Below are 118,399 nucleotides of genomic sequence, written 5' to 3'. Positions count from 1 at the left end.
TTACATTTCAAATAAATAAAACATTTTTGGCTTTGGATCAAAACCAAGTTGTGTTCAGTGTTACCAGTTTCAGTGAGTCATTTCTTTTTATACCCAGTCAGTTTCTCTTATAAAATGTGCATGAGGACTCACTGTAAGCAGGGCTGGAAGCAGACTGTGGGGTTTTTTTACTATTGCACAAGGTTTTCCCAGGACAGAGCCACCAAAACTTTTCTCTTGCCTTGAAGCTGGTGCTTGTTTATGTCTGTTTACAAGCAAATTCCATTAAGAACCAAGAGTGATGCTGTGGATGGCTCTTTTGTATGTTAGCACTGTATTTCCAGCTGGATGTTGCAAGTAACTCTGTATGCACTACAAATGGAAAACCTTTACAAACTTGAATTGGAGCTTCTGATCGTGGAGCCAAGGAACTTTCTTGCAAGCAGGATAAAAATACAGGGTTTGCTCCAGTAAACTGCAAAGGGAAGGACTGGCCATGAGCACAGACAAAATAGTCCCTGTCCACTTGGAAGCACTAAGAGGTTGCGGTGATAACCAGGGGGAGAATAAGACGTTAAATTCCCCCCAAAATCAATATCCAGCCCAGCTGGAGACTTGCCATGGCTCAACCATGAGCTTTGGCTCTCACCCACACTCAAGAGGTGCTTAATAGCATCAAAGACATCAGGGGTTCACAGTCTTTGTGGTGAGGTGATGGAGGTCAGTGCTGCAGCCCAGGTCCTCCTCAGGAGCATTCTGTGAACCATGTGAGAGGGATGTGATCTTTCTGCATGAGCTTTGCCAGTGGGAAGAGCTGGTAATATATGTTTAAGTCCTTCAGATTGTTAGAAAGCAGGTAACTCATCTTTGAAGAGGAATATGAGGTATTAAAGTGAATTCTCCGAGGGCTGTTTGATCTTTTATCCTAGAAAGCATCCAAAAGAGTCTACAAGGCTGCTGAAGGATCTGGAGGGACCACAAGAGGAGTGGCTGAGGTCACGAGTGGCTGGAGCTGGGCCAGGGCAGCTCAGGCTGGAGATCAGGGCAAGGTTCTTCCCCCAGAGGCTGCTGGCACTGCCCAGGCTGCCCAGGGAATGGGCACGGCCCCGAGGCTGCCAGAGCTCCAGGGATGCCCAGGCTGGGATTGTTGGGGGGTCTGGGCAGGGCCAGGGCTGGACTCAATGATCCCTGTGGGTCCCTTCCAGCTCAGGACATTCTGGGATTCCATGACCTTCCAGGGTGCTCAGCCAGAGCAGCAGTATCTGCATCACTTTAAGAAGACGTGTCTGGTCAAGATCATCCACAACATCTCCTGAAACAAGATTTAAAAGAGGAGACTTCCCCTTCAAAGAGGCATCTTTGTTTAGCAGTAAAATTGATTAATTGGAAGGGATAAAGAAAACAAAGTCTCCTGTTGATCCCATGGGGTCAGGCTCACCCTGCCAGAGATGCCCTGTGAGCACCGGATGCTTTCACCTTCCCTTGCCCTGCTGTGCTGCTCTTTGCACTGAGAGACCAGCCCATGGCTGCTTTGAGAGAGAGGAGCGTCACCCAGACGGGTGCAGGGACTGCAGCAGCTACCACCAGGAGTGTCAGCTGCGCAGCACGAGGGCAAACAAGGACAGGAGCTCCAGCCTAAGCCTGCTCCCGTTGCGCGCCAGCGCTGCCGGCTCTCATCCCTTCTCCCTGGCACACTAGGAGAGCTGGGAATGAGACAGGACAGCTCTGATGGGATCTGGTGTGGTCCAGAGACATGTTGGGCACTCTCAAAAGTCTGATTTGGTTCAAATGGCATCAGCCCTCACAAAGCTGAACATCTTGTCTGAGGTACCTCAGCTCTGGTGCTGGACACAGGAGGAATCATCATCTGATGAAATGAAGGAATCCCCTTCTCCTTACACAGCTCTTTTGGGATTAGATGTGTGGAAATGCTGACTTTCTCCCCTAACCCTCAGAAGAGCCGAGGGGATGGCTGATTTTCAGCTGGCTGAGGTCAGGGGTGGTGAATTTCCTCAGACAGCATGGATAGAATGCTTTCCTTAGTATTTATTGTGTGTTTTATTATAATAACACGGCAAGATTTTTCTCCTCTCTCTTTCCTCATGCCTGCCTGCCCAGGCTCTGAGCATGATTAACCTAGAAAAGCTCCTTGCAATGTTCAGCAAATGCTGGATAACTTTAGGAAAGCATCAACTGAAAGGATCTCCAGCTGAAGGGGTGCAGAGGTGGGGCTCTGTCCTCGCAGGACAAGAGGGTCTCTTAATTCACTGCTGATCAGGCAGCTCAGTTAAATCCATAGATGGAAAAATTCAGTAGTTGTATGTGAGATCCTGGAATAGTCTCAAAAGAGTGAAAAAACCCCACCCTGATATTCCTATGGGAGCTCAAATTCATCAGGACTCATAAAATCACTCGTTGAGCTGTGGCAGTGTGTTAACTCTTTTCTTGCCTATTACAGCCATGCATGCAATTGCTCCAGTCCCCGTCAGTAGGGTTAGCAAAGTGTTCTCCCAAAAGTCACCTCCTTTTTTCCCCTGGATTTCATCCAGACACAGTCACTTGGTGACTGGATCCTAGTTTTCTACTTAACATAATGTCAAAAATCATTGCTCATCAGATGATTCCTTTCCCCTGGGCCACTGATGCCAAAAGAGTTTGTGCTGTTATCTTGGGAGAACTCCAGGATTTCTGAGCTGATTTGTTTCCCTTTTCTCTAGAAAATCACCCCAAATTTCATATAATCTCTAAGGAGATTAAGCAGCATTTTGACAGCTGAGCTCCCTCTTGATTCAGGATTCCCAGGAACTGCTTCCCTCTGGGTGAGATCCAAGGCTAGGGCTGTTCTTCAGTTGCTGTTTAATTAGTTTCTAAGTTCTTCTAGTGCCAGAGTAGATCTACATAAATTAAGTACAATAATCTCTATAAGCACTTCTGTAAGGAATAGAGCTTTGGAAGGCCCCATGGCACAGATTCTGGCCCTACTCCCCCTCCCTGCCCCAGCCCATTTAGAAGGTGTCTCCTCCCCTCCCTGTTTCTTCCCCTTTTTTACCCCAGTTTTAGCTCCAACTCCTTTTTTCTTGCTCTGTCTGGGTTGGGATCTCCAGCCAAACACCCCATGGCACATGCCTGGGAATAGATGGGGTGGGTGGCTTGGGCCCTTGTGGGCGGCTCAGACCTCTCAGGGTCGCTCTGCCACCACCCATCTGTGCTGAGTTCAACCACGAGCCTCTGTGGAAAGGAAAAAATGCTGGTTTTGTTTCCTCTGCAGTCCCCAGAGAGTCTCTAACACCTGAGCTTGACTCCTGACAGTCTTCAGCTGCTAATCACACCCAAAAGTGCCTGCAAACATAACCAGTGGTAAATGCACAGATCTAATCACGCCAGGGAACGGGAGAGGTGCCATTTAGCAGCTCTAGAAAAGAATCAGTTTTCTTCAGACTAACAGTCCTTGGGGAATGATAGCACATGCAATATTCAGTGGGACATGCAAAGCAACACAGAAGGAGCCAGAAATACCTCCATGAAAAATCTCACTGATGGAGACGATGAAGCTGAAAAGGATCAGAGGGCTGGACAGCCTTGGCCAAGCCACCATGTCTTGAGACCTTCACAAACTCACTCCAGCTTGTGCTTAGAGTGGGAGAAACCCACAGCCTTTCCTCACCTGATGATGGTGTTTTGCGCATCAGGAGGTTTCCCAAATCCTGGAATCTCTGCTGGGAGCAGGAGAGGATGGAGGGGAGTGGGCACATGGAGGAGGTTGTGCATGTTGCCGCTCTGCTCTCTGGAGGAGCCTAGCACAGCCCCAATCTCATTACAGCATTTTTCATAATACTACAACATGGACATAATTATTACAGGATTTTCCTAGTCTGTAGTTGAAAACTTACTGGGAGAAACAGTGTCAGGTTCCCTAAATGAAAGTTATCCCTTTTGCTCCCAAAAAACCCCAGTTTCTTGTTACTTCCACTCATTCCCTCATGGGTCCCTTTGCTGGTGTCTGCTCTCTTGCTCAGCCCTTAGGTGGCCATAAAATGTCTTCATTTCTGCATTCAGCATGGCTAATCCTCTCCAGAGGGATTATGAAGAGTATTTTCCATGGTTGTTCCTGCCTCTGCAGCAGGGCCCGCTCGGCTGTGACTGTCCTGGGACTGGCGCTGGGGCCTGGCTGCAGCAACTCACTGCCCTTATGGATGCAGAGCATGGAATGGGATGGGCTGTAGGAGCCTCGGTGTTTCTGAGGTAGAACTTCTGAGTGGTAACCAGTGTAACTTCCCCTCCTGAATTCCCTCCAGCATCCAGCCCCCTCAGCTCTGCTGCGTACCGTCAGCAAGTCCTGTCCAGAGACCTATTGGACAGGAGGGGTGAAAACCCACCCTGTGCCAAGGAACTCTGGCCAAGGGCTTTGAAGGTTGCTGTGGTTCAGGGGCAAGAAGCAGTCTTGCTCTGGGAAGGGCTGGGCTGTTTAATTGCAAACAGCATTACTGGCTTTGCTCATAAATGCCTGTGTGCTCAGCCACCCCCCAAACCCGTCCCGAGCCAGCAGGAGCTCACAGCGCTCACTTCCAGGGTCTAGAGTGGGAGCTTCTGGGTGTTTCTCCCCAAGAGCCAAAGCCCAGGATGGGGCAGGGAAAGGCTGAGCCCCCCTGTGTCCGTGCTGGACTCCTTGAGCAAGCAGGGCCCAAAGCCCACCCAGGCAGCTCGGCGGGGAAGGCGCCTTGGCTGCGCTCCCTCCTTAGAATGTGGGGCTGATTAAAGCACCGGGGGGAGCCGGGGCTGCGGGGGGGCTGCCTGTGTGTCTGTGTGTCTGTCTGTGTGTGTGTGTGTCTGTGTGTCTGTGTGTGTGTCTGTGTGTGTGTCTGTGTGTGTGTCTGTGTGTCTGTCTGTGTGTGTGTCTGTGTGTGTGTCTGTGTGTCTGTGTGTGTGTGTGTCTGTGTGTCTGTGTGTCTGTGTGTCTGTGTGTGTGTCTGTGTGTGTGTCTGTGTGTGTCTGTGTGTCTGTGTGTCTGTGTCTGTGTGTGTCTGTGTGTGTGTCTGTGTGTGTGTCTGTGTGTGTCTGTGTGTCTGTGTGTCTGTGTCTGTGTGTGTCTGTGTGTGTGTCTGTGTGTGTGTCTGTGTGTGTGTGTGTGTGTCTGTGTGTCTGTGTGTCTGTGTGTCTGTGTCTGTGTGTGTCTGTGTGTGTGTCTGTGTGTCTGTGTGTGTGTCTGTGTGTGTGTCTGTGTGTCTGTGTGTCTGTGTGTCTGTGTCTGTGTGTGTCTGTGTGTGTGTCTGTGTGTCTGTGTGTGTCTGTGTGTGTCTGTGTGTCTGTGTGTCTGTGTGTCTGTGTGTGTGTCTGTGTGTCTGTGTGTGTGTGTGTGTCTGTGTGTCTGTGTGTCTGTGTGTCTGTGTGTCTGTGTGTCTGTGTCTGTGGGTCTCTCTCTCTGTGTCTCTGTGTGTCTCCCTCTCTGTGTCCGTGTCTCTCTCTGTGTGTCTCTGTCTGTCTCTGTGTCTCTGTGTCTGTGTCTGTGTGTCTGTGTGTCTGTGTCTGTGTGTCTCTCTCTCTGTGTCTCTGTGTGTCTCTGTGTCTCTGTGTGTCTCCCTCTCAGTGTCTGTGTGTCTGTGTGTCTGTGTCTGTGTGTCTGTGTCTGTGTGTCTCTGTGTGTCTCTGTGTCTGTGTCTGTGTCTGTGTGTCTGTGTGTCTGTGTCTGTGTGTCTCTCTCTCTGTGTCTCTGTGTGTCTCTGTCTGTCTCTGTCTGTCTCTGTCTGTCTCTGTGTCTCTGTGTCTGTGTGTCTGTGTGTCTGTGTCTGTGTGTCTCTCTCTGTGTGTCTCTGTGTGTCTGTGTCTGTGTGTCTGTGTGTCTGTGTCTGTGTGTCTCTGGGTGTCTCTGTGTCTCTGTGTGTCTCTGTGTCTGTCTGTCTCTGTGTCTGTGTCTGTGTCTGTGTGTCTCTCTCTGTGTGTCTCTGTGTGTCTCCCTCTCAGTGTCTGTGTGTCTGTGTGTCTGTGTGTCTCTCTCTGTGTGTCTCTCTGTGTGTCTCTGTGTGTCTCTGTGTGTCTCTGTCTGTCTCTGTGTGTCTGTGTGTCTCTGTGTCTCTCTGTGTGTCTCTGTGTGTCTCTGTGTCTGTGTCTGTGTCTGTGTGTCTGTGTCTCTGTGTCTGTGTCTGTGTGTCTGTGTGTCTGTGTCTGTGTCTCTCTCTGTGTGTCTCTGTGTGTCTCTGTGTCTCTGTGTGTCTCCCTCTCAGTGTCTGTGTGTCTGTGTGTGTGTTCACAGTGCAAACCTCTCTCCTTGCCAGCAGTAATAGCTGCCATATGGAGCACGGCGCGGAGGATGCTCGGCCGGCAGCGGGCACAGCCTGGTTTTCAGGATCAGTTTAAGCTGCAGAATGTTCTCTGTGAGCCCATTTCCCTGCAGAGTGGCTGTCTGGGAGATGTTCACACACTGGGGGTGTTGCCAGTGCTGGGAAATGAAACCTCCTGACGCTGCTGGTTTTGTGCCCCATCCCCAGTGCCACTTCAGGATTTCTCTTGTTCATCTTGTGGGGTATTTGCAGCACAGGTCTGATGAAGAATGGCTGAGGACCTGGGAAAGGGGCTCAGCCTGGAGACTCAGGGGGGATATTCTGGCTTTGCACAACTCCCTGACAGCAGGGGGGGGTCGGGCTGTGCTCCCAGGGAACAGGGACAGGAGGAGAGGGAACGGCCTCAGGCTGGGCCAGGGCAGGCTCAGGGTGGATATTACAAAATATTTCTTCACTGAAAGGGTGATCTAGCCCTGGCACAGGCTGCCCAGGGCAGGGAAGGATTTAAGAGATGTGCAGATGTATCACGTGGGAACATGGTCAATGGTAGCCTTGGCAGTGCTGGGGAATGGTTGGAATTGATGATCTCAGAGGGTTTCTCCAACATGAACAATTCTGTGATTCCCCTGATTTAAGCCATCTCCCCAGATCACAGAATCCCAGAATGATTTGTCTTGGAAGAGACCATAAAGCCCATCTCATTCCCCCCCCTGTGCTATGGACAAGGAGTTCCACTAGACCAAGCCTCATTCAACCTGGCTTGGAACCTTTCCAGGGATGAGGCAGTCACAACTTTTCTGGGCAACCTGTGCCAGAGTCTCACTACCCTCAGAGGGAATGTTCCACCTATCCCTCCCCCCTGGAAGTCATTCTCCCTTGTCTTGTGCCTCCAGGCCCTTGTCCAAAGTCTCTCTTCAGCTCTCCTGGAACCCCTTTAGTCCCTGGAAGGGACTCTCAAGTCTTCCTAGACCCTTCCTGTCCACCCTCAGCTATCCCAGCCTGGCTGGGGATCTTGCCCAGCACCACAGGGAGATCCCAACTCCCCATCTTGCCCTGTTTCCAAAGCCTCTGCACACCCACACAAGGAAAGACCTCACAGTGTCAGCTCCAGAACTGTCCTGCCTTATCCCCAAGCTCATCCCTGTCCCCAGAGCCTCTGCCTCAGGCAGTTTCTCCTGGCTGAGCTCCAGCTGGCAGTTCCATTTATCTGGCTGCATTAAGTGCCTGGCAGGTTGCATTATTCTTTAAGTACGTGAGGCTTTTCCAAACCTCATCTTCTCCCAGTAGCTCCTGCAGGCTGGCACTGGGGAAATCTTGCAGCATCCCAGCCCATGGTTCCCAGTTCCTTCCCCATCCAGTAGTCACTGGTGTGGGGTGCTGGAACTCCTATATCCTGCTTCTTTCTGATAAATAAGGAAAAATGGGGCTACAGCTTAACCATTTGGGCTTTTTTAAAATTTCCTGTCAGCTGTGGATCTATTTTCATCTAGAAAATAATGTATTGATATTATATATATATATATTTAAAATGTATCCATATATGTAAAACACATACCTGTAATTATTTCAACTGAGATCAAAGTACAGTCCCTCCTTTCATCTGGGGGATGGGGGGGTGCAATTAAAAATTATCTATTCTGCCAATAATAATTAAATAAGTGCTTTTATTAACCAGGTTATTGCAACACCCTTTTTGATTAGCATCAGCAAGACCCAGGGATGACAAGCAAGATGTTGCAGTATCCTGCATGAATGGTTCAGTATCCTGCTCTGGGACTTCTGGGATAAAAAACTGAGATGTCCCAAGGATGTATTACAGGCTGGGGGGAGGGAATGGAAACTGGAATTTTTATATGCCAGAACCCATAGGGCATTAGCAAAAGGAGGTGTGACCTGCACCTTGTTCCTCCTGGGGGCCACAGCCAAATCCAGGCTGCTGTGCTTGGAAATGGGGATCCCTGGCCCCCAGCTCATTGCTCTCAATCCCTCTGGCTCTGTCCCCAGTTTATTCCACTGGTTCCAGTGCTCAGCATCCAGCCCCACTCACAGCCCGAGTGGGACCGTCCCCAGGACCAGCCTGAGGCAGGGGAGATGCCTCCAACTTTCTGCATGGCAAGGGAGGACATCAGAGGCACCAAACCGCTGCCTCATCTGGTGCGGTGTGATGTCATAGTTTGCCTCAGGGACCCTAATCCTCTCCCAGGTGCCAATCACCTCTCCTTTCTACCCACCCTGACCCCTGCTGGGTGCTGTCTGTCAAACCCTGGCATTCCAGAGGGGCATCGAGTGATTGGCAGAGTTCAAAAGATGCTCTGCATCCCTGGGGGCCATTGGCCCACCCAGGTGCCCCTTTCACCTGAGACCTGCCCGCCCTGCACCTGCCTGGTGGGATCCCTACCCCTGCCCTCCTCTTCTCCCTGAGGTTAAAAGAGCCAGCAGCCACGCGGTTTGGGAGGTTCTGTTAGAGCTGTTACGGGATTCAGCAGCCTGCCATCAGAATAAAACTCTGGATCGAAACCCTCTAACAGAATCCCACTCCTTTCCTTCACCTTGCCTTAAAGCATCTGCACAGAGGTAAAACCGGACCTTTGCGCGTCTGGGCATGTCTCTAGCACCAGCTGCAGCATCACCAGCCAGAGATGTCTCTGAGGTGAACACACCGCAGTTGCCACCTTTCGGTCAAGCAGCAGAGGCCAGTCATGCCGGAAAAGTCCCATCTGGATATATTGGTAATTATTCCAATACTCATCCACGCCCTGCCTCTCTCCCCCTGTCTCAGTTTGCATCATGGAAAATGATTTCCACGGGGTGCAGCCAAGGCTGCTGGCTCAGCTCCACATGCCCGGGGCCAGCTGAGACACAAACACGAGCTCCTATTCTGTCCTCCCCGGGGAGGGGGCATTTGTCCTCTCCCTCCCCAATCCTGCATCTCTTTCCCTCTTCTGGAATAGTTACAGCTGCTTGGGAAACACCAGGGAAAGCCAGCAGAAGAAACTGCTGTGTTTCCCTCCTTCCTTCTTATACACCAGCCAGAACCAATTAAACTCACAGGAGCTCAGCTCTTCCCTCCTTCCCTTTTAATTTCAGACCCTCTGGTAAGAGAAGACATGATAAAAAGTAAGATTAAATGTCTAATGCCTGGGATTTGGGATTACTGGGGCCAGGCTGGATGGCTGGAGGTAGAAGGATGTGTCTGGTTACAGGGTGGTATTGGGCTGGTGGTGCTTCTCCTCATCTTGTCTCTCATCTGTGGCATTGAAAGGGCAGGGAAGTGTGAAACCCCTGCACAGATCCAGCCCAGAGCTGTTCCAAAGGGAAAGGCTTCATTCTATGATGCTCAGTTGTGGCTTTGGGAGGGGATTTCTGTTCAGGGCTGGGGTGTGAAGTTCAAAATCCCCCCATGGCAGCTGGGTGGGGATCTGTGGGGCCGAGTCTCTTGGATTGGTAGGTAACAGCATCTGATAACCCCTGTCATAAACCAAACATGCATCACCCTTCTTCCCATCTGCTCTTTACTCCATATGGGAGAGTTTCAGGCTTTGATGGCTGGAAAGATGCTGCTGATTTATTCATGGCCACTTCCCACCCATTAGCGTTAATAGCTCTTCTTCCTCTGTCTATGGAGCCTTTCAGTGACCTGGGAAGGTCAAGCACAGTGAGATGCTGTAGCCCAAATAATTTCCTGAAAATCACAGGTGTGGTATGTTTCCATCCTCAACATCTGAGCTTTCCAGCAGGGAAGAAGAAGGATGCCTGCAAATGTCCCCTCACTGTTTCTTCTTCCTCTTGATCTGCTCACTTTAAAGAAGAAATTGCAAAGATGAAATTATGGAAGCTCTCCTCAGCCTTCCTCCCAGCTACCCCTGGGTGCACCATATGGCAAACAGGCTCTGCTCCAGCTTGCTTTGGGTAGGAAAGTGCCCTTTGGGTGGAAATGTGTCCTTTGGATCAATCCCAGCCCTATATAAGCTCCATGGCTTTTGATGAAGTCACCACATCTCAACCACTGAGCAGCCAAGGGGTTTCCAGGACTTTCCCAGGGGAGAGAAAATAATTTGTCCAAGACAAACCCCGTGTCTGTGCCGATCAGAGAGAAATGAGTTCCTCAAAAGTTGCTGTTTAATGCCTGGGTGTTCCTGCCTTTTGGGTTCCACAGCTCCAAACCCATCAGGTTAATTTTGCCCCCTGGTTGTGTTTTACCTTAAACACAACCAGGGCACAGCTCCAGCCCTGCTTCTAGGCCAGTGTCCCTGGGGAGCAGGGGAGGAAGGATTTGTGAGGGTCATGCTGGGGTTCTGGTGTTCTAGGGCTGAGATCCCCTAAAGCATTGGGGGCTGCCTTGCTGTGAGGTGTGGGGGAGCATTCTGTATCCTCCCATGCTCCAGAAAGTGGGAGAAGCTCTTGTGCGCAGTGGCTCCATGTTTGTGAGGTGATGTGGGTGGGGGGATCCAAATCTGTCAAGGAAAGGGCTGGAGAGGATGAGTTTGTATCCTGAGATGAAACAGGATATTCCAAACAGGAAAGCTTTGTGGCTGAGATTGGGCTCATCTACCCTTTCCAGGGGATCTCCCCCAAGTCCTCTCCCCTCCTGAGGTCTCAGCTCCCTGGATGTTATTTGAAACAGGGACATGGATAAATGCAATAAAGTTCCAGAGATGCTGAGATGCAGCTGATGGGCCGAGGAGCAGATAAATGTGTTAGTGCTGAGGCACTGCACAGATTCCTCCTGCTCCTGCCTGACCTCAGAAGCCAACTTTAAAGCACAAGAAAAGGCTGTGGATATTGCACTGGAAGATTTTTTTTAATTCTAGTTTTGGCTTTTTTGGCTTTTTTTTTTTCCTTTACTTTACTAATCCTTTAGCAGCTTGGTAGCAGAAACAGAGCCTTCTCTAGGGCTGCTGGAAGACCTGGTGCTCAGGCACAGCAAGAGACACCATTTCAGTGAGGATATTTGCTTTATTTTGGGAACACTGGGCTCAGGTATCTGAATTGCCAATAACGGCCATTTAATGTTCTGGGCCAGGATGTGTCTTAAATCTGTGAATCGAGGCAGACAAAGGGGCATTTCTGTCTTATGGGTATCCAAGCACCCGAGTCGTGCAGTTTTTCTTGTGTGATGGACTGGGGATGCTCAGCTTCTGCATCACCCAAGCAGACATTGAAGCGTACAGTGCCAGACCCTGTGGTTTCACATCTCCTTCAGGGCACAGCACCTTCCCCCTGCAAGCTGCTAATGAAGGCCTGGTGCTAATGAGGGTGTGATTTAACGGAGGAGGGAAAAAGGAACGGGGTGGGGTTTTCAGATCTGGATCTTGGCATGGGTCAGGGATGGATGGAGGAAAATGCTTCCCTGGTGTGCTCTATCCTTCAGAGCAACAACACCTTGAGGGTTTCTGCAGTGCTGACGTCATCCCATCATCCCACTGACCACATGTGGAAGCTGACGATGAAGTGCTTTCCCCTCAGTTGTAGTGTGCCCCTTCTGAACTTGTTCTTGAGCTCCTGCAGTGACAAGTTCAGCAATTTGATTAAACAGGGTCTAAAATGCATTTCCCTCGGTGACTGTTCAAATTTGGCCCTGATGGGTTCAGTGGATTCCCATGGCATTTCTCCTGTAGGATCAGACATCAGGAAGATCCCTCAACCTCTGCCCCAAGCCACCAAGGTTTCACACAGTTGCTGCCAGTGAGAGCCCAGCCTGTCTCAAATCTTTTCCTGCCTGCTCTGGCAAAGCAAGAAAGGGTTGAAAATCCAAATTTCCTCCCTACCAACAGGCATGTGGAGCTGGAAATATTATTGCTCATTTTGAAATGAAAAGGCAATCTCAGAATATTGCATTTCTGTAAAATACCTCATCCCAGCTTTAGCTGAAATACTTGAGCTTTTATTTCTGTTACTTCAACATTAGCAAGCACTAATGCTTAGTAATTTAGGATATAACTAAAATGACAAACCAAAACACTTTGATGCAAGAAACTCTCTGAATGCTGGTGAAGAGATAGAAGGATGAGCCTTTTGGTGCATTTTGGAATAATCCTTAGAGACAGTCCACCCTTCCCATCAGGATGTGGATCTTGATCCTTTGTGTGACCAAGAAAAGCAAGTGATGACCAGATGCAGCTACTCCAGAGCAAAAGCTCCTCTCCTGAATGCTTCTGGCTGCTTAAAATTAATTCTGGCTGCACTAACCCCAGCCTGAGCCACCCACGAGTGCTGGGTATGTGTACACAAGATCAAGCACCTTCCCTGCAGCTCTCTGCTCATAGTGTGTGTTAGAGACATAAGGTGACATTAAACCCACTTTAGTGCAGATGTCCCACCCAGCTTGTGCTAACACTGCACTGTCCAAGCTGGAAATGCAATGGCCCGGTAGTTTCTGGCAAGGGCTGCCCCCAGGTCTGCAGCCTCTCGCTTCCTGCTCCTCCTCCTCCTTTTCTTCCTCCTCCTCTTTCTCTTCCTCTCGCCAAGTGGCTGCTGGAGCATCAGGAGTGTAAATACAGCAGGCAATGTCATCTTCCCAAATATTTTCAGTCAAGCATGGGTGTGTTTCTGTGGACTTTCAGTTGCATAAAACTTCACAGAGCTGTGCTTTGGCTTGAAGTAGTCGACTTGATGTTCCCTTCAACTGGAAAACATTTGGGTTTGGTTGTTTGGAAAGAGGAATTCGTTACACAGAGCTCTGCATCTGTGAGCCCGGTCAGGCAAGGAAGGATTGCTTTACATGGCAGGGGAGGACAGATCTGTAAATCAGATCCCATCTTATGTCCACTGGCTAGAAAATGAAACACAGCACCACAGAATGCGTCCAGTACTGGAAAAGTTTGCGAAACACTTTCATAAATCCCTGGGAAGAGAAGAGGCATTTAACTTATGTCTTTGGAGATGTATTAAATCTCACTTAGTTTGTACATTCGATTAACTTGCATTAATATGTGAAAACATGCAGCTTTTCTTCTACATGGAGATGGATGACATTTCCAGAACTCAACTCTTTAGGCTTTTCCAAGTTCTTGTTGAAAAACTGGAGATAATTACTTTTCCAGGAACATACAGATAATGACTTCACATTTACAGAGCATGATTAATTACAAGTTTGTTTGTATTTACAGTTGTTTCACTTACCCCAGTAATGGGGCCACCTCTGAAGCAGCCTATGGAGCTATCAGCCCATGGCACCAGGAATCTGCTGCTGTGGTTATTTCTAGGCATCACACAAAAACCATCTCGCTGAAAGTGACTTTGGGAAGGTGCTGGGTCACCCTTTGCTCCCAGTGCCTTGCCCAAATATCCTTCTCTGCCTGCCCTGGCTCCAGTGGATGTGGGGGACTGTTTTTCCCCCTTAGCTCTGTGGCAGCCTTGTGAATTCTGGGAAAGCTGCTGCAGCATCTTCTGCTGGATGGAAGTTGGATGGCAGCTCTGGGGCCCTACAACCATCAGCTGCCAGCAACGCAGGAGGGATGGTGGTCTGACTCCTCAGACAGAAATCACCTCCAGGCCCCACATCCACCTTTCCATGCCTTGGTTCCCCTGTCACTAGGCAAGGTGGGCATGTCTGCTGCTGTCCAGCCCCATCCCAGCCCCACTGCTCTGACTCTCCTTCCCCAAGGCAGCATCATGGAGAGCAGAGGAGCCCCGGCACTGATGATACACATCCCTCAGCCTGAGGGGATCTCACTACTGAGAACTCTCTGCTGCCCAAAATACCTCTTCAGGCCATGACCCCGCTTTGGCAGGCAGCATTCTCTGCCCATCACCTCCAGCACAGGTCGACAGCTCCCTCTGCCAGGTCAGAGCCATTGTGGAGCCTCCTCTTTCCCCTCTCTGGTAATGGGGGAGGCTCCTCAGCCCCGTGAGCTGGTGCCAAATCCCGCTCCAACAGCTGTATGTTCTCCAGCATGACTCATCCCCACCCCGAGCTTTCAGCCTCTCCATAACAACATTCCTTCTCTCTGCTCTCAGATCCTGGCTGTGATCACTCCCTGCCTGGTCCTCCTTCCTCCATGCACATGGTCCCTCCTGCCCAAATTCAGTCCCCAGCTGAAGCAGCAGAGAGCAGAGAAGGCTTTGCCAGGATTACCAGAGCTTCAAATAAGGATTCAGGTTTCCTCCCTCCCCTGAAATCAAGAGGAGGTGCCCAGTTATAATGAAATCTAATTTTTCTCTCTTTAAAGAGAGACAATGATGTTAGTTCTTTTTCATATTGTTTTTTGTTGTTCTTCCCCATCCCAGATGGGTCTGTAAGAGCCACCATAGCCACCCTCTCCCAGGGCATAGGGAAAAAACTCTGAGCTTTTGGTCCTGCACATCTTCTGCCCTGCCATGGACTCTTCTCTAAAACCTCCTCCCTGAGCCCCCTCTTCTCTCCCTGCTGTCACTTTTGTCCCCAGTGTGTTTTTTTCTTCTCTTCACCCCTCTGCTCCTCTGGAGAGAGGTGGTCCCACAGGCAGAACCCACATCCCCATCCCAGCAGCTTCCATCTTGGGAAGGGTGAAAAATCCAGGCTGAGCTCCTCCTGCCCTGCACAGTCCAACTTTAACCCCAGGGAATCACAGGCAGCTTCCCTCTCCCCCAGTCCTGCCTCCAGCATCTCTCCCCACATTAACAGTTAACCCCTGGGGGAGTCAGTGCATCACTGGTGACCTGTGACTGGAAAACTGCTGTGGAGACAGCACCTGTGCAGGGAGGGACACTACTCGAGCATGGTGGCTTCTTGCAGCCCCATGCTGCCAGCCCCCTGCCTGCCCATGCTGCCAAGCCCTGCTCCAAAAGCTGCCAGCACAGAGCTCCCACCACTTCCCTCTCTGACTCTTTGGCCAGCACTGCCTGGCACAGGTACAGCCTCTGAATAGAAATCAAATTTTGCTCAAAGCACTAATTTCTTCTGGATCATGGGGCACCCAGATGGGTTCCAGTGGTGGACCTTGAATGTGTTGCTTGAACAGCATGAAAAGCTAAAGTCAAATCCCATTCTTCCCTGGGCACTGGTGTTCCTCGTCTGGAAGGCTTGGATGAGTGAGGCATTGCTCCACTCCAGCAATGCAGGTGGCACCTTGGACCCACAGCCATAATCCCTTCCCTCAAGAAACTCCAAAGATTCACAGAAGTGGCTTTAATTGAGCCTAGCAAGGAGGCAAAGAACCTACCCTATGCAGCATTCCTCCAGAATTGGGGATTAAATTCCCTTTTCATCAGCCGTCTGGATGATGCTCCCTAACAGAGACAGGTGAGGAACCTGGTGTCCTGCACCTAATTTTCAAACTTTATCCCTACAAACCTTCCCCAGGAAGTGCTCCCTGCCATACATTCAGCTGGATCCTGGATCTGCTTCTGGACTGTGGGGTGTCACTGGCTAAGTTACACAGGGAATTGCTGAGTTGTTTTGTGGCTTCTTAGGGAGTGCAGGGATCTGAGGAATGTGACCATGGCACACTTTTAATTAAAGGCTGAGAAAGAGCCTCTGCCTTGCAGAACATCTGAGGCTCTGGGTGAGATGCGGTCTCCACAGCATTTACTGGAGTGTTGGGGTGTGGTGCTCTGGGGGAAATGTGCTGGTGAAGGCTTGGATTGGCAGTTTTGGTGTGCCAGGATGTGCCCATGGTTACAGCTGTGGGATTCTGCTCATTGCCCTGTACGGGTGGAGATGTGGGCACGGCGAGGAGGAAATTGGGATGAAGGGATGAGCATGTGGGGATGGAGATGAGGGATGAGGATGCAGGAATGGGGGTGCTGTGCCATAATCCCTGGGGCTGACAGAGAGATCTGTTGAGTCCTTGGCAAGTTCAGAGGAGGGGAAACAATGCCCTGCACTCTGAGCAGCTCCTCGCAGAGGGTCCTTGTACTGTGCCTGCCTGGAGGAGAAAGTGCGTCTGGAACCTGCGTTAGTACCGTCTGGGGGGGGCTGCAGCGAACTCCTCCAACTGCCAGGATGGACGTGGGATAACGCTTCATCCCAGCTGCTGAACTCCGTGCGCTGAAAGGGGGGAACCACTGCAGCCCCAGTCCCAGCGCAGGCTGGCCTGGCTTGAAGAACTGGGATCTTCTGGTGCACTGCAGGCTGGGGGGCTGGGGCCTTTGCTGGTGGAGTGGAGAAGGGTCTCTGGGCTCTGAGTATTTAATAGGATCAGAGAATCACGGAATAGTCTGGATGGGAAGGGTCCTTAAAGACCATCCAGTTTCAGCCCTCCCCCCGGCGTGGGCAGGGACACTTTCCACTGGAGCATCCCCCGGCGAGGCAGGGCCCATCCTGCGGGAGAGCCTGGGGTCGCCGCTGGGCGAGGGGACCCGGGAGCGGGGCGGAGGAAGGATCCCAGCCCGGCCCCTTCCATCCCCCGCCGCCGCCGGCCCCGCTCGGAGCCAGGAAAATCCCAAATCCCATCGATCCCGCACCGCGATCGCAACTTTCCCACGCCGGGAAGCGGCCGCCGGCGCCGCGGAGCCCAGCCCGGGAAGGGCACGGGGGGTCCCGTCCCGTCCGCGTCCCCCCCGCCCGACCCCGCCGCGCTCCGCCCCCCGCGGGCCGGGGCGGGACCCGGGGCCGGGCGGAACCCGCCGCCCCCCCTGCCCGCGCCCAGACGTCCCGGCGGCGGCGAGCGGGGAGCCGGGAGCCGGGATCCCGACGCCGCGCTGCCTCCGGCCGCTCCATGGCCCCGGCCGCGGCGGCGGACCCCAGCGCCCGCCGCCCCCGGGGCACCGGCCCCGGCCCCGGCTGCAGGCTCACGGCTCGGCGGCCGCCGGTGAGTGCGGGGACGGGGGGACGGCGGGGGGGACACGGACACGCGGCACCGGCCGCGCACATCCACATCCACCTCGGGCACACACACCCTGGGCGGGATGCGCGCCGGGCACTGAGCACCCCCGGACACCCGTGGACAGACACCGGGCACCCAGAGGCAGGCACTGAGCACCCAGAGGCGGGCACTGAGCACCCCCGGACACCCGTGGACAGACACCGGGCACCCCGAGGCAGGCACTGAGCACCCAGAGGCGGGCACTGAGCACCCCCGGACACCCGTGGACAGACACCGGGCACCCCGAGGCAGGCACTGAGCACCCAGAGGCGGGCACTGAGCACCCCCGGACACCCGTGGACAGACACCGGGCACCCCGAGGCAGGCACTGAGCACCCCGAGGCAGGCACTGAGCACCCAGAGGCGGGCACTGAGCACCCCCGGACACCCGTGGACAGACACCAGGCACCCAGAGGCACTGCGCACTGAAGGGCACCAGGCACCCATGGACACGGTGTTCCTACAGATACAAGTGTGCTCCCGCAGACACCGAGCACAGCAGGGACACCCAGACGGACACACAGCACACATACACACTCGCGTGCACAACCAGCTGTGCACAGGTGTGCGCACACACTCCTGTGCAAGCCCACACAGAGGCACACGCATCTTCACACAGCCAAAACACAGGAGCTGAGCAGAACTGCCCAGTCTCAGCAGTTTTTGCAATTCCCGAGGCTCCTGGCAGAAGATTGGGGTGAGGAGTAGCCTCGCAGCTCATCCCCACGCAGGGCTTGATGTAGACACTCGAGAGAGGAGTGGGTGGAAATTATCCCAGTAGATCCTGGAGTTTGGGATCAGGAGGGCCTGTGTGTGCAAGGGCTGAGCTTTATGGCATGGAGGGGTCAGCGACCGCAGCCAGACCCACTGCTCTGTCTCACCTCTTGGTGGGTTTGGATCTTTGTTCATGAAATCAGCAAGATATGTCTTTTGCAGGCTAAAGAGTAGGAGAGATGGTTGTTACAAACTGGGAGTTAAGAGTGATACCAGCTGGGAATGCAATTGGGAACTTCATTGCTTGCGGGCCTGTGGAGTGGGAGATGGGATCTGTGTGTCAGTCCCCCCCTGGATAACTTGAGCCGTGCCTGGGAGCAGGGAGGCAGCCTCTGGACTCCATCCTTCCATCCCATCCCCTCCCTCCATGCTGGCAGGGATTTTTCAAAGGAGCAGCAGGGAAGGTGCCAGATTCAGAGTTTGGTCCTAATTCCCTGGAAATCTCAGCCTATGGATTTTTCTTTTACTCTCCTTCCTTTACTCTTGGCTGCAAGGATTTGCAAAGTGCTTGGCCACAGCCTGCATCCTTGGGTACCCTGCCACCCCACACCACTTCCCAGAGGCAGGAATTCTCCCAGGAAATCCTCCTGAGCCCCTCACTCCTTCCCCTCCTCTAAATGAGCAAAGAGCTCTCACCGTTTAAATTTAGATGTCTGCATTATCTTGAATTTGGATTTAATAATTATTTGCATCTGATTCCTATCAAAAAAGTTGGGCAATGCAGATGTCCTGATTTCAGCACTAGCTTGAGGGAGAAACACCAAATTTGCGGATTTTCATTGTCTCCTTAAACAATGGCCTGTCAGAAGCAGCCAGGAATTACAATCCCCTTCCCATCGTAAGAGTCTGACATGTCAGAGTTAAGCAACATCCAAGTTGCGTGAGCTCCTCACCATGGGTGACTGCAGCTCATTTCCCAGCTGTGGAGATTAGTCTAATTAGCAGAGCAAATCTGGCTAAGGCAAGCTCTGATAATTAGTAATCAGTGGGATGTTTCCACACACTTTCTTTTGCCTGAGGGTTAGGGAGGCGTTCAGAGCATGGCCCCATTTTTTAGGAGCAGGGAAGAGTTTGGGGAACTCAAGGTGAATGGAGCTGGAGATACTGGTGGTACTGATGGCTCTCACTCCTCACGTCCCATTTGCCCATCAGGACCGTCTCTCCTGGGGTCAAGCACAGGGTAGAAAGCAAAAGGAGAGACCTGTGTGTCCCCAAATCACCCCAGCACCATCTTTCCCTGGATCATATTCCAGGTGACAGTAGTGGCCTTGGTGGCTCCTGACTGCTGTCTGGGACATGTGACCTGATGATGGGAAGCAGGCACAATGCTTCTCCACACCCCAGGCCAGGTGTGGGGGTGATGCCCCTGTTGATAGGTGCTTGGTGGAGGTGGTTTTGTGTTAATCCCTCCTCTATCCCATCCTTCTCCTGGGAAAATCGAGGTCTTTGTGCCACGGAGAGGGGAATAAGGGGCACTTCTGACCTTTGGGCTGTCAATCCTAGGATCTTCTGTGCTGCAGCAAAGGTGAAAATCTGTCAGAACCCCAGTGAGACTCCCAGTCCAGGACCAGAAGGTGATTCCCGCTGGGAAGGGGATAATCCTTCCCATGCTGTGATAATTAGCGTTGCTGAGTTTATGTGAAAGTTTGTGTGAGAGAACTTAATTAATTATGGTTGATTAATGGGTGTCCCCAGCTAAAGCTGGAGCTGGAGCCACGGATTTTGTCACTGCATTGGGAACGCTTGTGTCAGGTTCACACAGAGAGGTTTTATTCCTTGGGAATGAGCCCAGGGGAGGCTCTGGACTGGGAGCTGCCAGTGGATGCTGGGATGGTGACAGGGTTTGCTCCAGCTGGGAAACCCCCAGAAATGTCCGGCAGATTTTTCTCCTGTTCTCTCTCTCTGGAGACCTTTATGTGTAGCCAAGGAGGGGAACTTGAAGTGAACTCAGAGAACTAGGGAAGGAGGAGGCACTGCACAGGTGGGGATGTGAGGGCTCAGACCACCCCGAGTATCCAGCATGAGGGATGCACTGTGCACTGGGATCACTGCTGCACCCCTGCTGGCCTTGGCTTCGGTCTCCTGCAGCCAGGATGGGAGGTGGGATGGGGAAGGAGCTGGTGCCTGGGTGCTGCTCCTGTGGTCGCCTCCTGCCCCGTGCCGGGGGCGGCGTTGGAGGTTGGGCTGAAAAGGAGTTATTTTTAAGCAACACATCTCAGTGCAGACTGTCATTCCCATTCTCCATACCTTCCCTGTGGGTGGGAGAACCGGGGGGGCTCCAGCAGCTTGACAACAGCCTCATACTCAGAAGGTCTTGTCTGCCTGGGTCCCCTTTCCTTGTGGAGAGGGATTTGGGAAGCTCAGCCACCACGGGCTTGGATGCCATAAGCTCCCCAGGGCTTGGATGAAGCAGAGGGGGCTGGGCTGTGCTTGCTGGTTTGGGGTCTCACCCATTACTGTGGCCTTTAGACACACTGCAGGTTTTGCTGGCTGATTCAGCAGTGAATTACAAAACCAGTTTATTCCCAGAATCAGGAGAGCATCTTTAAAGTCATAGTACTTTAGGAAAAGAAAAAGAAAACAGAGGTGGTTTCTGTTTGTTGGGCATTTCTTGGGTGTTCATTACAGCCAGGGCTGCTCCTGTGCCAGCTCCCAGGGTGATGCCCTGCACAGGACCCACAGGTTCCTGCATCCAGGGTGGGATCCTGGGTGCTGAATGGGATCATGCCCCACGGTTGGGCAGTGCAACCTGGCATGGGGCATGGCAGCAATGGGAGCACTCTCCCTAGGGGGATGCTGGATTCCCTTCTGTGTGGTGGATGCTGTCTTGCATTGAAGCCCTTTCCAGGTGTGAGCCAAGGAAAAGAATAAGCTCCTGGAAGGATAACTGGCAAGAGGGATAAACCTGCGAGAAGGCCCTCGGAGCTGCCTGCTCTTGGCCCTTTTCCATATGGCATTTTTGCATCTCCAGCCCATCATTGAGCTGGGTGGCACCTCCTGTGGCACGGGAGTGGAGTGGCACATCCAGACACCATTACAGCCTCTCTTCCCTCATCCAGACGGAGATTTGGAGGCCATTTATGCTTTTTGATTGCCTTTGATGCTGGAAATTCAAGCTGGCAGTGTGGCCATGGGAGGGGCAGAGCATCCCAGGGACACCCCTGGGATGGGAGGATCTGCCTGCAGGAGGGAACCTTCCCAAATTCTGCTTTACCACCACCCAGCTCTGCTGCTGTCAGATGCATTGGGATTTAGTGTCAAATTTTAGGAGAATCAATCTGCGAAGGCGGCCAGAGAGGATTGAGGTGGGAGGGTGGAGCCAGCAATGTGCCCTCGTGATGGGAGGGATTAGAGAAATATTTGGGTTTATTTTAATGTCAGGCTTATTGCAAGGATTGGGAGCTTAACCTGGCAGGAAAGCAGTGCTCATCCCACTCCAGAACAACATTTGCAGTTCCATACTGTCATTCCTTCCCATCGGGAATGGAAACCTCAGAGCTGGTCCTGGTGAGCCACAAATGCCTCCGGGCTGGACCGAGGTGGCCAGGAATGCCAAGGCAGTGAGCCACTGCCTGTCCCCAGCATGGGACCAGGCTGTCCCCGAGCCCTGGGCTCCGAGCTGTGTCTGACGCCGCTGCTCTAACGTGGGATTCATCCATTCGCGGCAGTGTCGGCGGCTGCAGGGCGCAGGAGGGAATGGCAGCGCTAGGTTTTGTATTTTTTAAATTTATTTTTTCTGAAAGGGTTATATAACCTTGGGGATTCTATTAATAAAAATAATGGTTTTGAACTCTGAGAACAACCAGCCCCAGCAATGAGCAGGGAAATGCTCCAAGTTCAGAGCACGGCAGCGGGCACAAAAGGGACAGGCACTCTGGGCAGGAATAGTGGCCAGGGCTACAGAGGGGATTCCCTGCCTCCAGCCAGACTGGTGGCATCTGCCTGTCCCTCCTGCCAGCACCTCTGTCCCTGTGTCCAGGGAAAAGGAGAGGAGGTGGGAAGGGGATTGTTTCAGCCCCAGTGTGGTCTGGACCCTGTGAATGTGGGGTGGGTGGGCGCCCCTCATCCTCCTGTACCCATTCCCAAGCAGCTTGAGATGAATCCCAGACTGTATCCAGAGCAAAAGTGTGGCAAGAGCAGCCTGGTGCAGCCCAGGTGAACATCACCTAGACCCAAAGCATTGTCCTGAATGGGATCCAGGGGATGTGTGGTCCTCACAGGCAGGATTTGGGAGGTGCTCATGGTCCTCACAGGCAGGGCCCCAGCGAAGCTTGTTGTCCCCATGGGAGGCTCTCTGTCCCCACAGGTGGGACGCCAGGGATGCTCCTGGTCCCTGTGGAACTGATCTTGATTCCACGGGTGGGAGGGTGGGGGGCGGTTAGAGCAGTTAGAGGACCTGGAGTAAAAGAGGCATGGCTGAGGCTCAAGAATAAAACAGGAGTGTTTTATAAAACAGGAGTGTGTTCACTGTGAGTTTGGGGTGGTGAGCTGTGGGGGTCATGTTCCCCCCAGTCAGTGTCCAAGAGCTTTCTCTTGCAATGTAGAGGGTCCTTCTCTTCTTAATCTCTAAGTAGGCAGCAAAGCATTTAAAGGGTTTGCTATAAAAATTAAGAGAATTTGAAGCTAAGATGGCAATTGGAGAAAATTGAGGCATAGCCTTAATCAGGGCATTTGGAGGCAAAAAGCTCACAGACTTTGGGATGTGTTCAAGTGTCCAGTAGATTCCTTTTAATACCACATTTTTCAGGATGAACATTACCTTGGGTTTATTGTGTTTCTCCCTTTGCCATGTGGGATTATCAATTTGTTTTTCAGAAAGCCTTAACACCCCACTCAGCAGTGGCCTGGGGTTTGGTCTGGTTTGTTTGGGACTTTATTTTTTTTTCCCTTTAAATCTCCCTTACTCGAGTTGTCACAGCTTGACAGCCTTGTGCCAGGAACAAGCTGTCATCCTGGATCTCATATCTTTAATTCCTTCCCTCTGATGCTATTAACACCTTAAGATGATTACTGGGGAAAAAAAGTATTTTTCTGCTGTTTGGATACTGGTCACTGGCTCTCAGTACCTCATTCATCTTGGGGAGTGAAATTGGAGTGGTCATCCCTCTCCTCCTGCAGGGCTCTCCTTGGGTTTAGTTTCTGGATTTGATTTGCTGAATATCCATGACTGTGTTGTCCAAATGCTTTTCTTGACAGTTTAAGATGCAGTGGGGTGACAAGCCCCCTCCCACAGCATCCCTTGGCTGGGGGCCACCTTGCAGCACTCCCTGCTCACATCCCCTTTGGGATGTTCCTTTGGGAATGGCCTGGGCAGCATTTCCATGCTGGCAGTGCCAGGAGATACGGGAGAGTGCACGGACACCCCGTCCTGCCCCAGCCCCACTGCCAGCCGTGGCTGGGCACGCAGCACCACGCTGCGAGGACACGGATCCTGTCAGCATGAGCTTATTTATAGCTTTTTAAAGATGTTTTTGGTCTGGGACTTTTTCAAGGCCTATTTTAGCTTCCCAGGGCTCCACTTATCCCAGGCACAATGGTGCCAGCCCAACTGATGCCTCCTGCCAGGCTGGTTGCCTGCTGTGTTGGGCAGCAGCTTCCACACCTTTTTGCTCTCTAGGAAATAAAGTTCTGGATAAAATGACACACCATGCACTATAAATCCCTAGATGTGGAGTTTTATGTTGGTGTGTGTGAGGGTAGGATCCTGGGGATGCACTGAGCAGATCAGAGGAAATAGGAGACGCAGAAAATTAGGAAAAACACCTCTTTTAGCATAATTCTCCATGGATTGGTGGGTCCTGCCGTCTGATGGGTGCCTTGATGTTGGTTTAGGTTTTTAGGTCCTGCTTGGATCATCACTCACAGGGCTCTGGGTGGTGTGGCTGTGTCAGACCTTTCATTTGAGTTTCCAGGTGCCTCAGTTTCCCCAGCAGCCGAATAAATAGCCCCTTCCCTCACTGCTGTTGTGGCAGACTGGGGGTGGCACCTTCTTCAGGTGTCGCAGAACTGGGGTGGCCTAGGACAGGTCCCTTGGGCTGCAATGCCAGCAATGGCTCTGTGCTAGGTGTGGCATGGCAGGGTCCCAGCTGTCCTCGCTTCCTGCACAGCTCAGGGGTTTAGAGGGATGAGTTTGGGGGCTTTGGGAGTGAGGTTGGAAGGGTTGCCTCAGCCCTTCACTCCTCAGTGGGGAGAGAGGAGTGACTTGAGGAAAGAGGGGAGCAATTGGGCAGAGCAAAGCTGCTTGTCCCTGCCTAGTGTAACCTGTGGGCTCGGTGTCCTTGTGCTCCTGGCATCCCCATGCTCCCAATGTCCCTGCGGTGCCCAAGCTCCAGCATCCCGGGCACAGGGACCCCCAGTGATGTCTGCTCACCTTTTTCTCCTCCCATCGTGCAGGAATTGTGGCTGAGCCGGAGACGATGACTGCAGAGAGTGCCGAATCCAACGGGCCTATGCGGGAACCGGAGCACGGAGGGCCCAAGGCGCCGGTGCCCCCCGTCCCACCGCGGCGCCGGGGCCACCGCCTGCGGCGCCGGCCCCCGATGGAGCCCCCGCTGAAAGGGCAGCTCCGCATGCGCTCACCCGCGGGGGCCTTCATCATGGTGGGCATCTCAGTGGTCCTGGTGGGCATGACCATCGCTGTGGTGGGCTACTGGCCTCACCGGGGACATGGGGGCGCTGGGGGCAGCGCGGGGAACACTAGTGTGGTGGGGGACATGAGGAGGGAGGCGGTGGCCGGGCGCCACATGCCCCACAGCGAGAAGCTGAAGCTGATCGGCCCTGTCATCATGGGCATTGGGCTCTTCATCTTCATCTGCGCCAACACAATGCTGTACGAGAACAGGGACATGGAGACCCGGCAGCTGATGCAGAAGGGGCTCTATAGCCTGGCGGTGGGGCTGCCTGAGGGGACCAGGCCCGAGGATGGGCACTGCCAGCACGGGGACAGCCGGCCCAAGGCCTTCCCCAAGGCCAACGCTGAGTGCGTGGAGGGCTGTTACCAGGTGGACCTGTCCTGTCAGCCCTGCCCCAGCCCTGGCAGGAAGTGGTCTGACTGCTACGGCCCCAACCGGCTCCAGGCCACGGCTGAGTTCCTGCAGCACCCGGCAGCTTCCCCTGCGACCTCTCTCCACAGCCTCCGCTCCACCGAGGTCAACCTGAGCCTCCCGCGCCGCCCCGGAGCCGAGTCCCTCCTGTCCTCGGCCGTGGGGGCCTTGACGCTGCCTATCATCAAACTCAACAACTGCTTGCTGGACGGGGCAGCGCGGGGGCCTGGGGGGAGGTCAGAGAGGGGCCCCGCTGAGCATCCCCCCAAAACATCACAGCTCTCCCGGGCTCTGCTTTCCATCGGTGACAGCACCGCGCCCTGCGGCCAGGATGGTGATGGTGGTGGTGGCCACGTTGTCATCAACATGGATGACAGCCGTCGCGGCGCAGAGCCGCTGGTGGAGCTCAGCCCCGATGTGCACCTCCACACCCCGGGACACTCCAAATCCCTGGACCTTGGCCGGCCAGGGGTGCTGCTGGTGGCCCCCATCAAGGACCGTAAGAACCGGAGCTGGCCCCGGCTGGACCACGTCAGCCTTGTGGGCTACGCCAAACTGGAAAGTACTGGCGAGTCCTCGGACCAGCTGCTGGAGCCCAGCGAGCCCCCAGGCCAGGGCGAGCCCCTACCCAGCTCCTGGGTGGTGGGGATGGAGCAAGGCACGCAGGTCTGATGTCCCCAGCACCTTTGGGGACTGTAACATCCCAGTTCCTCATCCTGGCCCCCAGCACCCACCAGCGACCCCAAAACCTCACATCCAGGAGGGGTTTTGGGGGCAGCAGTTTTAAGCTAATGCCAAGAGGAAGGTCCTGACCCTCTTCTCCTGGGTGAGGACTCACCTAGGTGGGATGTCCTTCTGGGTGGATGCCTTGGCCTTACAAAACCTTCTCCTGGTAGCTTTTCCAGAGGAGTCCTCACTTTGAGACCCCACGCAAATTGTGGGATAGGGACATGGGGGCAGGTGAGGCCCCACCGGCCCCCTCAGCACTTTATCTCAGCAGGTTTGGGGTGGGGAGATGCTTTGGGGGGTGGTGTCCCCTTGTCCAGCCTCAACCCACCAGAAAATTTGCTTGGCCAGAGCACGTAGGCCCAACAGGGCTATTAAATATTATCTGGATGCCATGTGGTCCTGCCTTGCCTCCTCCTCTTGCCTGTGGGATGCTTGGGAGGGGTGGCACCTGTGGCAGTCTGTCCAGAGGGTCTCTGAGACCTTGTGCCCCCACCTAGACTCACTGGAGAAGGGACGCTCCATAACCAGCTGCTCAGCATTCAGAGGATGAGGTGATAAGTGCAAGGTTTGGGATTTTTATGGAGAAAAGGGATGTAAAAGGTGTCCAAGGAATTGCAGGCAGTGAGCAAGGTGCTACTGCCCACCTGGGGTGCAGCAATTCTGAGAGCCTCTCAGTGCATCTGGGTTTGTTTTTGCTGGGTTTTGGTGGGATGGAGGATGCAGGTGGTGGGAGGAAGGATGTGGAGGGGCAGAGACGTAGGGGAGTGTCAGTGCTGGTTTTGCCAGGTCCAGTTAGTGCTGTTCTGTTATTTGGTGCCTGTTGGATGCAGAGCAGGAGCTGTATGGGATGAGGCCAGAGAGGCAGCCTCAGCACTGGGGTAGAGTCCTGGAGAAAAAGGAGCTGGGAGTTCATCCCATCCAGTCTTACTCCCTCCAGCTCTCTCTTGGGCAGGAGGAACCCTGGGATGCCAAGGCTCCCAGGGAAGGATGGATTGGAGCGATAGGACTAGGACAGCTCTGCTCTCCAGCAGCTCGGGAGGCTTCCAAATGGCTGTGGCAGCCTAGATGGGATTTTTGCCTTTTGCCTTCCCAAAACCAGGGCCTCTTGTGATGGCTGAAATCTCTATCTGTATTAAATGTTTGGGGGCAGGGGGTGAGGGGGTTATTCCTGTCTCTGCTTCGCCCTCTCTGGTCTGAAGTGAGCACAGACTGTCAGACCTTGCAAACTTTGGGAGCAACGTCCTTCTCCAGATCAAAACATCCCAGTAAAATCATTTGGAAATTGCTTTTTCTACCCCAGCCCCCTCTTCTAAAAAGCAGCCCCCCACAATGCTTTGATGGGGGGGGGTGGGGGGTGGTTTCTGCTTTACAGGGAAAAGCTGCCTCTGTTTCCAGCGTCAGCCCTCCCAGAGAGCTTGGGTACAGCTTCCCCTGTGCAGGGACCAGAGATGGGACCCACAGCTGTGGTATGGGCCCAGTAGCATCCCAGAGGATTCTCTGGGAGTGATACCAGCCCAAGCTCAGCTATTTATTTGGCTGCTTAATCTCAAGATTATTTAGGCGCTGATTCAATGCAATAAACAGCAACAAGAAAAAGTCACCATTGGGGTCTGCCCTGGAGCAGCATCACAGGAGAAGTGCCAGAAGGTTGTTTTTGTCCAAAAATAACTTTTTGCTTGGGCTTAACCATCTGCTGCCAGAGCTAATGCCGGGCCCTGGGCCATGCTTTGGGAACTGGCAGCAAGAAATTGGAGCCCAAAATGCCACAAAGAGCTGCATGAGAAGCTACTGGGGGTGTTTGTTTTCATTTTTTCCCTTCGTTTTCTCGTTGAGGCTCAGTCTAACTGTGGGAAATGGCTGGACCACAGGGCAACCTGTATGGACCCTGTGCCTGCACCAGCATCATCCTCCTGCCCCATCCTCCTTCCCAGCTCAGCAGCATCCTCCAGGGGAGGCATTTCTGAGTCACACAGGGATAATTTCAAAATGCAAAGCAGCTTGATTAATTAATCTGACAGGGTGAGAGGGCCTTCTCCAGGGAAGAGCAGCATCTGTGCATCCCTCACCTTCAGCTCCATCCATGGACACTGTTCCCAGAGTATTTGTGGGATATTAGCAGTGCTGGTTTCAGTGCATGGATGCCATGTGTGCTGTCCTCACAGTGTTCTGGGAATGACCTGGGCAGGGTGAGATTAGAAAAAGAAAGTAAAAGAGGAAGTAAAAATGTACACCCGGGATGGATCCCTCCATTGGCTGCAGGGTTGTGAAGTGGAACAATCCTGGAAGCCCTGGAGATGCCACACTGCACAGCTTGGGAAGGGCAATGCTTGGTGCTACCTTCTGTCCTGCTCAGGAACAGGCTAGATACACTATGGACTAAATATCCAGCTGTCATCACCCCCCAGGGTATCCCACCCCAGGAGGTGGCCACTGCAGGAGGAGATTCCTACCAACAGAAGGTGTATTTCATCATAAACACCAGCAAAGAAAACTGGTGGATTGTTCCCAACACCAACATGTCCAGGCTGATGAGGACTGGCCCCGGGGGACCCTTGGACCAGAGAATGGAGGCTGGAGAAACCAAAGGCAATTGCAGTTATCCCCCACCACCAAGAGGCCTCTCAGCTAGTGCATGGCTACAGGACAGCTTAGTTTGGGCCAAAAATTGATAAAATGGGGAAAACAGATTGAGGGAACCACTGCCACAGGCTTGTGTGGGAGATGTGCCCCGGGGAGGTGCAGACCCTGCCAGTGGCTGTGAGAGGGTCTCTTATGCCCTGGGACACCCCAGTAGTCCAGTGGGTCCCTGTATTTGTTGCTGGGATCCCTCTGTCCCAGGCAGCACAGCAACCACGGCTGGGGACAGTCACTCCCTGATACTGCTCAGCCGTTGGCTGCTTTGCAGCTCTTTCTGCTCTTCTTCCTCTGCCTCCTTCTCCTCCTCCTCTCCCTGCAGTGGGGCCGGTCACAGCCATGAATCTGCTTGGCCAGAGTGCCCTTCCTTAAGATTTAAGGTGTGTGGGAAGGCGAGGGCTCCGCTCCCAGTGCACACTTGCAGTACAGCCAGGAGTGAATGATCCTGGCCGTAAATCTTGTGCCGAGGTGTTGGGAGGATGATGCGTAGGGGACGGTGTGACCTGTGCTGGGTGAGTGTGGCTTTTGTCCTCCATGGCTAAAGAGGAGTGGTGTCATGGGTGCAGGTGTGCTCCCTGGGGCTGTAACACCCTGTCACTTTTGGCAGGGGGCTGATTTCTATTTTAAAAAAGGGCAAGAGTGTGGTACAAAATGCCTCTCTGCATTAATGAGCCAGCACTGAGCCAAAGGCACCCATCCTAGTGCTTCCTGGTACCCAGGTGAGCTGGAACGGGGCTGGAGCTGGGGTGGGCTTGGGAGTAGTTGCTTAATTATTTTTTGATTTTTTTTTCCTGTGGGTTTGGGGGCGTCCCGTATTGATTCCCTGGCGCCCAAGGCTCTGCACACTAATCCTACTGTAGAAATGGGCCGAGCAATGTGGGATTGATTGCCCTTGGGCTGGTCCTGGGTCAAAAGCCAAAGTTCCCTCAGTGTTATCAGCATCTGTGTGATGTGTCCTGACAGCTGAGCGCTGGCATGGGGCTGGAGCCCAAATCTCTGGGGCTTTGGCTTGGAGCCCATTAGGGACCACTGCCCATGCTGGGCACAAAAAGCAAAAGATCCCCATGAATGTGCAGGAGTCTGCACTGGTGCTTCCTTGGTGGTTGGGGGTGGAGTAGGGATGAATCCAAGGCCATTGACCCAGCTACTGCAGGACCTGAGTGATTCCCCACCTGGTTTCGGCTATTCTTTTATGCCTCAGTTTCCCCAGTGATGGAGCTCAGAGTTGAGCTCAGCGTGTCCAACCTGGCCCATTGCCAACATAATTCCTCCCTTTCAATCCTGTTTATCTCAGACCCTGGGCTCTCCCAGCTGGAAGGGTTGGAGTCACCCCACTGCTGCCTGGCTGCTACAGCAGTTCCCCCTGGAGCCCTGAGAGCAGCCCTGATCCTCCAGGAACACGACTGGCTGCTGAGCCCCAAAACCAGGAGGAACAGAATAGCCTGGGCTGGAATAAGCTGGTGACTTAATGGGAACTTTCTCCTCTTGATGTTACAGCTGCTTCTCCAGGTTGAGTTCTGGGATGGTGACATGAAGTAGGACCAGGGATAGGTGATGAAGGAAAGCCACTTTCGTGGCTTCTTCCCAAAATGTGGATCTCCAAGACAGACTCATTGCCTTTGGTGTGGGATCTGTGGGCTGGGGTGGCTGTGGGGCCACCCAGGAGCAGACTCAGTCGACCAGGAGCTGCTGCCTCCTGCGCAGCTGGGGCAAGGGCTGGGGGCTTTATTTATTTGCATCTGGATTGCCCTGGTATTTGTTTGCCTAACATTTTCCCTAGCTTTGTAGCTTCCCCAGCAAAATGCCACAGCCAACATCACCACACCCCCTTCTGCTCTGGCTGTGAGGTGGAAAAAGGCACCCTGGGTTTGGGACACTCACCCAGAGGGGCTTTGGGGAGCTTTAAGGAAAAGCCTTTCCAGTCTCCTGGGATGGCCCCAGACTGCTGAGCATCGAGGTGGGTGTTTGCTGTCCCTGCGCTTGTACCCTGGGGAAAGAAGCTGAGGATACTTTTCCCCTGGGCATTTTGGATGGGGTCCCAATGTCACCTGTGCTGGGGTGTCCCTTCACTAGTGATGGCAACACTCCTGCCCAGCAAAGCACCATGGGTTGGGTGGATGGGCAATATGGGACCATATCCTTGGTGCCACTAATGTCCCTGCAGTGTCCAGGACAGGGATGTGCCAGAAGGCCCTTGGGAGCCATCAGCCCTATGTCCCCTCCCTGTGGGAGTCCCAAGGCTGATGATGGTGTTTTTGCCAGGACACATTGGTGCACTCCAGCACAATTCCATGTTGTTGTTGGGGCTGGTAGCTGTGGGACAGACTGGGACCCACAGGAGCTTGACAGAGCTTGGAGCTGCTCCCCAGGTGATGCTCAATAGGGCCAAAAGTGGAGCAGATGATGACATCTTGGCCATTGAGCAGAGGCTCAATGAGACATCCCAAAGTGCAGCTAAGCAAAGGGACAAAACTATTTTTTGGTTGGTTGTCTGCAGATGTGATGTTTTAGGGGCTGTGGCTCATACGCAGCCATGACCCCTCACACCAGTGCATTGTCTGAAGGTGCTGGGACCTCCCCAAACCCCAACTCCCCGGAACAGCGCTGTTTTCAGCATGACCCTGCCAGGCTGGGGAGGGCAGGAGCCGGGGAGGTAACGGGACCTGGCTCTGCCACAGAGCTGTGAGTGAGTCATGTCACTGTGACACTTACAGGAAAGCAGCTCCAGTGGTGGCAGGCTCCCAACTCTCCAGGGTCAGGTTCTGAGGCTCCTTGGTAATTCTGGCTTTACAGGACACTGAGATTTAGTACTTGGAAGCAAACTGTCCAGGGTCAGGATGGAAGCAGTGATGGCTGTGTCTGGAGCAATGGGAATTCCGGGCTTTTAGCAGGAATTCAGGCAGCCACGTGCCACCCTTCTCCTTCTGCCTGTTAGGGAAACCAAGGCACAGGGAGGTACCACAGCCAGCCTCTGGGCTGCCCCTGCCCCAGGGAAGGTTTTCCCAGCCAATTTCCAGTCTCCAGCTGCCCTAACTTGGCCATCTGGCTCTGCAGCCAAGATGCCCTGTCAGCTTTTTGTGCCTTACTTCTGTCCCTCCTAAAGCTGCTGCAGCCAGAAAAAAAAAAAAGATAGGACCAAAATATCGATGGATTTGACATTTCCCCCCACTCCAGTTGAGTCACACTTAGGGTCGGGCAGTAGCTGCCTAGCACAGACCTCAGCTGGGCTGTGAAACCTTCCTTTCACAACTCAAAGGAAGGTTTTATACCAAGTGATAGATACTTCTTTGGGGCAAATTTGAACTCTGGGAATTGCTTCTGGCCCTTCTGGGGGCTTTGGTCCCACATGTGACCATAATGGGAACTGTTTAAAGGGTCTGAAGGCACCAAGAGCCCAGGGAAATGCTGGCCCAGGGCTGGGAGAGCTTTGGCACCATTGTAGCTACATTTCGAGGCTTTTGTTTAGGCTGGTAAAACCAAGTCACCAGAAAGCCAGGCTGAGGAGAGAGACCTGGAGGAAGGTGAGAAGAAGGAAGAGAATTCAACACCAGGGAGAGAATTTAGTTTGAAGATTTATTGAAAAATGCAATACAAGAAGCAATACCGAACACTTAGGTCTGCCTAAACACTATGGCAACTTTCCCTTTGATTCACTATGAAAACCCAAAATAACAGCTCCCATCACTAGCTGATCTAGAAAGTTTTAGCAACTCTAAAAGTTCCTATTTTTATAAAGAGTTGTAAATGCCTAACCTAGACAATTCGCAATTGCCTTAAAAAAATTTTACAAAGCTCCTTCATCTTCTCAACTAAATAATTTATTTTTTTTTGTTTTTTACAAGTTTCATCTCTAAGGCTGGGACGCTACCACCTCTTAAAGTAATTGTACAATTAGGAAAATCAGCAAACCACAGTTTATTAAAATCAGAAATCAGTCAGTCCTTTACTAACACATCTCTGTTGGTCAGGGATTGCTACTGGGCAACCGGAGCTGCCATTCCAATTTAATGGAGAAGAACAAGAGCTCCTTGCCTTCCTTTCTATAAAAACATTCATTCATATATAAATAGCTTCCATATAATGCATATTATACAATCAAGACAGTCTCTGGATGAATTTGTGGAGTGGGAAGAGCTGGGAACATTCATATAAATAGATCTTACTTAGCTGGTTTGTCCCTAGAGCTGACACAGCATGCTCAGAGCCAAGGATTTTAAATCCCACCAGAGGTGGAAGGAGAGTGGGCAGCCCCACCATGGCCTTGGCTGAGGGTGAGAGAAGCTTCTTCTGCTTTTAACTTGTATCTTCTTCCCAGGCTCCTGTCCAGCTCCTGGCTCGGGCACCGTGTTGGCAGGAGCGGGGCTGGAAACCCCTGAGGTCAGACAGCAGGTGATGGCAAAGGGCACATGAGGCCCTGACTTGTTAGAAGAAGCAAGAACTCAGCAGGGGGAAGTGTGAAAATGGACAACCTGGAAACAGCCACCCAAACTCCAAGGAAAAAATAAAAATACGGTTGTTCTAGTCTACAGGCCCTTTAACAAGGGACATCTGCAGCAACAGTGAGCACATCCTTTTGGAAAGGAACCACCTCTCCTGCCAGCAGGTTTCTCACCCCAGAAATCCCCTGCTTGGGGTGTTTTGTTCCACTCATCGTGCTCAGGGCATGGGACACCCCAAGGGAACACCTACGGACCACATTCCCCTAAATTCTCCTGACAGCCAAGTGCCTTTAAGTGCTATGGACAAACTTAATATGTCATGCTGGCTCTGCCTGGTAAAGCCCAGAAATCCTCTCAGGTGCTGCTCCATGTGCCCCTTCACTCTTCAGGTGTCTGTTGCAAATGAGATGGAAGGACTGAGTGGCAAAGAACTGAATTTCCAGAAAAAGGACAGTGCCAGAGGGTGCTCAGCATGATGGGTGTTTAAGGCAAGCATTACCCAACTAAGCTGAGGACAGCAGAGACACAGGCCTCTTCCAGGGCCTGCGTGGCAGAATAAGGAAGGAAAGGGCTTTTCACACATGGATAGGAAGACTTAAATTCTGCACTATAGCCCAGGACTCCCTAAATCCCCAGAGCACGATGCCCTGAGGGAGGCAGAGCATCCCGGGAGGGAAACCTGCACCAGAGCAGTCCAGAGGCAGCTGCTGGCACGGTAAGGCTGGAGGCTGAGCAGGACCCAGGGCCAGCAAGGCTCAAAGAGAGCCAAAATCCAGCAGCTCCAGCAGAGTCTCCAATCAATACTGACAGCTTAATTAAAATTGCACCTGAAGCTGAGAAGCTGCACCAGCCCCAGTGTAGTTCCAGGGCTGGCTGCAGCTAAACAGTGGAGTCGTTGCAGCCTGAGCTAAATCCAGTGACTTCTGAAATACATGATTCAAATTTAAAACTGGAGAGCTTTTCTCTTTATTGTCATTTTTTTCCAATGCTCACCTGAGGAGCAGAGCACTCCTTGCCCTCAGCTACCACTGTGCCACACTATATATATAAATATATCTATATATTTATACATGAAAAAAAAAAATCACAACCTCGAGTGGACTAAAGTGTTCACAAGTGTCTGGGCAGACTCTTTAGAGAGCTTGGTTGGTTTTTTGCTTCTTGAATTTAAAATGGTGGAAGGACAAACCAGGCAAGAACATTCCCATGAAGCTTAGAGAGCAGAAATGGGAGCACATCCAGCCCCTGAAATCATGTTTTTGCATCACCCCCTCAGTGCTGGAGATGGCCCTGGGGGTCTGTAAGCTCAGCCTCAAGACTCAGACAAACACCTGATATTTCATTCCAGCAAGGGGGTCATGAAGCCAAATCCAGACCCGCAGGCCAGTGTGGAAGATAGAATGTCAACACTTCCCATGTGGTTTGGCTCTATCACAACCAGCAACACCTGACACCTAAAATTCCTTGTTCAGCCTCTCCAAATACAGCTTGCAGGCCTAGGAACGATTGTCTAAAGGAATTTAAATTAAATGCTAGTAGCATACACGCCCTGAGAAATGGGTAACGTGTTCAGCTTTAAATAGCACTGTGAGGGGAGGAAAAAAACCCAACCCATGACTTACAAAAAAAACCAAAAAACCCCTCCCTAATTTAAAAATCATGAACACAAACAAGTGAAAAACTATGACATTGAAAAGCTCAGTTCCTGTGAATGCTGCACAAGCCTACCTTAATAGCATCCCGAGTCCAAACACCTTAAACACACACTTCTAAGGGCTTTTTAATTTAATGGCATCTAGAAAACACAAACAGGTGGGGAGCACTCGGCAGAGACACACGGGAAGAAGGCGAGATGCTATCCTCTTAAAGCTCTAAAATTCACAGTATAAGATACTTGAAGCAACTTCCAGTATTCCTTAAATCTAGTCAACTATTCAGATGTGTGCACAGGCTACACCACAAAACCCTACTGTGATCACACATCAGGGCTGGAACCCAGTGGGGAGGGAGCTCAGAGCAGCCCAGGGGTTGCAGTGGGGCTGGAGCTCCCCAGAGCTACAAAAATAATCTAGAGGCAATTGGAAATGCTGCACAAAGTCTGACTCTAAACTGACTCTCCTGGAAGAAGGACCTATGGCTTTGTGAAGGCGCATACAGGGCCCACACTGGGAATATGCACGGAACAGCTCCATTATCCCTGACAAGGCAGAGGGAATACAAGTTAAAACAGGGAGCCCTGGAGCCCTGTGAGGTGAGATTCTGTGTCTGAAGAGGCTTTGCGTGAGAGGGAATGCAAAACTGAAATCCTGTAAAAAATATCAGAAATATTTTAGAAGTTAGAAATATGGCATATTTCTGTTGCAATAGATATAAAAAAAACCAACAAAACAAAACCCTATGTCCAATAGGATCTAGTGGACTCTGGAAAAATCTCAAGTAAAATGTCAAAGCGCAAATCTTAATAAATGATATGAATGTCTCTGAGTGTCAAGTCTGAAATCCGAGGTCTTTGTGCTCCAGGTAGTTTCTTGGTAGTTTTGCTGGGTTTCTTTTTCCTGGTGTTGTCATGGGCAGGAACGTTTCCTAGCGAGAGAGGAAGACGGTAAGTTGCACCAACAGTAGCATGCTGGAAGAGACAGGAATATGCCTCCTGGAAATGGATGGGAACTGAAGTCAGGTGAGTTACACCAGTGGCAGGTGAGAGGTGCCTAAAGGGGTTCCAAGAGAGTGACTTTGCACAAGGGTCTGGAGCAAGAGGACAAGAATACCAGAGGGCAGGGTTAGATGGGATATTGGGAAGGAATTTTTCCCTGGGAGGATGGTGAGACCCTGGCACAGGGTGCTCAGAGAAGCTGTGGCTGCCCCTTGATCGCTGGAAGTGTCCAAGGCCAGGCAGGACAGCATTTGGAGCATCCTGGGATAGTGGAAGGTGTCCTTGCCCATGGCAGGAGTGGGACAGGATGAACTTCACAGTCCCATCCAACCCAAACCATTCCAGGATTCTGTGATCAGTGGCATGGGACAGGATGGGCTTTAAAGCACTGAGGCACACCCAGAGCTCCTGGATTCCTTTAGCAGCTCCTTCCCAAACTTACAAAAATTGCAGAAAATGGGATTTCCAGGCAAGCTTGGGGTCCAGCTTGGGGGTTACTGGGCACTGATGTGGGCAGGGGTCTATGTGGCACCTACAGCTGCTCCATGTGCTCCCAGAACATCATGGATATTTGGGAAGGCAAAGTAGCCTCATGGCAGGAGCTGTGTAGCTTTTAACCCATTTGGGCTCATTTCCACAGGATTAGTCTGTCTGTGACTGCCTCATCAGCCTCCATGGATCTAACAGGAACCTAGCCTGAGCAGGACTCGGCAGAGAACAATGATCATTTTACTTCAACTCTGACCCTATTTACCCAAATCTGCGGTGCACTGAGATCAATCACCCCCTGCCCCCACCCGAGGTGATGTCTCTACTCACCCAGCCCAACTACTCCTCTGCAATCTCTGTCTCCTGGTGCACAACCACTTTGGTCACCGACATGTCTGGGTGCTGCTCCTTAGCAGCCTTGATCGCCTGTGCCAGGACCTGAGGGACAGCATGGGAGAGCATGGTTAGAGCATGTCAGAGCGTCAGAGCATGGCACCCCCCATCCCCAAGGGCTCAGGAACCTTCTTCTAACTTCAGGGTGTAAAAAAGAAAAGTAGATGCACTTAATAGAATCACAGAAAAATTACAATTGCAAGTTGGGAGGGACCCAGAGGGATCATCCAGTCCACTCCAGGCCCTGCCCAGACCCCCCAGAAACCCCACCCTGGGCATCCCTGGAGCGCTGTCCAAAGGCTCCTGGAGCTCTGGCAGCCTCGGGGCCGTGCCCATTCCCAGGGGAGCCTGGGCAGTGCCAGCACGCTCTGGGGGAAGAGCCTTGCCCTGATCTCCAGCCTAAACCTCCTCTATCATAGGGAGCAGAGGTTGGAGCTGCCCCTCAGGAGGAGGTGCAGCCCCCGCTGAGCTTTGCCCTCAGTGTCCTCTGCTCCAGCTGAACACAGCAAGTGCCCTCAGCCCCCCCCCATGGCCCCTCCTGATCCTTCATCTCCAGAGCTTCCTTTGGAATTTAGGTCTTAAATTGTAGTGCCCAACACTGCCCCTGGGTCTTCAGCTACATACTTTGTGACTTTTAGTGCTATTACATTATCTCTGAAAGGAAAAGCACTATTTGAAGAATACCCCCATCTCTCCACTGCCCCTTGGCAGAAGATGGATGAGAGCATTTAAGCATAACCTGCTTATTCTTCCAGCAATTGTGATAGGCACATCTCAGACATCTTCTGTTGGAGTTAACAAACTAGATCTTGTCATAAGAATATTTTCCACACCCATGATACTTGCGACTAAATTTAAATTCAAAGTATAATTCTCTGATGACAAAATCATCACTTCTAACACATGCAAGAGGCCAATGAGGCTGAGTCATCAGAAAGGTTTCATATAAAGCCAAAGAGATGTAACACAGGTGTTGAGTGCTCTGAAATGACTTCTGGCACTATAGAATATCAATAGTGCTTCAAAGTTATGGGAAAAGGAATGCAGATCAGCCAGATGTCAAGGAAAACTTTTATTTCACATTTTTATGGATTTTTAAAAAAGCCTACAACTGTCCGAAACAATTCTGGAATCAAAACTTTGCTGCTCATCAGTTTCAGAGTAGGATTCAGCTTTCCTGGCTCAGATGCTTAAAGTCAAAAAGGAATTTATTACTGATATAGAATCATGGAATGGCTTGGTTGGAAATGAATCTAAACCCTCATCCCATTCCACCCCCACACCTTCCACTAGACCACGTTGCTTTAAGCCCTGTCCAACCCGGCCTTGAACATTTACAGAGATGGAGCAACCACAATTTATAAAAATATTAACTTTCATCTCTACCCCAGTAAAATTTCCCTGGTTCATTTTTTGGTGGCACTCTCTTTGAACAGACAGCCTGACTGCCTGCTCTGGGAAAATACTCCTACCTGGTCATGGTCTACATCTGCATCTCCCGTGATGACAATCCTCTTCTCAATCCGTGTCTCTGAAATGCCACCTTTCACAGTCTAGAGCAGAAGGAAAAACTGCTATTAGTGTAAAAGTGCAGAGGCGTTTGAGCTCACTGGGGCTGCCTGTCTAAAGAGGGTATCCAAAAATAGTGTCACCAAATTGCACCTGGCATTAGAGTCACAGGGGAAACTGCTGCTGCTCAAGGAAAAACTGTCAAGGAGATTTTTTATAGCTGAGCCAGGGAAGAGCTTCTCCTTACAATACAGCTCTTCCTGCTGTCCCCCACAGGATAGTCAGAGTCCATGTCCAGACTGTGCTGCAATTAATGCACCATCCACACAGGCAAAACTGAACCCTTCATGCTTTGTTCCATGTACTAATCATGTATTTGAAAGGACCTTCCAAAAACTTTTTTTCCTCTCACTCATCCCTGCTCATCTCTCCAGCAGGCTATTGGTTGAATTGCTATTTTGTGGTGCTCCCTGGTGTTACCTTGGTGATCTGGGTGGTGGTGGTGCTGCTGGTGGTTTCTGAAGTGATGGTCTGGGCAGTCAGCAGGATGCCAGGGTCTAAATCTCCATTGCCACCATCTGTCTGTGGGACACAAGAACAGGCATCAGTCCCTGAGCAGTGGGGACAGAGGCAAAGGCTCCACATCACCAGAGCCAGACAGAGGATAATCTGAGGACAGCAGCTCCATCGTGCACAAGACACAAGTCAACCTGTGCTTGGGTGCACAAGAGCTGGGCAAGTCTCTGAAAGCTCCAAGTCTCTATGCTTTAAGGCTTGAAATGCACAGATCCTTCAGGGAGGACCTGTGACACCCCTCAGACCGGGGGCGCTGGGATGCACCCAAATCTGAGAATGCTGCTGGCCCTGCAGTGCTGGTCATAGCACCTATGTCTGAACCATGACAGGAGACCAACACAGACATTGATCTCAAATTCCACCTGCCTGTATCCATGGAGATCAACAAAGCCAAGAGCACAACCTTACTCAGAAGGTAATTGTCACCCTTCCTCCTTCCTGACAACACCTTGCACATCCCTCACTTCATGCTCTGCAGAAGCAAAGAACATCCAGACACTTGCTGAAACAGGAGTAACTTCTAGAGCTGGTTCTTGGATTTCATCCTGCCTGACTCAACCACTCAAGGTCTGCCAAAAATTCCACACTAAGTCATCCTGGTCAGCTCATCCTGGCTGCGCTGTCCATGACCCCACTGGGCAGCGTCCTTGCTCAGCACTGGGACTATATCTGGAATTACCACAAGGTGGGACCATTTTCCACAGTGTGGAAGAGATCTCATGGCACATCACATCCTGTGCACACACGGCTGACTGATCCCAGTCCTGGAGATCTCTTTTCCTTTCCATTTCCCAGTTAGAGCAAAACTCCTCCATTCACCTACACACTTGCTGAAAGCCAGGGCAATGCTCACCACCATCGTCTGATCTCTCTGGTGCTGCAGTTGGGAGGATGCTGAGCATCCACAGCATTCCTTAGGAATCCCAAATTATACAATCATGAGATTCCTGCATCCATAACAACATCTCACTGTCACTTCACTGCAGCAGGAGAGCACAGGCTGCTGATGACAACCACAGTGATGGTAAAGCCAAGCTGACACAGGCTCCAAAATTTCAAATACATGAAGAAAGGCTGGGAGGGATGGGGGTGTTCAGCCTGGAGAAGAGAAGGCTTTGGGAGACATTATAGACCTTTCAGGGCCTAAAGAGGCTCCAGAAGAGATGGAGAGGGACTGGGGACAAGGGATGGAGGGACAGGACACAGGGAATGGCTCCTCACTGCCAGAGGGGAGGGATGGATGGGATCTTGGGAAGGAATTGTTCCCTGGAAGGGTGGGCAGGCCCTGGCATACGTTGTCCAGAGAAGCTGTGGATCCCTGGAAGTGTCCAAGGTTGGACAGGGCTTGGAGCAGTCTGGGATAGTGGAAGGTGTCCCTGCCCACAGCAGGGGGCAAGAACTAGGTGAACTCTTAGGCTCTTTCCATACCAAACCATCCTGCCATTCTGTGATTAGAACCTGTTTTAGACTGAGGATTAATTTTAACCTCAGCAATGAATCCATACCCGCATATCCTCTGCTTCGTAATATTGCTAAAGTAAAATTTTTACTTTCCAGTCACCACATACCCACTGAGGTTGTATTTTATACAAAACATTTGGTGTTTAACAACCATTTCAGTCTTGAAACCTAAGGATGACCAAATAATTTATAAACCAAGTTCTGAAGAGACATAAACAGCCTCTTTGGGTGATCTGGGAAAACAAGACAAGGCATTTATTGCAGAAAAAAGGCCAACTCAGGTTAACTTTGTACAGAGAGAGCCACATCCTGAAACCACCAGTGGCTGAAGATAAATTCTGTTTGCAAGCATATCTTGAAAAAATAATTACTCTTCAGGGATAGCAAAACCACTGCTCCTCTAAAAATACCAGATGCACCTGGAAATAGTGTCCACAGCATCAGTTAATGCCCGTGCTGCACCCAGACGTGCAGAGGCAGGCAGGAGCTGCTGTCTCATCCTAAGGATTCAGAAACAAAACGTTTTACTTGGATTTAATTAAGCCCTAGGAAACTTATCAGAACACACCTTACCTGTGCAGCTTCGTAGGTGATGGTCTTTGTCTCTGTGTGGACAATAGGGACTTCCTTTGTGGGAATTTCACTTTTGACAGCGCTGGACACGTCAGAGATGGTGACAGTCTGTGTCTTCACTAGTGGGGGCTGTGAGACAGGGTTAAAAACATCTTGTAAACAGCCAGTTCCCATCTCCTCATCCTGACTGGGCTGCTGGCAAGTGTTCTGACACTGATCTGATAAAAGTACTGTGGGAACCAAGATCAGCCTGGAAATCTTTGGGTTTAAGTCTCTGGAACAACACACTGCTCCGAGGACAGTGATCAGGCATGAGGATTAGACAGGCAGCAAAATCCTCCAGCCCTTCCCCACACTGTGGACTCTGGTCAGCCCAAACCAGACATTAAGGGTTTAACGGGTGTGTCAAACACCACAAATGCTGTCTCCACTGATTCTTAACTTTCTAATTACCAGAAGCTCATTGCCAGTTGCTAGGAGAAGATGACCCTCATCTGGTGATGCCAGTGTCAGGATTAACACCAACCCTGGGCACACAAAGACTTTATCACAGTTGAACAGCCTTATCTTGACCTCAAGAGTAACACTTTGTTACTTTATCTTGACCTCAAGAGTAACACTGCATTGTGAAAAATCCTCATCAGATCTTTAACTTTTATTAAATCAATGTCAGATAAAACAGGAATTAAAATAAGGGTGGAGAGAAATCAGTTGTTCCAACACCTGATGATTATCCAGAAGAAGACAGAGTGAGTTCAGAGCCAGTGCTTCCCCAGAGGGCTTGATTTCTGCCAGATGCCACTGTGATCATTAGGGGGGAACAGGCATCTATTGAACCAAAAGCAACATCAACACTGGAGCAGGCAAAAATCCCTCCCACAGTGGGGAGCACAAAGGGACACACTGGACAGCACCTCAAATTTGCTCTGCTGTGCTGAGAGTCAGCTGCCAGTCCAGCTGGGGCCAGCAAAATCCTTAAGGAGCTAAAATTACACAATTTTTGAGCCTAAATATTGCCTTTTCATGGGAATGCCACAGGATGCTTCAATCCAAGAAGAGCAAAAGGCATTGCACTGTGGCAAATATATTTCATGCAAAGATAAACTGAGAGGGAGTAGTATTTAATGCAAAGACAAATTGACAGTGGTTCATTTTTAATTGAAAGATAAATTGAGAGGGGATTATTGCACTGACTGTGGGAGATTCACCGGCTCATTAGCTCCAAGCACAAGTCCCAGCCAAGCAAACCCAGCTCCTATGCAGGTCTGTGGCATCTGCTTGCTGCAGTGTTTGGGTTCCCACTCCAAAGGTAGCCGGGGCATGGGGTGCAGGCGCTGGGCTCACTACCTGGAAGCAGCGAATGAGCTCCAGCAGCCTGTTAGGAGCATCTGGGTTGGGACATTCACCATGTGGCTTTCTAAAGGCAAAGCTGTCTTCACCATCCTCTGCCACCTCCACCTCCTCTCCTCCCCAGGGCTGCTGGGGAAGTGTGGCAGGGCTGAGGGGGAGCTCCAGCTCAGAGAGCTCCGAGTCCTTCTCCACATCCATACAAACTCCCTTTCCACATGTCAGGTCCTCCTCGCTGGCGGATCGGCTGGGAACCGCCTCCTCCTGCTCCTCCTCCTCTTTCTCCTCCTCCTCGCTGATTAGGGAGGAAGCAGCAAAATGCCAGCTGGCAGAAGGCTGTGAAGTGGGTGGCACTGGAGTCTCACTAAAAACTACCGACTGCCTTGAGCCCTCCCACGCAAAGCCAGTGTTAAAACTGCTCCACTCTGCCATTGCAGCCACATCCTCTTGGGAGAGAAAGTCACTCATTTTCTAAAAAGAAATGGATACACAAAAAGGGCCAGAGAGAGAGAGAGAAAGAGAGCAGGGAGTTAAGGAGAACAGGAGGTCAGAAGGCATCAAGGTAAAACATCAGGTTCTTATCATATATTATATCTCCAGTAACACATGCAACAGTGGGGCTGGATACTGGAAAACCTCTGTACTGTACCCAGTGCATTTACTGACATGGCCTTCCTGCTACATTAATAATCCACTCTCCTAAATTCTAAGGAAGTAATACGAAAACTTTCTGCACCTAGAGGAAGAGCCACCACTAAGCACTTTTTGCTCAGGTTGGAATAATTTCAGTGTATCAATCAGTATATCAAGAGGGGACTTGTGCACATCCAAAACTTCCATGGGCGACAAAACCCACCAAAACCATCCCGATTCTGCTTTTAACTCCTTGAAACTGTTGCCTCACTTTCTAACAAGATTCCCTGGGCAACCAAAAAAACCTGCAATTTGTGCTTAAAATGTGAGGCCTGAAGCCCATGTGTTATTTGGTACGATTTATTTTTTATACCCCAGAGGCTTTCACTTTGACTGACCTCCTCTCACGGCATAGCTCAATGGTAGGACTTGAGCAGGAGCTGCTTTATGTAGGAACAAATAGATGCTTTTTTAAAGTATAATTTCAAGAAATTACTCTTCCCCCATTTCTCATGGTATTTTCCAGTTCTCTGCTTCATGTTGCAGACAGGTTAGCTGTAAGATTTCTATTTATTAGAATTTCAAGCCTCTTCTGCTTGTCTTAAGTTGTTGGGATATTGCTTAGCAAAATGCATTTAATACGAATGGAGGGAGAGCAATCAGCACTAAGATGGGCAGGTCAGACTGTGCTCACAGGGAAAGGCTATTTCTGAATCAAACCCACTTCCACATTTTTCTCCAAACATGGAGAAACTTGGAGACCTCAAGGCAGTTTGCAGCTTCCTCCCGAGGGGCAGCTCCCATCCCTGCTCTGGGACAGGGACAGCAGCCAGGGCACGGCTGGAGCTGTGCCAGGGCAGCTCAGGCTGGAGATCAGGGCAAGGTTCTTCCCCCAGAGGCTGCTGGCACTGCCCAGGCTGCCCAGGGCATGGGCACGGCCCCGAGGCTGCCAGAGCTCCAGGGATGCCCAGGGTGGGATTGTTGGGGGGTCTGGGCAGGGCCAGGAGCTGGACTGGTTGATCCCTGCAGGTCCCTTCCCATTCAGGATATTCTATGATATCATATCCAGATCCAACCCTCATTTCCTAATGCATGATTCTACATTGCAATATTCCACAAAACAGAACGTGAATGGGGCTGTCAGCTGTGTAGAGCCACGTCTTGTTGGTTTAAAACTTGAATTTATATACTGCCAATATGCTGACCTTTCCTTAATTATAGATGCTAAACCTTGCAAATTATTCATGGGACCTTGAGAAGACACAACTCATCTTCTGGGGTTTAATGGAACACGCCTTAGGAGTGAGATTTCCTTATGTAAGAGCTGGAGCACTACTCAGCCAACAGAAGAATCACAGATAAAACAAAGAAGATTAAGCAGCTACACCAACACTGATGTATTTAAAAGGCAAAAATCTGTATACAGTCAAAACAACCTCCCAGTTCCCTTTCACAGACAGATAAAATAATTTGCATTTGGAAGCATCTTGTATGACAGATGCAAAAAGGAAGGGAGAGCTGGAATGGAGCCTGTGCTGCTCGTATTCTCATCGCCAGTAGCACCAAGTGCAGCAGCAAACATGCAAGCTGGAAAGACAGAATGAAATCCTGATAAGATCAACTGGTCAGAAACACTTTTTGCCTTGCCTTCCTATTCCAGTTATTAAGAAGATAAACTAATGGGAAGGTATTTGTTTCTAAATAAAGTTATCTATGTAAAACTCCCCCATAGGAATTTCAGCATCTGTTACAAATTCTGATCTTATCAAGATTTGTTTTAAATTGCAAATGCCAAAGCATACCTACGTTTAGGGCGCAGATTTGCAGAGTTCCAAGCTCACCTTAAGACCCAGGAAACCTGAGAGGTGCCTGGACTGCCAACTACTCATTTCCAGGGACACAGCCTCAAACCAGTGAGGCCTAAATCAAACACAAAGCAGTCAAACACAGAGTAAATTAAATCCAGGACAGGATGCAATGCCCCAGAAGAAACAAACTGACCCAGACATGAATGCAACTAAAGCACCACCCTTGAAATACAAATCTTTGTGCCTCTGAAGGTACGGCTGAAGCATTGCAATGAAGTGACACACAATAATTCAGACTGGGGATAAATTAATAACAGGCTTAATTTAATGTTTGACACCAGTGGCCAAAAGGATTTATTTTTCTCAAAATTGCTTTTGTATAAATTGGTTTGCTTTCATTTTTTCAAGACTCTGCTGTTTTGGATCAGGATCTATCTGTATGACTCAGCTGCCCTGTGTTGTCAGAGTGGATGTTTTTTTTCATGCTGCTGCCTCTCTCTGTTGAATATTCCATTATTCCCATCCGAAATCAGACTACTATCCTGCAGAAAACTTAAGGAGTGCTAAAATTATGACAACTGCCAGTTCCTATTAAATAAAAATTGCTAAAACCATGAAATTATAGCACACAGTAACTGCCTACAACCACCACATGAAATGCTAGGAATCCCAGCTGGTTAATACTTCCCAGTCCTGTTCTTTTCCAGCATGGCAATGGAATTGTTGACGCTGTTATTAGGTTATCCCCAAACAAGGATCCACAGAAGCTTGCAGGCTCGGAGTGACTGTCTAGGGATGCACGAGGAGATGATGTTGTTTTGCAGCAAACCACACTCACCAGAGAGCGCTCCCAGATCAACTGATGCTCAATCTCACAGCTGGCAAAGCACTTGGGTAAAAAGTATTATAAAGCAGAAAACAAGAGATCCTTATTTTACAGTACCTGCCACTGCCTTACTGAACTGCTTTGCCTTGAGATAAAAATGTTCAGAAGCTGTTCAAAACACTCTGGCATTGAAAAGGATGGACATTACCTATGGATTTGTGGTTTTCAGTGGATTTTCTCACTGCCATTGATCTGGTCACAACATCCTGACCAGCCTACTCAGATGACAGACAGATAAAAGAGATTTTGACCAAAAGTTAAAGTAATTTTTTAATGCTTGAAAACACACTGTGTGCGGAAACCTTCAAAAGACTAAATTCTGTCATGAACAAGAATCCAATATATTACACAACACACAGCAATCACCTCCAATCATTGCATCAATGTCTGGGCAACATGAAACAACCTCAAGATCAAGACCTAAATTACCAAAATGAGATTGTTGGGAAATATGATTCCTCTGCCCACCCCCACTGGTCTCCCCATCTCTTTTGTGGGACAAGTACTATCGCATGAAGGGCTCTTTATTCAAAATCCCTCTGCAGAGAACAAAGTAGGGGCATTGCAAGAGCAGGTGAAAAGAGGGGATAAAGTCAGTGTTAATAAATGCCATCAATTTTGTGCTGCTCATTGCACTTCCCTCATTCCATAAATGAGGCGTCTTAGGTTGCAAGATGTGGCTGTGGGGCTGTGTTCAATCCCCACCTGTCAGAGCTGGGCAGTTCTCTGCTGTCCATGGGCAGTTTTCTTTCTCTCTCCCACAGCCCATCCTCCCTCCAGCAGATCTCTGCTGTCCATGGCCACTGAGTGTCCCTGCAGGGCTGATCCAATTCCATCATCCCATGGGGAGATGCTGCGCCCAGGGCAGGAGCCAAGCATTCCTACCTGGATACAATCTGAGCCTGGAGCAGCACAGCAGCCTTTGCCCCCTGCATTCCCAGAGGAGCAGCTTTCTCCTGCCCTGCATTCCCAGAGGGAGAGCAGGCCCATCTCCAGCAGCCCTGCAGCTGCAGAGGAAAACTCCCCCCTTGTGCAGGATCCTGCTGCAGCAGAGCCACAGCTGGCACTGCAGGAGGGCTGAGCCCCCCTGGGATGGGGCTGTGCCCCCAGCCTGACCCACAGCGTGCCAGGGCTGCTCTCACTCTGGCAGTCTTGTTTTGTATTACTGCATTTTTATTTTTATCTTTATTTTTTAATATATATTTTTTCTCTAATAAAGAATTGTTATTCCTGCTCCCATAACTTTGCCTGAGAGCCCCTTAATTTTAAAATTATAATAATTTGGAGGGAGGGAGTTTACATTTTTCATTTCAAGGGATACTCCTGCCTTCCTTAACAGACACCTTTCTTTTCAAACCAAGACATGAAGTTACAGCTCTGCCTTGGTGCCACGTGCATCTCAGGAACTGGCATTATGAGCAGCCAGATCTGCCTTCCTGTAATCTTGAAAAACTCTGGACTTAAAATTGACTCTTGACACAACCTCAAAACACAACCTGAGCTTCAACCAGAAAAAGTCCACCAGAAGCTCGTGTTGTATCACTGAGCTGAGGAACAGTGGTTCATTAGGAATGTGGTTTCTTCACTTACAAAACCCAAAAGGAGCATTTCTGTCCCCAGATTAACACACCAGGCGGGACAGAGGTTCTTGTAGCTGTGCAGGACCTCCCTCACTTCTGCTCTCAAAACAACTTTCTGCAATTGATTTTTCCTATCACACAGTCTCCAAAGCAAAGAGGGAGAAGGTGCTAGAGTGACATTAAGCACGTGGTAGAGGACTCCTGCAAACAAAGCCTATCTTAAACCAAGCTGGATTTAATCCTCAGTTGAATTATTCTGGTCAGTTTGAGATCTTAGAGCTGCAGCCTTGTGTACTCCCTCTTCCCAGGAGCACCCAACTCACACCCAAGAGTGTCCAACAGACCCTACACTCTGAATGCCATCAGCAATGACTCAGAGTCTGATGGCTCCTGCTTTGAGAAAGGAATACTAAAGGTTAGTCCAAGAAGTCATTAATACAGATCATATATAGCTTTTTTGGTTAATAAGCAGTGGAAAGAAAAATCCGATTTGCAATAACATTTATTAATGGATAAATGTACATATTTACAAAGAAAAATCTGAGAAAAAATACAAAACCAAAAAAGTGTTCCAAAAGAGCATTTTAGGTAAAAAAAGGAAAGTGTTTCTAGTCCCCACAGGACTAGTCTAACAAGACTGTCTACCATTGCTAGAAGATCCCAAAGGGGCCCAAACCAAGGCCTGTCTTTCTCTCCAGCCCCACAAACCACAACAGATGCAAACAGAGACGCAAGAGGAATCACCTCTGTCAGGTTCTCTAGTGTCACCCACTAATAAGTACAGACCAAGGAGTTTCTGCATGAATCCATAACGCTTTCTTGGGCTGAATTTATCCAGAAAGCTTCCTCCCTCATTCCATAGGTCAGAACAGGCACCATCAACTCATGGCAAGGAAAAAAGAAAACCCAATAAACCAGTGAAACAATTCTCAGAGTGATAAATTACTAACACTGATGTGAAGTGAAAGACTTTGCCCATAACCATTAGGATCTGGACTTGATGATCCTTGTGGGTCCCTTCTAACTCAGGGTATTTCATGATTCTATGATAACCTTCCCAGGAGCTGTTGGTACAGCCAAGCCTCATTCCTCCAAACACAAACTACTTCCCTTGGTGCTGAAGAAATCCACCTCTACTGATTAATTCAGAATAGGAGGGAGATATGGAATGCCTACTCTTTAGAGTCATCACTAGCTACTGGACAAACCACAAGAGAGGGGAGCCAGTCTTAGCTGAACATTGGCCTGACTGAGCTGCCCACAGAGAGACCTCAGCTCACCTTCCATCACTCAGTGAGTGAGGCAGGTGGGACGAGACGCAGGCAACACCCTCCTTTATCTGCTCCCTTTTAGCAGTCGAAAAAGAAAAAGGGATGTTGTTTTACAGCAATGAAGACCCAAAGTATCATCACACACAGAGCCCCACACCCAGCACAGCCTCAGAGCTGAATCTGAGTTCCAAGCTATTGGCTCTGGCACATCTGCTGCTTCAGAATACTGGTTTCCACTTTTTCCTAAATCAAGAAAGCACAAGAAACTCCTGTGTGTTTAAGGTGGTGTCCAAAAGATGTGGAATCCAGGTAAGGAGATTCAGGAAGTGAGTGTGAAGCCAACTGATGATATCACGATGGGAATCACTGAACCCTCTACAGCTCCCAACAGGATCCTACACACGAGCATCAAAGAGCTGAGGGACCACACCACGAAACACTTGGCAAAACTGCTGGCAGACTAATCCTGCCTGTGTCATCAGTGTGCCAGTCACCAGAATGCCATTTGCTGCAGCAGGTCACATTGAAAAATCAGGATTTCTCATGCCAACCTTGGATGAGGTTACATGCTGCCGATGTTTACAGCTTCCCTGCAGGAGGGATATCTCAGCTCTCCATCGCTCCTAGCCTGGCACTGCACCAGCCAGGCTGAACAGGGTGTGTGAATCCCTGTGTCAATGGGTGCCAGTGTTGGGGCAGGCAGCCAGGAGCTGCTGGTGTTCCCAGCAAGTTTGTTCCTGAGGAAAATAGGAATGAAGTTCATGTATTGGTTCTTTTATAGATCCACTGAGATCTCAGCCTTTAAACAGCACTAGAGCCAGTCAGCTCTCCCTGTGCACAGGGATGACAGCAGGACTCACAGAATCCTCCTCTCGGTGCTGCATCCTGTGCTGACATCATGGGAAAAGGGGGAAACAACAGCACCACGGTGTAGAAGATATGGAATGTGCACAAACGGGATACAGAATATGCAGTGGATTGCCTTACATGGATTGCCATGGACTGTCACTCCCTTTGCATCACAAGCAAACAGGGAAAAAAGCAGAGGAGCAACTGGGAAAGGGGCTGTAGCCCAGTGGGCACATCCCTGGGGTGTTGGACAGATGAGGTTTCTGTTCCTGCTAAGTTACAGGCTTCCTCTGTCAGGAGGGATCAGATCTAGATCTACCTGGATGAATATGGATAACTGGCCTCTAAACTGCCAGAGATACAGAAAGCATTTGTTCAATTTCTTTATACTCTGCAGTGATAATTGATATATAAATCCCAAAAATGTTCCTGAGCATTCTCAGAGTGTAAAGGTTTTTTGCTGATGACAGCCAGCCTTATCTCAAGATTAAAAAAGAGAGAAGGAGACCATTTGAATTAAAGAGTTAAAGAACTGAGTAGAGGTGACAGAGCCCATCTCTTATCCCACTGGGATGAGACACCCTGAGCACTCTGGCCTAAGGCTGGTCTGGACAAAAAGTTTTAGAATTCAGGTCCTTTGAGAATGGGTGACTATAGCTATAGAAACCATGGCTTTGCCAAAGCCACCAGTGTGGCTTCCAAGTTCTTGTCACTGGATCAGAAATGCAGTAAACTCAGCATTTAGTGCTCACTGCAGCATCCCAGGCAGTGATCCCGAGCAAGGACTTTGGGAAGGAAGCACCTGTGTTCAAACTCCAGGAAATACGGACAGAAAAGGACAGAGAGATCCAAACAACTCCTGTTTCTTCCCTCTTCACGCCAGGTTGGACAATCCCTGTTCTTCATCACAACTGTTAATTTTGGGAAGGAGATGCAGGCAGGGAATGCCAACCACAAGTGTCCCTTGACTTCTTCCACCCTGCATTTTCTGCACAGCACATGGCATCCCAGCATCTTCCCCCACCTCTCCTCTCCAGGGCCCACCTCCATCTTCCTGAACTCCACGCCAGACCTGCTGGAGTCCAAGTGAGCTCCTAGGGATGCTCCAAGGATTCAGGGACGCAGCCTGCCAGCACCCTCCTTCACACAAGACTACACCTGGACAACAACCCTCAGACTTCTACACTTCCCAGTGCCAAAGGAGGAAGACTGTGTATTAAAGGCAGTGTATTAAAAAGGTAGGAATATTTTCCAATGAAAAATCAGCATCCTCACAAAACAAAGTCCTAAAGGCACAAACTGGTGAACTAATCGGAGCAGGTTACAAGAAGAAGTGGAAAGATTCCTGTGGGATTAAAACAAAGGGTTTCACTAGCAACCTAAGTTTCTGAGACAGCATTTAGAACCTCATTGGACCTCAAGAGCAAGAGGTGGCTCAAATTGCCTATGATACCCCACGGACCCTCAGACCAGACAGCACATGCCATGTTTGCCTTATTCAAGTTTATCTGCTAGCTTCCTAAATAATACTGTTCACACAGATACAGATCTAGAAAGGGTTATAAATACAGGTATTTATATGTATTCACACATTTTAGTCCATGTAATAAAGGCCTGCTCCTTTCTCTTCCATGCTGCTGGAGCAGCTGCCACCACTGGTGACACTGGGGGTGTTCTCAGAGTGACTGTGTCCAGCCTGGTCCTCCAGCGGACACAGAGAACACAGATTAGTGCTGAAAGAAGAAATGGTGGGCTCAGCTCAGCCCCATTGTTACTATTTACAGAAAAGAAACCCCTTAGACACAAAGTCCCACCTTCCCTCCAGTTCACAAACCAGCTCTGCTCAGTCCAGCTGGGCTGGAGCCTGCACAGCTCAGGCAGGATAACTTGGATAAATGGGAGCATCATCCAGACACTTACATTGGAGGCAATAAACAATGAGCAGCATGCAACAGTTTGGTTAAAGAAGTCAAAAACAATCGAGGGCTTTAACATTAGAAGTGTGTCCTGATGTGGCCAAGCCACCTTGCCAACAGAGGGAATGTTCAAACAACAACTAACTCCATCTCTGTGACATAAGCAAACATGCATCAGTTAATTCTACACAAATTAAATAAAACACATCCCAAGTGCACAAAGACCTTCAGATTTAAAAAAAAAAAATATCAATCTATGTTTACAATAAATATCTCCTTGCAATGAGTTTTCTCCTGTAACACTATGTATTTTCTTGGATGTGAGAATAGGGGTGGAGAGGGAAGCTGGGATACTTTGTCACAGACTTCCCCCACTAGAAAATGAAAAGCAGTCCCTGTCCCTACGTTATCACCAAGAGCAGCAGTGTGAACCAGTACTTTTTATTTAAATGCCAATCTGAGTTTCCTAGAAATTTAGTGTTTATGGATTTGATTCCAATGTTTTTCCTAGAGAGTCAACCTCTTGTTGCCCACAGAGGCTGTGGATTCCCATGCCTAGAATTGTTCAAAGCCAGGCTGGAAGGGACTTGGAACAACCTGGTCCAGGGGAAGGTTCCCTGACCATAGCAGAGGGGGAACGAGATGATCTTTATGGGCCCTTCCAACCCCAAACCACACCAGGATTCTGTGATTTAGCAGATTCCTGTAAAGCACATTTTAGATCAGCGTCAAATGTTTTTCAGCTTGTGAATATCTCACATTTAAAACAACAAGCTTAAAAGCAATTCTCCAGCAATTCCTATGGGAAGTCTTCAGGGGCTTGGGAAACCAGACTCTCCTCTCAGGATTTCCTCCACCCAGCTACCCTCCCACAGCAGCTGGGAACACAATTCAAAGAATTTGCTTTTGCACCATAGGAAACTTCAGAATGGACCTGGCAATCCACGACCACTCCTGCTAGGTCCCATCACAGCCACACAAGGACATACAGTGGGATTAACACAACAGTCACGGGGGGTCCCTCCCAGGGACAGCCAACCATGGAGATCAAAAACCAGGAGAGAGAAGATGCAGCAGAGACTACAGCCCAGAAATTCAGGAGCTTTGGTCTTGAGGTTCCAACATGACCCTGTTGCCACTCAGAGAAAGAGCAGCCACCAAACAGTCAGTGCTATAACCAGGAGAAAGGACATCATAAAGGGAATACGTGGAGAAGGAAAAACGCTAAAGTACAGCTGACACTTTTTGAGTGATTTCTGCTCTTCAGGGATTGCAATAGAAACCTTTGGAAGAGTTGCTTCACTTGCTGGCCGGGGAAAGGCTGTCTCAGTAGGTATCTCCTGCTCTTTTAGTTTGTCTTCATCCTGTACTAACAGAGGCCGTTCCCGTGTCTGCTTTTGTGGTAGAAGATCAAGAAAGACAGAGAGAGATGAACAAAAATGACAGATGGAAAGTGCCCAAAATGACACTTGGAGATGTGCAAAGCATTAGGGCAGCTCTTCTCAACATAAAATAAACTGCCCTGGGGAGCAGAGCCGCTGGTGGCCTAGGTCCCACCAGCCCTGGAGCTACAGAGCCATGTTCTCTCTGCAGAGCTCATCAACATCTGCATCAGGATCATGGGTGTTTGGTGCCTGCCCTCCCAGAAAAGTGGATGCCCAAAATCTTCCAGAGTGTTTTGTTATTGGAATGGTGAGAAAAACTTCTGAAGCATTTGAAACAGGAATGGTGACGTACAAAATGTGGTCTCTGACAGCTTCCTAATCGACAGTGCCGTTAAAACCCAGCATTTGGAAAATCCCATGGAACAGCCAGACTGCAGAGCAGATACAAAACGCTTTCCCAGAGTTCTGACCAGAGTATCAAAATTTCAACTGGTTTGAAAATTCTATTGAACAAGTGAAAAACTGTAAATCTTAGAAATCCCACGCATGGAACGGGCAGGGTGGCAGTAGGAGCAGTGCAAACTCCTGGAATTTTGCTCCATGTTTTAGCATTTTTGTTCCTGGATTTTAAAGAATGATAAAAACCCAGAATGAGTAAATCAGTGCACAGAACCATGCAAGGGCTTCAGCACTTCTGCTGAAGAAAGGAAATATTGTGGGAATGTTGCTGTTCAGTAACTCTGCATCCCTTTAGTTTGTCAGCCCTGGTCAAACCCAAGAGTACTTAGGAGAGGAAAAACTTGGCTCTAAGCTCCCTCAGCTGAGCCAACCTCCGCTGGTCAGTGCGGTATTTTGGGACTGGTTCTTTGCACACCCCTAAGTGGTGAGAATTTGGGAGAAAGTAGCTGGGAGACTGGGCAGCAAAAGAAAATATAAAATGCAAGAGTAACATGATCATTAAAACAACAACAAAACAAAACAAAACAAAACAAAACAAAACAAAAGAAACCAGAAAGAAAGACAACATAAAAAGAACAGGGAACAGTTAAATTTTCAGAATTGCTTTTGTCCCCGAATACACAGTTATATTGGTCATGCAGCTTTTTCGAACCAGCCATGCACCAAAATAAGCAAAAATTGAAAGCTGCAAAAGCTGCAGCAGTGCCAAAGTCCTCTGGCTGTGAGTTACGAAACTACTTCATGTAGCCAAAAAAAAAAAAAAAAAGTTATCCAGCAGCTGCTGTTGAGTTTTTGCTCGGTGCCATTGCAATAGCAAGTCTGGTTCAGAAGCACAGATCAGAGCAGCAGCTTTACCTCAAGCCCACCAACCTGTCTCTCAGAAGATGGGACAGTGATTTTCTTGACCTGGACACACAAAGCGTGTTAAGGTTCAGTTGTCTCATAACAAAACATACAGGAATAGCAGAAAAGTGGCCCCTGGCAAAAAACCCTTCGGCCACTAAGGCAGGGCGAAAGTACCATCATGAACAGGAGCAATGGCTTTGCACCATGATTTATAATCCTTAATTACCATCGGATTTATGATGCTTCAACACATGTAGGTGAGGGAAAACTTCCTCCCCAGTCAGTGCCTGGGGAAGATGCATTTCTGGAGGTTCATAGCAGGACTCAGCAACTTCAGAGTGAGATCACTTCAAAGAGGACCAGATAAAGCAGGAACTTCCAGAAATGCAAATCTAGTGCTGACACCAATTCTGTAGTGCTGCAGACCCACTGCCACCTTCGGTGGGACAAGCCCACACCATCCAGTTATGGTAACCAGCAGCCCTCCAAGATCTCAGTGTGGTCACCTTGCAAGAAATTCTTCATAAAAACCAAGGATAAAATTCTTGAACTGCAGTTGTGGAGCTTGAGAGCCTCTGACCTGTCCCACTCACTAGGCACTGTGAGCAGAGCTCTGCTGCCCACACTCCTGAGGAAGCTAGGCTGAGGCTCAGCCACAGAGGGTAAAGCCTATCCATGTGTTAAACAGGGTAATCCCAGTGACAGTTTGCCCACAAAAGCAGTGGCTGCCCCTGGATCCCCAGAAGTGTCCAAGGTCAAGCTGGATGGGGTTTGGAGGAACCTGGGACAAGCAGAAGGTGCCCCTGCCCATGGCAAGGGTGGGACTGGTGGGACTGGAGGGACTTAACGTTCCCTTCCAATCGAAACCATTCTGAGATTTTGTAACAATCAACCCTGAGTAAGTTCATTTTGGGGACCTCATTTTTCTAGTAGGCAAAAAAAAAACCCTTTAGCTGTCCTGGCTTTACTCCAAGCTTTGAGGAGCCTGTAGTAAACTTGGTGTTAAACCCCTTGTACATGTTACAATTACCCTCCATCCACTGAAAGATTATTTCCTGATTAGTAAGTATCAGCCTGGCTTGAACATGTTCATCTGAACTAGTTCATCTGCAGGGCTGTGGGAAGGAAGGGGAAAAACTGGGCTTTCAACCAAGAGAGTCTTCAATTGCCACCACTTGCAGTCAGGATGCAATTTTTCTGTTGCAATAAAAAATTGCATTTACCACTTAAAAGACTTATTACCACAGGCACTAACTACAGTTTTACTCACAGACTCCAAATCTGAGCCAGTTGCCCCCAGTATGACACAGAGCTGTCTGTTAGCCAAGAAGAAACCAGCTGGTGACTGGTTTTTCCTTGAAAAATTACCTTTTTAAGGAAATTAGCAGAGAAACTGTGAGTGTATGTGGTTACTAACACACAGTTCCTGGAAGAAGGGAGATTCTCATCATGTTTGAACAGCCCTGCTGTGGCCACCCGAGGAGTCTTCTCAAAGCCTCCACAGCAGATCAGCACCTGGAGTTCCTAATGCAAGTCTAAACCCAATGACATACCAGATTAACAGGAGAATAAAGTGATTTTGGAAAAATCATCCCATGCCAGTGCTTCTCCACTGGGTTTTCTGCAATGTTATCTCTGAAGTAAGAATTTAGGTCTTTGGATATTGGGTTTGTCAGGGCTTTTTCCACATTTTGGGGAGATCCAGGAATGACCCAGCCCCCAAACCAGCCATGGGAAGTGCTCTCTAGCATCTGACATTGACAGCAACACTAGTAAAAGTAGCATCAATACCAGTTAAGGAATTCTTACACGCTTCTCTACCAAAAAATCACATTTTTACGATACTATGGCTAAAGCTTCGATTCTCTCAGAGAACATTCTACATGTTACAAGTCAATAATAACTATTAAAACTGAAAATAAGCAGAAGCTAAGGGGAGCTGAATCCCCCAGTGCAATGCTGCCCTTGGAACACCCCGTGCCGAGGTACTCACTCCATCCGCTCCCGTGGGAATCTGCCCGTTGACGTTGAGGCTGCGGAAAGGGGAGTGGGTGGACAAACGTTTGTCCCACTCACTCGGCCGAGGCTCTGGGACGGACTCCATGAAGTTCTTCTTCAGCTCGCTGATGTTGGCATGGTGCTTCTTTATTTCTTCCTGGGTCTTATCTAGATCCTATCAGCAAAAGGACAGGATAAGTGAAGGGACACAGAGAGAGCCAGGACTGCCCAAGCTGTGCTTAGCAAAGCTGCACTCAGCAGAGCTACTGCCAACTTCCCAAACTGTGCTCACACTACCAACACACAAAGGGAGCATCCTCTCTCCTCCTCTTTGATTAATTGGGATAAACTGCAACCCCAGAACAGGGTCTTGTCCAGCAGCAGGACATGCCAGTGGTTCCTCTCAAGCTACACCAAACCAGGTGACAGCTGAGCTGGAATATCATGGATTTTCCCCAAATACAATTTTTAAAGCTGCCAGATTACGTTTCTTTGGGTTATTTAATTTAACATCTTTAAATTTTGCGGGTTTGCTTTCTTTACCCTCTGCTAGCCTGAGTATTTCCAGGTATTCATACAATTGATGATAAAGAAAATGTTTTCTAAATTTTATTTACTCGCTTCATACCTGTTTCTCTTCTTTCCTAGCAGAAATTATCTTTGTTTCCAGAATATCCCCATTACCATTTTTTCCCCTCCCTCTCATCTCATCCCTCCAGGAGCTATCATAGGCAGTTTTAGACTTCAGAAACAAAGATGAGTTAATGTTTTTTGGAAAAAAATCAAACTGAAAATTTATTTTATGTTGGATCAATCAAGAAACTCCTGCTAAAATTTTTCATCTGGAAAAAGTCAGATTTTTACTGTGTGATGCCAGTTTACAGCATAAACACACATACTTCAAGGCAAGTCAACTTGTTAAAAACAGTTCTTCCTTGCAAGCAAACCAGAGGCTATAGAAAAGAAAGCTTTTGCAGAAGGCAAACAACTTTTCAGGATGGGGCCAAAAGGCAGCAAGAAAAGGGGAAATCAAGGTCAGTAAAAGCATCACCAGGAAATTTCACTCTTTTTGTGCTTTTAGGTGTTACCCAGCCCATCGATTTTGATGGACAGCAAATAGACAGGACAGCAAATGCATCCCTAAAGGAGGGCCCTCCCAAAAATCTCAATTCCTGCAGCTCACCAAGGACATACCACCCTCCCTCCAGAGGGCTAAACCCCAAATGCCTCTTTAACAATATTTACGTTTTTTGGCACAGTTCTGGGGGGAAAATAAATTTTGGCTTCTATCCTAGATGAAAGTATAAGGCAAGTGCCTGTTAGGTAGGAAAAAAAAAGTAGAAATGATTCTGCTGTGGACTGTGGGGTAAATCCCTGCCTGGTCCAAGAACCCTACAGCTGCTCCTGGCTCAGAGAAGAGAGAAGGACCACCTTGGCTTTCCAGCACTGTGCAGGAGCAGGGCCTGGGAGGGCTGGCAGAGGAGCCAAAGCCACGAGGAGCTATGTGGAGCCGGGTCTGGGAAGCACCTTGAGGAACCAGCTTGCTCAGTGTCACCCTTTTCCTCCCGTTTCACCCTTTCTGCAGGAAGCTGGTGCATGTGGAGTGTTAAAAGCCTTTCAGTAAAATCACCAGGCAGCTTCAGGAGGGTGAAGTATCTGATCTGCCAAGCGCATGGATTAAAAAAATAAAGGGAATAAAGGGGGTGAGGTGCTGGGTCAGCCCGATTGTAGGGGAGGGCTGGAGCATCTCCAACAGAACTGTGGGAAGGGGAGTGGAGACAGAAAGGGCTTGGAGTTAAGTATTGCATTGATGGGAAAAAAGAGGTTAGAAGCAATGACAAAGCTCTGTTTGGGGTTGGGGAATTGGAGCTGTTTGAACTGGGTGAAAAAGCAACAGGCGTGGTCTTCAGGGTGCTCTGGTGGCAGCCGAACTCTGCCCATCATGTGCAGACCCTTCACTTGTCACTCAAGGCTCTGTGTTGTAGCAGTCAAAAAAAACCCCAAAAACCAACAGCAAAAAACAACAGACCCCAGGAAACCCACACAGAAGCTGCAATACTTTGAACATTCTGATGAGAAGGCAGTTAGTACACTCCACTTTCAAGACATATCACCAGGGAAACCCTACGAGCTGCTGGTGCTGCAAGTTTGAGTAGAAACACATAACACAGGACCAGAGTATCAGAAGCCACAAAACATCTCCCGTATCAGAGTGTATAAAAGAAAAGAAAATATATGATTGGCATGGTCAGTTCTGAGACTGAGCTTCAGTGAAAACAAGTGGAAGGGGCTCCCAAATCCAAAGGGAGGAGCTGTAATGTGGAAGGATGAGCCACCCGTGACCACTGAGCCTCTCTATCAGATCTAGAGGGACCTGGTACTGAGGCAGGATGGGGCCCAGGGGTGATGAGGTGCTGCAAGGCCAAAAACGGCTGGGAAGAGGATGAAAAAGCTGCAAACACCACTGCAGCATCCAAAAAGATTCCTTCTGCCTGAAGCAACATGGTCATTGTGGTGGCCTGGACACCACAGGGGTGAGAATTTCACAAAATCCTGGAATGGTTTGAGTTGGAAGGGAAATTAAAGCCTATCCCATTCTCCCCCTGCACTGGGCAGGGACACCTTCCCCTATGCCAGCTTGCTCCAAACCTTGTCCAACCTGGCCTTGGGACACTTCTGGGGATCCAGGGGCAACCACAGCTGCTCTGGGCAATCTGCTCCAACTTCACCAGCAGCTTATCCTGAATTTTATATTTTCACAGACTGGCTTTTCCCCCAGGAAAATAATTTGTTTCAAGCAATGAAAAAGTGGTCAGTGAGCCCAGCACTACAATCCATGACCCCCTGAGCAGCCAGCAGGTCCCAGAGCAGATCTGAGCACTGCCAATCATGTATTTTGGGGAGGTATGAGAGAATGAAAGTCAGAAGAGGAAGAAGGAAGAAGGCCTGCACATCATCATGTTTACTGTCACCATGCAGAAGCATAAGTAAAAAAGAAAATGAAATCAAAAGGTCTTTCATGCAAGAGCATGCAAAAACAAGGGCAGCAGCAGAAGAGAAAGAAGTTCAGCGCAGATGCAGAAGGTTTAGCAAATGCAACTCAAAAAAAGCTTCAAGTTCATACAAACCTCCAACATTAAATTGCTATGCCTGATATAAATGTTTTCACCATCTAGCCTCTTTGATCTCTTCTGTGAAAATGAAAGGGGGAAACAAAACAAAACAAAAAAAAGCACAAAAAATTAAAACGTTGGTCTTGTGGGATTGATAAATCGGCAAATTAAAAAGTTAACTCAGCGTTGGGAGTGCAGCGCTGTGGCAGCATGTGGTGGGAATTCCTGCTGGGAATGAGGGTCTGGCTCATGGAGAATGGGAGATGCAATGAGTCCTTTAAAGAGACAGCTCCCAGGGGGCCTTGGCTCTGGCCACAAAGAGACAATTGCTGGGTTTCTGTGGAAGCCTCGCACAGTCACCACAGCACGTTCCTGAGAGACGCAGGCACACCCCTGAGCTCGAGGCTGCACTGCCTGGGGGGACTTTTACCAGGTGTGCCAACGTGCACAGCAACTGCACCTTTACCACGTGCCCATCCTGGATGCTTCCCTATTACTTAATCAACAGCAAAGAAGCTTTCTCCTGAGTTTTGTTTTGCATTTCTTGCAATGCAGGCTACATTTAGTTTCTAACTAAATTTGTTACAGAGAAGAAATTTCATAAACCAAACCACATGTGTTTCTTTTGAACATTCAGCATGCATAATTTCAGCAATGAGGTTGTCTATGGGACAAAAAGCTATTAATTCTCAAATCAAGTATTTGATAGTTTAAAGAAAACCAACACCCCAACCCAAAGCCCATGAAGAAATTGGAGCACTGTCTTTTTAAACATATGCATGAATGATATGTCAAATTTGGCTGGTGAAAGGGTAAAATGGCTAACCTTCCTCATTCTTATCAGCTCTTCCTCTTTTTCTGCAGGCTGCTGCTGTTGGGCAGTGATAAAAAAAAAAAAAAAAAAAAAAGAGTTATTGGTTCATTTAACTACGTTGAACCTTGGGAAAAAAAAATGTGAGCAACCTGAACTGAATTATTAGCACAAACCTGGGGCTGGGCACCATTCGTGGTGGGGACTGTGACCTCAGTGTGTGTTTTCCTCACCTATTTTTAAGAAATAAATTGGTAAAAACATTTCTTGTTAGTAGATTTGTTTCAAGAAACCATTTAGTTTCAAACACAGCTGCATAAAGTTGGTTTTGAAGTGCTGGGGGAACATGCAAAAACCAACATGCAGCCCTGGGCAGGGGTTAATGACACAGCAGCTCCCCAGCACTTTGTTAGTCAGCAGTATGTTAAATAATTCCTCCAGCTTGAGAATTATTTGTATTTGAAACCAGTGCTCTCCAGTGCTTCTGAAGAAGGGGTTCCCACTTGCAGTCGGCTGGTCAGGCAATGTTTTCAAATGGCATTTGCAGCTGGATCTCCCAGAGAAAATCCAAACAAAGCAACATGCTCAAATTAACAGAGACCTTCTCAAAACCAGAAATTCTGGGTTGCACGCAGGTATTATGTTGGAAGAGGCAGTAAGAAGAGGCATACCCACAAAACCAAGCCTAACATCACAAATTAGGTTCTTTCCTGTCCAGAGAGCCAAGATTGTCTTAACACTCTAAGGGAAGTATTTTAGGGAAACTAGATTGCCACGTACTCTGAAGGCAAAAGCATCAGTGGGTGTTAAAAGAAGTGATGCAGCTTCATTGGAGAAACAGTAAATTTAGTACGTTCAAATCCAAATTTTCCTCCCACATCTATGTTTAAAGGGGGAAAAAAATCTAATGTTCAAGCATTTAGGAAAAAACCTGTAATAAGTAAGATGGGATAAGTAAAATTTCCTTGTTCTCAGTGTAACATGAGGGAGGAGGGGGAGCAGCTGGGCAGGAACAGCAGGGCGGGATCTCTGCGCTCTGATTCCCACCCTACAGTGCCAACCTGAAGCTCCTTTCAGCAGTTTCATTTAAAAATTACTGCTCATGCAGGCTAGGGAATTTTTTTAAAGCAACTGCCCTTTCTTCACCCCCATCTCCAAACCTTAATGAGTAGGAATCTTCCCTGGAGATGCTCACACAAGACCCACTGTGTGATATGTTTAGAATTATGTGGCTCCAGCAATGCTGAGAACAGCTAAATTTTGGAGTTATGTGGAAACTGTGTCTCAAGGCAAACACTTCCACTGCACCACTGCAAGGTTTCAATAAGTCAGTAATATCTGCTAATATTAAGGACACTGTAATATCAGCAATAATTTTGCACATTATTTCAACTTCTTAGAACAGCACACATGTATCAACCCCACCCAGCAAAGAACTCAGACATTTGTAGAAAGATCAAATAATGGTTAAAAGTAGTGAATTTAAGCAAAAAACTCCCCAAGGTCTCACCAGTGCCATTTTCAACTAAAGTTTTAGTTTCTGCAGCACTGTATTACCAGCTCTCGCAGCAAAAGCCTATCAAGGTGAAAAACATTTCGGCACTGGGCTGCAGACCAGATCCATTACCACTGATTTCACTGGAATTCCCTCCTGCTGTCATACCAGGAATCAGGGGGCACAGCCCGGCCATGGGTGAGCTCTGAACTCTAGTTCCATGATCACATACAACTCTTGCCAGTGTTTTTAACCATCTGTCAGCAGGCTGCACTTGCTTTGACTACGAACACCAATACCCGACTGCCCTGGAGCTCCTTCTTCCACCCAATGTCAGAGCTCGGATGTCCCTGGCACCCAGAGCCCTGTGCCTGCTCCCACCCAGCACTGAGGGAAGAGGGATAAATCCCTCATTTCCCAGGACAGAGCTGCTGCTTTGGGGTGACTTTTTTGAGCGATGCTCCAGCCCAGCTCTTCCCAAGAGACTCCGCTCTGACCTACCTTTGAGGCATCCACTGGCTCCTTGGGTTTCTCTAGTGGAAATTCTTCATGTCTCGCATCAGATTTTGCTGTTTCCTTCCCTACTTTAGATGAGGCCACGTCCTTCACATAGGACTTAGCTGGGGCTGGCTCTGCAGGGTGGCTCTGAGCGATGGCTGGGGCTGAGGTAGGCCGGGGACTCCGCTCTGGGGTTATCACAGCCACTGCTGAGGATGGGGTACAGACAGGGACAAGGTTCAGAGCAGGTAACTTTTCAAAGGATTGTGCAAAGTCTTTCCAAATTACAGTGCTGTCATTTAAAAAGAAAGGGAGAAGGAGGAAGATGAAAAAAAAGGGAAAAGAAATAAAGATGTTGAGCAAAGCAGCTTGTGCATTTAGTACAGGAGAGTTGAGATTATTTTCCTTATGGTTTAAAATCAAATCAAATAAAACCCCATACCAGATGGTTTACAAAAAGCAAGCTTGCACTCTGCAGAGAAGCCACACCAGAAAGATAAATCTATTTTTGACATTGTGCCATGAATTTCTGGGTCCTTTACACACAACTGACACGGACTCCATTCCAATGCAACTAGAAAAGACACAGCATGAGGAGTTCTGTACTCATGGGCATCTCCTCACACAGAAACAGATGGCTTCTGGAAGAAAAACACAGGCTTTTGTTCCCCCCCCCAAAAAAAAATCGACAAGCATTGCTCCAGCAAACTTAGCAACTTCCCGGTGGGTTTCAAGGCAGGCTGGGGCTGTGTGTCCGAGCTGGATATCTTCAAGGCAGCACAGTGGGAAGATACCCAGCACCTCCAGGCCAGTGACAGTGTAGAAATGAACAGCATGCTGCCAAAAGTCATCTTTTCAGAGGACGACAGTTGTGAATACAAGCACTAGGTCCACACAAAATCAACTGCCTACTTCAATTTCAGATTTGCCTGACGCCAAGGAAATAGTCAAGCCAAAGCTGTGTGACAAAGCAAGCCCAAATTAATTTCCTGTGTGCACCTAGGTATATAATAAACGATTTGGTTCTCCTGATGTTGGTTTTTAGGGATGTTTCACTAAAAAGATACCCTGTCACATAAAAGAATATCTTTGACATGATCTCACATTCCCAAAATCACAGTTTGCAGCAGGACTACACTGTGTATCATATTCCAGCGAACAAGAGGTCACTCATGTCCAGCCAGTCACTCAGAGAAAATTTGCTGTTAAAATAAAAATTGTAATTTCAAGCAACTCCTTAGTAAGAATTCCTGTTATACTGAAAAGGTAACAACATCTCATCTGTATCTTAATAAAACATAGAGAGAATAAGGTGTCCATGTGGCCAAAAATGTACAAGGTGGAGGCAAAAAAGGAATTTTTTTAAATTTCTGAATTTCCAGAGATTGGAATGACACTTTCAAGACAAACTCCTAGACACCACATCCTGTTGTAAACAATCTTAAAACCCACCCCACCACTGCCAGCTCCACTCTCTCCCTGTTCCTTGGCACAGCAGTTCATTTCTGTGACCCAGACACTGTGTTATCCTCTTCAAAGGACAATCGGTGCTGTGTCCCAGTGTATTCATGTCACGGAAGCAGCGACAGCTGCTGGGAAGGTTGTGCAGAGGTGAGATGGCAGGGACGGCTGGGATGATGAGGATGCTGGGAGTGCAAAGCTGTCATGGCGGTGGTACCTGACTCCTTCGGCTCTAGTTCTCTCACCACCATCATTTTCTCTTCCTCCTCCTCTTCAATTGGGCTTATCTCAATACTGCCAAGATCACGTTTGGCTAAAAAAGTTATGGATGTGTTAAAATGCCACCTTAAAGAGGAAGCAGCAAAGGAAATATTGCCACCAGTAAATCCGCAGGGTCAGCTCTCTTGCTGCTCTCCCAGAGTAGCAAGATGTGCAGGAAAAATGGTAACAGACACCAAGCTTCTCCTGTGCCATCCAACAATGAGTTCTGGGCTGCCAGAACTGTATTTTAGCTACATTTTCATGATTAACTGCCTTTGACTATTTTAACACATTATTTAAACACAGTAAAAAGCACTGAGATATAAAACATAGGTTGGAACTGGATGATTTTTAAGGTCCCTTGCAACCCAAACCATTGCAGAATTCTATGACTGATCACCATCACCATGGCCATCACCTCACTGACAGTCCCTACTGGGAGCAGAAAAGCCAGGATGAGGCAAAGTACAGGAGGTGGATGAGAAGGGGCAGCTACAGGAGGAGAGACTTAGATGTGCTCAGGTCTGACACCAGCTGATGTCTGATCTGCTGCCACACATTCCATGGAATACAGAATCACGGAATCTGCTGAGGTGGAAAACACCCAGAGGGATCATCGAGTCCAATTCCTGGTCCTGTACAGAACATCTCAACAATCCCACCCCATGCCTGCAAGCATTGTCCAAATGTTCCTGGAGCTCTGGCAGCCTTGGGGCCGTGACTGTTCACCAGTGGTTTTCATAGCAACCACGGAAACATGGGATGTCCCCAGTTACCTCCCTCTACGGCTTCAATCTCCTTTTCCTGCAATAAATAATCAACTCTGCTTTTAATTATGATTAATATGAATCTGTCTGCAGCAGTGATGTTGCTCTGACATCCTTCTCCAACTAGGCAAGCTCCCTAGTGAAGAAATAAAGGGGAATATAGGTGACCCCCAACAGTCCCAGATCTCATAACCTGATTTCCAGGCACTGTACGGTCCTGCAGCTCAGGGGAACAAGCCTCACAAGAAGGGACAGCATGGGAGGTGCTTTAAGAACTGCACACTCAATTCCACACACAGCCAGGGCATGGCACCCCCTCGCTGCACCCAGAGCACACCTGAAAAGCAGCACACAGCAAAGCCAGGAGTGATTTTAGTGCCAACAAACACCACCACAAACAGTGTAACCTCTGTCCTGCATCACTTCACCCCAGCAGCATCAGCACAGGAGCCACTGCCACCAAACACCACTGCAGCTGTACCTGACCGCGGCTGCACCAGCTCCACTGACTTTGGCTTGACAACAGGAACCTTAACGACCTCTACCTTCTCCTCCTCCTCTTCCTCCTCTGCAATGGGTTTCATGTCAAAAGTTTCAAGAGTGTGTTTGGCTAGAAAGAGGTTTGCAGGTGTTAATGGGGGTTGGGGACCCACACAAACGTACGATGGTCACCACAGCAAGGAGTGAGGAGATCCTTCTTAGTAGCTGGGAACAGCAAGGAGGTTTGCAGGCAGCTCAGTAGTCATTTTCCATCATGGAATTGTGTGTCAGTGCTTTTAGTGCTGTCAGACCCAACAGTGTATTGGAGGAGAGGAGGAAAGAACACAAAAATAAGCTTTATGGGCTCCTTGCCCAGGAAAGGAGACATGGGACACACGAACAGTTCTCGAGCGTGGAACTAGGAAGGACTCTGCTTGCAAAGTCTGGAGGAAGGCAGGTGCTGGCTGTCAAAATCCAGGAAAAACACATCCAGACAAAAAAGCTATCTAAAACCTAGCAATTTTAATTAAATGTACTTGAGTGATCAACTTCAAATCTACCCTGGTGTCTGAAATTCCCCACCTTGTGCTTTTACAGCATCCAGCTTTTCCCACCAGGAGATGCTGATTAGTGAGGACTCAAGGAATGCCCATGGAGAGGAAGTGTGCCACACTTCATGAAAACTTCATCTAGATACTAGAAAAGCAGTCATGCAGTCAAAAGCAGTAAAGCAGTCAAAAAATTCTGGCTGGTAGGAGGATACCCAAAGTATTTGCATGTGAATTATCTCCAGCCCTAACATACCAAAGGTGGTCACTATCCAAGTGATGAAGACTGCAAATATTTGCAACACTGCTGCTATGATTCACTTATGAGTATTCAAACATGCTGTTGTAGCTACACACCTCTTAAGAACATTCATATTTATTAATACTACCTATTCTAACAGAAATATAAGCTCCACAGAGCAAAATGGGTAGCATTTCTCAAACACCAAAAAAACCCAACCCAATGGCAAGGACATTCTGGGATGAAGAATTTCAGAAGCTTCACGATAAGTTTCAAGATCAAGACTTGAAAACTTAAAAGTTTTCTAATCCATATATACAAAAGTACCCGCATTTAACAAGAGAGTTCTCAAATGCCAGCACATCCTAATCTTTTCCCCACCTCCCCACAAGAATTGCAGTCTAATAAGGTGCAAGGTGGAAATTTAGGGAGTCCTCCAGAGCTGGGCTGTATCTCCTCTCACTGGGAAACTCTTCTTGCAAAGAAATGAAGAGAGAAAGCCACCAATTTGGTGAAAATTGGAAATTGTCAGGAACAAGCATGTAGAGGATAGGAAAGGCACTGCAGAGAGTTTTAGCCACCACCACAGCTATACCTGGCTTCTCTCGGATCTGATCCGCAGGTTTTGGTTCAGGGACCTCAACCACCACCACCTCCTTCTGCTTCTCTTCCTCTATGGTTCTGAACTCAACCTTTTGAGTCGCACATTTAGCTGAAGAAACGGGGCACATGTTAACGACTGCCGGCATGGCAAAGGCGCAGATGTCAAGGGGGCAGGAGTGTCACATTCCCAGGCTGCTCTTCTCCCAGCTCTGACACCCAGGTGTAGCACTGAAGCTGCGATTTCTCTACTCATCTGGGATCATAACGGCATGGTCAATGGGCAACCAGCAGCACTGGTTCCCTCGCTGCTGTGCACTGTGCCTGAGGAATCTCTCATGCCCAGACTGCAGGGAAGCTGGAATTTGGCTTTGCTGCCTTATGGAGGTTGAACCATCCCTTCCCTCCAGCTCCGTAACACAAAATCCAGGCTCAGGATGGCATTGAGCCCAGAAGCAGGGACAGCCTGGCTGCTGCTGGCCATGGGGTGCTGAGCAGCTGCAGAACAAAGTTGAAGGATCAAAGCAACACAGTCCCTGCTCCATCAGGCAGGTGTCCATGGTGCACAGGGATGCTCCTCTTTCTCTGGATATTAATATGTGATATAGATCATGTGGACCAAACTTAGGCACTCCCTTTTCCATGCCTCACCTCTTCTGCTGCTATCAATTTCTTTTAAAAATCTCAGAGATGAGCCCATCTGACTGACACACCCCAACTCCAACCTGAGCATCACTTTAAGAGACACTGAAAAAGTTTCTGGCAAAAAATCTCCCCCTCATGCAAAACTATGGAATTTAAGAAGTCATATTAAACAAAACAAACAGAATGGCTTAATTCCTGATTTTCTAAAGGAAAATGCTTTGAGATCAATTGATGAAATATCTTTACAAGCAGAACTTTGCCATAAGCCTGCAGCACCTACCAAAATTCTTGTCATCAGTCAGTTCTGCTGGGACCACCCCTGGTTTGCATTTTTGTATTGGGTCTGCCTGAGACGGAGTTAATTTACCTATAACAGACCTCACAGTGCTGTGATATTGAGAAAAGGAGAAAAACTGGGAGAGGTAAAAGTACTGAGCAAAAGTACTGAGCAAGGTTAGAGAACAGAATGATCATAGGAATTCTTGTAATTGTGGTGAAGGCAAAAGGGGTGGATTAGGTCCAAACTGTCCACTTTTGTTCTGTGTTGGGGGAATTTTTGGTTTGGTTGGGCGGTTTTGTTGATGTGAATGAAGGTTGTCTGATGAATCAGAATTTTCTGAGCTGGAAGGGACCCAACAAGGATCATCCGAGTCCAACTCAGAATCAGAGAATCAAAGAATACTCTGAGTTGGAAGGGATCCATGAGGATCATAGAGTCTAACTTTCACCATTAAGTGAATGGCCAATATGGGGAACAAACCCATTCCTGTGGTGTTATCAGCAGCCTGCTCTACCCAACTGAGCACCAATTCAGTCTCCCTACAGGCACGTAATTCCTAAACACGTAAGGGGCAGGAACACGGTCTTATACTACAGCGACAAGTTAAGCCTGTGTTTTTGTACAGCAGGGAATCCAGGTGTTCCTTAGGGAGTACTTCAGCATCCTGGTGACTCCAGAAGGCAGAGAGAAGACGCAGCAGGGACTGACTCACCTCCATCAAGGCTCCTGGACGCTCTCTTGCTGGCCGTGCGCTCAAACTGGGGAGCGGGTCGGTCGATCAGGGCGCTCGCCTGCCGCGTCTGCGCCTGCGTCCGGCCGCTGTAGCGGAACTTGGAGCCCAGTGCCAGGAACCTGCTCTTCGGGATGGCCTCAGTGGAAGTCAGCCTGTAAGATACACACATTGCTCAAAAGCCAGGAAGGGGCACGTGAAGAAGAATTAAAATAGAAATTAAAGGAGTCTCTTGCATCCACTTGGCCAAGGAAATGCACATACTAATGATGTCTCATATCTACATGACTGAACTTGCTTAAAAATTTTCTGCAAAATAAACACCTACTGTCCCTGAAACCATTTCTCTCCCATTTTTTCCAAAAAGTTAAGGAATGGTGTTCATTTTTAATAGTTAAAATCAAGCACTAGGTTTACTCAGGGTGAGGCTACTGTTCAGAAAACCCACCTGAAGAAGGTGTGATGTTCAACACATACTTTCCAGAGTTTCTTTGCTGCCCGATAACTTGGTAGCTTGAACCCAATTGTACTTTCATACTGTTCTTGCTGTGGAAAGCATAAGTTATTTCGGTATAGCAGGAAATAAATATGGTAGGAGCCCAGTCCCCAGCCCACCACTCTGGTCTGCTGTGGCACAAACTGCAGAACTTGCCCCACAATGTGCAACAGGACCTCAGGTCAGAGGAAAGAGAGGGCTTAGCCACTAGCCTGGGCATCCCTCAGGATGCACAGGGATTTTGCAGAGCAACATGCCGTGGGTTTATCCCCCCTGTCATACTGCCCAGCTGTCGGCTGAGGTCAAACACTGACCTCCCTGCAAGGCTGGCTCACGGCAGTCAAAGCAGGAGAAGGAGGAAGAAGAGAAAAGAGGTGGATCCCCATTGCAGCCTCTCTCCCTGATGCAACCAGGCTGCACCAGGGATTTCCCCGTTCATGAGATGCAGCACCAATGCATCCATTCCCTGCTTCCTGCACTTAGATGAAAAGCAAATTCTAATTTTTAATTATTTTCTTTGAATGCAAACAAGACAAAGAGACATTGTCTTGCTCCGTTTCCAAAAAACGAGTTAGTTCTGCCCCAACTTCATCTGTCAACCACCCATGCCTTTCTCTGGATGCTGGGAATACCCAGTGATGCCAGGAGGTGGTGCTGGACGACATGTAGTTACACTGTCACCAGCTGGCTAGGAGCTCCAGCTGGGATCAGACACCCCGACGACACACACGTTCCTGCAGAGAAGAGCCTGATCCCACCCCGCTCCATTCCAGGGACACACACAGTGCCCATCCCGAGGAAACAGAGGATGACAGGAGCCCACCGGAGCCCACAGGAGCCAGTCGTACCTCCCCCGGCCGAATCTTTATGAAGAAGCTGCTGCGTTTGTAGGAAATCTTCAGGACTTTGGGCCATGGGAAGCGATTGATTCTCAGTTTATCTTTGTAAACAAGAAGGCCACTGGAACAGACTCCCAGAGTGATATCCACTCCTTCCAAGTCCTGGGAATGCAGATGAGGATTTAAGCAGTGTCAGGTTTATGAGTTTCATGCCAACAGCTGCCTTCCAAATTATCCCTCTGGTCTTCCCATAAATTCATCTCCCCACCACTCAGATTCCAGCTCCACGGCCATCCCTCCTTTTCTTTCACACTTTTCCTGACAATCTCCTCCCTCCTCCTGATCTCTCCTGTTCTGCTGGTTGCCCAAAGCGCTCATTAAGAGCCCATCCCACATTTCCTGGAGCACAGAGGCTCATATTGGTAGGGAATATATATTGTATTCTAAGTTGCTCAGAGAAAAGACCTGTCTATATGAGGAGCTTTGGAAAGTTTCCTGTGACATATAAATAATAAGCAACCACAAACAATCACTTCTCTTGCAAGAATGCCTGAGGCATTCCTGTTATATGTCAGCATTTCTGTACTTCCTCTCTTTCCAAAGGAGCTTCCCAAAACAGGTAAACTTGCTCCTGCAAGGGAAGGATAATCAAATTACAAAATCCACAGGTAGGTGCACACACGCCGGTTCTCACCTTGGCTTGGTGAAGGTCGACTCCATACATAGACAGCTTTTTTGCATTCTCAAGAAATTCCAGGTCTGCTTGGGCTGGAGTCATGGATCTGCAGAAAAAGAAAGGGATTGGTATTCTCAAAACTGTTGCTTTTAAGAGGAGACTGATCAGACTTCATGAAATCCATTAGACTTCCTTTTGCTTTTAACACAAACAAATCTGTGCCCAGATAATCAATTATGAAATCACTCTTACTGCCCACATTTGTGCTTGGAGACATCCCAATAACATGGCTGCACTTTATTCCTGTGAAACTGTAAAGGCACTAGAGAAGGAAGTGAGGAAGAACAGTGAGGGGAAAAAACTTGATTCAGCAGAAGAAACCCAACTGAGCAAAAGGTGATAGGTCCCAATCCCCACAGACCTCCCCAAACCCAGCTATTGTTCTCCAACCAAACACACAGACAGCTGAAACCACTCAGTAGAGATTCCAACCGGGGGATCAGATGAATGAGGGGTTTTCTAGGAACAGATGGTGCCCTGTCTGCAGGAGGGGCACAATTTAACAAAGACATCCTGATAATGGAGGCCATTATCAATGTTATTGAAGTGTCCCTGTTAATACATTTCTGGTGGATGAGGTACATTAACAGCTCTGCTGGGAGAGGATTCAGCTGCATACATTTCATTTTCTACCCTCCTTTAATGTCTTCCTTACTGAGCGCTCACATACATCTTGTGTGTGATGTAAATAGAGGTTTGAGCAGTGGGAGACAGGGCAAAGTCCACTGTAAGGACAATCTTGTAGGAAAGCCCCAGGAGCAGTCACCATCTTGGTATGTGCCTTGTGCTTTGCAAATACAGTAGCAAGGGCTGGAGCAGGGTTTAGCAGAGATTTCCCTGGAAGTGTCCAAAGAACACATGGATGTTACACTTGGGGACATAGTTTAGTGATGGGGTAGGTAGTGGCCGGACTCAATGGTCTTCAAGGTCTTTTACAAGCTGAACAATTCCATGATTCTATGATTCCAACTGAAAACCCTCTGAAGTTTAATGTTCACAAAATATAGAACAGAAATTAAATGGGGATGTGTTGTTTTCTCCTGCACATGCAGAAAGATTAAATATAACTACATCTTATACATTAAAGTCTCCTGCCGATGAGGCCATGAATAATTCAGCACTGTGATCCACCACTTCTAGAACAGCAAACGGCCTTTGACTCCAAGTCATGAAGTTGTCAGAGGCCCAGGACTTATTTTCCCTCATTTCCTCTCCTCTCAGTGTAAATGGAGGGGAATCAATTTAAAATATTGATTTGCAGGCTTGAGTGAAGTGTTGAGTGGTCACAGCCAAAGCCCACATCCACCCATCCCAATCTGCTCCAGTTTTTTGCTCCCTTCTGCCTGTCAGAAAGTCTTGTCTTTGCTCCATCTTTACCTTTCTAGGAAGATATGTCCAAAATAGGATGAGGAAGAGGTTTACCCTTGAATCTGATACCAGGGAGAGTCTCAGGAGTTTTTCAACCCTACCTGAACCAGATACACCTGCCCAGGTCATGGCTGCAGTTGGAAACACTTACTGCAGGTTTGTAATTCCTGGATCACCTGGAATCCTTCCACTTCCTTCATTAGGAAATGAATGTTACTCACTAAATGTGGTAGACAAATGGCCCAAACAGGTTGTAGGCTATGGTGTGTAAGCAGAGAAACTAGATCAAACTAAAATCCAAAATTACATAAATCCCAAAGAAACACATTAAAAAAAGGCAAAGGGCAAGGTTAAAACAAGCAAATTTTGCATTTGCACATGAACTAAACTCCACTTTCATGGCTGTTCTGTGGGGGAAAAAAAAAGCACTTCTTACTAAATAATTGCAAGACTTCCCATCTGCTTTCTAAAAACTTAATTTCTTCATGCAGGAAAAAAAGAGTTCCTGCTTCTAGAAAGATTTTGTCCAAAGTATCAGATTTTTTGTTAAAAGTTAATGTTCACAGAGTCACCATAAAATCACAGAATGGTCTGGATTGGAAGAGCCCTCAAAGATCATCTCGTTCCACCCCCTGCCATAGGCAGGGACACCCTCCACTACCCCAGGTTGCTTCAAGCCCCATCCAACATGGCCTTGAATACTTCCAGGGATGGGACATCCACAGGTTTTCTGTATCTCACAGACATGGGGAAAACATCAGAAAATCCCATTATTTCCCTTATATGTGTTGCTGTGCACAAACAAGTCCTCCAGCCACCAGGCCTTACCTATATGTTTTATGAAGCTCCACAACCTTTTCTTCAAGCTCTTTTGTCTGGTTTGGGGCCAGTTTGAATTCACTGATGTAATCTGGGCCATGGAGATCAGGATCATAGTCTCCCAACTCTGACTGTACAGTGTAGGAACCCAGAAGAGCCAAGGTGGCAAAGGAGCAGGGCAGTCGCCCTGTAAGGATGTCCTGTCTAAGCTGCAGACACAGGTAATACCTGAGGGCAGAAAGAAAAATACTATTCACAGAGAACAGAGAGAAATTTATTAACTTAAGGATCAGTCTCTTTTTTTGTGCCACTGATGAACATATGACAATGCTTGTTTCCAATTTTTACTTATTCCCAAGGTAAACAGAATGGAGGACTGGGGGATTCAAGGTCACCTCCACTCTGTAAAAGGAGTAAAGGACACTATGACCAGAAAATCTTGGCTTTAGGTAAGAATTTACTTTTCTATATGAACACACACATGGCCGAGTTATAAATGACACTGCTTTACACATGGACTCCAGTGGAGTGTGGGAGCATCCTCACATGCACTAAAAACAAACCAAACCCCCTCCAAATGGCAAAGGCATCTGATGTCCTTGCTGAAGGAGGGAAAATCACCCAAATATGAAACATTTCTATTCCATATCCAGGAGAACGTGTCAGTAGGATGCCCAGATAACTCACCTGGTGATGTCCTCTGTTAGCTGGGCAGGATCTGGCGGATAAAACTTGACATTGAAGGTAAAATCCCAGGGGCCTCCTGCAATGACAAGGGAGAACTTGAGAAAAATAAACACACTGGGACAGCTTTGTGATGGTCAGCTGATACAAAAAAAGAGCTGGGAATAGCCAATCTGATCTTCAGAATTTAGCAGATTCACCACTGATCCGATTCTGCTTGCTTTCACACCTGGCTGCAGCTTAACGCCTGTGTAAGATGTGATTTCATTTACAGCAGGTAAGAAAAACAGGAGGAAAAAAAGCAAGGCAGGAAAAATCACCTGGATTAAACACAACTTGTGGCAAAAATTAAATTAATTGCTAAGAAGCTCAATGACCGACATGTTTCTTCACTGACTGAAAAGGGATTCATGAGGATAGGTCAGACATAGGCTATAAATTAATAAATTAGTTGGTTGGCCAATTGAATTGATTGGTTTACTGCTTAACCCAAATTTCAAAGTTCAAAGAAGGCTGTGCTAAGTCACTCCTCAGCCTAATGCACTGAGATCAGGTGCTCAGACACAGCTTAAACTTAGCCCAACACAAGCATCAACCCCTGGATGAAGACAGAAAGCATCAAGACAGGAAGAGCTTTCCAAGTCCAGACCTAATTGTTTAAATACGCCTTGTTGCAAACCTTGTATAGCACCATTACAGGCATTAACTAAGTCAGAATTCACATAGACACACATAGAATTGGCAGGATATGTGGTATGGACAGCCCAGATGACACAGCTGAGAGGTAACTCTCTTTTCCTTGAAAACAATCCCATTTCCCAGTAGAAGCTAGTGCTGAACAATTTCCATAGTTATACCTCCCCCTGCTGTGCCCTTTAACACTAGTTCAAAATAAGATTTATTTCAGAAAGAGAAGATCTACCCCTGCACTTAACTCCCTTGGAAGTTTATCCCAATCTCACACAGGGAACAGGGGAAATGGAGCATTCCTGGATTTACTTCTTATGCAATGCCGTAACTGGGGCTAAACACAAGGAGCGTTGTTTTCATCGCACACAGTTCAAAACAAGTGATTCCAAGGTGACAATGAAGGGAGCAGAGGTTACCTAAACCACCACACACTGGTGTCCACACATTCGTATGTACATGCAAAATACCTTCACTTCAAGTAAAATCAAGTAATTTGCCATTTAACCCATCCCCAGGGGACCAGATTTCACAGCAGGGTGACATTCATTACATTCACTGGATGAATTTAGGGATGGAGCAGTTCCTGCCCTTCACATGCACCCTGCTACTGATTCCAAGAGAAGATGGTAGGACCAGGAGCTTTGCCTACTCCACATCCTTGCACTGCCCCCCTAATCTGCATTTAATGACACACCTTGTCCTCGGCCTCCCACCAAAAGGATCCAAAAACCAGTATTTTCCTTCCCAGAACTTCTAAAGCAGTCAGACTTGTTCCCAAGAGAAAACAAAAGCCTCTTAAAACATATTTAATTTTGACACTGCCCTCATCTTGAACTAATTCAGTGCTAGCAGACCTTAAAACACAACTTGGGAGACCATCTGGTATTTGAGCTGATATTTCTCAAGCCATTTATCATGTGGCAATTCCAGTGCCCCTGTTTGGACCCCAAAACAGCCTCAGAGTCCATACAACCTTATTCCACCATAATATTCTGCCTGAGGTCTCCCAATCTCCTTTGGGATTTCAGTGGTTCCCACTGACACCCATTTTCCTTTCCTCCAGCAAGGAGCACATCCCCATTTCAGCACTGCATTGACAGTGTGGTTTTGCTTCACACAAACACACCTCAAGCTGTTTTGCCAAGGAAATGACATTTTTTCCTAAATCTAGATTAAGAAGATCTTAAGAAGGCCAGAAAGAATGCACAGACTGCTTGAACTTGTGCTGATCCCTGCCAGACACCCTCACTTGACCTCTCTCCATCCCTGGGCCCCCTGGATGGCTCACCAAAGCCACACTGGGAGAAACCACACCCCCTCCACATGAGAAATTAAATCTACTCACCATGAACCTGCTTTTTTATTTCTTTGGCAGGATCCAGCCACGTCTGTAAGAGGATAAAAACATTCACAGTTTACCAGACATTCTAGAAACACCACAGAAAACTGAAAATTGCTAAAAATACAGAAAAAAAGAAAGACAATATTTGACACAAAGGCAGCCATGGAAACTGAAGAGACTGTGCATTCTTCACTACTTTCACTCCAGACTGTGGTCTCCGTGGGTGTGTTTCCAACCATTCACCTACCAGGGATTCATAAGGGAGGCAGGAGTAACAAGTGGGGGGTGGGGGGGAAAGATTATTCAGGGCTGCAAGAGTAGAGTATCGGGTATGGCCACAGCCACAGCCAGCTACCAGGGGCACTTCTACAACGCCTTTTTTCTCCAGAACCCTTAAAAATAGGTAAATAGGACAGATACATTAATTTTAAGCACCCTGTCTCCTTACTTACCCTATTCAGATCAAAGATCACCAAGACTTTCTATTATTAGCTATAGTTTTCAATGACCTAATTGCTGAAATATGAGTAAAAACATCCAACTCCTGAGTAAGGCTGGAATTTTTTAAACGAGCGTGACATAAACTTCATGTCTTTTAACTATGACTCAAGTTTCTAGTATTATCTCTGCTACAAATTTAGAAATATATTTTTTCCCCCTTCCCTGTAATTTGGGGTTTTGTGGGATGGTGGTGCAATTTAAGCCTCAAAACACAATTCCTGCTTTTTCCATGGTCTGAGCTTTTCCCTTTGCAGGAGTCAGGGCCTGTCCTGCTGCAGGTACTCGCACTGAGCTAGCAACCCTCCTGGAGAGGTTACATTTAACCATCTCTTCATTTTCACCAGCTCTGAATAGGATTTGGATGTCCAGGTCTCCCAAGGTGAAGGAATTAACTCACTGAATCCCCCAAGCTAATCTCTCGTGACCAGAAGGACACGTAACTTCATGGCAGGGAGACATCAATACTTACACTTAATCTTCTCTTTTTATATGCCTGCTCTAACATATAAAAGTGGGGATACAAAATCCATTTGAAAGGAAGATTTGCTGTCTTTTTAGGGCCACAGCTTGGAGCACAGCATCTCCATGGCTGAGCTGATGCCACAACTGCTCGTTACTGGGGTGAGCCCAGGGTACAGTCATGCATCCCACCCTGGTAGATCCAGCAGACAATGATGGGAACAGCACTCAACAGCACTTTTATCCCACTGGGTCAGGAATGAGTGGGAAACAAACCTTCCTTTCAGGGCAATGAGCTCCTTGCTGCTCCATGGTGCCCAGCTGCTCCAGCCACTGCCACAACCTCCTAATCCCACTGTCACCCTCTGCTATGCCCATGTGGGTAATTACTAGTCCTCAGAAAATTTATTCCCTAAATATCAAGGTGGGAAATGTCCCACACAATTTTTCCCTATCCAGGAATATACACATGTATCTCCACCTGCTCTACACAGCTGCAGGTGAGGTGCAGGAGCTCATCCCTGGATCCTATTAACACCATTTCACCTGTGAATCAATAACTCTGGGGAGGTCTTGTTGGAAGTTACAGCAGGAGAGCTTCAGATTTCAAAGTTCAATGAAACATAACCAGAAAGATAAAAAAAAATAATGGTGTTTTCACCCGTCAGAGCAAACCAAACCAGCTTGCTCCACACTGGAGCTGAACAATCCATGGACAGTGGCCTCATCTGCCCCACCTTCCAGCTCTGGGACACAGATGTGACAAAACAATCTGTTTTCAGTTCCTACAGTTAAAAAGCTGTACAACCTCTCAGCCCTTGTTGGTTTGGGGGAGAAGGTACATGTTTCTGCTTCCAGAAGAATCAATGCCAAAAGCCTGGGCATGAGAAGAGGAAGTCCAAGGCTCCAGGAAACCACAGAATCATTTAGGAAAGGCCTTCTAAGATCATCAAGTCCAATCATTACTCCAGCACTGCCAAGGTTAGCACTATGCAGTGTCTGCAAGTGCCACATCTATAAGCTTTTTGATCACTTCCAGGGACATTCCACCACTTCCTAGGGTGGCCTGTGCCAAGGGCATGATAACCCCTTCCAGGAAGGAATTTTTCCTCATATCCAAATGCAGCAGTGAGCTGCCCACAGCACATGCAGAAGAAGCTGAGCTGCTCCAGTTACACTCTTTTTGCTCTTAATTGGATCTACAAGTACACCTACCACTCCCTCTGCAAGAACAAACTCTGACAAAAAAAAAATTCTCTGATATAAAAAATATCCAGGTTATATACATGGAAACACATTTCACATCCAAGAAAACTGGAAGACACCAAAGACTGTAAAATAAACTAGGAGTTCTGCCTGTCTCAAATAGTATTAGTTTTGGTTGCTATTTTGCCTGTGTATAAAACAATATAAAGTATTTAATAACAGACATCTGTCAGTCAGTAACCCGGCCAGAGGGGATTGTTGAAGGTGAAGTACAGAAAGAGTCAGAATACAGACCAACATGACTGGTCTAAAGGACACAGCATTTGGTCCTTCATTTCAATTATCTCACTTCTGCCTTTATGAAATAGACCTCGCGTAATTGTTGAGTTAAAGGGCAACCAAGGTCTCAAAAGATACTGCTTGAGTCAAATCAAACAAAGACCTTAAACTGAAACCATGAGTAGGAGCTTTGGTAGAGAGTCACATCTGTTCTTCTGCAGGGCAAAGGCTCAACTCCAAATGCTCTGGATGGCTCCAACCAAACCTTCCCAATGCTGACACCAGTGCCAGGACAGCCGGACTCCTCCAGTTTTACAACTTAATGACATCATTTTGCAGTAAACGAATAAAATTACTTTTCTCCAGGTGAAGACCCAAGTTCACCAGGATTCATTCTATGATTCACATAGCTTTTTGATGAAAATCCACACTCCTATAGTCATTTATTCACCATTTCCTCCTGTGTCATGACCCGCAATCCATATTTAGGAAGGACACCAAAACAAGTTTGCAGAGGAGCTTCTGCCCTACTTCCTAGCTGGGGAGATGATGCAGAAAGAGCTGAATCCCCTTGAGACCAGCAGCTGCTTACCCTGGAAGTTGGTGTGTCCCATGTGGCCAAACCAAAGTAGTCTTCTTCCAGCAGATTGAGGTGGTCACAGACTTTTTTGAGTAGATCCTGACCCTTGGTGTGTTTCTGCAAATAGACAAAGAAATCCTGTAGGACAGGGCTGATTTTGCCTGTCTTTGTTCACAGGAGAGAGGAAGAAGGGAAGAGGATCAAACCACACTGTGAACTATCAGTAAGGGGAAAAAAGGTCCTGACTAGTTCCAAATCTTATCTCCTGACTGTTCAGAGCAAGGACTCCTTACAGGAAAGGGCATAAAAATTCCAGAGGCAACCAGACATAAAAATTCCATGGAGACAAGAACCACAGTGAGTCTCTCTCTTCCCACCAGCTCCATGTCTGAAAAATCCCCCAAAGCTGGACTTTACAATATAGCTTAATAGACACCAAGGATCTGTAGAGGTTTTCCCTCCCAAGGTACATCTACAGTGCTGCTATCTCCCAGATTCAGGTGTTGATCAAGAGATGAAACTGCTGCTACAACCTATTCATTTCAGGGGCAACCTGACTTTTCTTATGTTCAGAAAAAAACAAAGCCCATGATTTCCATGGCCTTTCCATCACCCTTCTCTGCTGATGAAAACCAGCTTCTTCCATCTGCCTCATGTGCCCAAAGCTGCTCAGCACACAGCTTCCTACCTCCAGAAATACACTTTGAGCATTCCTATTTCCTCTCTTTCTCTTCCCCAAATCCTGCAGAAGTAAACTGGCCAAGGAACAGACACCCTTTTAGTCCAAAAGCATGAAGGAAAACATCCCTGAGGCATAAAACTATGGCAACCAGAAGCAGCTCATTCCATTGGCGGCTTTGCTAGAAGAAAGTGCAGTTCCAGTGACGCAAAATCAGCTTCACTAATGCCCGCAGGTCTCCTGTCAGCCTTCTCTGCATGGTAACTGCTCCAAGACCCCTGCCTTGTTTTATTCCTTGCCTTTATTTCAGCCTTTCAGCTGTCAGGTCCTTTGTGCACACATTGTGACTCTATAGGTAACATAATGTATGTGTTAGCCTGGGTATTCCTCGAGGAATTGGCACCGATACAGGAACGAAAAAGCTTCCAGGGCTGTCAGTCGGAAAGGATGTCTGAAAACACTAATTCTCCCTGGATAAAGGCATTTGTGCGGCTCTTAGCCTACACCTTTGCAATTCCTTCCCAATTAAATCTTAATAAACTCTCAAACAGCCAGAGCAGAATTACACTGGCACTAAAACCAAGGGTGCTTCTCAAGTTAAAAGAGTCTCACTGACACAATGGCCCCCCTAACCCTCTGCAGTGTCCATCACGACACTCTGGACCTACAGAGACACATTTCTCATGGCCTGCTCAAGTCAGGCTCTCCCTGACTCTCCCTCCAACAGTGTCCATGACGGTATCCAAAGGCATCGCTGCAGCAAACAAAGGCACAAAGCCACAGCAAGCTGTCACTGGGACTTGGGGATGAGATTCCTTGGGGCTGCACACAGTCTCCCTGGCCAAGAAGGTGATGGGGGCAGTGATGCTCTGAGCTGATCCCAGGCAGTACAGCAGCGCCACCATTACACAAACACTCAGCACTGACCTACTTGCCCAGGATCACCCAAGGTGATCGTTCCCACAAGGAGCCCTGTGCCCACATACCCGCTCCTGGCCCATTTACCAGCAGGACTGAGGGAAAACAAGCTGGTGGAAGTATGTTCCAATGGTAAGTACCAGATTCTTAATATTCCAGACAAGTACTTTGATACTAAAATAGGGATTTCTGCTCTCTTTTTATTGCCCTGACAGCACCACAGCCCTGTGAGAGAATACACAAAATAAAGGAGAAAAAAAGCTCTCAAATGAAGAGGGTTGCAGTGCTCTAAGTCAACATAATTTTAAATTGTTTACTGGAAATATATTCAACTGCAGGCTAAACACAGTATGTTTTTCTTTACATCCAAGCACCAGGAGCTAAGTGAACCAGCAGCCTGAGAGGTAAAGGTACCTTGGGGGACTAGAAAAGCACAAATCAATTTTATACAACCCATTTTATGCAAAGCCACGAAGGCAAAAGTTATTTAGAAAATTGCAACCTACCCCAAAAACCTAAACTCTAGCCTGAGATACAAATAAGAGAGATCATGAACAGCAAGTAATATAAAGTTTGGGTTTGTTCTTTTTTTTTTACTTCCCCCCACCTTTATAAAATACGGCACCCTGGAATTGTAGAACAATAAAATAAAGATTCCTAGTACCCAGAGGTTTTTACAACACACTAAATAAGTTGTTATAGCTTACAGCAAGCTTGTCCTGCAGTAAAACCTGTCATGTAATTCCCTGGCAGCACATTAGGCCCCTATTAAATCGTGTTTGTGGTGATTTTTCAAGAGAAGCAGAAGGGAGAGGGAAGAGAGGAGAAGCAGAACCAAACCCCCAAAATACTTACATCCACAGAACACTCAAATATGGTGTCATCCAGCAAGACAACTTTGCAGTACATGTTTCTGTGTCTTTTCACTGCTTTTTGGGCAGCTTTCAAATCCTTGTCTTCTTTACTCTCCAGAGACTCCGGCTTCTGTTCTGGCTTGGCACCCTCTTCCTTTGCTTCCCCTTCTTCCCTGTCCTCGAGGTCTCTTCCCAAAAGCTCCTGGTCGTCCCTCCTCTCTTCCTGAGCAGGCTGAAACCCCCAATTTAGAGGGGTCAAACAAGGAAACAAACAAAGCATCCCATGGAACAAGCACTGAGGGCTGGGATCCCACTCAGAATTCATTATCCCACTTTAACCTGTAACCCAGGATCTGGAGCAGCAACTGGGGTGACCAAGGGAATGGTATTAATTTTTAAAACTCTTCCAAGTACTTTTCAAGTTTTCATTTTGTAAATGATGTAATAAAAAAGAAGTAAGGGTTGATTAGAGAAATCAGGGCAGATTGCATCATGCATTCATAGTGTTAGTGACAGCACCTTCTGGACTGGGAAGGTTTTTCTCTCCCAGGCAGGACCCCCAGTGCTCCCACTGGCATAGCTGTTGTTCCAGTGCACTGGCCCTTGGCATGGCAAGGAGCAATTGTTTTGAACTGACAGAGGCTAGATGGGATATTGGGAAGGAATTCTTCCCATGAGGGTGGTGAGGCCCTGGCACAGGTTGCCCAGAGAAGCTGTGGCTGCCTCTGGATCCCTGGAAGTGTCCAAGCCCAGGCTGGACAGGGCTTGGAGCACCACGGATAGTGGAAGGTGTCCCTGCCAATGGCAGGGGGTGGGATGACATGGGCTTTAAGGTCCTTTCCAACCCAAACCATTGTGGGATTTTATGGTAGCAGTGGCATTAAAAGGAGGGTCACGGCCGAGGCTTCATGGCCATTGGAGCTGACCGAGCAGCTCTCTGCCACCAAAAAGGGAAGGCAGCCTCCACACCACCATCCCCTTTGCCTACGGAAGCACTTTGCTAGCCAGTTTAGTCCACTCAAATAGCAGAAAGAGATGCAGTTTGGGTACAGGAGGAGGAAGGAAGCTGTTTGTTTTTTTTCCTCTGCCACTTCAGCAGGTTAAATGAGTTCACAGCAGGCTGTGACGATGCTGGAAGGGGCTGAATGCAGCAGGAGCAAAGAGCTGCAGCAGAGGAAAAGCAAAACCTTGTCTGTTCAGCCCATCACATCTCATGAAATCACACCCAGGCACAAGTGCAGAGAGGTATTTAAAAACTAAATAATGTCCACAAGCTGCTGACTTCTGCTCCAGCAGAACTGGGACAATTGGGAGCAGGGAATCAGTCAAAGCTCCTAATGCCTGTCGGTCAGCATTTATCAAACTGCAGCACCTTGCAAATGCTTTCACAGCAGAAATATCTGCCGAGTGTCACAGTTCAGAAAGGCACTGACAGTGATCTAAAATAAGAACTAAAAAAGATACAAATGTGTCGTCTAAAATGAATGACCCATGAAGAAAGACTGGGATGCAAATTCACAAGGGCTCAGGACCAGCAAATAAGAGATAAATAGAGAAAGAAATCATGCATTAAAAAAAACAGAATGGTTTGGGTTGGAAGGGACCTTAAATCCCATCTCACCTTTCACTAGACCATGTTGCTCCAAGATCTATGCAGCCTGGCCTTAAACACTTCCAAGAAGAAGTTCCTCTTGAAAATAAGAGTTTCTGGGCTGAAACTGCCTGAAGATCTCTACCTCTCCCCCATCCTGCTAATCCCAACCCTCAGAGGTATAAAACATGAGCAGAGATCATCCCATGGTCTTCACAGGCTCAGAAAGTTGGGAAAAGAAAGGAAAAGCTGTCACCTACTACCCTCTCTAAAACTTTGTAATTTTAAGGAGGTGGATTTACTAGCAATTGCCTGAATTTGTAAAGTATTGCTCCAAAACTGAGCATTTGTGGATGTCTGGAGCTACTGTGAACTTAAGGCAGTGGGTAAGAAATCCAGATTTCACCCAGTCTGGCTCCAGCAATACAGACAGGTTGGCAGGGATGTGAGAAATTCCCAGCTGAGGATAAGGAATTTTTCCACTTCAGGCTCAAGTAATAGTAGAGCTGTAATCTACCCAAGAAGGAAGAGAGGGCACCCACCACCCCCAAATCAATAACCAGTCACAGCTCAGTGAATGTTCCCTGGGAGTGTCTCTGCCTCAATTTCTGCTTTAGATTTTTAAACTTAAAATTTTGCAGGAAAAGTTACCCTGGCTGGAAAACGCAGACATAGACATGTCCCAGGAGCTGGGTTCAGTGCATGTGCCATGCAGAAATCCCTGTCTACATGATGCATAAGCAGAAAATATTTATATTTGGCAGGCTCAGCAGTAGCCTGGACTGAGCAGATGACCAAGTCATAAAATGCCGTGCTTGCGCTCCTTGAAGTTGAAGAAACCCATTCCCAAATCCAAATACTGTTGCAATTTCCACCTTGGGCCACTGACCTGCCTTGATCCTGCTCACACCAAGGATATCCTGACAATCAACCCTGGGTTTGGACTCAGTGAATGCGAACCCTCTGTGTTCTGATGTGACATCTCAAGCCTCAGCAGAGCAATGATTCAGCACAGAGTATTTTAAATTATGCTGTGGAGTATGGCCCTAATTCCCAAACACGTACTTTGCAGGTCTGATGCAGGGACGCAAGAGTGGGAAGTACACAATGAAACACAGAGAGCTAACAAGAGCCTTTTTGGCATCCCATGACCTTTTCTGGTCAAGCTCACCAGCCTGGGATATGAAGTTGTTATAGTTCTGGCTACAAAGATGTTATTTTAAAGCAGCAGGGAGCATGTCCCATGGAATGGGGTGTTTTACCTGCGTTTCTGCACTGCTCAAGGAATGGAGATCCAGTGATGGGTCAGTTTTGAGCTCGGGCTCAGGAGCTGCAATCGGGGCTTTCACCAGGATATCTTCATCAGGGCTGGCTCCTAATCCTGCATCTTTCTGGTCACCTCCCGCCTCTTTAGGAGCATCAGTGTCTTTGTCCTCTTCAGATACCTGAGACTTGGGCCTCCTGAGGAAGGAGGAGAAGAGGCGGGAGAGACCTCGGCCCTCAGAGGCGCGACGTTCTTTCTTGCCCTGCTCCTCGTGCGTGGGGGTGTCTCCGTTGGAGGCCTTCTGCCTCTGGGCCTGCCCCTCTGGTGTTGGCTGAGCCCCCTCCTCCAGGGAAGCCTCTTGCTTCTGTGTTTTGGCAGCTCCTTCCTCCTCCTTGGCTTGCTGCTGCTCTGAGCTGTCAGCGTCGGCTGCTGGGCTCTTTTCTGTTGTCATGATGATGCTGTATGAGAGGAGCAAAAGGGTTCAATCAAGAGGTTTCCATCTACCCATGTCTGATTGAGCTATTCAAAACAACCACGAGCACAGACACGCCATGGTTCACCAGCCACACCACCCTGTCACAGAACCAGAGTGGAAGGGACCCGCTCTGAAGCGAATGGCCTATAATGGGATGAAACCCTGGCTAACTCCAGCCTACTAAGTCAGCAAAAGCAAAGTCATTCCTTTTGCTACAGTTCACTTTGAAGACTGTCTTTAAGGTCCCTTCCAACCTAAACCATTCTAGGATTCTATGATCTAAAACACACCAAGCCACACTGCTGGGAACAGGACCCATCGGTGTTGAGCAATTACATTGTTCAGTACCAGACGAATCCAGTGGAGCCCAGCAGACTTTGGGACTCATAGGATATTTGCACTGCACACTGGAAAAATGTCAAATAAAAATATTTCCAAACAGTATCTATAATGGAGAGCAGATTTCCTCAGCGCTTGTGCTATTAAGCTGATGCAATGTTTATTTCAACTTTAGCCTGTTTAGGCTGTTGACACAAAAAGATGGAAATCACATGAGAAGAATATCTATTTAAGGTATAAAGAGGACCCAAAATAATCATGCTTTAGAGGGGATAGAACTAATCTTTGCGCACCGTATCACATGTATCTGCGGCAATAAATTGCCACTGCTTACACTGAGCAAATAGCATATAATCCAATATGCCTCAATCCCCCAGCCTGAGCCTCAGTGTATAAACATTTGCTCAAAATACACACTTAAAATTAAGAAACATTTCAGGGTGTCATCCTCCTATGTATTACTGCATTCATCAACTTCAATTTAACTCATCCTGACTGCTAAAAGAACCAGAGTGCTTGAAGGAGAAAAGCCCTCCCAGCTCTTCAAATGACTTTCCCCTTGCATTTAATGTAATCATTTCATATTATTTCTAACACCATGGTAAAATCAGCACAGCATCACAGACCTTCCCTGAATTCATTTCTGCAGCAACACAAATTGCCTGAGGTTACAGGGTTTGATTTGGCGTTTTTGTTGGGTTTTTTCACTTGGACTCAGCCCCAACAGCCAGCCTTGGGGACAAGCTGCAGGGCTCATTTTAGCATGGTCTCCTGCAGAACAGAAGACAGAATTACTCTCCACTCACAATCTCCCCTCTGTGAGCTGCTCTGGGTATTTCCAAATCCAATGGAGCAGCAGAGGCCACTGAAACAGCAGCTTCAAACCTGCACTGAAGAAACAGGCACCCAAGCAGAGAACCTGCATCATAAGCACCCAGTGGAACAGGGATGCTACAAGGCAGAGAGGGTGCCCAAACCCAGATGTGCCCAGATGCGTTTGCGATCAGTTTGCAGATGGCAGCATATGTGACTTGTCCCTGCAGCTCTTACTTCTGCTCCCTTTCCTCCTGCAATCCCTTGCCCCAGATGCTGCAGGCCCCATTAGCAACCCATGGCTCCTACTGCAGAGAACCCCAGCCAACATGCAGTCAATTTCTGTTCTAAGAACTCCTGGAGATGCCACAAGGTAGTGAAGAGGCCAAGGACTCTGTTCCGCCAAACACCCATCACCCCAAACCCACTATGCCAACACCCACGGCAAAGCTCCCAATGCCCCAGCACACACAGAATCAAAGGGATGTTCTGCAAGCCTGTCCCATCACAATCACACACCAGCAGCCAGCTCCCTCAGGCACCAGCTGTTGCAGCAGCCTGCTTTGTCGTTGCTCCCCACTGTGTTTGTTTTGAATAAATACATTTGCAGGAATCGTTATCAAAACGCACAACATTGGATGAGCTGCTCTTCAAACCAAAAAGACAGAACCAAAGCTTCAGAGATGATGTTGGTGGGGAGGGCACAGCTGAGGAGCAGCTCTTATCAGCCACAGGAAGCCCCAGGGACAGTCCACAAAGAAACACTTCCTCTGCACATACTTTCCTCTCTTTTAACACCAACAACTTGGAACAAGATTTGTTGCCTTGTTTACATTTCAAAGCCACAGTCATGGACCTTTCCTGGTGCAGGAAGGTGGCAATGAGCAAACATCTCCTTATCTTTCCTCCCTCCCCTGAGAGCCACGCTGCAGCTCAGCCAGATCCCCTCGGCAGCGCTGGGGATGCAGAGTAGGAGCCCTTCTTTTCTCAATAAACACTTCATTGCAGCCAGCACAAATAACTCCCTGGGTACAGAAACACTTTGCTGTGAGACCCGAGTGCACTGCTGCAATGCGTGGACTCCTGGCCGGCTCTCTCCCTTGGAAGCTTTATGCTCAGAAATGATTTCCCCTACATTCATTATCAAAAGCAAAGGGATTTGTAAGTAAGTAACATAACTGAGAGGTTGTCCATTGCAAGAGGGTGGAATGAGATAGTCTTTAAACCTTCCAACCGAAGCCAGTCTGAGATTCTGTGATTATACACAGAAGAAAAGGGCCTTTCCTGCAAGAAGTCGGGTGCCGAGTAGTGTTTTGTTTCTAACCCAGGCCACAGCAGAGCAGACACAAAGAGCGAGGTTCCCGCTCCACTGCTCTTCAACCCATCCCTTGGAGAAAGCACCGCCCACAGCCAAACCACAAGCAGACTTTTATTTAAATTAAATTTTCTTCCCTTACTATTCCATTAGACGATTCTGCTGAGCCAGCAGGTGCCTCGGGAGCCCCCTGGATGCTGGAGGAAGATGCTCGGCTATATTATGAGCACTCAAGCAGTGCTGTTAACCTTCTGCTCTGAACTGCCACATTGTTGTAAATACTTCATTTGGCGGGGCTTTTTCTTTGGTAGAGGCTGAAGGTTTGATGTCAGACAGCCTGTAAAAGGCAGGCTCTTCACAAATCTGGAGTGTTAAACACTATGGAAATAAGCAAACTACAACAAAACTCAGAAATGATCCCAGAGAGAGATTTCAGAGTAACAATCTCATCAGAAAAGAGTACAAGTATTTATTTATATCTAATGATTTTTAATCTGAAGAACATCCTCCAGATAAGGTGGCTTTGGCAACTGGAAGCAACCTGAAGAGAAAGGTGTTAAATACTTCCACAGCAGAAAACAAGCTGAGCACATCTGCACCATGTGGTGACCTCCCACCAGCAAAACCCCACTTCATCTAGACTGGAGCAGAACCCGGGGTGGACCTGGACCTCCTCAAGAATGTTGGTGCTTTGGTGATGAAGAGGGAGCTCCACAGAACTTCTCTCAAAAGGCATCAGCAACTCTGAACTCCAGATGTCAAAGCAAAACAGTGCAGGGGCACCTCCTGAACCTGCTCTACCTGCAAAGACTCTACAGCCCCCCGATACTCGAGGCCCCCAACCTTAGTGCTTATCCTTCTTTCTGGCCAAGGGCACAGTTGTAGGGAACACACAATATCTCCCTGGGCTTGGCGTAAGTCATACATTCCTCTTTCCTGCACCAAAATCCTTGAAACAAAACAGACTTAAAAGGTGCACAAGTGCTCACTGCTCACCCTCCTCCAGCCACATATGGTTCAATGATAAAATTATGGAATGCTTTGGGTTAAAGGGACCTTAAACTCATCTCATTCCAGCCCCTTGGCATTGGCAGGGACACCCTTCACTAGACCAGGTCGCTCCAAGACCCATCCTCCCTGCACTAATTATCTGGTGAGCAGATGATTGCTAAACTCAGTTTCATCCCCACATGGCTCCATGGGTTCTGCTCTTGCAGACATCAGAAGACAACCCCAATCTAAGCCAAACCATCCTAATTTTCCATGCTGCACAGACACAGAGTAACCTGTCTAAAAGATTTTAGAGTAGCTCAATACACTGCAACAGCTCCTTGTTGAGCAAGCCTTCAATCCTCAAGAGAACGCTAAATCCCTCCCTTATGGTGCCTGTGCTCCAGAAGGTTCTCATTAAGTGGTGGCACCTGAGTTCCTTGGAAATGACAGTGCTGCTCATTTGGGCTGTTCCATGACCCCTTACAGAGACTCAATGAAACAAGCAAGTTTACATATGTCTGTCACCCTCTCCTACTGGTCAGCCTACTTCAGTCTCTTTTTTAGGCACCCAGTAAGTAAACTGAACCTATGATGAAGGAAGGAAGGAAGGGTTAATTAGAAATCAGGAAGAAATTCCTGCCTGTGAGGGTGATGAGGCCCTGGCACAGGTTGCCCAGAGAAGCTGTGGCTGCCTCTGGATCCCTGGAAGTGTCCAAGCCCAGGCTGGACAGGGCTTGGAGCACCATGGGATAATGGAAGGTGTCCCTGCTCATGGCAGGGGGTGGGATGACATGGGCTCTAAGGTTCCTTCCAATTCAAACCAGCCTGTGATTCTGTGGAAAATCTAATTTATCCATGTTTCTAAGCCTGGAAAAATGATTTATAGCTTATGTCATAACTTACTTAATTCCCAGTGGCTTAGAGTCTTTCAGAGAAAGAAGAAAAAGGACTGTCCATGGGGAAGGTTCAGTTCTTGGAAACACAAACTGTCTTGCAGAGATGCCTAACACCAGATAACGGGTGGGACAAACTGTCTTGACTTTCCTACGTAAAAATGTGTGGCTTCACTGAACACTGCTGCTCCAGCAAGAGCGGGAGATAATGATAAGACAGAAATTTCTGCTAAAAATAGGCAAAAATCAAATAGTTTCAGCAACAGTGTGGTGGTTTTTTTTAAAATGCGTTCCTTCCCATTTCATAATGTGTGTGAAAAGCACATAATTCACCAGGGAAACTACACAGAACGCTGCTTGAAATAGAGAGCACAGCCTGAAAATTCCATTTTGTCAAGACCTGGTGCACGTGCAACAAACTTGTGGGTGGGAGAGGAGGAAACTGCAGCTGCCACCAGCACGACTCACTCCACGCGTGTGTGTTATGTGTCTTACATGTGATTTTTACTACAGTAAAGAAAACATTGGATAGAGCTTGAAGCAACCTCATCTAGTGGAAGGTGTCCCTGGCCATGGCAGGGGAGTGGAATGTGATGGACTTTAAGGCATCTACCAACCCAAACTAGTCTGGGATACTATGACCATAGCAGAGAGCTGTTTGCTTGGGGGTTTCAAATAAGGTAAGAAATTCAAATGCAATAAAATAAGCCTCTCAAAAGAAATTCAAACAACTTTAAAACAATCTAAAGACTCAGAACCTTTCAGAATTTATTTAATACATTTCATTAGAGGAATAATTAGTGCTAACATTTTATAACCCCTCTTACAATTAACATGTGCTGGTACTTTGGATCATGAACATAAAGGATGCTGTCACTCAGCCTGACCTGGAGGGTAACAGGAGACTTCAGGAGCCTCATTGAATGGGGGAAAAATAAACCACCCAACACAACACAGATGGCACATTACAGCTGCCCGGATTTAATTCTCACCAGACCAGCCTTGGTAATCTACTGTATGTCGGCAGCACCGTGCCCCTCTCCCATCTCCTGCTATCGTACAGCTTTCCTATTTAAATGAGGGCAAAAATAGTAGCTCACCATCTGCTGAAAGCAAATCATTTATGTCAAATTGAAGACTGGGCTTATAAAATGACCTGACTAAATGGAGCAGTAAGTGCATTACAACCAAAGGGAGCTGAGAGCTCCTCCTCCGTATCCTCAAAAATCCTCCTGGATGGTACAGAATTCCTTACATGGAAATTCATGGGCTTTGCTCATTGGTGAAGTGCTGAAATTTAAATGAAAACATGTACTTGTCACTGGGGCCTTGTCTCCAGCAATGGGTTTGGAAAGGCTGCTCATGTGGGACCTGTCTGGAAAACTCATTTGAACTTGGAGCAGTTGGACCCAGAACAGAGACACAGAGAAGACACGTGCACCAGACTGCCAGCAAAATCAAGCTGCTCATAGGCTCTCCCTCCACCCATTGCAACACACTAGCTGGCTAAGAAGACTAAGAAAAGCATCAGTTTAATGCAAGTGCTGTTTCCTATTCAGTAGCAAGCAGTAACTCTTGGGGCTACCTTCCACTCTGCAGCAAAGGCCAGAGCAGAAACAACATGGTTTGGTCTCAAACACAGTGCCTGACGGGGCTGCTTCTTCAGAAACAAGTCCCCAAACCCTCCTGGGAGGATACAGTGGCTCAGCCTAGCAGGCAGCAGTCACTCCAAAACCATCCTTCGCCGAAAAAGCCAGTATCTGCCCGACCTGGCAGAGGGAGGGAGGCATCCATCCAAGCCCACCCCCACCCTACGAGCAGCTCAGCCCCTGTGTGGTGCAGATAACATCCTGGGGCTGCTCCCTCCACCAGCCTCCCATGGAAACAGGGAGCAAGGGTACCTGGCAGGTGCCAGAAATCTGTGCAAAGAAAAGCCGCAGGACAGTGCTTACAAAAGCACCATGAGCGAGCCACTCCATCACAGGGAGGCAATGGCAAGGACAGCCTCTGTCCCAGCAGGTCACTCTGTCACAGCCACTCCTGACTCCGCACCGAAGGAATACCCGCGGTGTCGATGACAGCACAGCAGAGATGACAATGTCACCGCTGCGTGTGACGATGGCTCTCCCTGCAGCAGCATTCCATCTTGTTAAAGCAACAGCTCAACAGAAATAAGCAATAGCTCTCCATCAGCTGAACAGGAGGATTTTTCCATGAATTATTCATAAGGTGTTTTTTTTCCTGACTGAAAACAGATGTGTTTACTTACACTGTGCCTCATTTACACTCAAGGTTTAACATAACAGGGCTCGTATTCTTTCCTTACAGTTTCCCAAGAACGTGAGTAAAGCACTTTTTGCTTTTGTTGCTCTCCCTTTGGTTGTTTCCAAACCAATGCCATAATGAGAAGCCCTAAGGGCCCTGCACATTCCTTTGATAAAGAGCTGCTTACCAGATAAATACAACCCCTGCACACAGATATATACACACACACACAGAGGCACCTGCCAGGATGAAACACAGCTGCACCAAGAGCCAGAAGGATGTTTGATGCTAAAACCTCTTAACAGGCTCCATCACTGACTGTCCCAGTTCACACACTTGGGCTGCTCCTCCCCTGCGTGCCAGGGACATTGCACTTAAGCGCTTCATTTGTTACTTCACGGTTGAATGCAATTTGCCTCAAATATATCTGCGGCACCCTGGTACAACGCCCCAAATTCATTAAAAATAACCATGATCACGCAGTTATTCGGATGCTATTAGCACACATGAAATGCACAATATTTGAACTATGTGAGGGAACCACTTACAGGAAGGGCTGGCTGAACAAGCACTAGGCTTGTTCTCTGCTGAGCCCTCATGAAAGCTGGATGAAAACATCCTCAACCCCAGCTTTCAACTGGGCTTACTGCTTCAAAATTGCCATCAAATATCACAGAATCCTAGAATGGTTTGGGTGGGAAGGGACCCGAAAGGCTATCTCATTACTCCCCCTGCCATGGGCATGGGCAGAGACAGCTTCCATTATCCCAGAATGCTCCAAGCCCCATCCAGCCTGGCCTTGGACATTTCCAGGGATCCAGGGAGAGCCACAGCTTCTCTGGGCAACCTGCGCCAGGGTGTCCCCATCCTGCTGGCATAGAATTCCTCCCCACTATCCCACCTAATCCTGCCTTGAGGTCATTCCTCTTTTTTACACAGGCAGATAATGAAAGAATAAAGTCCATCTCCCTCTGTTTTATAAGCCCCTTTAGGCACTGGAAGGTGCTCTAAGGTCTCCCTGGAGCTTTCTCTTCTCAAGTCTGAATACCCACAACTCCCTCAGCTTGTTAAGGACACTTAAGTTAGTCACTACACTACCCTAAGCTGATTTCAAGACCTTTTCTTCTGACAGCAACACTCCAAACACATTTACTGCAGAGGAAACATCATTCTCCCCCAGAAGAGCCTGCAGTGAGGGAAACCCCCAGGACATGGTGCCTAACCCAGTGGCGCCTGGGTTTGCCCAGGGGTGCAGCAATGTGGTTTTCTGCTCTTTTAATGAGTTTTAAGAAGTTGTACCAGCTGCCAGGCTGAGTTGATTTACCTGGTTTGCTCTTACATGCTCACTGCTACCATCGAGCAGTGAAACGAGGGCTGCAAGATAACTAAAATTACCATTACAGTAATTATCAGCCTGAACATTACACTTTGAAAGATTAATGACCCTTACCTAGGAGTGCAGGAAGGCACTGGCCACCTGCAGATTATTTACTAAATTCCTCAATTCTTAGTTTTCTGGCCAAGCCCCAACCACTTACACCTGCAGAGCAACACAGGGGATGAAGAAGCTCAAGATCTCCTCAGCATCCACCAGCATGGAATGAGCCAGATCCAGCACACGCATGGATGCCAGCTATGGAGACACAATTGGGACAGCAAAAGCTCCAAGGAGCCCAAGGGAATGAGTCAGTGAGCAGGGGGTTGTGAAGCCACGTTTCGCTGGGTGATACCGCAGGTATCAGCATGCAGCAGCCTGTGCTGCTCCTGAGCTGGGGGAAGGCTTTGTTTCAGGAAGGCTCACTCTTTTCTGAAGTCTCCTCTTCTTTCAGGGCTCAGCATCACATGCAACAGCACAGAGAAGAAGAAATCCATCCCCACCAAAAACCTTGAGCTGTAAATTCCCAGTATCACAGAAAGAACCCAACCTCCAACAACTTGAAAACTCACAAGATCAGACAGCTTGGTTTTAGAGCTCACTAAGAGCTAATTGAGGTCCCCTATCAAAAGCAGCAGCAAAAGCCCACTCCAAGCTGGCTGCAGCTCCCCTAGGCACATAGCAATGAGGAATGCAAACTGGGATGCTGCTGACCTTGCCTTAAGAACTGGGAACTGTGCACAGGAGGGAGGTGAGGAGACACCTCCTGCAGAAAGCTGCCCTCATTTTTTTTCTACTTTTTTAATAAATATTGCAGGTGAAAACTCTGCACCACTGCCAGGGAAAAAACCCATGGGGATGATCTTACTGCACATGTGCAGGCTCATCTCTATGCCCAAGAAAAGCAGGCAAACATCCAAATCCTGGGTGTAGCCATGTTCCCAACAGATCAGGTCTACAGGCAACAGGCAGAAAGCCAGTCACCCCAACTGTTCCCCCAAACACTCAGAGCCAGGAATCAGAAGCTGTTTGTAAAGCCTCAAGGTACTGACTCCATTTGACTGGGACAAACTCCAGTGGCACCAGGGAGCCAGAAGGATGTTGCCCCAATGAATGCAGCACCAGAAGAGCACTGCATGTCCCAGGAACATGCTTGGACACTTCCCACCACCTCCATAGGGATGGTTTTCCTCCCAGCTTTCCTCCTCGTGATGCTCAGTGACCACAAAGTCACGCTTGACCCTGGGGTGGCTCAACAAGCCAGGTAGCAAAGGAGAAGACGGTTCCTGGAAAATCACAGCGGGTTTTGTAACACCTCCCGCACAGAGGACGTTCTCCAGAATCCCTCCAGGGATCCTGCACCACAGGATCCCTGGAGGGAGCAACGCCCACCCTGAGTAAAAAAAACAATGGGATATCAGTGCTTTATTAAGGATTAATGAGACATCCTTGTTGGCAGTCCTCATCCCATAATAAAGTCATTCTCCTCTTAGCAAGGCTAGGGAGAAGCCCCCAGTGAGCACAGCTTCCTAATATTTCCATTGCACAATGTTCTTCATCCTCTATTGGCACAATTTGGCCTGCAAAAAGCACCTCACAGATGCCTGGAGGTTCTGCCCTGTGTCCTCACACACATCCCACTTTTACTTTGACACAAGATCCCACAGCACCATCCAGAAAAGATAAAGAGTTGGGGATGGGTAGCAAGATGGTAGGAGACACCAAACTAACATGGGGTGACATAACTGTCAGCTTCTCAAGGCTGCACCCCAGCACGGCTGGCAGGGATGAAAATCCTCCCATCCCCACCAGGAACAGGAACCAAACAGAAAGGGAATGTGAAGCAGCAATTAAATACCATCATGTCCAGTCAATAGTCAGTTATGGCATGTAGCAGAGCAGCTAAGTCCTGCCACCTCCCAGAGCTGCTCCTTTCGTGAGCACAGGGACTGCAGCAGAACCCCTCTCACCCCGCCAAGATTCGGCCTCCGGCTGTTTCCACCAGTCTGTTTTTTCCATCTAGCAGTGGAACCAGGCAGCTTTAGTTTTTAATCCCCTTAATTAGGGGCGGGCAGCAGTCTTCATTCCTTAATTATATTCATTGACACATCTGATGCAACACATTTATAAACATTTTCACTGAAGGTGGCTTTGAATCAAAATTGCTGTTGAATTCCCACACTGGCAGTGCAGTGTCACCAACGGGGAGAATACACAACATGGCATTCTGGATGCTTTAACAAGACACACAGCTTGGAAATGCTATTTCATTAAATAGTCACATCTTTCTTTGGCAGAGCAGATAAACCACTGGCAGTCTGAGGTTTCAGAATGGGAGCACAGCTCTCAGAAGTTTACAGCAAAAAAGTGATCATTTCAAGCAATCCTCTCCAATACTGACCCTCGGGATGGAGGGACAGCATTTCAGTGGCTATCCTGATTATTTCGGTCCATCATCATTCAGTAGCTCAGTTAAAGGCAGACAATGCTCCATTTCAGCAGCTCAGCTGTCAGGAATCCCTTTGATCCTCTGGGACAGCAAACACTCAGTGAGCACTTTATCACCCCCACTTCTGCTGCAGAATGAAAATAACAACGCTGACACCTTCTGCCTGCCCACAGAGCCATGGCAGCATTATCCCACAGGGAGCCTGTGCTCACTCCTGCTTTGAATTACCGCCCCAGATCCCATCCTGATGTACTAATGGCTCACCAGGGCACAGCAGCTGAGCTCCAGCCAGCAGCCTGGCCTATAAGCAGTAGAAAACAGTGAACAGGATATTAAACACCACCATGGGGGGAAAGGAGAGCACTGATTTAAAGAATGGGATGAATGATAAGATGGTATTGTGAGGGTTTTTTCACCACTGGAGACCCAAGTAAGGATCCATGCTGGTTCTGGCAGCACACTCCGCTCAGCTCCAGCATCAACCCAGAGTTGCTGCAATTATTTGCATAGAGGAAATGTACACAAACATCGCTTTCTTCAGACTACAGAAGGGAAAAGGAAGTTGTGTTCACCCTCAATACAGCAGGGAGGGGTCAGAAATACACTTTGCACCCACATTCAGAGGCTGTTTGCTCATATTTTTGGTCACCGCCCTCCCTTCTGTACTGGATGGGTTGGTGTAGGAGGCTGTCGTGGGTTGTGATTTCACTGAACAAACACCAGCGCGGCCATGCTCCACCGGCTCTTAAGAGGTATTTTCCACCTCTTCAACACCCACCTTTGCTGCCCAGAACACCACAGCAGGGTTAGTGCTGAGTATCACAGTGGTGCTCCTGGATGGCCCTTGTGTTCCTGAACAAAACACCACAGTACCTTCTCCTGCAGCCACAGCAATCCTTCTGCTCCAAACACTGCTCCACCCAGGAGCTCCGTGGACAACATGCACTTAAAGGATCTCTCCTACCCTCCTGTCTGGCTGCACCAGACCTGCTCTTTCTTCCACAACCCCCCGATTCTCTCCAGTCTTTCCCCCACTTCAGGGGCTGTCCAGGATGCCTTTCCCCACCAACTCAAGTCCTCTCCCGTTTATCCTGTATTACACACCACACTGGGAGAAGTTTAACACCCATGAGGGCATTAAAGGGAGCGTGGTTATAGAGTCAGGTGGGCATGTGCACTGGGGAAACTGGGGCAACCCTTGGAAGCTGTAAACCAGCTTTCTCCACTCCCACCAGTGCCAATGCAAGCTACTATGGCACAGCCAGGACACTGCGGGCCACCAACCAGCTGAGAAGACAACAATAAACAGTGACCAACTGTTTTGATATTGCAATATTTTAAAATAAATGAAGTGCCAATAATGACAAAATATATTCTTTAGCAGGGATAATGCATATGCAGGAAACAGTAGCTGGTTTAAATTTCTCCCTAATAAAATAAATTGTACATGGGGCTAGTGGTGCTTTTTGGATAAGCTACTGGCCTTATATACACAATTTAGCATCCCATTTATACTTATTTTATGAGTTAGGTTTCAAAATAATCCTTATTCTATTCAAAGTGTGTGCTTGTGTGTATACACACACACCCCCAAAAATATAATGGTGGTAGGAACAACCACATGTTTTTTTTGGAGAAGCTCTGCTTATTTTTCCCTTTTTAATATTTAAATCCTTGTTGTGCAATTGCATCATGCACAGCTGAAGCCACACTGAGCCCAAAAGTGCTTCATCCAGCTGAAAGCTCCACAAACTCACAGGTACTCAGCATAGCTGAGGTATTTATCAAGTATCAAAAGCAACAACAAGTTAAGAATAAACCATATTCTCAGTATTTCTGATCCAAAATCAATTGGTATTGCCCAGTACTGAGGAATAAATGGAGAGCCTCAGCTAAAATTATGCTGCTAAAGGGCTGCGAATGCCACAGTCACAATTCCAGACAAGCGAGCCACTCTTTTCACTGTGCTGCTGACAGCAGGACCCACACAACAATATTGCTGAAATCCACATTCATGCAGCACAAGGGAATAAAATGCCACACAGATCCTCTTTTCTGCAGGCTCTGGTGATATCATTGTTCGGGTTAAAACTGCCATGAGAAGACCCTTTAAATGGGTGAAAGAGTGGAGAGAGCAAAAAGCTTCGGTGAGCTCACCCAGGTGCCCCAGCCAAACCTGCTCTTTGGTCCTCCAATAAACATATTCTTAAACCACCTCCTTTGCACTTCCTTCAGGTTCTTTCTATACACACAATCTGAAGGTAAACAGTCACCTGTTCCTCTCTAAGATGAAAACAATGAACATACAAGTGGTCTGAGCAGGTTGAGCTAGCTGGGAGGCACCTCCTTGCCAGGGTAAGCTGTGAGCAGGGCAATACAGAAAATAAAAGTAGATAAATGGGAGCCCTTGCACTGGCAAAAAGTGTAGTTTAAGAGTAAACAGCAAAAATGAGACAGAAACAAATGCAATGAGCTGGTCTCAGGTTAGGACATCAGCGCACAGCCTGAGCTCACTCCAGCTCTCCAGTTAAACAAGCGGCAAAAACTCTTTAGAAGTGAACTAGAACTCCACAACACAAACATTTCATTCTCTTATTCCTAAGCATGGGAGATGTTTAAAAAGTATCCGCCTTACCAGGCTGTGTCCCCTGTTCAGCACCAAGGGAAGGAGAAGAGGACCTGCCCTGCCCTGCCGGCTTTGGTTCACTGCCTATGCTTCGAAGTGCCTGCACTGAGCACAGACCTCACTGGCATCACCGCCATGTGGACTTGCTGTTACCCAGGCATTTTACCCGCTGACATTACAACTGCAAGCCTGTTTGTTTTATTAAATCGTGCTCCTACTCTTAAGCTACCATCCAATTACTGCTCCCAATTACTTGGCAATTAAGAGCTGACATTAATTACAGAGTAACCTGCGAACAAGGCTGCTGCCTGCTGAACTGCACAGAGCTGAAGCATCCAGGACCAGTCTCTCCTCTGGGAGAAGAAACAGAGATTCCTCCAGTGGTGGATTAACAGTCCTGAGCATGAAGGGCAGGTTTGGTGAAACAGACTATGAGCATCACAGCCTCAAAGCCCAGATTTCACCAGCCCTTTGGATCCCCCAAGTATCCGCAGCAATAAATATCCATTTTTCCCTACGGGATTCAACAAAACACAGCACCAGTTCAAGCCTCGGGATGTTAACCCAGAAATCTCCAGGATTAAGGCCACACACCAGCAACAGCAGCCAGTGCTGTATAAATGCCCATGAGTTTTAAGCACCTTGGCAAAGCACTCAAAACCAGGAGGATGAAGAACCCAAACTCTATGGGAGAAACGCCTGTGTCCCGTGGCCCTTCAAGCACAGGTAACTTTATAGCAAGAACTGCGCTGTTCAGGCATTAACAACAGCCCTGTGACGTTAAGACCCAAAACAGCTCCCTGTGCAGAGCCCAGGGACACAGAAGTACAGCGTGAGCCTTTGGGAAGAGCACAGAATGCCCGTTTGCCTTCCCACAGTGGTCTCTGCAGACAGCAGCATAACAAGCTATTTTGCAACCCACACTGCTCAGATTTAATAATCCCCTAAATTCTGGCCTCTCTTTTTGCTTTCTACAAATAGATCTTTATTGCACAATTCACTGCCACTTGCACAAAACAGTGACATGCCAGAAGGAAACAACACTTTGCCATGATTATCTATTTATTTTTAAATTGAATATTAGATTTTTTTTTCTCAAAAATGTGTTTCCCTTTCCATGGTGCAGTGCCCTTTCAAAGTGTTTCACCAACAGCACTGCAAAACTCAGTCTTGACAACAGCAGGAAAGATTAATGCTAGACATCTAAATACAAGAGGAAAGATAAAAAGGAGAATAATTCTTCCCTGTGCTTCACTTCTACTCCCAGACCTGGCCAAGCACAGCTTTTGAGAAAAATCCATGCTGTAGCACTGGGGTGGGGAACACCATGCTTGAACTGCTCACACCAGGGACATGCCTGCCTGGGGACGCAGTGAACGTGTCCCACATCTGGGTCAGCATCAGTCTAGTACTATGGTGCAGCAGAACATGCTTCCAAAACCCACAACATATTTCATATTAAGAGCAGCAATTAAATCAATTAGTGGCCACCCAGCGAGCTGCTACTTTACAGTTCATTTTAAGCAGCAAAACCAACTTCCAGCACGGCTTAAAATAAGAAGGTGCCACATAATCATACACATGCTCATGCCATTGGGAAATCAAGAATGGCTGCAGAGGCTTCTGCTGCAGGTGGCTTATACCAAACGCTTCATTAGTACCAGATGGGCGGATCTCAGATTCCAAATGAAACATACACATCCCCATTTACAGTGATTCAACCCCAAAAAGCCAGTCCTCCAACTAAAATGCAAGTGCCACATCCATTTTTCTCCACAGTAAGAGCAGATCACATATACCATCACTGCAAAAGTCAGAAGGGACTGTGCTGGATACCAGACTGGCTAGTTATTTGTGTGACAAATTATCAACTTAAAAATCAAATATCTGCATAGCTCCAAGCTGAGTTTTTTTCCATTTTGCATTTTTTTCCAATTCAGATTCTTTAAAAAATATAATTCACTTCTTGGAGAAGCAAAGACACTTTTTTTTGTAAACACAGCAACAAATTTCAAGCCTATTTCTCAAAGCACATCAAAAGAGCTCATCACTGCTGATACCAAGAGGTCTGGATCTTTTAACGTCTGGGAATCAACTCTTAATTTTAAGTTTTCACAAAGCCTGTTTTCTTGTTTCCCAGAAACTTGCCCCATCCTGAGCTCTAGTGACTCATCCCCAGACGTCTCTGACTTGCAGCACCTGAACTGACTGCACCCATGAAACACCTTGTGACTAGGCAAAACCACAGCCCATAGGTGGGAAAGCAGGGCAAGGAGATTAACTCGGAAAAACAGACAAAAACTGCTCGTTCCCTAGTCACTGTTTCTTCTGGAGATGTGGAACTGAGCAACTGCTAGGCTTGACTGACATAGGCATGTTGAGATGATGGTCAATCTCATGAGGTGCAGCCCGCTGCGTGTCTGTCCTACTTCCCTAAATCCCCAACGCTCTTGCTCCAATAGCAAAGCTCTGACAATCCTTTACAACGGAGAGGCTTGTTCTTTTCTCTCTCCCCTTGCTTTTTGTTTAAAAAAAAAAGTCTCAAAATATTTTCTTAGGGAGTGTTTCTGCTGAAGGGAATTGGGGAAAAACATAAGCAGACACTTGAGGTAGACAGGAACCACCCACTCACAAACCTCCTGTTTCAGAGGTGCACAGCTGCAGCTCCAGTTGATGTTCTCTCCCCGCCCCCCGTCTAGAAAATTTATTAGAACAAGTGTTTTAGTGAAAAAACGAATGCTCTTCACCAATCCTATAGTGTTTTTCTAGTGGTGAAGCTGAAGTGCCATGAAAGTTACAATTAATCAAGCCTCAGTTTCAGTGTAACTCATCACTCCCTGGTTTTCTGCCAGAGTCAGAAGTTTCAGAAGGTTAACCTGTTTCCAAAACAAGCAGAATCTATCAACAAATTTTCAGCTGATTTTGTAGTTAATACTTCAAAAGGGCAGAGTTCTTTGTTTCCTTACATTTATGTTTTCAAAGGCCGGGCAGGAGGTGGTACCTCTGCACAGCAAAACCAGAGCTGAGGGCTTTTTGCCGCTGCTGCTACCACAGTAGTGATTTACAACTGTTTGTGCTGAGAAATCATGAGAAATGGTTAACGTACAACCACTTCCCCCAGCAGCATCAGCCCAGCAAACAGAGCCAACCTTGTAACCAGGTTAGCACCCTACTGAGACACCAATGAGCTCCATGCACACCTTCCAACCTCCTGAACCTGTGCGTGATGGAGCTGCCAGCACAGGGCGCTGGCTCCTCTCCTTCACCTGCGTCTGGAGAGAACCACATCACTGGAAGAGACGCAGCTGTGCACCTACCTCAAAAAAATTAGAAAAAAGTTTAATTCCACTGTATTTGCATATGCTGCATAATATAATGTATTTGATTGCCAGCCTTTACTGTGATTAGCACTGTGCAGGTCAAACCCACCAGTGTAACAGTCAAGGAATGCTCATGCTGGAGAGTCCAGCTCAATTATAAAAATATAATAAACCTGCAAGAAAAGCATCACAGTGAAATACCAAATTTCTCTGTAATTGCAAGCGTCCTTGCTTTGTGAATTCATCCCTCATGTCCATTATCTACTCTCATCCCTGCCTCAGGAGGCACACAGGCAAGTAACGCTAATAGATTCTGTTTCCCTGAGCGCTCCCTCTCGATTCATCATGCAACAGGGACTCTTTTTTTAATCAACCACGTCTGCAAAAGGAATATCACCACACGTCATCATCAGGATAGATTAAGAGAGTCAATCATCATTTTTAAATAAGCCAAGAGCAGCAGCTGCAAAACATGAAGCCACCAACGCTGTCCGTGCCACTGCTGGTTTCCCCACAGGCATCCCATAGGTGTTTGCAGGTGGGAGGAAGAGCACCTGAACCAAGAAGAGGGATGCTTTCTGCATTAGTGCCCCAAAACTGAGGGGATGGGAGACACCAGCTACTCAAAGCATCTTGCTTTGGAACAAAACAAAATAAAAAAACTTGCTTCAGTGTGTAAACAGAAGAAAAAAGGTCATTTTTTGAGACGAACTTGCTTGGACACCACAAGTCCCTTGGGTTCTTGTTGCCAAAGGAATGAAGCAACCCAAACTTCACTGAAGAGATGGGCAGGGAAGGGGTCCTGCACCAGGACAGGCACAACAGCTGCTCTAACCTCATCAACCAACCCCAGCTTTATTCCACCATTTCCTGGAGGAGCGAAGGAAAGAGCAGAGATGGGTGAGAGCAAACAAACTGATACTGCTACCCATAAACAAAGGAAGTGTTTTTTTAAAGGCAGCATCTAGGCAGACCGGATGGAAGTAACAGAAGCAGCAGTTACAACAACAACAAACTTCTCCAGAAGTCTGAAGAAACTATAGCCCTCACTAGAAGCAGTGCCAGAGAAATTCAGCACATTTTCCCCCAGTATCACCAGCATACCCTTCCCATGTCGATGCAGTTGCTCCCACTGCAGATAAACCCCATTCCCCAGGGCCATCCTGACAATATTAAATTTTTCAAAAAGCCCTGAAGAATGAAGCCAGCTCATGCGTGTGAGTCAGCAAACTCACACTTCTGAAGACCCCTTTTCTATCCTGTTTAAACACCTGGGGGAGCCTGGCTGCACATAAAAATCCATGGAAAAGCAATATATATGTACCCTACATTCTTCCTCTTCCAAAACAGTTTCTCTTGCTAGTTCCTCCCCCTCTTTGAGAAAGTGGGGGCGTCCTTAAACCCTTTTGACTAGAAACACATATGAACAGCTGAAAACTCTCATTTTCTCTGCAACTCAACTCTTCTCCAGGCCCCAAAAGCTTCCAGCTTTTCCTCTGAAGAGGAGAAAAAAATTATGAAAGTTTTTTCCGCAGCTGGACCAGGCAGCCCACACTGAGTTTATCCTGTTGCTACTTCATGTGCGTACTCACCAAGACTTTCGTGAGCTTCTCACCACACCACACTCAGCTTTCAAGTTGGCAGTTGGAGATAAAAAAGCAGCGATATCAGGATCGGCCACTAGCACCAATCCCAGGAGGAATGGAGGGACATGGGAGCAGTGCTGGTACATCCCAGGAGGAGGGATGGAGGCTCACCAGGGAAGTGCCTGATACTCATCCCACCTGGTTTCCCCTGATCACATTGTAATACGTGCTACCAAGGGTCTTAAAAATGCTGTTTTTCTTGCAGGGAATGTGACCCCTTCCTTCTACAAGCTATAGGGGTCTGCCTTCTGTCTGTGTCGGGGTAGGTTTACATGATAAAATGGCCTTTTTACTGCCTCTATACACTTACATGCACTCATGCAGGAGAAAGAGAGATGCTGGTTAAGTGACTTTTGACTTCAGACCAACAACCACCCCCACAATTTAAACACACAATTCCCATCTTGTTTGTCAATTCACTGCCAACCAATAGTTGCAAAAGGTATTTAGGCCCGAAAAATTTGGCCTAATGTTGGATTTCAAGATTTTTCAGACCAAATGAGCAGCTGAGTTTTCATGGTACATGAAGGACAGGAGGAGTCCCCTGCACCAGGAGGATGACAGCTCACCACTGCTCTTCTCCAAGGGGCTCCATCCCTGGAGGGTCCCACTGGCTTGTATCTGATGTGCATGTTAAAGTGACACTGCCAGGATACGTGTCTTTGCCAACAGGACTAATACACTATGCACACACAGAATCCAGTATTTAAAGGACAGACCAGCAGTTTTTGTTTGGGGATTTAAGACAGTTTTTTGTCAGTCTGCAAAATGTTACCCTGAGCTGCCTCTGCACTGACTAAAATTTGCATTTTCCCATAAAGCCCCAGGGCATCCTGCTCTCCTCTGGCCCTCATGTTAAGAGGGGAAATCAGGAATATACATTCAGGTGGGATACCAGACAAAGTTTCTTCCCCCTAAGGCTTGTCAGGCACTGACCAGACTCCCCAGGGAATGGTCAGAGCCCCGAACCTGCCAAGAGCTCCAGGAGCGTTTGGACAATGGATAACCCTCTCAAGGATGCACAGGGTAGGATTGCTGGGGTGTCCTATGTAGGGCCAGGAGCTGGACTTGATGATACTTGTGGGTCCATTCCAACTCAGGAGACTCTATGCCATTGGCTATAGGGCCCTCTTATCCATTGGTTCAGGAACTGGAAGGCAGCATCCAAGGCAGGGCTGCAGGAGGAAAAATATTTGCTGCTTAGGGCAGCTGAAGCCGGACATGAAAGATTTTTATCCTTTCATGAACCAACCCCTGCCCAATGACAAACAACTCCTAAAACTCCGCAGGAATGGTTACCAGCTGCATGTTTCTCATTTTCCAAGTGCCTGGCTCAAGGCACGGCAGGCAGCTCACAGAGGCAGAAACTGGGGCTGGAACATAAAACAGTCCATCAAGCTCCATGTCAGTGGGATAAAACCAAACCACCCTACAAGCCATTCTGGAGCATCCAGACCATCTCATGAGTGAACTGCAAAGACCAGCCCATGCTTTTGATTCATTTGTACACAGGCACTGCAGATGAATTTGGGTGGGAATTATTAATCCTGTCTTTGGAGAGTTTGAATAACAGGGAATAAATACAGCCTGGAGCCCTGGACGCAATGGGATGGGACTGTTCCCACTTACACCCTGCTTACTCTCATATTCAGTGATGCACAGGCCCTAGGGATGAAAAATCCATATGGAATCATGCTCCAAGGCCACACCAGCATGGGAAGGCGAGGAGATGCTGTGGGACCAGCAGCAGCACACACCATCTTCCACCTCCAAGGGTTTGGCTCTGCACTTCTACTATAAAGCCATGTGCGCAGCTTAGTTATTTATTTAACTAAAAGCTTTTAATTATCTCTCTCACACACACACATTCCATGGGGTGGGGAAGAAGCTGAATAATCAGCCTACAACCAGTGACCGGAGGGTTCAAAGGAATTGTGGTTTTCATAGAAATAGCTAACCAGCCCAATTCCTCTTCCAGTGTTGCAAAGCGTACTCCCATCCCCAGGCTCCAGCCATGGCGTGTTTTGTTGTGGCTACATCTCAGGCTGAGCTGATCCTGTAAGAAGAACTCAATTTTGACAGCGCAAAGGATCCTCCACAGGTCTGGGCTCCAGGTTTCCTGACACAGCCACAGAAGGTTATTTCATTGTGTGACCCAGTCTGAAAGCCAGGCTGACATCCCATGGCACTCGCCCTCACCAGCAGATGGACTGGGCTGCTCCCCAAGAATACACGTGTGGGAGGGAAGCACCCAACACTGTGGCCATGGCCGTGCAACCAGGCAGCCATGGAGCTCTCCCACCACCTGCAAGACGTAACACTCTCCTGAGCTTCTCATCTTCCTACATCTTTTAGGCTCTGCACTGATATCAGGGAGATACAAATTCTCAGTCTCCTCCAAAAGCACCAGAGTTCAAGTGCTGTAAGACTTTATAAATTATAAATTACAAACCACTGCTATCAACATTTGCTCTGAGCACAGCAGCTAAAGCAAGCTGGCATGGGGATTTGTTTAAAAATCCCAGATCTGAAATGCAGCAAGGTCTGGAGGAGCATGGCCTGAAAGAGTACGATTGCTTGAACACAGCCCCGAAGCCCACACGATTTCCCTCTCTGTGGAACTGCTTCATTTAAAAAAAGAAAAAAGAGAGAGAGAGAGAGAGAGAAAGATTTAGTCCATCTACATGATCTACATGGACAAATTAAAAGCACTGGCTTTTAATACACAATGTGAGCCGCATTACACAAGCAAAAAGTCACATAAACAGAAAACAAGCGTAAACAACCAACTGAACGTAAAGAAACTAATAATATTAATCTGGATTAAGTACAAGCCATAAACATTCCTACCTAATCCATCTGATGGACAAAGATAAATCCCTGCTATGCTGCACCTACAGTTCTTTGCAACTTAAGAAACCACAATACTGATCAAAACAGCAGTAGATAAGACATACAAAGGGAAATCTTTACACATCGTTGCCTGCTTAATCTACACAAGATTACAACAAAAACCAAGCACCCAGAAAGAATAATCATGGCAAAAGATCCCCAAGCCCAGACTGCAATTTCTAGTCCTGATGCAAAGCTTTATATTGAACTTCCCTGGAGAAATACACAATAGCAAGAAACACAGCTCCAAGCCTGAACAACCTGAGTATCTGCTATTCCTTAATGCTCTAGGAAAACTGCACAGAAGTTAGAGGGAAGTCAACAGATCTGCAGTGGAACTTAAAAGTACAAAGTAAAGTTTATGATGGGAAATTATTTGCATTCATAGGGCCCCTGCAGGGACCCTCACACTGTCCTATTAAAGCCCTTAGATTCATCACAGCTTCCCAGGAATGTAAAAGCAGCTCCAAAAAGTTCAGACACTGACCCAGTGTGGCACACGGTACAGCTCAGCTCTACCTCCCCACTGCATCCCCACCCACACATTCCTCCATCCAAAGAGGGGTGGGAAGCTCCCACCACGAGCAGGGATCTCTGGCCTGAACAGGTGGGGAGAGCCCAGAGCTTTCCACATGGCATGGACACAAGATCTCTGAGCATCACTGATTTCCAGGGCTTTTCCAATAAATAGGTGAAACACGGGAGTAAGGGGCTGAAGAAAAATCCACCTGCAGTGACACAGGTACTGTCATGGTTCCCCCAAACGAAGAGGCTCTCAGCACATGCCCCTCATTTGGGAACACGAGGAAAGATGTCTGAGAAGAAACTCCTAGTCAGATGCTGTGGATACTCAGGAACATCCAAGGATGAAGAGCCTGAGGTTCACCTGCTGACCCCAAAAATCCAGGATTCCTTTGAGATGCCAAGTAACTGCTGGTGAAAACCTAGTACAGATCCACTGCCTTCCATAAGCAACCCTTCTGTATACACAACTTTATTCCAGCACGTTACATGACACATTCACAATATCATTATCATCATCATTCGCCTATCAATGTACCAAAGCACATGGAGCATCCCAACATCCCTGCAAGCTATCCTGGCAGAGCAACATTTTGATCTCTAATAAATGAATTTGTGGAGGTGGCTGCTCACTAGATAAGCCACATCCTTGCCAGCATATGTTCCATTCATTCAAATATCTGCTCAACAATGAGTAAATGGGGCACTAGGAGAGACACTGTTTTACCACTTTCCAAAAACCAAACGCTGCCAAATGAAAAACACCATGGATGCTCATGCAGAGCACATAGGGACTTGGCAGGGAGATACTGGAACCAGGAGATGTAGGTTTGGAGTATCATTGCCTGAAGCATTTATAGGCTTCAGAAACACAAAATGTTTCGAAACAGGCCAAGAGGGGTCCTTACTCCTCAGAATTGCTGCTTTCCCATGAAATGCTTTGCTTTTTAAAAGATTATTTGTTTTAACTTGCAATTGTGAAATCAGACAAAAACACAGGTAATTCCTGTTCTTGTCATCTAAACTGATGCAGGAAATAATGAATGTGTTTATATTAGGAAAAAAATCATCCTTCTCTACGTTTCATAAGGCTCTAATTGAGTTTTCAAGGTAAGGAGCACGCACTATGCTTATCCTGATATTTACCTTCCACAGCAGATTATGTTTGTCCATGGGAATCCTAGAAAATCCTCACCTTCTTTATTAAGGCCATGACAGCAGAGATATGCACTGCCTTTTAAATCCCACCCAATGCTCAAAATTGCCCTAGAAGTGCAAATGAAGATGCAAGATGATGTAAAATATAAACATCAAGAGTATCAGTATCACTAACATGCAACACACAACCCTTACCAGTCACCACAATGCTGCAGGAAAAACTTAAATTCATCACAAATATTACTGGACCTTAAAAAAAAATTAAAACAACCTACTTTGGATCTCCACAAAGCAACCTTTGAAGCAAAGGGAGCAGATCCTGGGGCAGCAACACAAGAGTTAGCTAACCGTGAAAGGAACTGCACTCCATGGCATCACAGCAGCAGCCAGGGCAGAGCCCCTCTGCAGCCCTCATCCAGACCCAGCATACTGTCTGCCCCATGAGATCTTACAGGGATTATTTTTACATATCTCAACTGTGAATAAGAATCACTAATACAAAGACCATCCCTCCACATCTAGCAAACTAAGGCAAGCAAAATCCAGCGTGTTTGAAAAGCCTTCAAATCCTAAATGGAAAGAGCAAGGAAAGGTGAAAAGGGATTTGTGGTACCGTTCAAATATTAGATTTACATGGAATAGTTTGGATTGGAAGGGACCTATTTTGCTTTGCTTGTCCAGTATCTTAATTAAATTAACACACAGAATTATAACTGAACCAGCATAGCACCATGCAATCATGCAATTCTTGAATTACCATTTACATAGCCACAGAGGGAAAAGCTGCCAGACCCTGCCCAAAACCAGCTTCCTCAAACCAGTACACCAAGGGTGAATAAGTTCCTTTTCCCCAAAAGACAGGGAAGTAAGGACTTGGAACACTTGCAGCTGCAGTACTCAGAGGTGTCTGAGGTGGGTTTTAACTCATTCCAGACATTCTGGAGTAAATTTCATCACAAACGGTGCCTCGCTGGACATAGGAAATAAGAATACACCTTGGTGGAAAATCCAGTAAGAGCATCACTTCCCAGTGGGCCAAGGTGTTTTCTTGAGCTAGAATTCAGGGCAAAGCAGGATTCACAGACAGGAAAGAGCCCTTGCCTGACTGATATCAGACCACAGCATCCACATTTGTCCCATGGGTGGGTGAGCAGGCATCTGTCTGTGGAGCCCTAAGCCCTTCCCCGCCATAGCTCCTTCCCCTCCTGCACAATGGACTCCGGGCAGAGCTGGGGATCCCAGCTCGACCACGACAGCCCGGGCAACCCCGCCCCAGCAAAGGGGGACAGAGGGTGCCAGCTCCCCTGAGCTGTGTGTCCCTATCCTGCTATCCCCATTCCTTGCTCTTGCAGAATCTGTCTCGGGCTGAGCCTCAGCCTTTTGACTTCCAGTACTCCATGTCACACACAGCCCTACTGAGCGGCGGCACACGAGCCGCGCACACACAGATGCACTGGATTCGGTCACTGCAAACACACACCGTGCACACACCGACACACCGTGCACACACACAGGGCAGACACAGACACGCTGCACACACACGCACAGTACATACATACCCATGGGGCACACTCACCTGGTGTGCAGCGACACAGGGTGCACGCACACGCACTGCGTATACATGCAGCGCTCACAGCAGTCACACCACACACTCCCGATACAAACTACACACAGGGGTGCTTGTGCAGACCACGCGTGCACACTCCAACACCCCACGCACACACACCCTTTACACGCACACGCACACCAACCGCACACACTCGCTGGGCAGATGCTCCTTGCGCAGATGAGCACACGCATCACACAGAGCGCACAACCACACACGCGCACATACACGTGCCCGCCCGCACAGAGACCGCGGGCTCGCACCGACCCGCCGTGTGCGGACACGGACACACGGACACGGACCGGCCGCGCAAAGGCCGCGCGCACTCCCCCGCGCCGCGCACACGCTCCCGCGCGCACTTACCCGGCCGCCCCCGCGCGCGGCGCCCGCCGGCCTCCCACCGGGCCCCACAGAGCCCCCGCTGAGGTGCGGCACCCCGGGGCCGCGCCGTGCCGTACCCAGCCAGTCGCTCTACCTCCGTTCCTCCGCGCCCGCCGCTCCGCGCCCGCAGCCGCCCGCCCGCGGCTCTAACTCCCCCCTCCCGCCCCGCCTCCTCCCCCCACAACACTGTAGTAAGTTCTCATTGGTCGAGGGCGAGGGGCGGGACGCCAGCGCCGCCTCGCCATTGGCTACGGGGAAACCGCGGCCGGCGGCGCGGGCGGGGGAGCGTGCGCCCCCTCCTGGCTCCCCCAATCCCGTTCCCTCCTGCGGGCGGCCCGGAGGAAGCGCCCGGAGCGCTTTCCTGAGCCCGCCACAACAACACCGGAGAGCGACAGGCTGAAATAACGGGATTACCGCCTGTTCCTGCCACCACCACCACCCCCTCCCCCGCTAAAGTGATGGTGGCGGGGGGGGGGGGGGGGGGGGGCGATAATTTGGCGCCGCACGGCCCCGGTAGAAAGGGGGCAGGAAGGGTCCTGCCCGCCTGTACCGCGGGCGGCAGCGCCGCTCCCCCTCCCTCCGTGACCTAAATTTTAAATACCGTTCACTGCCTCCCAGAGAAAGTCGTGGCGCAGCTCTGAAGGGAAACCCGGGGTAAAGAAGCAAGGAGGAGTGTGTAAAGAAAGGTAGGGGGGGCGTTGGGGTTTTTTTTATGCTGTTATTATAGTCTTCATTTTTTGAGCATAAATCCATTCATAATCGAACAGGTACCGCCTCAATCTTGTAGCAAGCCAAAAAACCAACAATTGAGGTGGCTTGGTCAACAAGAAATGCCCGCATGAGCCCAGCATAGCCCCACCGAGGAGCCCGCCCTGCCCCTGCTGTGGAATCCCGCACCTCCAGCATGGCCTGGATTTTCCTCGCTTACAGCCAAATTAGAATCAGTTCTTTTTGTCAGGCAGAGCTGTCCAGCTCTCCCTGCTTTGTACATCAGAGCAAAACACACTGCCCAGTACCTCTTGAGCACTTCCAAAGGTTCCAGCAAAGCTGCTGCCAGCCTGCCCAGCTCAGGAACCAAATCCCCCTCGTATATTTGCACAATTCCAAAATACGCCTGGCACTAAGGCATCTCCGTTTGTCTCCCATAGGGAATTAAGGTCTCAGGCACATTATTCTGCTTGGATTAAGAGCAACCACTCTGCCCCTTCATCAGCAGATAATACGCAAGGCTGATGCATCCTGGCTAGGATGGCTCCATCACTGGTACTGACCTAGCAAGGGCCACTCACACACTGAGGGCATTTGTGCTATATGAAGCTAGAAATACCCAGATTTTTAGAAAAAAAAATTAACATGCTTCTCACAGCTATTTACCCCTTCACCTTTACGCATCTACGACAGTCAGCTCTGCCAAGTCAGCTCCCCTGTGTCTCAGTGTTGAGACACTTGCAATAAGCTCCTTAATGAGAGGGAAGACAGATATTTTTTGCCTTAAATCTGGACTACTAGGTGGATTCCTCAGACTTAGATGAGCACATCTCATTAAAAAAAGACAAGCTGGGAAAGGTCTGGCAGCTCCAAGTCACTGCTCCTACATTAGGGACAGGTAGCTCCTTTGAAACATGGCCTGGAGCTCTGACTTCAGTCCCCAGTGCAATAAATTAGCACATTTTAATAGCCCAGGCAGTGCATGGAGGAACGTCAGATGTTCAGTGCTGACCCACCACAACTGCTGCCTTTGCTACTGCTCACCCATAGGTGGGCATAAAACACTGCCAGAAGAGAAATACCAGTCTCCTTAAAGCCAAAGGGCTTTAAGGAGAAAACCATGGAGCAAAGAAACCACAAGTTTTGGTTGGCAACAGCTTCTTGCAGCTAAGAAAAACAAGCAAACAAACCCACACTGCTTCACTGTACATTACACACAGCAGATTACGTGGAGGAGAGACTAGGGCAACAAAAACTTTGCATCAAAGCGGTGTTTTAACACCACACAGTGCATCATCCTTTGCGCTTAGATCACCAGATGATCCCCAACTCCATCTGCCAGCAGCTGAGAACAGAGAGCAGCAGCTCCTGCATTTTGTATTCCCAGGTGAAGCATTTATCCACAGGGAGCGCTAGTGCAAGCTGCCGACGCACTTGTGCATGAGGGAAACGGATGCTGTCACCTCTTCAGACCCCAAACAAATGGCTGAGAGCTTGACTGGCTAAAAAGCTAAAGGAAGAGACAGTAAAAAGTTGAATTATTAAATACAAAAAGAGGCACTTGGTCTATGCCATGGAGAGCCTGAAAAACATTCTTCTGGGGCAAGGAGATCTAAGCCCACATAAAGCAATTTTTTATAGGGAGCAGAAAAAAGGGAAAAAGAAACCCACAACCACCACTCTCATGAAAATAAACCCATCACCACACCACTTCTGCTGGAAGCCACAGGCTTAGCTTCTAACTGTTTTCTTCCTACACAGCCCCAAACTGACCTCTGAAATCCCATAGGAAGTAATAGCAATTTCTTAAATTCTCAACTATAAGAACAGTTTGCCCTGTGCCAAGCCTGGATTGCAACTATTTATTTAAAGAACTCTCCTGGTTACAGCTGGTTAAAGTCATTTTATGGGAGTCATTTAGAGACCGAGAATTATTTTATTAAGTCAGGATTTCTTGGTATTTGCCTGCTGGATATAGGAATAAGGACAGGAATTATATTCCTTTTAGGCATGCGTTTGGGGTTGTCAAGGCAGAGGTTGTTCCTCACAAGGTGAAAGGCCACTGGGAGTGCTCAGATCCTGATGGATTCAGTCAGTGTAAACCAACTGGGTCATGGAGGACAATGCTAAACCCTGCCCTCTGCCTGGGTAATGTGCAGGCACTTGCAAGCAGCTCAGTAGGACACACTTCAGCACTCCAGGAGTATCCAGACAGCAGATTAAATCTAGCTCAAGTTAAGTTCTTCATAGAACAGATCTTTGTAAGGTGATCCAGCACTCTGTAGGCCCCACAAGATACACTCCAGGTAGGATTTGTTGCAAAACAGGGCTCCCAGTTTATACCAGTGTTGGGGAACACTGCCCAGAGCACTACTGGTGCAATAATAAAAGGCGCAGAGCTCTCTCCTCTTTGCCCTGAGGAGCTTCTCTAGTGAGGAATTCCTAGTCTAAACAAAGCAATTGTGCATCACACAGGTGCTGCGCTCCCTTCCCCAAGGCAAGCAGGATTTAAAGTGAAGAGAAATACATGGGATCACACCAAGTTCTAGGGAAATAAAAAAATTAGGCTGGTCAGATGAATCCTTTATCTATCCTGCTCCAAAGGAGCTGAATTATGCACATATATGTGAACACACAACAAGCACACTCCATCTCCCTTTCTCACACTCACACACTTCGCAAGCAAGTGACAGTCTCCACTGCAGCAGCAGCCATTTCACAAGAGCAAACAAGGTGGGAGGAGAGCAGGTGGCTCCGTTTTGCCAGTTCCTGGCCCTCTGCCCTTGGCTCCTCTTCCAGCTTTGCTGTCACCGTCAGCAGTGCTGATTTAGCCATGAGCAGAAGACAAGAATGAGGAGGAAAGGAAACCTCCTTTTGACTTCTCAAGCTTTGTGCTCCTGTAAAATGGTGATCTAGAATTAAGATATTGCAGGTAAATGATTCACCTGGAAGGAAAGAATGCTTCAACTAACGCTGCATTTCTCCCCTGGCCACCCCTCTCTCCAGCACAGAATTCACTGCTGAAAAAGCCTCTGACAGGCTTTTTCACTAAGGTCTAGAACACTTGCACTGCTTTGCTACAACTCATGGCGTGCACAGTGAAGGCAACCTGAAACATCTACACTCACCTGTATCAAGTATTTAACCAAAGATTAAGTCTAGTCCAGCCCATCATAACACTCTCCAAAACCAACCATTGATTCATTGCTGGGATAGTTATTATAGGGCCAAGAAGCACCCTCCATAGCTAAAGAGACTGAGTGATTTCGGTATTGGAATCACACTTGGCATCACGGCAGTTCACCTCCAATTTTGCTAAATCCAAACTGCTTCTGCCATCCTTTTCTTTGTGGTGTCCTTCTGGAGAATTTTCTTCTGTTGGCTGTAATTTGTAGCCTTTAAAAGCTGCTGTTGCTAAACTACAACCGTGTGTTCTCCCATGGGCAGAAGAATCCCATTTTTTAGCCATTAGATCTTTTTGGTACTGGGCTGGCTCAAATGGATCCCTTTTCGGCAGATGGGAAAAGCAGAGGGGGTGGCTGGGAACTAAGTCTGTACACCCAGGAATTCCCATCCCACCTGCAATCTGGTTAATTGATACAAAAAGTTCCCGTCATGAGTTTCATTGATTTGTATGAAGCTGATGTTCATTTGAGGCAGTGTCTTGCAGCCCAGCAGACAAACTCCAAGCAGAAAGAGGAATAAAACAGAAGAGGAGCTTCAGGCTGTGTGCCAGTGCAGGGAAGAACAGCTCCTGGAGAGTCAGCTTTGTTTAGACTTAGGGCTTAGAGTCAGCATGTAAAGCACATTTCTGCCAAGATGCACCATTAAAGATTAGAGGAGGTCAGCTGCAGCGCTGCAGGATCGAGTGCTCATATGGTGAATGTTTCTACACTGACAGAGAAATACTTTTCCTCTCAAGTATGAGTAGGAAGTGTTAAACACACCAGTGTCTGCACTGAAAGGATCTATAGAGAGCTTCACAAATCCTGGAGAATAGATTACAGGTGATGCTGTGAATTCAAGCAGTGCAGGCTCAGGAAAAGGCAGAGTCCATGTGGCATGAGCCTGAGCTCCAGAAACAACCTAAGAAACTGACTGAACCATGGAAAGGACCATCACAGGAGCCTCAAACTGTCCCACAGCACACTCATCTCCAGCACCTTGAGAGCTTACCCTCCTTCCAAGCATTTACTAGGATTTCATTTCCCAGCAGCCACAGTAAAGAACTAAAACCAGAGGAGTGTGCTCACAAACAGCACTTGACTCCTTACCCCTCTTTCAGGAATGCTGCTGGAAACTCCTATGTTTGGGCAGCAGGAAGAAGTTCAAGCCCTTGTGTCAGCCTCCTAAGCCAACAGGACCAGCCAGCCTGGCCAGAGAGGCAGCTGTTCCTTCAGCGGGGGACAAGCTCAGCTATGCAGCCTTTCTTGAAATGCACCCAAAAATAACAGTGAGTGCCACCTAGAGACCAGAGCTCCATCAGGGAGGCAGCCAAGCTGCACTACAAACAAAAGATGTCAGGGGCTGATTTACCCCTCACAAGGATGAGGAGTCAAACTGTAGCCAAGAGAGGCTCTGGCTTCTTTAAATAACACCAGGCAGGTGTGTTTTCAACTGCAGCTTCTCCCCAGAAAGGCACCAATTCAGTGAAGGAGATTTGACTCCATACTGTTACGCTCTTTTTGGGCAAAGAGCACCCCTTGGCTTCAAAATGCTTAGAGCTCTTTGGTATGGGGAAGGACAGTTTCAAGATCAGGGTTTATTTAGGACTATTTAACTTTACCTAGCAGTAAGTTTGAGGCAGATACTTGGCAGAGAGCGTTCAAGTCTGCACTAACATATCCCATGTAATCCAAAGGTCATGAACCCAGCGCTAGTCAAGAGACAGCAATTAGTGATTGAGGGCTAGACCTGTGCATCAGTGAGGGACCCCTGGCAAAACGTAACATTTACTTAAACTTTAGCTGTGGAGAACAAATACAACTTCTAACTATTATTTTTTCCACAAATAAGAGCCAAAGCTCTGCACCACCTTGGTCAGCACCACGTCCCCTGCCTGACACGTCCTTGGACCTGACAGGATTTGTCCTGAGCTACTAAACTGCATCAGTCTTGTCACTTTGAGTCCTGCCGTTCCCAGAACCTGATAGAGCACAGCCAAAGTCTGCCCAGAGGCATTTCTGCAGGTGCACAATGATTAATTGGTGCGCATTTCCATATCACAAATTAAAAAGACCTCAGCTTGCTTGAAATGCAGTATATTAACCCCTGAAACTGGCAGTCATGGATACCAGCTTCAAAAAGATGAATATCAATAAGACAGAATCCCAGAGGATAGCATCCCACTGCTGCCAGATTTTCTGGAACTCAAAATAAGGCATTTTGAGGCATTTTTAGGTAGTAACTTTACATGCTTATTTTATTAAGAGAACCCAGAGTGGTTCATATTAATAGACAGAATCCAAGAAATTGAGGAGGGTGAGTGGGATAAGGTTGCGAAGGAAAGCTGTGGGCATGGATGGAGAGACAGGGAGCCGAGGGCAGGAAGCATACTGCAATTGTCACAGTTAATTGCCGAGTCTGAAAAGGTTTGTTACTAAAATAAATAACTCTGTTAGTTCAGGGTGTTCTGCTGGTCCACTGAGGCTGCACAGTACCAGTGCACACAGTAAATCTCTGGAGCAGGAGATGCAGCAGCAGCAGCTTGGAGATGCCAATCTCACCCTGCACTCATTGCAGGCTGCATCAGAAAAGCTAATCATTAAGCTGCCATCTTTTATTTCTAATTATTTGTCTCCACAGCAGGGTTTCTTCAACCATCAAGCAAAAGGGAAGCAAGTCTCAAAGGCATAACTGTTTTGAAGTGGGCTCACAGCTGCCACAGCATGAATGCCTCTCCAAGAACAGTAGCAACTGCTCTGCATGGGCCACGGAGCTGGGAGGGAAAGCATCTCTGTTTAAGCTGGTTTTCAATGTCGGTTTTTAGGTCAACCAAAACAGCTTTTCTTATGCAACAGAAAGCTCACTTGTTTTGGAGTTTTTGCTTTCATTTAATTAGATGGTAATTCAGAGGGCAGCACTGCTATTCTGAACGCCACAATGAGAACTGTTTTCACTGCTTTACTAAGCAACAAAGTGAAAACACTGAGCTAAGCTGGCTCTAGAACTTGACACCACGTTAGAGACCATGGTCTCTTCTGACAGGTGGGACAAGTGGAAGAGATATCTTGCTGCCACATTTCCATAGAATCATGGAATCATTTAGGTCAGAAAAGCCCTTCAAGATCAAAAAGCCACCAATCATTAACCCACCACTGTCAAGCCCACCACCAACCCATGCCCCTAAGTGCCACATCTACATGGATTTTAAACCCCTCCAGGGATGGGGACTCCATCATTGCCCTGGGCAGCCTGTGCCAGTGCTTCATGACCTTTTTCATGAAGAATTTTTTCCCTAATGTCCAACTTAAACCTCCCCTAGCACAGCTTGAGGCCATTTTCTCTTGTCCTGTCCCTTGTTCCCTGACCAATCCCTTCCAGGCTGCCCCCTTCTGTCAAGCAGTTGTGGAGAGACAGAAGGTCTCCCCAAGCCTCCTTTTCTCCAGGGTGAGCCACCCCAGCTCCCCCAGTTGCTCCAACCCTTTCTCCAGCTCTGTTCCTTTCCCTGGACACGCTCCAGCCCCTCAATGTCTTTCTTGTTGTGAGTGGCCCAAAACTGACCCCAGGATTCAAGGTTTGGCCTCACAGTGACCAGTACAGGTTCCCTAGTCCTGCTAGCCACACTAGTGCTCGTACAGGCCACGTGTCATTTGCCTTCTTGCACCTGGGCTCATGTTCAGGCACTGTCAACCAACAGGAGAGGTTAAAGAAGAAAATCTCACTGAAAGGTGCTGGAAACCTCATTTGTTCTTCCTCTTTAGGCTATGTGTAAACAAGAACTAAGGAGAGACCCAAACTTACAACACAAGCTGTTCAAGGGCTCTGCAAAGCAGTGCCCTTCTCCAGGTCACACATGAATTCTAGGATAGAAAGAAACTACATATATAGATAACAGCACACGGCTTCCAGCATCACCAGCGCCACTGTATGGAAAGGCAGAGCCCAAACACAGCCCATGAATGGACACTCTGCACTTACCACCACAGACACAGCTCTGAACAATTTTTCAGCAGCAACCTCACCTTGGATTTCTTGACAGGCTTTAAATAATGGCAACATATGTGAATCTCAGCTTGAAGGTCAAGAGCAAAAACCCCAACAGAGAGGGTTTTCTAGCATTTTCCTTCACGGTTTCTGCCCCGCAGCTACTCCCAACTTCTCTCCATGGAAGCTGCTGGTGTGTTACTTTGCCCAACACTTACCAGGTCAGGAGAGGAGATTATATTACTAAATTTACATATATAAATATATTACTAAAGCTCCTATGCATTTTCTGTTTACCTATGAGATAAGCTAGGCTTAAAGATGGAGAGGCAATCTGAGCCTGCTGTTTTCTCTGCTGAGTGAAGGTCAGGGCTGTCCCTGAGCCAGTGGTACTGTACCACACCCCCTTTATCTTTGCTATCCCTAACAAGGTACCACATGGCTTTCTTGTTTGCTGACAAAGATTGACACCAATTATTCAGCAAGCTGCAAATTTAATTTCACATCATGATCAAAACCTCCACAGCGTGTAACAAGCAGGATCACCAAAATGCAATTCTCTCCCCTCTGTGCAATATGTGCAAGAAAACAGACAAAAGTAACATGGAGGCTGCTCTGGGGAGCGCAAACCAGGGATGGTCCAGGTTATCAGTGTTTCCCAAGGGAGAAATTCACCCTTGACCAGAGATTTGTCATACAGAGATAGCCAGATGGGTGACTGTCCTGAGGGCCTGCTCAAGCACTGAGCAAGAAGACTCTCTGGCCGAAGACTTGCTCCAGGTTACCCTGGCACAGCTGCTGTGCTGGTACAGCTTTGCCTCTCACTAACCCATTCCAACCATCATGCAAGTGAGCACTTGTATCTTATCTTGCTCCACATCCAAGCTCACAGCAGCTTCCAGCTATACCTTCCACGCGGAGGAGTTTTATTCTGCATTCAAATAGCTGCTGGGTGTTTGGTGGGGTTGGAGCTCAGCACCTCTGACCAAGGCAGGTTTTCTACTTAATTAACAATCCTGCTTTTGGAGATTTGGTAGCAAAGCTCATTCAGATGAGGAGGCAGCTGCTCATCTTCCAAATATATCGCTCACTTCTGAGTAAGAACAACAGGTTTATGCTTGGATTTGATTCATCCCTCCTGCCCTGCCATGAGGCATTGTATAATGATGTAAAGTTTAAGAATAAAGCAATCTGTTCCCAGCACCTTCCTCTGCTTTCCCTTCAAGTTTTTCATCAATGACTGGCAGCACATGAAACACTCAAGCACAGAGCAGAGCTGCTCTAAATGTGCTCAGCCCTTTCCCTTACTAGGAGAGGAGAGGATGTTACTGGGGAAGAGGAGTGACGGAGAGGAGAAAGCTTAGCAGGAGGATAGTTTGAATTTAAAAAAAGAAAAAAAGTAAATTTGAACTTACTGAAGTTTCCAGAGAACACAATCTTGATGCAAAGGCATCACTGCACCCAGAGAAAAAGCATCGCCAGGAAGATCCCTTCCTTCCCTCCACCCTGAGCACCTTGTCCTCAGAGGCTTTAATATACAAACACCACCTCACAGCCAAGTTCATGGCAGGCACCAAACCTCTGCACGGAAACCATCAGAATCCACCCCACCAGGGCAATTTTTCCCCTATGCAAAGCAGGTGCTCCATAAGCACAAACTGAAATCATCTCTGCCTAATGCTCTTCTCAAGCTTGACACGGCACTTCCCCTCCTCTCCTGCCAGAAGAGCCTCAGCCTCCTCTCCATGCCCTGCAAAGCCCCAAACTTCCATGGTTTGCAATGGGCAAAGTAGTCCAGTGCCATCAGAGAACCCCTTTCATAACCACAGTGCTGACTTGCCACCAACAGATGTCAGGATACGTCCTGGGAAGAACAGGAGGCATTGCTTTCCATTCGCAAAAATATTTTCCCTTCCATTTGCTCACTTGCTGGCACTTAAGTGTGCTTTTATCCTCAGGTCAGTGCTCGACAGCCCAGGCTGGTAGGAAAAACTACTACTGGGGGCTTCTTCATATTATAAAATACAGCAATTTCCAGGCCAACTAAGTGCTTTTCAATATCCAAAATCTTGACACACACACACAGAGACAGACAATAAATCATGGTGTTTGACAACAACCAATGCTTCAGAGTTTAAGACAGAATAAATAAGTCAGTTTGTTATTTAAATAGATCTGATCATTAAGTCAAAGCAACTTGTTTCAACTATTTCTGCCCACTGATCTAACAAAGCAGGTACTTACCCAGAGATGAGAGAGCCAGGCCAACCACACAGGCGAAGAAGCACCAAAATCCATCACGGGGCAATGGATAGAAGAGAAAGGAGAAGAGACGATGGTTAAAAAGGAGTTCTGGCTAAACACGAAAAACCCACGCACCCACCAGAAAAACCCGAGCCAGAAAGCCAAAAGCTCACACTTGCACCCACATGAGCAAGGCAACAGAGCAAACTTCAGTATCTGACTCTTCCAGAAGTGAAGGTGGAACCGGATGTTCACGGTCAGCCACTTCTTAGAAATGTAAACACCAAGTGGGGAAGGAAAAAAAAAACAACCAAAAACATCAGCTCGGCATTACCTAACGCTGATTATACAGTGAGCAGTGACGTAGGCACCCCATGCCTGCCAGCCTCCGGTGAGTACCGCCTCCGGTGAGTAACCCCTCCGGTGAGTACCGCCTCCGGTGAGTAACCCCTCCGGTGAGTACCGCCTCCGGTGAGTACCGCCTCCGGTGAGTAACCCCTCCGGTGAGTACCGCCTCGCGTGGGCACGGGCCGAGCTCTGGCGAGCTCCGGGCACAACCGGGCTGCAGGAGCAGCCGGCTCCGTGGAGGCTGCGGGCTGGCCCCGTGCAACTTCTGCGCCCGTCCAGCTCCCGCGGACTTACATAACTTCTCGTGTAAACTTCTGGAGAGCTGGACACAGCCCAGCGCCGCCGGTCCCGGCTCCAC

General features: G+C 48.1%; 2 protein-coding genes across 15 annotated transcripts; one reads left to right on the top strand and one right to left on the bottom strand.

The window, feature by feature from the left end:
- The first annotated feature begins 16,866 nt into the window (after positions 1 to 16,866).
- TMEM200B (transmembrane protein 200B) lies at positions 16,867 to 25,682 on the top strand. Its single transcript, XM_084222589.1, has 2 exons — positions 16,867 to 16,987; positions 24,209 to 25,682. Exon 2 carries the CDS (start codon positions 24,232 to 24,234, stop codon positions 25,528 to 25,530), a length of 1,299 nt encoding a protein of 432 aa, XP_084078715.1. The 5' UTR covers positions 16,867 to 16,987; positions 24,209 to 24,231; the 3' UTR covers positions 25,531 to 25,682.
- A 6,098-nt stretch (positions 25,683 to 31,780) lies between these two features.
- EPB41 (erythrocyte membrane protein band 4.1) lies at positions 31,781 to 107,698 on the bottom strand. 14 transcript variants are annotated; one of them, XM_084222458.1, is made up of 24 exons: positions 107,673 to 107,698; positions 82,526 to 82,985; positions 79,674 to 79,904; positions 77,234 to 77,338; positions 74,200 to 74,242; positions 72,168 to 72,243; positions 71,490 to 71,708; positions 69,252 to 69,339; positions 68,567 to 68,719; positions 67,671 to 67,768; positions 67,205 to 67,377; positions 65,563 to 65,679; positions 64,180 to 64,308; positions 61,213 to 61,418; positions 59,393 to 59,449; positions 59,232 to 59,276; positions 58,421 to 58,483; positions 55,288 to 55,467; positions 53,304 to 53,354; positions 40,315 to 40,443; positions 38,185 to 38,286; positions 37,668 to 37,748; positions 36,133 to 36,240; positions 31,781 to 35,243 (listed from the first exon to the last, which is right to left on the bottom strand). In XM_084222458.1, exons 2-23 carry the CDS (start codon positions 82,976 to 82,978, stop codon positions 36,142 to 36,144), a joined length of 2,898 nt encoding a protein of 965 aa, XP_084078584.1. In that variant the 5' UTR covers positions 82,979 to 82,985; positions 107,673 to 107,698; the 3' UTR covers positions 31,781 to 35,243; positions 36,133 to 36,141. The 14 variants fall into 14 exon arrangements, with proteins under 14 accessions (XP_084078584.1, XP_084078578.1, XP_084078586.1 ...); XM_084222452.1 differs by having other exon boundaries at positions 107,578 to 107,697; XM_084222460.1 differs by having other exon boundaries at positions 53,319 to 53,354; positions 107,578 to 107,697.
- Between the last annotated feature and the right edge of the window lie 10,701 nt (positions 107,699 to 118,399).

The sequence above is a fragment of the Fringilla coelebs genome (assembly GCF_963513975.1).
Source record: "Fringilla coelebs genome assembly, chromosome: 28".
In the NCBI taxonomy this organism is placed as follows: Eukaryota; Metazoa; Chordata; class Aves; order Passeriformes; family Fringillidae; genus Fringilla; species Fringilla coelebs.
This window is presented reverse-complemented; position numbering and strand designations above follow the sequence as displayed.

Coding starts and splice junctions, on each gene's coding strand:
- TMEM200B (XM_084222589.1), top strand. CDS start 24,232: ATGACTGCAGAGAGTGCCGAATCCAACGGGCCTATGCGGGAACCGGAG.
- EPB41 (XM_084222458.1), bottom strand. CDS start 82,978: ATGACAACAGAAAAGAGCCCAGCAGCCGACGCTGACAGCTCAGAGCAG. Junction 77,339..79,673: donor TATTTGAGTGTTCTGTGGAT/GTAAGTATTTTG, acceptor GTCTATTTGCAG/AAACACACCAAGGGTCAGGA. Junction 37,749..38,184: donor CCACCACCCAGATCACCAAG/GTAACACCAGGG, acceptor CTTCTGCTCTAG/ACTGTGAAAGGTGGCATTTC.